Genomic DNA, 123585 nt, shown 5'->3' on the forward strand with positions numbered 1-123585 from the left:
GCCTGACTGTCCCTCGCCTTGGTCTGGGCAGTTGGCAGCCCCCAGGCTGGGCGTTGAAGGGACAGCCGGGTAGAGTGTAGCCCAGACAGAGACAGGGCCTGATGACCCACGGCAGGACACCTCGGCCCGGGAGGAGGGGCCACGGCCCCCCAGGCCTGCGGCCGGACCAGGACCGAAGCGTGGAGCCCGAGGCCCGTGGCCCAGGCAGCGGGGAGGGCGGCAGCCCAGGGCCGGGGAGTGTGGCCGCCTCACCGAGGGGACCGGTGCCCGCGGGCGGCTGGCACCTCGACCAGGCCGCAGGCCCCGGGTGCTCCTGCTGCCTGCGCTGCCCCGGCACGGTCACCGCGGGGGCCGCAGGGGCTTCCAGGCCACACGTGCCGCTGCCCCGGCCGCCCCCCGCCTCCCGGGCTGCCGGGGCCACGGCAGCTCCCGCAGGGCCCCGGCCTGGCAGGGAGCCCCGGGCGGAGGGGCCCGGGCAAGGGCCTGGCCGGCGGGCAGCGCACGGGGAGGCGGCGGGGCCCACGGGGCTCGGCGGGGCGGGAGGCGGGGAGGCGGGGAGGCGGCCGGGGCGGCCCCGTGGCGGCGGCTGGAGGCCTGGGCGGCAGGAAAGGGAAAGGTGACGTCATTGCCGCCTGGAATCTGCTGTTTGGAGGCGTCGCCATGGAGACCGGAAGGCTCAGGGTGGGTAAAAATAGCAAACCCAAGAGGGTGTAAGTTCCAAGAACGCGAGTCTCTGAAAAGAAAGGAAAACATGGTCTCGTTCCCTGTTTCTCGAGGAGGACGGAGGCCCCGGGGCTGGGAGCCGGGGGAGGGGCCTCAGGGCTTCCGGCGCGGCCGCCACCGCCCGCCCGCGGTCCCCGGGGTCCCCGCCGCCGCCCCCCCCACCCCCGCCAGGAGCTTTGTCCCCAACAGGGCGTGGCGCGCGCCGGGCTCCCGGCAGGGGCGTCTGCAGTCCCTTCCTCCAGGCGGCCCGGCGGGAGGCAGCGCTGGGGCCACTTTCCTCCCCGCTTCCTCCCGCGGCAGAGGAAGCTCGAGGCCGGGCGCGGACGCCTGAGCGGGCTCGACGGGCGGGCAGCTCGAGCCCCGGGCTTGGCCGCCTGGGCCCCGGGGAGCCGGGAAGCGGCGTCCCGCGGGAGAGGCTCGCGGTGGGCCCAGCCCCTCCGGTCCCGCGGCCCCCGTCCCGGAGCGTCCTTCCTCCTCTCCGGGCCAGCAGCCGGCCTGGCCCCCCGAAGTGCCCGGCGCACGCTGTCTGGACACCCCTTCGGCCGCGTCCCCGGGGGCCCCCTGTGTCTGCAGAGTCCCAGGCCCCAGAAATGAGGCAGGTCTGACGTCTCTGGGCCCTTCTCTGCTGAGCCCTGGGAGGACCCTGCAAGCCTCGGGGGCTCCTGAGCTGGTACCCAGTCCTGTCCTGCTGGGGGCCCCGGGGCACTGCGCCCGCCTCCTCTGACCTGACCCGAGGGGCATCTGGGTGCTGCCCCGCCCAAGTCCTGGCTGAAAAGTCGCTGGGCTCCGGGCCCACGGGTGACCCCGGTGTCCTCGGAGGAGCCACCAGGTGGGGGGGCCGCCGGGGCGACTCCCGGGCCCAGAGAGAGGCAGGCCCACCCCACCCCTGGGACAGTGACTATTAATGACAAGCCTGTGCCCTGGGGAAATCCCTTCCTTCCTCCCCCTCATGCCTGAGGCTGGGCCTCTGCCCACAGCCCCCCAGGGAATCTGGAAGGAGCTGCCGTCTCTTCTCTCCCACCCTGCTCTGCGGGGTGTTGGGGGGAGCCCCTTTCCCCACACAGGGTGGGTGGGGCACCTGGGGGCCTGGGGGCCTGGCCCAGATGCCCTTGGCTGGTGGTGGTTGATGGGGGGGGGGAGGAATGGAGCCCCGTGTAGGGGAGCGCGTTCCCGCCTTATGTAATGAGTGAGCTCACTGCCTCGCCTGCCAGGAGTGACGGCAGGAGGGTGGGAGGGGGCCTGCTCGGAACAGAGCGTGGCTGGGATTTACGAGGAGAGAGGGGCCCAGGGCCTGTGCGGCTGGCGGCGGGGACGCTGCCCCGCCCGGGCCTGGGTCTTCCCGGGGCTGGCGGGGGCCCGGGAGGGAGGGGGCCTGGGGTCCCGGGACCGAGATCCACCCTGCGCCTCTCACCACCGGTGCCGGCAGGGGCGTGGTCAGAGCAAGGGCCCTCTGAGCCCCCCAGGTTCTCTGGGGAGCAGCTGCTGCCCTCTGTCCTCCTGCCCCCCCCTTCCCAGGACGCTCAGCCAGGGCGGACGCCGCTCCGAGGACGGCCTCCCCGCCCTGTCCTCTCCCCCCTGCCGGAGGCCTGCTCCGCTGCCCCTTCGTGCCGCCTCCGCTCTGGGGCGTGCAGCGTCCCCCGGCCTCCCGGGTGACAGCCCCAAACCCCGGGGCCGCCCCGCGAGGGGAAGGGGCTCAGGGCAGCCGCGGCGGCCGGGCGGGCGCAGTGCCCTCGGCCCCACCGAGGGGTTCCTGCAGCACCCGGCCCCCCACGGGGACCGGGCCTCCCTGGTCTCACGAGACCCCGTCGGACCATCCGCCAGACCATCCACCGAGACTTACTAGGAGTCGCTCACCGCTCACCGCCTCGGGTCCCCGACAGGCAAGGGAGAGGTCACAAGGAAAAGGAGGCGGACCCCAGGGCCTGGGCGCGGGCGTCGAAGGGCCCGGGAGAGGGCTGGGAGCTCACGGTGGAGCAGACCCTGCTCCCGGGAAGGGTGGGGGGCAGGACGCAGAGAAGGAGGCAGCTGGCGGGGCGGTGGGCCCAGGAGAGGGGAGATGGGGCCTGTCCTGGGGCTGTGGGGGGGGGCCACCATCCACAGTGGGGCTGGGGCAGGAGGTGGGGGGGTCCCTCTGGATCCCGGGCTCTGCCTGGCTGCTGGCAGGTCGAGTGGGCGCGTCCAAAAGGCGGGCTTCCTTGTTACTCCACCCCTCCCCGGGGGTCCCTGGGGTCTGGCCCTCAGAGCAACCCCCGCTCCTACCCCTGCTGCGGGTGACTGGGCCTCACCTGGGCTCCCACGTCCTCACTGCACAGGGCCCTGGGCAGGTCCCCGGCCACCTGAGCCTCGGTGTGCCCGGCCGTGACACGGGAAGGTGACACCACGCCCTCAGCACCACGTGTGTAGGTGAGTGTATCGCACAGGCCCTGGTGACAGGCCCAGGGAGGCCGTTCTTCCGAGCACCAGGCTGTGCTGTCGTTACCAGCCGCGGGCAGCTCAGGCCCCTGGAGGATGGTCTTTGGAATGCGTTGGTGGGAAACTCCTTGCAGGCAAGGACCCCCGCCCCCGTCACGCCCCTCGTGCCCACCTGGCGCCTCTCAGCAGCATCTGCCGGGCAAGGGACGTTCGGGGGTGCTTGGAGGGCCCCGCTCCTCCTCGGCGCCCGGCTCAGACCCGCGCCCCTCGTCCCGGGGCCCAGGGCTGCAGGGCGCAGGCGACCCCCCTGTGAGCGGCGGGGCGTGGCCAGCCAGGGGCACGTTCAGTCCGCAGCAGCACAGGCCGCTTCGGGGGACAGGGTCCCGCGGCGGGGGCGGGGCCGCAGGGCAGGTGCCCCCAGGGCGCCCTCCAGGCGGAGGACGTGTCCCCGGAGCAGGGGGCTCGGAGTCGCGGGCGGCCAAGCCCGGTGTGTCCCTCGTCACTCCCGCCCTTTCCGCCCGCTGCTCCTCGGCCTCCAGGGCCTGTGCCGGCGGAGCCGCGCCGGGCGGGGGTCTCCCTTCCTCAGCGGAAGGGGCTCCAGAGCCAGGCTGGCCGCCCGGCCTGGCGCCAGGGCCTGCACGTGGGGCCGAGCGGCCGCCTGGCTCCCAGGACCGCCCGCTGCCCTGCCCGGGCCCCCAGACGCCGAGCGGCCTTGATGTCGCCCCCAGGGCTTCCTCCGGCGGCTGAGGCCGGGCCTGCTGTGGGGGGGCTGGGAGGGGGGCGCTGGCAGTGCCTCCGGGCCGTGGGCTGGGCATCTGGGTGGCTCTGCTTGGCCCGGGAAAGGAGCCCACTCCTTCCTCCCTGGTGGGGGCAGGACGTCGGGGCTGCTGCCCGAAGTGGGAGATGGGCAGGACTCGGGGGCCCGGGTGCGGCAGCAGCAGCGGGCCCACCCGCATGGCCGGCGGCTCCTCCCACGCACCGCGGTCAGGTCCTCTGCTGGGCTTCCCCAGCTCCTGCTCGGCTGGCCCCACGAGGCAGCTCTGGGCTGAGTGCTGGGGGCTGGGTGCTGGGACCCACCTGTGACCCGTCCCAGGCCTTGGCCCCTGACCACCCCAGGGGAGGCACACACACACCCTTGGCCCCTAGATGAGTAGTCCTTATACGGGCCACGAGGCTGACCCCACAGAAGTTTCCGCGGGGGAAGGGGGTCCCTCCCAGACAGAAGGGCCCAGAACAAACCACAGGGAAGGTCAACAAGGCTGAAGCAGCTTCTCTGGAAAACTAGAAAATGCAGGTCAGCACGAGGGAGAGATCAGAAATATCTGCAGTTCCCCCACTCGGCAGAAGCCACTTTCTTGTCTCTCACATAGAATCTGAAGACCATGAACGTCTGAGCAGGGCTTCCCTGGCGGCTCAGTGGTTAAGAATCCTCCTGCCCATGCAGGGGACACGGGTTCGAGACCTGGTCTGGGAAGATCCCACATGCCACGTTGCTACTGAGCCCCCGTGCTGCGACTTCTGAAGCCCGTGTGCCTGGAGCCTGTGCTCCGCAACAAGAGAAGCCACCACACTGAGGAGCCCGCGCACCACAACGAAAAGTAGCCCCCCCCCCGCCCCGCTCACCACAACTAGAGAAAGCCCTCACACAGCAACAAAGACCCAACACAGCCAAAAATAATAATAATAAATACAATTTTTTCCAAAAGAAAAAAGTCTTGAGCATCACACTAACCACACCCATCACCAGTCAAACTTTTGGGACTTCCCTGGCAGTCCAGCGGTTAAGACCCTGCACTTCCACTGAAAGGGCACCGGTGCCCACATGCCACAGAGTGGCAAAAAAAACTTTTTGTGACTCCCATTTTGTTCCTCCTTTTATCGAAGACTTATTCAAAATGTGTTCTTTAACGTCCCAAACTGTGGCATTTTGGGGTGTGTGGGGGAACGTGAGTTTGTCTTTTTGTTGTTATTTATTTTTAGTTTAGAGTTCTGTTTTTTTTGTTTAAATTCTTACCAAAGAAAGACAGACACATAGATGAAAGGAACGAAAAGAACCCAAAAGGTTAGGACTCTTTGGACAAGTCTGTAATCGTCACTGAACCACCCCGCCGAACCCTAGGCCCAGTGGCCTGGCCTCAGCCTCTCTCAATTCTTTCAGCTGTTTCTTGTCTGATTTCTCTCCACTTTTCTAAATTATGTTTTCTTGCTGCTTCTCTCTTCATTTGCAAGTTTTGGACATTGTGTGATGGAGTGGCTCTGACCCAGCACCCTCCGCCCCGGCCTGACTTTCTCTTTCCTCTTCCCAAATAAGCTAAGTTGTTGTTACACTATTATAACTGTGTCAATACTGTTCACTGCTAAGCCAAGTGGTGAACTCTGCCTAGGTTTTCTCTTTGTTTTTCCTGGAGTTAATGTTTGCCTTGCTTTCTTTTTCATCTGCTGAGTTTGTGCCTATAGCTAAGGCCTCCTACCTCATCCAGAGGCCCTCCATATGGTTCTGGATCTAGTCAAATGCATCCGAAACTCATCCATCCTTGTTTCCTTGGCACCCACCCTCGTGTCCTGCTCTGGGCTTGTTGCTTCCTGGGCTCCTCCTCCTTGCTGGTGGGCACATCCCCTTCATGGACTGGACAGCCTGTTCTCCGCTCATGTGGTCATGGTGGAAACCTGGTTCCAGCTCCCATTTGAGAAATGGCCTGTGGCCTCAACTCTGTCCCACTGTGGCCTTAACTCCCAGTGCTCAGTGGTGTGAGGCCATTTCCAACCCCCACATAAGGTACGCGGTCTCCACCCTGTTCAGCCCTGGGGCTTGGCTGCTGTCCTTGTCCGCAGCTCTGCGGGGTTCCCTTCCTTCTGCATTTTTACAGGACATTTAAAGAGCAGACCTATATTCCCTGGCGTGCGTTCGTGTTGGGCCAGGAAGGGGCTCCAGCCCCTCTGCCGTCGTGGCTGGAGTTGCAGCAGACACTCGTGGGGTCCTCTTGTGTGCCCCAGGCCTGGCCTGCCTTACTCTAGGGCTTTCAGCAGCCCCAGGCTGGAGCCCACCCCACTGGGCAGCTCCGGCTCACAGGGTCGAGTAGAGGGTCCACGCCTCCTCCCCACGACATTGTTAAAAATAAATTTTGTGTTTTCTAACAATCTTAAGCTTACGGAGAAGTTAGAACTTGCGAGAATAGTACAGAACCGCCCCCCCCCCCGCCCCCACGCCCCACAAACCGTTTGAGAGTGAACTGCTGGCGCGGGGCTCTATCCGTCACACCCCACAGCACCACGCCCCAGGCGGGGCTGCTGCCCTCTGCTCCTCGCACCACATCCGAGGCTTTCTGGTAGCTCCAATAACATCGTTTGTAGTAATGAGATCCAGCCGGGGACCACACGTTGTCCTGAGCCACTGTATCTTTTGTCTCCATCGGTCCGGAATATTCCTCGGCCTTGCCCTGACTGCCGTGACCCTGACACCTTGGAAGGTTCCTGGCCCGTCTTTCTGTACAAAGTCCCTCTGTGTGGGTGTCAGAGGGTTCATCACGGTCAGGTGCAGGTTATGCCTCTTTGGCAGGAGTCACAGAAGTGAGCGTCCCACCCTGTCAGGTGGAGCAGGGTTACCAGTGATCTCATGACCACTGGTGTCCAGCTGGACGGCTCGGTTTGGGTGGTACCTACCAATGACCCCCTGGGAACTCACTCTTCTTCCCTTTGGAGTCGACGGGGGCCTTGTGGGGAAGAACTGTAAAACAATGCAAATAGCCCATTTCTCATCAAACTTTTGAGCTACACATATATTTATGTTAACAAACATTTAAGTATGCCCGGCCCTGGGGGCTTTTACTTGATTTCGTGGGTATGATCCACGGCCATCGAGATGGTTTCTGACTCGCCAGTGGGGGCGAGCCGCTATCTGGCCTTTCGACGTGTCCCTGTTACACTTTGGGCTCTCCTACGTCCTGACACAGTAAGACATTCCAGACTCGTCCTGTACTCTCTCTGCCCAAGCCCTATGACCAGCCGTTTCTCCTTTTGGTGGAGGATGGAATTTAGAAGCCAAGATGCAGGTTCTCGGGGTGCTTGCTGCTGTTGGGGTGTCTCTCCTCTCAGGGCCTCTCACGGGGCAGAGCTAGGGTCACACAGGTGCCGTACAAACATGCATCTGCTTCTGTAGTTTCGTGGGTCCACACAGGTATTGCTAATTCCAATCCAATGCTCTGAATTTATTTATCCCTTTCCATTTAAAAAATATTTTATTTATTATTTATGTATTATGTATTTTTTTGGCTGCATCAGGTCTTAGTTGCAGCATGCAGAATCTTTCATTGTGGTGCACAGGCCTCTCTCCAGTTGCGGTGTGCAGATTTCCTCTTCTCTAGTTGTGGTGTGCAGGCTCCAGGGTGTGTGGGCTCTGTAGTTGCGGCACACAAGCTCTCTAGTTGAGGTGTGCAGGCTCAGAAGTTGTGGCGTGTGGGCTTACTTGCTCCACAGCATGTAGGATCTTAGCTCTCTGACCAGGGGTTGAACCCGTGTCCCTGCACTGGAAGGCAGATTCTTTGCTACCAGACCACCACGGAATTCCCTATCCCTTTCCATTAAAAATTAATTAATTAATTGGCTGTGTTGGGTCTTCGATGCCACACATGGGCTTTCTCTAGTTGTGGTGAGTGGGGGCCACTCTTCATTGCAGTGGCTTCTCTTGTTGTGGAGCATGGGCTCAGCAGTTGTGGCTCACGGGCTCCAGAGCACAGGTTCAATAGTTGTGGCACACAGGCTTAGTTACTTCGTGGCATGTGGCATCTTCCTGGAGCAGGGATTGAACCCATGTCCCCTGCATTGGCAGGCAGATTCTTAATCACTGCGCCACCTAGGAAGTCCCCTTTCCATTTTTAAATTCCCATCTCTAACAGCAAGAGACCTGACTTGTCACCAGTAATTCATTTCCTTGTCTGCTAGATGCCAAATGTCACCCATCTACCTGCGGACACCTCCTCCGCTTCTTGGGCTCTGACCTCTCCCTGGACAGCCCTGGGGGATAGCTCTGCACGCCAGGGTCCAGTTCCAGGAGCCCAGGGTGACAGGCTTCCTTCTCTCCCTCCCACCTTCCCACTTCGATTGGTTCGTCTAGGAAACACCTCCCAAATACACTATTTGCATTCAAATTTTTGTCTCAGGGTCCGCTTTTGCTGGAACCCAAACTAACATAAAAGTCTCTTCTAAATTTTTATCAAGCTCCGGTTACTAGCGTAACTGCTGTTTTTTTTTTTTTTTCAAATTTAGTTTTAAACCAGTATCTTAGCACTTTCCTGAGAATGGCAGTCTGTGCTTGTCTGAGCCCAGGTGTTTTCTTCCCAAGGAGCAGGGAGCAGGGAGCAGGCGGGACCAAGGAGGGCCGAGCTGGTTCCGCCCCCCCCGGAAGTTGGGCCTCTGAACTGCCCCCAAGGCAAGGGCCCCTCATCACCGCAAGCACCCTCCTCTCTCGGGTCCTGGGGCGCTGCTGACTCCAACGCCAGCCCCCAGACCCTGGAGGCCTCGCAGGACCTGAACCGTCTCACTCCCTTACGAGCAGGTTTGTCGATCCTTTGCCTCCCTGGCTGCAGGAGATGGGAGCCACCTGGGGCAGAACCTGATCTCCTTCCCCACTGGTCCCAGAGCCTGGCTTATGCCCATGGAGGTATGAGCTCCACAAGTGTGTATTTAACTTGCAAGCGGACACGTGCATGACTGGCTGCCCACACCCGTCAGCATGGCCAGGGCTGGAGAGTGAGCAGGGCGGGCCTGGTGCAGCGGGCTCCTGCCCTGCCCCCCGACGTGGCTGTGCCTGTGGCCTGGACCCTCCACCTGGCAGTGAAGTGCGTGGCCTGTGGCAGGGCTCAGCGGGAGGAGCAAGCCACTGGCCAGGGCAGCTGCTGCCGGGAGTTGAAGGGAGGAAGGCCAGCAGGTGCGGGCCCCCAACTGGGCTCCCGGAGAAGACAGGGCCTGGCTGACTCTCTCTAGGCACGGCTGCCCTGGCGCTTGGAGGGTGGGGTGGGCTCGGCTGCTCCAGGGTCTCCCACATCTCTCGAGGTAGGAGACCTCAAGGTCCACTGAGGCAGAGAACTTTCAGAGACCCGTCCAGGCCCTCCCTGAGTCAGGGCCCTTTACCCTTCATCTGTCCCCCCACACCTACTTCGGCTTCAATCTGGGTTCTGAAGCTCTGGGAGTGTCGGCCCCTCCATCTGGTCTCTTCCTGGAGCCCTGCAAAGCCAGAGGGCAGAGGAGAAGGGGCCACCGGGAGCCAGGCACTGCCCGTCTGGGGGTCCTCAGGTTCGGGGCGCTCCTGGGAGTGCCTGCGTGGCCGAACGAGCAGGAGGAATTGTGCGTTTGCTGGAAACCCTTCCTGGCCAGCCCTCCGGTGCTCCAAGCACCTCCCCTCACTTACAGGTTACCTGACCTGTATGGGAGTCAAAGTCACATGGAAGGAACAGACTTAGGGACAACAGAAACTTTTCTGGTCCAGATGGGGCCAAGAAAACAGCCTCTGAAAGCAACAAAGTCCCATTTCTTGTTTTGTAAGGACCCCTTTCATAGTTTTCTGTGCTGGCACCCATAGAGAAACCTTGCGTTGGGGGGCACTGGAGTAAAGAGTGGAAGAGACAGTCCCCAGGGCACAGGTGAGGGCGGGAGAGGGTTCACATCCATGGCAGGGAGTGGTCAGGTCTTCAGACATGGAGCACTGCAGCCACACAGGTGTGGGGTCACCTGCCTACCCTCGCTGCATCTCCAGACACCCACCTGTGCCTGAGGGGCGACAGAGGCCCACAGAGACGCCTGGTCAGCTCCCTGGGGGCAGACACTGGCCCCCCAAGGAGTGCTGGTTTGGGGCCATTTCCAGCTGCCCCTGGGGAGGCAGGAGCCGTAGGTGACAAGCTGAAGGTCACACAAGCTGAAGCGGGCGGGCCCTCTCACCTCTGCCCAGCACTGCGGGCACCCCCACACGTCCCCCAGTGCCCAGGCCAGCTCGGGTGCCCTCGTCCTGTGGAGGGAAAGATGCCACTGTCCCGCTCGGCTGGGCCGTCCTCGTGCCCTCGGGCTGAGCGCCACCAGAATCGCCCCCTTGGTCTCAAGTGCCCCCCACCCCCGGCCTCTGCCGGACGCTGCTTCCACCTTCAGGCCGCCCCAGTCTGGCCCCCGCCCCCGCCGCGGCAGGGCCGGGATGCGCGACGGCAGACAGTGGGCCTCCCGCCGGCCAGGCCCCGGGCGCCCTGCAGATGCGCACACGGCCCTCCGGGCCGGGGGCTGCAGGGCAGGGCGCGCCCGCAGCCGGGGGCACGGAGGAGCCAGGCTCCCGAGGCCGCGCCCGGCTGGGCTGGGGGCCACTCGTCCCGGGGGGGGGGGGGGGGGCGGAGTCGCGCCTGCGCCGCTCGGGGGTGGGGGGCCGGGACGGGCTGCGTGGCGTCGGCGCTCCCGACCCCCACGTGTGCGGCGACCCGCGTCGGGGTGCTCGGCGCCCCCGTCCCGCGTGGGGATCCGGCGGCCGGGAGGGGTGCGGTGCTGGGCGCGCCGCCCCGTCCCGCCCCTCGGCTGCTCTGCGGTTGTGGTGGGGCCTTGTGTGGGTTTCTGGGCTCCGGCGGCGACGCGGCGGCGGGACGGGCGCCTTCGCAGCCGCGCAGGAAGCGGCCTCCACCGGATGGGGGGCCGGGAGCCGCCGCCGCCGCCCGTGCCGAGCGGCCTTCCGGCGGGCGGGCCCGAACGGAGCCGAACGCGGCTGAGTCCCGGGTGGGCGGGGCCGAGCGGAGCCGAGCGGACCCGAGTCCTGGCGGGCGGGCCCGAGCGCGGCCGAGCGGACCCGAGTCCGGGCCGGCGGGCGGGTCCGAGCGCGGCCGAGGGCGGCGGAGCGCCGAGCGCGGGCGGGGGGAGCGCGCGTCCCTGGAAGAGCCGGGCCTGGGGGCGGGCGCATTCCTGGCCGGCGCTCGGCTGAGGCGGACGCGCGGCCCCAGACGACGCGCGGGGCGGGGCGGGGCGCGGGGCGGGGCGGGGCGGCGCGCGGGGCGGGGCGGCGGCGTGAGCTCAGCGCCGGGCGCTCAGTCCGAGCTGGAGCGAGCCGCCGGGAGGATGTGCGCCGAGCCCCGCGCCGCCGCCGCCGCCGCGGTCTGAGGCCGCCCCACAGGCGCTCCGCCGCCCCGGAAGCCGCGCGCGCGGGCGGGCGGGCGGCGGGCAGGCCGCGGAGCCGGGCGCGGGCGGCGGGGTGGGCGCGGGCCGGGCCGGGAGGCCGGCGGCGGGCGCGACGCGGCCGGCCAGCGCCGCCGGGACGAGCCGGGCGGGCGCCGCGCGGTGGGAGGAGCGGGGCGGCGGCGGCGGCGGCGGCGGCGCGCCGCGCGAGGACGGCCCGGCGGGCCCCGCGCCCGCGCCCCCGCTCCTCCCGGGCCCCTCGGCCTCGGCCGCCGCGGCGATTCGCGCCTCGCGGCGCCGGCACCTGCCCGCGCGCCCCCCGCGAGCCCCGGGCCCGCGAGCGTTGGCGTTGGCGTTGGCGGCGCGCGCCGGGGCATGCCCCGCGCCTAGGGCCCGGGGGGCGCGCGGGGGGCGCGCGGGGGGCCCGGGCGGCGGCGGCGGGCGCGGCGCGGGGCGCGTGGATGTGGCGCCGGGCCCGGGCGGCGGCGGGCTCCAGCGGCGGGACTCCTTCGCCCCGCCCGCCTTCCCCTTCGCGCCCCCGGGCGAGGCCGAGGCCGCGGCCGTGATCGGCCGGGAGCCGGCGGCGGGGGGCGGCCGGGGCCGGGGTCGGGGGCGCCGCCGGGGCGCGCGGGGCGGCGGCGGGGGCCGCGGGGGCCCGGGCGCGCGGGAGCGGGAGCGGCCTGGGGAGCCGGAGCGCACCATGGAGGCGGCGGCGGGCGGCCGCGGCGGCTTCCAGCCGCACCCGGGGCTGCAGAAGACGCTGGAGCAGTTCCACCTGAGCTCCATGAGCTCGCTGGGCGGCCCGGCCGCCTTCTCAGCGCGCTGGGCGCAGGAGGCCTACAAGAAGGAGAGCGCCAAGGAGGCGGGCGCGGCCGCGGTGCCGGCGCCGGTGCCCGCGGCCGCCGAGCCGCCGCCGGTGCTGCACCTGCCTGCCATCCAGCCGCCGCCGCCCGTGCTGCCCGGGCCTTTCTTCATGCCGTCCGACCGCTCCACGGAGCGCTGCGAGACCGTGCTGGAGGGGGAGACCATCTCGTGCTTCGTGGTGGGCGGCGAGAAGCGCCTGTGTCTGCCGCAGATCCTCAACTCGGTGCTGCGCGACTTCTCGCTGCAGCAGATCAACTCGGTGTGCGACGAGCTGCACATCTACTGCTCGCGCTGCACAGCCGACCAGCTGGAGATCCTCAAAGTCATGGGCATCCTGCCCTTCTCGGCGCCCTCGTGCGGGCTCATCACCAAGACGGACGCCGAGCGCCTGTGCAACGCGCTGCTGTACGGCGGCGCCTACCCGCCGCCCTGCAAGAAGGAGCTGGCGGCCAGCCTGGCGCTGGGCCTGGAGCTCAGCGAGCGCAGCGTGCGCGTGTACCACGAGTGCTTCGGCAAGTGCAAGGGGCTGCTGGTGCCCGAGCTCTACAGCAGCCCGAGCGCCGCCTGCATCCAGTGTCTCGACTGCCGCCTCATGTACCCGCCGCACAAGTTCGTGGTGCACTCGCACAAGGCCCTGGAGAACCGGACCTGCCACTGGGGCTTCGACTCGGCCAACTGGCGGGCCTACATCCTGCTCAGCCAGGACTACACGGGCAAGGAGGAGCAGGCGCGCCTCGGCCGCTGTCTGGACGACGTCAAGGAGAAGTTCGACTACGGCAACAAGTACAAGCGGCGGGTGCCGCGGGTGAGTGTCCCGCGCCGCAGCCGGGCCTGGGGAGCCGGGGGCGGGCTCCGGGCAGGGTGGGGGGCCCTGTCGGGCCAGGGGCCCTGCCTCCCCCGCGCGTCTCAGGGCTTGGCTTGGTTTTAAGGAGATTCGGGGTGGCCTCGCAGACGGCACCGCAGCCGGGGAGAAAGGCCTTCCCGTCCAGCTGCGAGCACCAGCCAGTTGCCTGGTTGGGGACGCTGGGGGCGGGCCTGGGGGGGGTGAAGCCTTCCTGAGGCCCACAGCCATGGCGTAGCTGGGCCGGGAGGGGCAGGCCTCAGAGCCCGGACACTCCTGCCCTGAGTCCCGGCAAGTTTGAGCCCGGCTGGGCCCAGGCTGCAGCCGCAAGCCCAGGCCTTCCTGGGGCCTGAGGAGGTGTCCAGGCGGAGTGGGGGGAGGGGGACCACGCTGGCCCTCATGCTCCCTGTCTGGCACACAGAGGGGCGCCTGCCCTTGTCTCCCAGCGGGAGGAACTGGGCTGGGCAGGGCCTGTTTGTGCCTTGAAGTCTTGAGAGACAGACTCAAAACTGAAGCCAGGTGTCCGGGCCGTGGTGGCAGGGGGCCGAGACTCGGTGACTCCAGCTCTGTGTGTCTGTCCCGGCCTGCCAGGGAGTGAATCCCAGAATTCCCTGTGTGGGGGCGAGGGCCGCTTGGCATTGGGCTCAGGGACTGGTCAGCAGGCACTGGGGGCCCCGAGTGTCAGGGCAGCCGCTGGCCTGCGATTTGTTTTGGACGCGCACGTTTCCTTCTTTCCTTCCCTCTGAAATGCAGAAGGGCGCGGCGGCGCGGCCCGCTGGCCTAGGCCCTGTTGTTTGCCAGATGCAGGGTCTGCGTGATCTAGCCTGGCAGCTCCTGGGCCACTCACCACCGAAACCACTCACCAGGGCCCACACCAACTTTTTGTGGCATCTTTTCCCCTCCCTGAGCGTCTGTAACTTTTCTTTTAAATGTGCAGGCTTATTAAATGGCACACACAGAATGCTGCATTGGCTCAGCTATTCTTGGGAGGCCTAATTAATTCAGCTATTGCATCAAACTTTTTTTTTCCAAATCTGTGAATAGATGCTCCCGCCCGGTTTTCTCTGGGCGCCCCTCCAGCGGAATGTCAGAGTCTCGGGGAGCAGAGGAGGGGAGGGGAAGCGAGGGCCTGTCGCCTGTGCTCAGAGTGGGCCACCGCGTGCGTTCGTGGCTTTGTGGTGTTTCTGCCCTTGGCCAGGCCGGCGCCCAGGTGGCAGCTGTCTGCGGACTGTGGTCGGGGTTGGGCGGGAGGGATGGTCTGAGTGGGCAACGCTGGTGAGGGAGGATGCCAGCAGGCTGGCCAGGCCCTTCGTTTCAGCCTGGGCCGTGGGTGGCGTGATGGGTGCTCCCTGGGAACTGGGGGCCTTTCTGTTTGGGGTGCCCGCACACTCAACAGTCCTCGTGACCCAAGGGAGCCTGTGTGCGGGATTGTGGTGGGTTCTGGCAGACTGGCCAAGCCTGTGGTGGGCAGGGCTGTGGCAGGCCACTCTCTCCAGGGTGCACTAAAGAGGGGCCTGTCTGGCAGGCTGTATCGGTGTCTGTGTCCGAACCTGGGTCGCGTGCCTTTGTGGTTGTTTTTCTGGGGTCGGCTCTTCTGTCCCAGCTGCGGGCCCAGACCGCAGCTCCCTTGCGGAAGGCCCCGCTGTTCTGGACACGGGTGTCCGAAGGTTCAGCTTGTGGGCCCAGGCACCGCCAGGTGAGAAGGAAGACGGTCCCCTGAGCCACGGTCCCCTGAGCCGTGGTCCCAGAGAAGCAGCCAGAGTGAGCTTTCGTGTCTAGTGATTCTCACAGACGGTCAGCGCCGCCCTTTCTCCTTCCGTGCTCCCGCGGCAGTGCTCACAAATCTCATTTGCTGCTTAAAAAATTTCCCCGGTCGTGATGAAGATGTGCTCGGTGTAAAGAGTTGGGGTCTCCAGGCCGAAGAGTCCGCACGGCCCTGTCCTTGTGGTGGTGGCCTGGGCCGGGGGTCCCGTGTGCCTCCTTCCTGGCCTCGGCCGTGGGGCTGTCCGCTCCCGCGCCTCCTGCGGCTCCTGCGCCAGGGGCGCTCCTCCTGCCGGCCTCGTCGGTCACCCTGTTCTCGGGACTCTGCCCACTGCCTTGGCTCTGTGACCGTGTGGTTGGGAATCCTGGGGTGCGTGGCCCCTTTCAGACGTTCCCAGCGCAGCCTGTCTGTGTGCCAGGGCCACCCCACCCGTGAGGAGGGGGTCTCAGCCCTAGGGTGGGGCACCCATGGCTAACCAGACCCTGCTTGTCCTAGAGGCAGCTGCCTGCCTGGGGAGACCCCTCCCCGGCACCCTGCCGGCCTCCGATAGCTCCTCCCCCCTCCGCCTGACGGGTCCTTCACTGATTTGTGTGGATTTCTTCACTTTTTTTGTAGTTTTTTTATTATTTTTGATCTCCCGAGGCCGAGGACAGAAAGGAACAAAGAATGTGCTGGAGTGGCCCTTCGTGGGGGCTTTGGGTTCCGGTGGGATGAAGTGAGCTGAAGCGCGTTCTAGAGGCTGGGGCTGAGGGGTCACCTGGGTCCCCTGCCGGACGGAGGCCCCGCGTCCTCTGCTGTCAGCTGTCCGGGGCGTGGGGTGGGGGCAGGGCTTCTCGTGGGGTCCTGGTGCCGACGGCCTGCGCTTGCCTTGCTTTGCCTGTGGCCTGACCACGGTGGCGCGGCAGTCCCTGTGGTCACCCCAGCGTGGGACTGAGTGGGGACAGGGCTCTAGCCTGGAGCCTGTCCGCGTGCGCCGGCCAGGGCCCTCCTCAGGGATGCCCCGAGGACGTGCTCTTGGCTGTCCCGCGGCTGTGGGGGCCCTGGCTGCTGTCCTTGGTGTCCTGCGCTGGGCGGGTCTGACCACGGAGCCCCACTGGGCAGCTCCTGCGTCCTCGCTCTGTCCCTGGCTCTGTTCCTCACTCTGTTCCTTGTCGGCGGCCTGACCTTGAGCACGTTCGTGCCTCAGTGTTGTCACTGAGTGGGAAGCGGGGACTGCAGCAAGTAGTGGCTGTCGGTCGTGTGTTCTGGGGCGTGTTTAGGTGATGCGTGTCAGGCGGGGCGGGGACGTGTGCTCTGGTTGTGGGGAATGTGTGGCGAGGAGACAGGGGCCTGAGCCTGCCCCACCCCCCTCCCCTTTTCTTCTGCGCGGTCGGCTCTGGCGTCTCTCGTCCGGTGGTGTTTGAACTGCACGGGACGGGCTTTCTGACGATCCAGCTGTTGTCGGTCACGGAGGGGGCGTCGGTGCTGCCAGCCTGGCTGCTGCCCGGGACGTGCCCCTCATCTTGCAGGACGGCGCCCCGCGGGCTGAGCAGGCGGGCAGCTGGGGGGTGCGCTGCCGCCCGGGGCTGGAGCTCGGCCGGCCCTTGTGTGGTTAAGAAGCAGGTTCCCGGGAGCGGCCGCACCTCCTGAGGGCCCTGCTGCTCCGATTGGAGACTGGGGATGGTGGTTGCGCGCTGCGCCTCTGTCCTTCCCACGCTGAGTCCTTGCAGTCTTTTTTTTTTTTTTAATTATTTATTCAGTGGCTGTGTTGGGTCTTCATTGCTGTGCACGAGTTTTCTCTCGTTGCGGAGAGCAGCCTTCTCATTGTGGTGGCTTCTCTTGTTGCGGTGCATGGGCTCTAAGCTGTGGCGCATGGGCTTCGTTGCTCCACCGCACGTGGGATCTTCCCGGACCAGGGCTCGAACCTGTGTCCCCTGCGTCGGCAGGAGCGTTCCTAACCGCTGCGCCCCCAGGGTAGCCCAGGAGTCTTTTTTGCAGAACTGCCTGCGTGGCCGGGGCTCGTGGGCGCACAGGCCCCACCGTACGCGCTGTGAGTGTCCACAGTGCGGTCGCTCTAAATCCCTAGCACTGGCTCGGTTCCCCCCACACCCCTTGGTGGTGCTTCTCTGGTCAGAGAGCCGTGTTTCCTCAAAGTAGAGACCCAGCCAGGCCATCAGCGTGGAGCAGCGTTGCATGTCACGGTCTCTTTTGGAGAGTGGCTGTGGCTTTGGCAGAGGGAGATTTGGGCCTAGGGTCCCTCTGTGAGTCAGGTGCGTGTTGCGCGTTTAAGCTGAAATGGCCACGGGAGGGAACATCTGTCAGGCTGGAAGGGACTGTGGCCCTCACGCCTCTCCCGGCACCCCCTCTCTAACGGGGGCTGTGCTCGCTGGACGCCCTCCGGTCTGGGCATGGGTGTAGAGGTTTGGCTGTCTCTTTGTCCGCTTGATCTGCTCGGGGTTTTTGTGGGGCTCCATGGTGATTTCCTGGCTCTGGTGGCTGGGCTGAGAAGGCGGGGTGCAGTCGGGTGATGCCTTGAGGCCAGGCTCCAGGGTGGGCCCAGCGCTGCGTGTAGGAAGATGGGGTCTGCGAGGCGGTCTGGTCCTTAGGGCGAAGGCCCCAGAGCGAAGGCGGAGGCCTTGTTACGTGGGAAACAGCAGCTGGAAGCCTCCGGTTGCTGCCCTGTGCCCTGTGGTCAGCTGTGTGCGCGCGAGGTGGGGCGTGGGGGCTGGCCGAGCGCCTTGGTCTGTGCGGTGAGCAGGGCCACGTCTGCCCGTCTGCAGCCACCCCGCTGGTGTCCAGGATCTCTCTTTGGAGCTGGGCGGGGCCGTCGTCTTGCCAGGGGCAGCAGGGTCCTTGAGGGGCCCTCGCCTCTGTCTCTGCTCCCGCCCTGGGCAGCCGGGGCTTCGAGAGGAGGGCAGTGGCTTCCACCCTTCCTTGCAGCCTGTCTGGGTATCGTCTGTCTGAGATGCCAGGCGAGGCCCATGAGGAAGTGGGGGGGGGGGACCGTCGGGCGCCGGGAGGGCCTGGGGGAGGCGGTGCTTCCGGGCCCTGCGCCCTGGCCGTCTGGCCGGAGGTGTCCGTGGCCGTCGGCCGGACTCTCTGTGGCCCGGAGACTGTTACACAAGCAGCAATAATGTGTCTCTTTCTAAGGATTGCGAAAGTTAGGGAGGATTTCTCCACTGGAAGAATTATGCAAGTTTCAACTGAAATGTTTTTAAAAAGTTTCTTTGTTTTGAGTCAAAATACAGAGGCTGAATTATTTCCTTAAGATGTGTGAGAGCGGAGGGAGGGGGAGAAGGCTCCATTCTTCCCAGGGCCCTTCCTGCCCTCCTGCTCGTGGGGGGACGGGCGGCGTTCGGGGGGGGGGGGGGGGCTGGGCCCTGAGATCACGGGGTGGAGGCTCCGGGCCACACGTGTCCGTGGACTAACGCGGGCCGATGAGAGGCTCGGAGAAGGGCCAGGCAGTCGTTTCCGGGAGCGCGGGGCCCACGCGGTGGGGCCCGAAGCGGGTTTGGATTGGCGGGGGGTTAGAGCTGTGAACGGTGTCTGTGCGTCTGTGTGTCCGCGGGAGCGGAGCGGGGCGGGCGGGGCCCCGGGCCAGGTGTCCCCGGCGTGGCCTGCACCGGCGTGGCCCGGGCAGCCCCAGGGAGCAGGGCGCAGCTCTGCCGCCGCCTCTGTGAGCACAGGGCCGGCCTGTGGAAGCGCAGTGCGGCGGCCCGGGGGGCAGCCGGGATGCTGTCGGGTACTTGGCGTCCGCGTCTCTTCTGATTTTACTTTTCTGACTTAGAGAGACGCGAAGGACGCCGCGACTTCTCGATTTTGCAGCTACAGATAATAATTCAGGAAGTCTCGGCGTGGCTCTGTGGGCCGCGCAGCCCGCAGCGGTCGGGCCTGCCCCGCGGTCTGGGCTCTCCGGGGAGCCCTCGTGGCGGCCGGCCCTGGGGGTTGTGTGTTTGTGGTTGTGTTGTTGGCTTCATGGGGGGGGTGTTGGTCACGGCTGGGCCCCCAGTTCCGGCCCCAGAATAAATACTCGTTGAATGACTCACGGGAGCACGAAATCACTAATTGTCGAGGTTTATTGGCAGCTTGGCCGTCGAGGGTGGGAAGGGAGCTTCCCCGGGGTGGACGGAGCGGTCCCGTGGAGGTCGGCGTCCTCGCCCCGCCTCGCACCTGCTTGGCTCTGCCCCGGGGGGCCGCGGGACCGCTCTCCTTGGGCCGGCTCACTGGCGTCAGCCCTGACGTGGCCCCGCGGGGACGTTGGTTGGCTACTCTGAGAGGAGCATCTCTTGCTGAAAACAGGCTTCCCGCGGGGCCGCTGTGCTGCCTGTCGCAGAGGAACGGGGTGGTGGGTGGGGAGGCGGCTCCGTGGCTGTCGGGGGAGGGAAGCTGCAGCCCGTGGGCTTGAGGGCCGGCAAGCCGGGGGCAGAGGGGGTCTGAGGGCCCAGGGCGCCCACAGGGTCTCCTGACTCAAGTCCTGAGCCCGCGCGTGAGGTGCCGGTCACGTGACGGGCACCCGGCTGTGCACCCCCAACCCCCGCGGCTGAACGTCAGGACGGCAGCTGGGGGCAAAGGATGCATCTCGGGGTCACCTGCTGGGTGTCAGGTGGTCCCGTGTGCCCACGCTGGCCTCCCTGTGCCTGAGGAGCTGTCAGCCACGTTGTCACAGGAGCCGGGGGTTGTGACGTCGTGTCTGGGGACCTGCCTGGAAACGGGCCGGGCAGCGCGGCCTTCTCTGCCTCCGCTCTTCCCAGCTTGGGGCGGGGGGGAGGCGCGCCTCTCCTGGGCCACGCAGCTTGTTCCGGGAAGGCTGAGGGTCTGTCCTGCTTTGGGAGCAGGAAGTGACCTCCGGTACCAGAGCTCCCCTCGTCCGTGGGCGGTCACAGCCACGGCCGGCGGCCCACCTGGCTCTGAGGCGGGGGGTATCTGGACGGCCTGCGGGGCTGCGACAGGGCCTGCGCGTGGCCCGCTTCCCGGGTCCGCGTCTGTTCACTGTCACCTCAGGGTTCTTTCATGATCCCGGGCCTTGGTTCGTGGCTCAGGCCTGGTGGGTGGTTGAGGTCCTCGTGGTGGGGCTGGTGGTTCTCCAGTGACCCTCGTGGCTCCTCCGGCCTGTCCCCGTGGACGCGTTCCTGTTTGCCCGACATTCTCCTCTTGAATCAACTCACTGCTGCCCTTCAGCTGTTGGAACAACAGGAGCCGTCAGCCCTGCGGAGCCCCCCATCCTGCTTGGGACGCACGGGTCCAGCTGTGGACCCGTAAGGCGCAGGCCGGGCCCTGGTGCCTCATGTGCCAGCTGCTACGTGAGGCCGGGCCGGGCGGGGCTGTGCTGGGCGGGGAGGTGGGTGTGGTGGTCCAGCTCCGACCCGGTGCCCCTAGCGGGGTGGGTGTGTCTCTGGAACCCCAGGACCGGTGCTCTGTGAGCCCGGGAGGAGTCAGGGCAGATGGGGCAGGGGGCCGCGCTGCTGCCCCTGGAGGAAGGCCAGGGGCATGTGTCCCACGGGTGGCTCTGGAAGCCACCCCTCCGCCTCCCCTGGTCAAGGCAGAGGTGCTAGGCTGCGGGGGGGGGGGGGGGGCCTCTGCTGCCCTTGCTCCTCCCCCCCCAACCTGGGATGGGGACCCCTAGGCCCGGCACGAAGTCCCTGGGGTCCCAGCCCTGCCCTCCCTGGACCCACCAGGGGCTCCTGGCTCCCCTCACCTGCCGCCTCCCGCTTCCTGGCGTTAGAGCCGCGTTGCCCAAACCTTAAAAAAATTATACTCCCAAGTTGAATGATATGCAAATGTAGTCAATTAAGCGAGGGGATTTTAATTAGCAGTTTAAGTTCATGTGTGAAGTGCCTAGCCTTAATTACTTGACAGTTTTGTTGTAAATTTGCTAAGTTTTTTTTTGCAGAACTATCAAAACTGTGATTTTTTTTTTTAACATCCTTGTGTGTAATAAGTGTCGCCCAGCTTGCCTGACCCTAGTGGGTCGTCTGCGTTTATAAAGCTCTTTAGACTGTGAGAACAGGGTAGGCCTGCTTGGCCTTGTGCAGCTCCGGGAGTGAGGCTGTGTTCTGTGTGGCCTGGGCGCGGCGGCCGTGCGGGCTCCTGGGCTCCTTGGTAGGGGACACGCAGGACCCTCCTCCCAGCCGGGGTCTGGCCGCCTGCAGCGAAGCCGGGGCCAGGCGAGGTGCTGACGGGTGGGACCGCAGAGGACCGAGGTCGCAGCCCCTGCCCCGCCTGGCGCCGTGAGGGGCCCGTGTGCCCCCTGTGGGCCGGGTCCCCGGGGTCCCCGCGGTGAGGAAGAAGGCCTCCCCCGCTGCCGTCCCCCGACCCCAGTGGGTGCGGTTCCCTCCAACGGCGCGTCCGAGGCCAGCCTGGTGTCTCGTCTCTGCCACCGGCGCGTGTCCTGCGTGGGAGTGGGAGGTTGGGGCCTGTTGCCCTTTTTGTTGGATTTGTGTTGGAATCGCTTCCCGTTTGGGCAGAACTTGCTTTAATTCTACGGTCGCTACTACTGGGGAGTCTTCTGTGGTTTTCAGTGCCCCTCCCAGATTTAATTACCCGGCTTGAGGTCTCATGTACTCGTAGTTAGGCTCTTAAATGTTCTCTTTACTTTTTTTTAAATAACATGTACTTTATTTATTTTTAATTAATTAATTTATTGGCTGTGTTGGGTCTTCGTTGCTGCGCGGGCTTCCTCTAGTTGTGGAGAGTGGGGGCTACTCTTCATTGTGGTGCGCGGGCTCCTCATTGCAGTGGCTTCTCGTTGCAGAGCACGGGCTCTAGGTGCGTAGGCTTCAGTAGTTGCGCCACACAGGCTCAGTAGTTGTGGCGCATGGGCTTAGTAACTCCATGGCATGTGGGATCTTTCCAGGCCAGAGGTCGAACGCGTGTCTCCTGCATTGGCAGGTGGATTCTTAACCACCGCACCACCAGGGAAGTCCCTTCAGTGTTCTCTTAAATGTTTATATTTGCATTGAGATTTCTCTCAGGAGTCCCTGTGACGGAGGCCTCGGGGTTGCCAGGGCCGAGGACCCCAAGGCGGCTGTAAGTGGTCGGAGGGATGGGGCGCAGGCGGTGGCTGGAGGCTCGTGGGAGTTGTGGAAGCTCAGGGGCTGGGCTGCTTGGGCTTCTGCCTTTGCTCCTTAACCTTCGAGGGGGTGAGTGGAGCAGAAAACCTGGAGGCTGCGGCCCGAAAGGCAGGGCCAGGCCCAGTTCCTGCCCGGCAGCACCCACCGCCTGCGGGGCCCACGCGTCTCCCAGTGCCATGGCCACGTGTCTGCGGATGTGGGAACGGGGAGGTTGAAAAGTGCCCTGGAGTCGGGAGTTAGTACACGCGGCCACGTGCGTGGTTCCACGTTGTCTCACGCATTTTGTTTCACGTGACTCCTTCCTCCTCCTCAGGAGCAGACCCCAGACGTCATCTCACTTCGTGGTTAAGCATCTCCATGTCCTCCTCTCAGACACGGAGCTGTGGCAGGTCACCGCCTCGGTGCTGTCAGTGCATCTGACAAAACTGTCGAGAGGGTCTTAGTGCCAGCCGGCCCCCCCGCCTGTGTGCGGGTCCCGCCGTCTCAGGCACCATCCCCTGCCGTGCTTTGCAGGATCCAGGGTCGCCCGTGCGTGGGTGACGGGCCTCCCTCGCACGCGCTTCTGTGTGCGTGTGTGTCCAGGATGTGTGTGCACGTGTGCAGCCACGGAACATCGCTGTGAGTCACCTGTGGGGTTGGGGGTCCTGGAACTTACTCTGCATCCAGGCGCTGGGTGACGGGGTGCTCCAGAGGGCGCCTCACACGGACGCCTCACAAGCGTCAGGGTGCGGCGCGGGCTGGCGCGGCGGGTCACGTCCACCTGCCCCCCGCCCCCCATCCTGAGTGTCCCCCGTGGCTGGACCTCGAATCACCTGGTCTGCTGGCTGGCCTGCCCTGCTCTCGTGTCCTGGCCGTCAGGCCTGCCGGGGCGGTGCCTGCGGACAGGCGTGTGGAGCGTCCTCGGTGTCCGTGCGCGCGCCTGTGTCTGGAGCATCGGCCGGGCCGGGTCAGAGGGCACACTGAGCTGTCTCCTCAGCGCGTTTCTGAGCTGTTTTTGACGCTGCCGAGCGTCCCCTCTGGGGGGGGGGGGCAGGGCCTGTGTCCTGAGGCGGCTCAGGTCGGGGGTCAGCCACGGGGACGTCAGGGGAGTTTCTCGTGGAGACGCGGCGGCGCACAGGGAGCCCCCGGCCGGGTCGCACGTAACTAGCCACACGTGCCGTGTGTCTGTGTGCCTCTCTGGCCTCTCAGAGCACGTGGGGGGACTGTGCTTAAAGCCGAGTGTATGTGTCTGGGCGTTTTCTGAGCCCTTCTTCAGGGGACTCTGACCCCCAGAGGGTATAGCCCCCCCCTTTAAAAATATTTATTTCTTTAGGCTGTGCTGGGTCTTAGGTGCGGCATGCGTGTGGGAGTTCCCTGACCAGGGATGGAACCTGGGCCCCCTGCGTTGGGAGCGTGCGGTCTTAGCCCTTGGACCACCAGGGAAGTCCCTGTAGGCCCTTTTCAAGGACTCTTGATTTTGTTCCCGAAATTCCTTTTCTAAACAGTGTGCCGGTTCCATGCACGTGTTCCTACCTCCTCTCAACCTTCGGTGACTCTCATTGAGAATATCTTTGTTAATTTGAAAAGTGAATATCTCATCAATTCAGTTTTTTCTAATGGAGCTGGCCATTTTGTTACTTTTAGTATTTTTTTCTCTAATTTTCCTTATGTGTGTTTTTTTAAAGTTGTGGTAAAAAACACGTGTCATAAAATTTCCAATCCTTTTTTTTTTCTTTTACAGCGCACGGCCCCGTGGCGCTAGGCACCGTCACACTGTCGTGCAGCCATCCCCACCAGCCTCTCCAGAACGTTCTCATCTTCCCAAACAGGCCCTCTGTCCCCGTGAAACACGCACTCCCACCCCAGCCCCCGGCCCTCACCCTCCTGCTCTCTGTCTCTGTGAATCTGGCTCCTCCAGGGACCTCATGGGAGCGGGATCATGTAGGATGTGTCCTTTTGTGTCTGGTTTATTTCACGCAGCATCGTGGCCGCAGGGTCCGTCCACGCGGGCGCACGTGTCGGGACCGCCTCCCTTTTCGAGGCTGAATCGTCTTCCGTTGCGTGGACGGACCACCTTTCACTTCCCTCTTGTGTGACGACGGACACGTGGGCCGCTTCTGCGTCTCGGCTGCTGTGGATAGCGCTGCTGGGACCCTGGGGGCGCAGGTGTCTCTCCTAGACTCTGCCTTCAATTCTGTGGGGCACGTGCTCCCACGTTGACGCGCAGGGCCACACGGTAATTCTGTGTGTGCGTTTTGAGGACCCTCTGTACGGTCTCCCGCGGCGGCTGCACCCGCAGCCCAGGCTCCCCACGTCCTCGCCGACACTGGTTTCTGTGTGTTGCTGGCGGCCTTCCTGACAGGTGTGAGGTGGTGTCTCGCTGAGCCGTTGACGCGCGCCTCCCTGATGGTCCGTGGTGTTGAGCCTCGTGTGCCTGTTGGCCGCGTGTGTGTCTTCTTTGGAGAGAGGTCTGTGCAGGTCCTTTGCCCTTTTTTGAACGGGACTGTTTGTCTTGTCTTGTTCAGCTGTAGGACTTCTCTGCCTCTTCCGGAGTCTGATGTTTTGTCTGCTGTGTTTACGCTGGCTCCGTCACCCTCTGCTGTCACTGTGGCTGGACACCTGTCTCTCTACAAGGAGATCCCGCGTGCCTCGGAGACACGGGTGCAGCCGGGCACGGTGGGAGGGGACAGAGGAGGGGCCGCGACCTGCTGGAGGAGGGGCCGCTGGCACATCTTGTGGTGGGGGCGCCGTGGGTGGACCTCGACACGGACGCCCTTCCCTTGTGGGGCACCCACCGTGTGCCGGCTGTGAGGGTCGGGTGGCTCTGCCGGGCTGGCGCCCCCACCTGCCCACCACGCAAGGGCCGCCGTGGTGTCCGGGGGAGGCCTGTGCGAGGGCTGTGGCACGTGTGCCCCGGACAGGGCCGGGCGCTGGACAGATGGCTGGGCTTGGGGCGGGGGAAGGGCAGGGCAGGAGCGCGTGAGGCTCCGAGGGGCGGCCGGGCGAGCCTGGCGTGAGGCCGTCCTGGCTCTCTGACGTGTGTGTCCTGCCCCAGTTTCTGGAGAAAGTACTTTTAAGAGGAAGCGCCGGACTCTCTGAAAGGGGTGCCTTTCCCCACACGGAGACTTGCCTCTCCGCCTTTTAATCTTGTTACCACGTGTGGGTGGTGTGTTGGGCCCAGAGCAAGGGGACACCCACCCCTGCCCTGGACAGTTTGGGGGCAGCTCAGGGCAGGAGCACCCGCGGACTGGACGCTGACTTTTCTCAGGAGACTAGGAGGAAGGTCAGAGCTGTTCCTGGGTGGCCCGGGGGCCGACGCCACGCTCGGGGGCCAGCGTGCAGACCTGCAGCCCCGTCCAGCGCGGCCCGGGAGCCCGAGCCCAGGACCGCTGGCCGCTTGGCATCTCCCTGCACCTCCGGACACTGTCTCGCGTGTGCCCGGCACGCGTGCCCTCCCGTGGGCTCTAGGTGCAGCCCGGCCCCAGTGATGATCCCCACTCGTTTGGCTCCATTGGTTTCAGGAGGGCACAGGTGGCCCAGGAGACACGGGTCCTCCAAGCAGGTCATGCGCTCCGGCGCCTCTGGGGTGGGGGGGTGGGGGCCGCATCCCTTCCCTGGAGCCCCGAAGGGCCTTGAGGTCATGGGGTGGCCTCTGGGGCCACCCCTGGGCCTGGGTGGTGGCCTTGGCCAGGGCGAGCTGTGCCCACGCTGCCCACACCCTGGCCCCAGGGCTGCACTGAGCTGATGACCCGGCCGCCGCGCCGGCTACCCCCCCCCCCCCCCCGCCCCCCGTCTTGGCCTCCTGTAGGAGGAGGAGCGGGCTTGGACCTGGTGGGCGGGTTCCGGCCGAGGGGACCCTCTGCTCTCCTGTCTGGCTTTGTCTTAGCTGTCAGCTCCTGATGAGAGGCCCCGGGTAGCTCTTGAAAGGAGGGCCCCTGATTTTCGTTTTGCAGATACCACGGGTCTGCACTGAGATTCTGCAAGCTGCACGGTGCAGCCAAAAATAAAAAATTTTTAAATTTAAAAAAATAAAAAACAAAACATCTGGGCCCAGATCCTGGCTTGGCCAGTTTCTCACTTGGCTCTGAGGCCACGTGGGCCTCAGTGTCCCCACCTGCAAAGTGGGGAGATGGGGGTGCCCCCCGCGTGGGCCGTCAGGAAGGCCTAGTACCGTGCGTGTGCTTCCAGCTGCTCCGGCCCCTCTCTTTCCAAAGCTGGGGCCCGACAAGCCATCCCCGGAGCCCAGCTGGGGCCACGTGTGGGCATACGTGGGCTGGTGCGGTGGCCTCCCTACAGCCGGCCGGACCAGTGGGACAGGCACCAGCAGGTGCCGTGAGCAGAGCCTGCAGACTGCCCAGCAGCCACAGCGCCCTGTGCCAGCAGCTGGTCGCGGGGAGACTGGGGCCTGTGCTGCCTGGGGCCTGTGTGCCCCACGCTGGCCATCTTGGTGGACCTGTGAGGTCTCAGCTGACTCGGGGTGGTGTCCCAGATGGGGCGGATGGTGGTGCGTTCGGCCTCTGTGTGTGGTCCTGTTGGGATGCTGGGAGCCACCCCGTCCTGGGGGCTCCTGGGCCCCGCGTGCAGGCTGGGCATGCGTGGGTGAGCTCGACCGTCTGCTACAGCCGTGCCCGCACGCGGTGCCTGGTGACAGGCCTCAGGAGTTCCTTCTCTGCCAGGTTCAGCCTTCAGGTGGCCCCGTGCCGGGAGGAAGACCCGCATTCTGTTTCGGAGCAAGGCTGATGGGACAGCTTGGGGAATTCTTCAAGCAGTGATTTGGGTAAACGAGCTAACAGCGGTGAGCCCCTCACCCACAGCCTTGGTCCGAATGCGGCGAAACTGATCCCAGAGCGGTTCTTATCTGAAAAGATGAGGTTTTTCAGGAAGTGGCAACAAGGCAGTGTGTGGAGAACCTGCTGAGGGAGGTTTGCTGTGTGTCCTGCTGCTGTTGGGCTGGAAGTTCGGGAGGGCGGGGCCCGCGGGGAGGGTCACGGGACCGACCTCTCCCTCCCCTGGGCAGGAGCCTCGCAGGAGCCGGGATCTCAGGTCTCGGACAGGCCTGGCTGCGCTGGGGTGGGGGTGGGAGGTGTCTCCATCCTCCTGCTTCCTTTGGTCCAGGTCCTCACATGCTGGGTTCTGGGTCATTGTACCAGAGTGTGGAACCGGAGTTTGAGGTCTGTTTTCATAACCAGGTTTGTTGCTGTTCGGGAAATTTGGAATTTTGAGAGTTAGGTTTTTCATGCTGTTGTTCCGTTTCTGATGCCTTTGGGTCCCTGTTTTAGAAAAATCTCTCAGCGTGGCTTCAGTACCGCGGCAGGCCATGGCCCCGCGTGAGCTGGGCGTCCCCTGAGCGCCGGCGTCCGTCCTCGTCGCGTGATCCCGCGTCCTCACGCTGTGGGGCGGCTGCCGCGCCCCGGCTCACGGAGGAGCAGAAACCGGCCCGTCGGTCAACCTGCCGCCTCTCCTTGGTTTGGGACTTTTTATTTTAAGAGATCTTCACGTCTGCAGTGAAGCTTTGAGAGCAGGTTCAGCATGGTTCACAGCGCGCCGTGCTGGAGCGAGGGCCCGTCAGCGTGGGGGCCCGGCGGCAGTCCCGTCCTGCTGCCACGTGTCCCACCCGGCCCTTCCGTGGCAGCTCGCTCCTGCCCGGGACCCGCCGGGACGTGCCCTGCCGTCGGGCCGTCTCTTCTGAGCCGCCACCTTCTGGGTTGCGCCCCACCTCTGGTCCTGCCTGGCGCTGTGTCTGTCCCTCCAGCGGGCGCTCCTGCCGGGGTGCCTGGCGTCCTGGTCGCGTCTGGTGGCACGCGGGGCGGGAGCACCAGGCTGCGGGAGGCTCTGGCTCCGCGGCCCCCGGGGGGCAGCCGCTTTTGGTCCCACTCGTGGGTGGGGTCTGCCCTTTCCCGCCGTGCTGGGTACGTGGCCTGTGGGCAGACGTTAGATCGGCCAGTGTCCTGTGCCCGTGAACTTCCTCCCGGTGGACGTGGTCCCTGCGCGGCACTGCCTGACCGGTGCCCGGTCTGCTCTCCCCTCCCTCCCCTCCTGCTGGTTCGTGTCACCAGACCCAGCCCATGTCGGTGTTGCCACCGTTCTGCCATTATTGGATGCCTGAGGTGTCCCTCTTTCGGCTCCTTACCGGGCCTTGGTCCCTCCTGATGGCTTTTCTCCACCCCCACCCTGGCGCCCCCGCACCTCACGGCGAGTGCGGGGCCTGTGCCCTCCTGACGGCCCCCTTACAGGGAGCGGGGTCACCAGGTGGTTTGGAATGAGACGCAGCCCCTCAACGTGGACACGCCTGCCCCCGCGCCAGAGCCCCGGGGTGGGTCCCAGGGTCCGTGGGGTCGCGTCGCGTCGGGGCGGCGGCCGGAGGATGTTTCTGCACGTGAACCTTGGACCGTTTTCCATGTCTCGTTGTCATGGGTCCTGGATGGAGACCGAGCCGCTCCCTTCCGGGTGGCTCCTGTCTCGGGCGCCCTCCCGCAGGGTTGCGTCTGTTGACGTTTCGCTGTCCCTGAGCCCAGAGGCTGTGTCTGGGCCTCTGTCCACGCCACCCTGGGCTGTGTCTGGACACGCCACGCCCTGGGACCACTCACGCTCTACCCTGCCCAGAACGTTCTCTCGTTCCCGCACCCTGGTCTGTGTTGGATCCGTGTCGTCCCGTGTGGCAGGTCAGGCACACAGGACATGGGGCCGGGGGTGGGGGGGCAGCCCGGCAGCTGACACACCCTCCAGGTGCCCGACACTTCAGCTTGAGGTGGAATGGAGAGGAGTGAAAACTGTTCCTTTTTTCCCCATCTTAAAAACAAACGTTTATCCTATCTCAAATCTTTCAAAGCCCTGTAAGATTAAAAAAAAAAAAAAAAAAAAAGAAAGGGCTGGTTCACAGGTTGGTTTATCTTAGCTGCCCTGAGAGAGATGAGAGTGCCTTGAGAGCAGTGGCTGTTCTAGGATGAGCTTGTGCCCTTGGCGTGGCCCGACGGTCTGAAGGTCCTCTGGGCCCTGCAGGGGTGGCCAGGCTCCCAGCAGGCCCTGTGCTGGGGACACAGCCTCCCAGGGAGCAGCGCGCGGGGCCCCTCGGGGCCACGAGGCTCCTTACCTGCCGAGGGTTTCCAGCTGCGGAGCCGCTGACTGCGGCGCAGTGCCAGAGCCTCCGCCCAGAGACAGGCCCCTCGGTGCTTCGTGCCCGCAGAGAAGGCGGCGCTGAAGACACGCCCGGAATGGCCAGCTTGCCCTCCGGCCTTCCGGCACAGCCCCAGTGCCTCCGGAGAGCAGCAGGCCCGTGTCCCCACAGCCCCTCCTGGCTCAGCTCGGGGCGGGTTCCTTGGTTGCGGCCCCTGGCCGGCGCCCAGCTCTGCCAGAAGAGCCTTCCGGTTGGCCCAGCTTATCAGCAGAAGGTTGTAAACACGGGAGAACGCGGATGGCCCGACTGGAGTGGGTATCCAGGGCCTGATTTGATTAGAGTTGCTTTGGCTGCTCCGTGGACCGTGGCACACGGCCTGGCGCATCCTCTCTGCAGCGCGGGTGTGGGCTGAGCCGGCACCAGCCCCCGTGCTCAGCGAGCGCGGGCGCCTCGACGAGGCTCCTGAGGCAGTGCGTGTGCTTGTTTGCGACGTGCCTTCCGTCTGTGTGTCCCTGGGGCCAGGCCTCCCGTGAGGGGAAGGACGCGTGTGGGCGACTCTGTCCTCAGATGGGCCTTTTGGGGAAACGGCGTGCGATCCTGGGTTCTCTTAAACCCTCCTGCACGTACACCTGGTGCCCAAGGCTGCAGCCTCCACCCGGGGCCTCGCCTTGCTTTCATTCCTGAGGACACGCTCACACTGTGTGTGTGTGTGTGTGTGTGTGTGTGTGTGTGTGTGTGTCTGTGTCTGTGTCTGTGTCTGTGTGTGTAAACTAGCCACACGCTCCGAGCTCCGAGCCCGACGGCGAGGCGGAGGCAGAAGAGGGCTGTGTGAGGGAAGGAGGCGGCGGCGCTGCCTGTGCCTGCAGCCGGGTGCTGGGTGCCGGCCCTGGGCCGCCCGGGGCGGGGGGGTGGGGGTGGGCCCGAGCGGCGGGCAGAGCCGGGCCGCACCAGTGCTGGCTGCCGCCCAAGGCCCTGGTGCCGTTCGTGGAGGCCCCGTCCCCACCCCCCGGGTGTCGGCTTCTGTGTGGCGCGTGTGGAACCGAGGGAGGGGCCGTCATTCGGATGCTGGAGGGCATGTGGCCCCGGGGAGCCCAGCCCGAGTGGGAAGGGGCCCCACCGCTGCCCGGTGGCCGCGAGGAGCGCAGAGGGGCGGGGGCGGCCCCGTCCGTCGTCGACAGGAGTGGGCCCCCCGGACGGCGCGCTCGCTGGGGAGGGGGAGGGGGAGGCGCCCCGCGCTCCTGGACGCGCCCCCCCCCCCCCCCCCCCCCCGCGATGATCCACCGCGAGGCTCGCTCTGGCTGCGGAGCCATCCTGGGCCCCTTACACACCCCACCACGGCTCCCTGCTTGGTGGCGCGGCCTCGCCCTTGCCATGGAGGTGGCTGTGCTCCCTGCCCCCCGCCCTGCAGTCAGAGAAGGGCTGGAGGTGTCGCGAGCGAAGGCAGCCGGACGTCCGGACGGCTCTGGGCTGCGGGGGCCCCGGCCGTGGCGGAGGTGATGGCGGGCGTGCGCAGCCTTTGGGCTGCGGCCCTGCCGTGTCTGGATGCCGCTCCGGGCCTGGAGCTGTCCCTGAGCTGCGCACTGGTGTTTCAGGTGCCACAGGCGCACTCATAGGTGGTCTCCAGGTGGGTCCAGGGAGACCCCTCTGTTTCTCCTAGGCTTTCTGGTGCAGTTGGGAGCTCCTGGTTCATCTCCAGGTGTTGGTTCTGAAGCGTCCGCCGGGCGGACTGGGCTGGCGTCCAGGGTGATGCACCTGTTTGGAGCGCCAGCCGGCAGGCCTGCGTGCCCCGGCCCCTCGGCGAGCCCCCTGCCCTTAGACGGGGCACCGCCGGGCTGTGAGTCTAGGGGTGGAGCTGAGTCCAGGGCCGGTGCGGGCCGAGGGAGCTGGCGCCGGCCCGTCGCCCATCCCGGAGCACACAGGGTAAAGGCCCCCCCGTGGTCGGCCTCGTTGCTCCCTGTCCCTGGAGCGGCCCTGCGGCAGTGCTGCCTCCTCCCGGGGGCCGCCCGTCCCAGTTCTCGGGATCCTTGCGTGGCTGCCGTCCACGTCGGTTTGCTTGGCGCTCGGGCTGGACGCGCGGACACGCACCCTCCGGCTCCCGGTTGCCTCCACCGCCTCTGGGGGTGGGGGCTGAGTCGGGTCTCGTGTGCGCTCCCGACGTCCTCGAGGTCTAGGCCAGCTGACGCTGGCTGTGACTCAGCCGTTGGCAGGCGGGATCGGGTCGTCCCGGGTGGGCACGGCCACGGCGGCTCTTCTTCTTCCAGATGCCTCCCAGCCCCACGCTGCGTGGCAAGGCCCGCTCTGTCGTGCGTGGCAGGTGTGGGCTCGTGCCCCTCCCCGGATGCACGCCGCGTCTCCGTCCGTCTGGGGTTGGAGGGTTTGATGTTTGTTGTCACGACGCGGGCGTCCTTTTACTTTCACTGTCACTTAAGGTCATGGCGAAAGGGCGGAAGGCACAACCCAGTGTCCCTGTCCTATCCGCCCCCCTTGGCTTTGGGCAGGGGCTTCCTGTGGTTGGCAGCTTGTGTTTCTCAGTCACCTGAGCGCAGCCTGTGCTGCCAGCTGTCCTGGCCTGCACACATGTTTCAGGTCTGATCAGTCCACCCTTCGTGCGGATTATTGTGACGGTGGGACGTGTTTACCCTGAGCTAGCTGACGTGTTCTGACCTCACTTCCTGTTGCTCTAGGTCCTGCATCCTGACCTCACTTCCTGTCTGTTCTAGTTCCTGTGTCTTGACCGCACTTCGTCTGCTCTAGGTCTTGCATCCTGACCTCACTTCCTGTTGCTCTGGGTCCTGCATCCTGACCTCACTTCCTGTCTGTTCTAGTTCCTGTGTCTTGACCGCACTTCGTCTGCTCTAGGTCTTGCATCCTGACCTCACTTCCTGTTGCTCTAGGTCCTGCATCCTGACCTCACTTCCTGTCTGTTCTAGTTCCTGTGTCTTGACCGCACTTCGTCTGCTCTAGGTCTTGCATCCTGACCTCGCTTCCTGTTGCTCTGGGTCCTGCATCCTGACTTCACTTCCTGTCTGTTCTAGTTCCTGTGTCTTGACCGCACTTCGTCTGCTCTAGGTCTTGCATCCTGACCTCACTTCCTGTTGCTCTGGGTCCTGCATCCTGACCTCACTTCCTGTCTGCTCTAGGTCCCGTGTTCTGACCTCACTTCCTGTCTGTCCTGGGCTTGGTCACTGTTTCCTGCTCCCCTGTGTGGTGCTGTCCCTCGTGGAGGCTGAGGTGCTGGACCTGGCGTGTGCCCTGCCTCCTCCCCCAGTGTTGGGCAGGTGGCTGTGGCAGGCCTGGCGTGGGCTGTTTGCCGGTTGCAGGCACCTGGTGGCGTGTCCCCACTGTTGGGCCATTGCTCTCTTGTCCTCTAGAGCACCTACCGGCTGGACGTCAGCCTCTCTGTCTCTTCGTGTGACTTTCTGGAGATTTCCTCCACTTTATCATCTAACACTTCCTTTTTGCCTGTTGACGTTTGGTTTTTGTGATTTTAACTTTTAATATGTCTTTAATTCTCCATTTCTTTTGTAAAAGTGCTCACGTGTTTTCATTTCACGGGTGCTGTCACTTGTCTGCTGTCCTCAGGGATGCCAACGGCGGTTTCCTCTGAGACCCTGTGGTTTTCGGACATCGGCTTTCATGGGGTGGCTTTCCCCACGCCTGTTGTTCGTGACTGTCCGGTCGTGTCACGGGGAGGCGTGATGGGCAGTGGTGGTGGGGCCGGGCACTGAGGGTCCACTGAGTTGCCCCTCGGACACACGTGCAGATGAGCCCCGGGCATTGCTCCTGAGAAGCGTCCTCTCGGCCTCCCGTGGTCGCTGGCGTCTTTGCACCCTGTGCCTGTCCCCGCGGTCCCCGGTCCTTCTCCGCCGCTGCCCAGCCGCCTCCCGCCCCCATGTGTGCTCCTTTGCTGGAGAGCGGGGGCTTTGACGGTTTTTGAGAGGAGAGTGGGGTTGAAGCATCTTTGTTCTTCCATCTTGAAACTGGTTTTCTTTCATTGTGCATTTTAATTATTCTGTCTTCTTGATGTGTTTCTCTGAATTTGCAAAGGGTTTTGGCATTTTAAGCATTCAGGAAGGAAGGGCATAAAGAGCTGCTTTAAAAAGGAAGATGCAGGATTGCCAGTTATTTCTGACTTTAACCAGAAGTAACCCTCAGATAACCAGGATTTATTTTCTCAAAGTTTTATTTCTCGCTGGTGTGTGTGTGCACGTGTGTGCGCGTGAGCGTGTCCACGTGGGGTCACCGCCCTTGAAGGTCTTACACGCAGCATCCCTGGCTGAGTGTGGTCTTGATTGATGTTTGCAGGGATGACTCAGACCCCGTATTCTAAGATGTAATCATCCCCGAAGAATGACTCGTTCCAAATCCTGTCGCATGGTGTGTAGTCAAGGGAGAATGTGAACCAAGACAATTTTAGAATTGCTTTTTAAACATGGGTTGAAAACTCTTTGTCAAGAAGCGAAAAGAACCAGCAGAAGCTGTTTAGGAGTAGAGGTTTGTCAGGACGAGTCTCGTTTTTCCTTCCTCCTTTTTTTGAAATTTTCTGCCCTGGCTGTTCTAAGTGGGCAGGCATGTTGCCGCAGACTGCCCGAGGCCCGGGGCCTCCTCTGCGCAGTGTTTCTGTGAATGCTCGTCCTTGGCTCCAGTCGGTCCGTCATTCTTGCCGGGTTTTCTAGACCAGCGGTTCCAAGGCTTGGGCTTCTGGGTCCCACCCCCGGCGTTTCAGATTCCTAGGTCTGAGGTGGGTCCTGAGAATTTTCATTTGTAGCAAGTTCCCAGGTGACGCTGGCACTGGGGCCCCCCTGGGAGAAGCCCCGGGCGGAGGCCAGCCCCTTCCCAGCCCCCACCTGCCTGCGTAAATAAAGCTTTGTCGGCTGCGGCCCCGCCCATGGTGTCCACGTGGCCTGTGGCTGCTTTTGTGGGAGCCTAGGGCAGCTGGAGTGAGAAAGCGCTCCCCAGAAAGCCAAAAAAAAAAAAAAAAAAAAAAGGCCAAAAATACGGTTTGTCCCTTGCAGGAAGTGCTTGCAGGTTCCTGATCTGGACAAAGAAATGACTTGAGTGCATGGCAGCGGCAGTTCTGTGAATCTTTCTGGAATGGAAAAGAACGAGTTTGGGGGCGACCTCGGAAGAAATGGTGGTCTGTGCTGCTCGTTTGCACTTGTAATTGACCTGTGGGGATTGTTTCAAGCCTTGGAACAAATGAGGTCTGGAATATAACGTCTCCAGTTGGGATAATTGCTGTATAGTTATTTTAAAGGCAGCTTTTTAAAGGTATAATTAACGTAGTACGCTGTGCATATTTAAAACGTACAGTTTGATAATGCTGACAAAAGTGTACACACTTGAAACCATCGCTACAGTCAAGGTGAGGGAACTGTCCCTCACCCGCAAGGCATCCCAGGCCCCTCGGCAGCCCCTCCGCCCTGTCCCTCCGCCCTCCCCCTGGCTCCACCCTGGGCAGCCTGCCTCACTCGAAGGCTTTGCCTCGGCTAGAGCTTTATATAAATGGAATCTCTTTTTTGGTCTGGTTTCTTCCTGGCAGCATGAGCATCTGGAGAGTCTTCTGTGGGGCGTGTCCGTGGTCAGGTGGTGGTGGTGCCGTCCGTGGCTGGGGTGGGGGTGTCCGTGGCTGGAGGGGGTGGGGGTGGGGTGTCTCTGCCCCGTGTCCGGCTCTGCCTGTGTTTCTTGGTTCACCTGTGGATGGTCGCGAACCTTTCTGGTTCCTGGCTGTTATTCATAAAGCTGCCGTGAACGTTCCTTTTCAAGCTTTGTCGGGATGTACACACCTTACTGCCTTGTGTAGACACTTGGGTGTGTCTCTGTGTGCCGGGTCGTGTGTCTGTGTGCGGGTCTGCCTTTCTAGAAGCCCCGAGCTGGTCCAGAGCGCCCGCACCCCTTGCTGTCCCCGCCCGCAGAGCGCAAGCCCAGCTCCTTGTCGCGCCAGCACTTGCTGTGGTTGCTCTTCCATTTCAGCCCTCCTAGTGGGTGTGGAGAGGGATCTCATGGCGGCTTTAATTTGCGTTTCCCTTGTGACGAATGACATTGGGCATCTTTTTGTGGGCTTATTTGCCATCTGTGTGTCTTCTGTGGTGAAGTGTCTGTTCAAGTTTTTGCCTGTTGTTTAAGCGGAGTTATTGTCTTATTGGTGAATTTTGAGAGTTCTTTATGCCTTCTGGGTGCAAGTCCCTTTTCAGATGTATGCTTGGCAGAGCTTTCTCCCTGTCTGTGGCTGGCTTGCTTTTTTTCTTTTGAAGAGTAGGATTTTAACATTTTGATCAACTCCAATGTATCAGTTCATTCTTTTGGATTGGGCTTTTGATATTCTAGCTGAGAAATCTTTCCTAACGCAAGGTCACAAAGATGATCTCTTGTTTTCTTCTAGAAATTTTGTAGCTTTAAGGTTTACATTTAGGTCTGTGCTCTGTTTTGCGTTAATTTTGGGGAATGGCGCAAGGTCTGCATCCAAGTTTATGTTTGTGTGTGTGGCTGACCGGTTGTTCCAGCCCCATTTGTTATGAAGACTGTACTTTCTTTACTGGATCATCTTTGCACTTTTGTCAAAAATCAGTTGTCCATATGTGTGTGGGTTTATTTCTGGACTCTGTTACGTTCAGTTGGTTGACTCGTCTGTCGTGACATCAGTGCCGTGCTGTGTCTGGTTATCGTAGCTCTGTGCTTCCTGACGTCAGGTGCGGCTAGTGTTCGAGCTCTGTTCCTTCCAGGCTCTTGCGGCTATCCCAGGTCCCCTGTGTTTCCACGTGACTCTTAGGGTCAGTGTGCCAATTTCTGTGAAAAAAAATCTTGCTGAAATTTTGGTTGGGATTGAGTTGGATTATAGATCAACTTGGGAAGAAATGGCATTTTAACTGTTTTGAGTTTCCAACCCGTGGTCAAGGTATATTGCATTTATTTAAGTTCTTAGTTTCTCTCAGCAGTATTTTATAGTTTTCAGGGCACAGGTCTGTGATGGCTTTTGTCAGGTTTATTGATTTATCTCCAAGTTTTTTCTTTTTCGTTTTTGGTGTTATCGTAAGTATTACTGTTTTTAAAATTTCAGTTCTTGATTATAGGTTGCTAGTGCAATTGATTTTTGTATATTGATTTTGCATCTTGCAACACTGCAGCTCATTCTAGTAGCTTTTCTGCAGAGTTCATCGGGTTTCGCATCCGTGAATAAAGATGTTTTTGCTTTCTCTCTGATCTGGACGCCTTTTCTTAGTCTTGCCCAGTTGCACTGGCTGGAGCCTCCCGTGTCCTTGCATAGACGCGGTGAGAGCAGACAGCCTTACTCCTGTCTTAGGGGAAGCATGTTGTGTCTCACTATTGGGTGTGTCGTTAGCAAGTGACTGGGTTTTGTAGATGCTCTCTACTAGACTGAAGGAGTCCCTGCAGGTCTGCCCTTGTTTGCTTTGATCCGGAGTGGGTGTCGGGTTTTGTCTGATGCTTTTCCTGTATTTATTGAGGTCATTAACCTGGTGGACGTTTTCTTAGTTGATGAGTACGGCGAGTCACGGGGACCGATTTTGAATCCAGCTAACCTTTCTTTCCTGTGGTGAACTTCCCGTGGTCTGAGTGTCTCGTGCTTTTAGAGCATTGTTGAGTTTGACATGATAAAATTTTGTTTACAAGTGTTTGTGTTTATATTCATGAGGGATATCGGGCTATAGTTTTGTTTTTTTTTTCTTCTTGCAATATCTTTGGTTTTGGTATCAGAATTATGTTGAATTCATAGAATTATTTGGGAAGTATTCCCTCCTTAAACTTTCAGAAAGAATTATTATTTCTTTTAAAAATACGTGGTAGTGACTCACCGTGGGAGCCCATTTGGGTCTGGAGGTTTTTTTGTGGGAAGGTGTTTATTCAGGTGATCTGTTCTTGATCGAGGTGCTTTTCTACAAGTCATCGCCCGGTTCATTTAAATTGTCAAGTTCGTCGGCAAGTGCTGTTGACTGTGCTCTACTGTTGCCCTCCCACAGCTGTGACGACCGGGGCGGCAGTGCCGCCCCCCTCCCGGACGCGCGCCATTTTTCTTTTTTTGTTTTCCTGATCAATCCGGGTGGAGGGTTATCGGTTTTACTGGTCTTCTCAAAGAACCAGTTTGGGTTCGCTGATTATTTTTCTGTTTTGTGCTTCATTGATTTCTGTTTTGGTCTTTATGTTTCCTGTTTTGGGCTTACTTTGGGTTGAATTTGCCCTTTTTCTGGTTTCGTGTGTTGGAAGCTGAGTCATCTATTTGAGATCTTTTCTTTTTCTGTAAACATTTGCTTTTCTCCTGAGTCCTGTTTTAAGGGTATTGCACATATTTTGATGCAGTTTTCATTTTCATCCAGTTTAAAACTCTCTCTGATGACCTTCTGATTTCCTCCTTGATGTACGGGTTATTTAGAAGTGCTGGTCGGAGCCAGGTAGGAGCACACACCTGTGTGACATGGCTCCTTTTGGAGGTCCTGAGGCTGGTTTCTGCCCAGAGTACAGTCTGTCCTGGTAGACCCTCTGTGCTCGTTGTGGGCACGGAACCAGGGGCCGCTCGGAACCCTCGGGTCCCGGTGTTGGCAGCCTCGTTGGCAGCTGCCGTCCCGGCTGGTCTCTGGTGTCCCGCTCTCCGCTGTCGAGGGAAAGAGAGCTGGGATTGTCTGTCACGGTTGTAGGTCTGGCTCTGCGGTCGGCTCAGGTTTTGCTGCACGTGTGTTGTAGCTTTGTTCCTAGGGGCATCTGTGTTTATGATTTTCTAAAGATCACTTGACCCTTTTATCAGTGATGAAATCTCCCTTATCCCTGGTGAATATTCTTTGCTCTGCAATATCCTTTGATGTTAATGTAGCCATTTCAGCTTTTATTTATGTTTTGACTCCTGTGAGTATACATATCTCTTTTCTTGTCTTTAACCTGTCTTTATGTTGGAAACAGGCTTCTTGCAGGCTGCACGTGGCTTTCTTACCCAGTCTGACAGTCTCTGCCTTTTAGCTGCGGGTCTTCACACTACTAAGGTTTAATGTAATTATGGACAGGATTAGGTCTGAGTCTTTCATGTTGTTCGTTTATGTTACGTCTATGTGTTGCGTTTTTCATGGGCTTCTGCTTTCCTTTGGATCAGTTAAATTCTGTTTATGAGTCCGTAGTGTCTCCTTGTTGCCTATTGGCTCATTTCTGCGATTCTGATGATTTGCCCAGGGCTCAGCCTTTATCCTTGTCACCCTTGACCTGTCACTGTCCGCCTTCAGTGGCCCCAGCACAGCTCGCACGCGTGAGAGCTTCACTGCAGCCTCCCCACCTCTACTCTCCTGGCTTCCTGTTGTCACACACTGCACTCTGACACATGTCACAAGCCTTGTCATATGTTACTGCTGCCTGTACTAAATAAAAGGCATTTAAATAGAGAGTTGGATGTATTTACCTGTGCAGCAGTCACTTCTAGCTCTGCGTCTTCCTTTGTGTAGATACAGGTTTCTACCTGGCGGTGTCTTTCTTCCGCCTGAAGGATGTCCTCTAGCAGTCCCTGTTGGCGTGGTCCGCTGGTGGTGTGCTTTTTGTGTCGAAAGCGTAGTTACTTCCCATTGTTTCTGGAAGATACTCGCAGTGGGCATGGAACTCCAGGCCGGTAGTCTCTTTCCCTTCCACCCTTCAAGGGTGCCCATCCGCTGTGGTCCTTTGTTCCTCTTTCTGGGGTGTCTTTATGATCTTCCTTTTATCACTGGTTTTGAGCATCTTGATTTTGATGTACTTTGCTATAGCTTTCTCTCGATTGTGTGTGTGTGGAGTTTATTGAGCTTTTGGAGGTCATGGTTTTTGTGAAGTCTGGAGAGGTTTTGGCCAGTGTTTCTGAAGACTTCTTCTGTTCCCCCTGCCTCCTGTGGGAGCTCCAGTTCCCCCCTGAGTCACCGAGGCACCGTTTGGAGCAGACCACCCCCCGCCTTGCCCAGAGACGCTCTTCCCCTTCTCTTGGGCTCTTTCTCTGCGTTCCATTGTGAGCAGCTTGTCACCAGGCCCTTGGGGTCACCAGCATCCGCTCTGCCAGCCCATCCAGCGTCAGCCTCACCTTGGGGAAGTTTGACTTCACAGACCCGTGTGTCTCTTTAACTTCTTGGACAGGCGGAATCTGGTCTTAGTGACGGGTTAGCGTCCTTGGTGAACCTGCGTTCTGGCCCGTGGATTCGTGGCCCTGCACGTTGTGGTTGGTGTTTTCCTGCTTCCTTGGCTGCAGATGCTTTGATGCTGCGTGTTCTGAGTTCCCGTGACTCTTCCTCAGCTTCGTCTGAGGCACAGTTAAGTCACCTGGAGACAGTTTGGTCCTTACAGATCTTGCTTCTGTGATTTCTTGGGAGGGTCCGGAGGAATGCTCTTCCAGGGCTTGTTATCCCCCCAGGGGGGCAGAACTGTCCCCAGTAGCCAGGACCACACAGATCAGAGGTGTTCCCGCCTCCTGGGTGGAGTGCGGGCCCAGGGCTCTGTTCCCCTGAATCCTCTTGGTGGGTCTTCCCCGACCCCAGGCAGTGTCCTCACGCGCGTGCTGACCTGCGCCCTGCCCGCCCTTGCGGCCCCGTCCTGGGCACTGCAGCTGCACCGGGCCCGCTGGACCACCGGCTCTGCCTCCTGACGTGGGGGTCCCGTGCCCCCTGCCTGGGAGCTGGAGGCAGCGAGCTGGGCGGCTCCCCACGAGGGCCTCCGCAGCCGGGGGAGGTCTCTGTCCTTGGCTTCCCGGTGTCCACTGCCTTGAGGGCGGTGATCTCCTGGGTCTTGTCTGGGTTGTAGCTGGTTGGGGGAGGGGTGATGGGTCCCCGTGGCACATCTGGGCTGCAAGCGGGTCCTCTCTCTGTGGTGTGGTTACTGCCCCCACGTCGGCCTCCAGCTCGTCTAATCAGGCGCTCTTTTCATAGACATTAGAAAAATGAGATCAAAAATTAAAAATTGCTGCCATCTCGCAGGACGCAGACACCTGCAGCCTGGGGGGCTTCCCTGCGTGGCGTTCGGGGGGCTGGGGCGGGGCGTCGCTCCGCTCTGCCCGAATCCACGGAAGGCAAGACTAACTCGAGCCGTGAGTCACAGACCGGGGGTGGCCTCGGCTCGAGGAAGGGCTCCGAGGCGGAAGGTTGTAACCGGCCGCCGGACTGTGCGGACTGGCATGTCCGTCGTGAGCAGGTATGTTTTCCTCTTTGCGGTAATTTTGGCTGTGTTACATTCGCTTCTGTCAGCATCTTCATTTCCGCCTTTTCATTTCAGTCGGAATTGATTGTGAACAAAGTGCCGTGATTTTGACTATTCAGAGCAGCAGCTGCGTTGAGCCAGCGCTTCGGCAGCATGACAGGCCGTGTCCACGCGCTCCCGCGGCACCTGCGCGAACGGGCCGTGCTCAGAGCGGAGGACTTGGCCGTCAGGGAGGGGGATTACCAAGTGCTACTCGCTTCAGCTTGAGCAGAGACGGAATTGCGTATTTTGGTTTCCAGACGTTTCCAGGCAGTGTCATCCTTTCAGAGCAAGGAGGTGGCACGTTGGTGATGCCGTCGGGATGGAGCAGAGCAGTGACAGTGGCCTGTGTGCCCGTGTCCTCACGCTTAGATAGCACATCTGCCTAGAGCCTCCTTTAGGTCTGGCGGCATGGTCAGTGGCTTTGGGGTTCAGCCAGGCCGAGGGCGGAGGCGCACCCTCCTGGATGCTGGGGGGGAGGGGCTCAGGGGCCAGCGATCAGCGCTGTGCTGTGGTCTCACCCAGGAGGAGCACGCACATCTGAGCCTGTGGTGGGCCCAGGCCTCCAGGTGCAGGTGGGCTGGTGGGCCTTCTGCTTCCAGATGGTCCTTGGTCACAGGTCACGGTGCCGCCCCAGTGTCTGCCCAGAGCTGCATGAGAGCGGCTTCACTGGGCGGCCAGAGATCTTCGTGAGCAGCCCGGGCGGCCCGAGCTCTGGGGTCAGGGGGGCAGGGCTGCTGTGGTGGCCTAGGTGCCAGGCCCGGGAGCCCCTTGGTGAGTGTCACTCACCTGGAAGCCCCTGCCCTGGGGTGCCTGACTGGCCCCAGCCCTGGGCTGGTGGCCTCCCGGGCGCAGGGCTCCAACTCAGAGAGTGAGTTGCGTGGCAGGACCTCAGCCCCAGGGAGCTGGTCCACGTGGTCTTTGCTGTTGTCCTGGGTCTTTCCTGGTGGCTGGAGGATGCCCCTGTGTCCCCCACCCTGATTTCTCCGTCCCAGCTTCTGGACAAGGGTAGCCAGGTGTGGGGTCAGGGCCTCGAGTGAGCACACCCGGCTGTCCGGCAAGGGGCCGGGTGGGCTGGGCCGGGGGCCTCGGCCACAGCTGCACCTGACGAGGGTGACGCGCCGGCACGTGGGTCGAGGGAGGCGCCGGCCGTGGCTCGACTGCCAGGGCTGGGAGGGCGGGGGGCGTTTCACTGCCGGAGTCGGGAGGGACCCTTGGGGGCACACGGCTGCCTGGGAAGCTGCGTCCGGGGGCACAGGGCCTCGCCTGGCCCCCAGCGGTGCCGGGCTGAGCGCAGGGCAGTGGCGGCGGGGCGAGAGGCTGTGAGTGCTTGGTGACGAGGACGACGGGCAGGGCCGGCCGAGACCCCTTAGTGGGTCTTTCTTCCCCCGTCTCTGCTTCTTGTGTCCTGCGTGGCCGTTGAGGATGACGACAGCTCTCACGGGGACGGGCGTTGACCTGGAAGGAGGTCGGCAGTGGGCACCCGGGCACCGGAGGGCGCAGGCAGGCGCCACGGGCTGTGTGCGGTGTCCTGCGGTGGCCCGGGCTGGTCCTTGGGGGACGACCAGGCTTGGCAGCGTCCGGTCTCGGGGTGTGATGATGGCCGCCTGTCCCCGACCCCCAGAAGAGGCCGGGGTCACCTGCCGATGGAGCCCCGCCCCGGGCGCAGCCTGGCCTGTTGGCGTGACGTGTGGGCTGGGTCGAGGGAGCCGCCGTGGCGGGGGGTCGGTGTCTGCACGGAGCCCCAGGTGTCCCCGCGTGTCCCCCTCCCGTGGTGGCCGCGTCCTGGAGACGTGGTCTCACCGTGGGTGTGCTGTTGGGCGGGTTCTGGGTGGCACTGCCGTGTCCCCTGCAGCGGGCCCTCCACTGCTTCTGCCCTGCCCCTGCCGGTGGGTTGGGGTCTTTCTGGTTCTCGCATGAGCGGGTCTGGGAGACGGTGGCCCACCACCCGAGGCCAGGGGGCTGGACGCAGCCCTGGTGACCTTCGCAGGCCCCTCCCGGGTGTGGGGGTGTGGCCGCGGGTCCCAGCTCTGTCCCCGTTTACGAGAGGTCAGGCGGTCACAGTGGGCGATGAGGCCTGTGGGCCCTGAGCCGCCATCTGGCGATTGTAAAAGGGGCCATACACGTTCTGGAGGGGGATGGTGGGGGTCCCTCCCCCGCCTGCGGGCAGACACCTCTGCGCCCTCTTTTCCCGTTGTCTGTGCTGAGGGTGAAAAGTTCAGGCCACCGGCCCGCAGAGGGAGCTGGGGGGGCGGAGCCACTGCCTGCTCTCCTCCCAGGCCCTGGATTCTGCAAACCAGCCTGCTCTTCGCAGGGTGGGGCTGGGCCCAGGACAGACAGACGTAGTCCTGCCTGCAGAGTCCCAGGGACCGGCAAGGTCCGCCGTGGGTGGCAGGAGCGCGGGCACCCTGGCACGTGCCCTCATCTGTGGTCAGACCCTCAGGCAGCCCCGGGGGGAGGGCACCTGTCCCCCGAGGTGCTGTGGCCTCTGCCCGACGGCCCCCGCCGTGGTCCATGCGGGTCGTCCCTCTGGAGCTTGTAGGAGGGGCCTATCTGGTGTCCTGTTGCCCAGCTCCCTCTGGGGACGAAGGTCTGGGGACTTGCCGCTGCGGGACCCTCCACACAAAAGGCTCGATGCTGCCCTGCGCTGACCCAGACGTGCCTTTATGCCGACCCGCTCCCGCCCCACGGGGATCTTTGTCCCTCTGGGTCCGCCAGTGCCCGGACCCCTCTCTGCCCCTGCAGGACCTCTGGGGCCCTTGTCCCCAAGGGGCTCCTGCGTGGCTGCCTGGCCCACGGGGACTCGGGGGACCCTGGGCACCCCTCCTCCCACCCGGGCCACTGCTGAAGGGCCAGCAGCCGCTGGTGACCTTTGTGCAGCTGGCCGGAGAGGATGACGCCCCGGGAGGCGCCGCTCAGTTTATAGAGGTGGCTTCTTGCAAAGGGGACCTGGTCCCCAGAACAGGCAGCGTCCTCGGGACAAGGGGCTGCAGGGAGGGTGGGCCAGTCCCGTTTGCTTGTTTCTTTCCCCAGGGGGGCACCGGCCTCCGCAGGCAGGTGCAGGGCAGGCCACGCCCAGGGGCCTGGGCAGAGGCGCCCCACCCCCAGCCGCTCGCGGGCGCTGCAGGCCCAGGCCCTGCGGAGAGGCCGGGTCGAAAGGTCACTGCCCTGATTTTTATGCTACGTCGTGTGTTCTCACGACCCCTCGCCCTCCGCACAGACGGGTAGGGCTGGGGCTTGACACGGCCTTTCAGGGGGTGAAACAGGCTGAAAGGTCGGAATTGCAGCCCCGAGGTGAAATGCTTCAGTAGCTGAAAAGTGGTGTTAAAACAGAGAAAACACACTCACATACGTCTGGGTTCAGGACAAAGAGAAACCGGGGCTGGTTGGGACCACTCCACCTGCTACAGCAAAGCGGGCGGGGAGCTCGGGGGCCCTTGCCAGGAGCCGCGTCGGGCAGGGGCCTCCCGCCGGTGGCTGGCCTGCACGAGGAAGGCCTTCAGGACCGTGCTAGGGACGACGGAGGCGGGCGAGTCAGGGTGCCCGCGTGGAGACCCCCCCGTGGCCGTCTCGTCTGTGTCGTCCCGACGAAGCGCCCCGGCGGCCCGGCTTCCGCCCGCCCGCGGCACTGCAGCCTCGTCTGTCTCCCGCCGCCTCTGGCCTGAGCTGGCCCTGCTTCTCTGGACCCTGGGGCAGGGGAGGTGTTTCTGCTCCCAGGACGACCCTGGTACCTTTTTAAACAAAGCTGTCCCTCTTGTGGCCCCGAGGTGCTCTGCTTGCGGCCGGCCTTAGACGCGCTCCTTCCCGGGCGGCAGGTGGCGGGAGCCGGGGGTCTCAGGTCTGGGGCGACACGGGTTATGTTGCCGCTGCCCCCACCAGGCCCGTCGGGCTCCCGAGATGGGGCGGTAGGGCCCGGGGTGGCCGGGGCCGTGGCGGGAGGCCCCCCGCCCGGCTGCGAGCTCTGTCCTTCCCTTTCCCGTGTCGCTGGGAGTAGGTAAGTGGTTCACAGACTGGAAAGGCTCACATTTTGGGGAAATCTCTCACACGTCTATTCTGGCTCTTTCTGTCGCTTTCCACAGTGTTTGTGCAGCGAAGCCTGTGCGTCTCGCCCGCAGTTTGGCGGACGGCGCTCTCCACGTGCTCACACCCGCCCGGGGCTCTGCGTGCATCCCCACGCCGTGTGTCTAGAAGCCGGAGTCAGGTCGGGGCTCGGGGCGTGAGGGACGGGAAGGTGGATGCCGCGCCAGCCCCGTCCTGGTCCCGGGAGGATGGCAGTGACGACAGGGACCGTGGACGCGCCCCTCCCGCGTCCGTCGGTCACCGCTGTCTCTGGCCGGCCCGGGGGGCACCCCCAGCCTCCCTGCTCTCCTGGGGATACGGCGCCACGGTCGTGTCCGAGCTCTGCTGTCCTTTGCTCGCTGGTTTTTCAGGGTTTCTCCGGCCAGGGGGCCTCCCACCCACCGGGGCTTTGGTTTCTCTGTGAGCACCCTGCTGAAGCTGAGGGGGACCTGAAGGGGGGGCCTGGCCCTCTGGGGGAGCCCTGAGAGCACGCTCAGTGCCTCCTGCCTGGGAGGGGGCGGGCTGGGGCCTTTTCTTGGCCTCGGAGACCCTGAGGTCGTGCGTGCCCCCGCTCTGCAGCCTTTCCCCTCTGCGGGAGGCTGCTCTTTGCGGAGGGGCAGCTCAAGCCTCCTTTACCCGCTGTGCCCACTGCCCCGGCCCTCAGCCCGGTTCCGAGTTCCAGTTCATACCGCCCCGCGTCCTGGAGGGAGGTGGTCCTGGCCCTGCACTGCTCCTCTGGGGTGGGGGCACCAGGACCCCTCCCCCGCGCTCTCAGGTCACTTCCTGTGCTCAGAAATTGCTTTCTTGGTGCCCAGTATTTGTCTCTAAAAGGAGGGTGAGGACCGGAGGTGAAAGGAGCTGCCTGGGGTCCCCAGGGGGAGGGCCAACTGCCTGGCGCTGCTGCAGCCCCCTGGGGGAGGGGAGGGGCAGGCCTGCAGGGCCCCGGTGCTTCCCGGGGTCCTCCTGCCCCTGCCCCCCCAGGGTTGTGTCCCACCTGGATGCTGCAGCCGCGTCTGTCGGAGGCTGGCTGCTGTCTTGTCAGTGCTGTGGGTTCTCTAGGGAAAGGGGAGTGTCCGCGGTGGCCTCGGTCCTGCCATATTCAGGGCCCCTGGCCTGTGGGGTGTTTCTCTTTTGTTCCAAAATGTGGGGGGTCCTTGGGCCCCTGTGTCCACATGTGCATTTGCAGTGGGTGTCAGGTGTGTGTTGTGTGTGGCCTCTGGCGGCTCCCCTGGCGGGGACGGGCGGGGCCGTGGACGCAGCAGTACCCCCTGCAGCCCAGGGGCCGAGGAGGTGGGGGCCCACAGCCAGCACGCGCGGCCCTGGGGAGGGTTTCTGGCCAACCGTGGGGACAGTTGTTCTGTGTAGAAAGAAAGACTATTTTAAACCTTCCAAACTTTAAGCTTCTTGAGACCTGTGACCTCCTGCTCTCTGGGTGCGTGCCCGCGAGGGCTCCACCCTTGACCCTTCAGGGTCGTCCCCAGCCGGGCGGGGGTGGGGGTGGGGGCTGGTGCCTGTGCGGGAGGGCACGCAGGGCACGCACCTCCTCTGGCGAGTGCAGCCTGGAGGCAGGAGCCCGGCCCCGCCGGCTCTCTGTGTCACTCTTGCTGCCTCCTGGCCCACAGTGGCTGCTCAGGCCGAACCTTCACATCAGCCTTCACATCCACGCACAGGAGAGGCAGCACCCTGGGCAGGGTGGAGTCACGGCTTCGCATCATTGCAGGGAGTCCTTTCAGCTGGGCAGGGTGTGCTGGCTGCAGGTCTGGCCAGGCCGGCTCAGGCCTGGCCCCAGCTTCACCTCCTCTGTCCTTGCAGGGAGGCCGTGCAGGGCAGCAGCTGAGACGGGCCCCGGGGCCAGACGAGCAGCTTTTATGGGGCCATTCTCACCACACGCAAATTCCTGAGCCTGCTTTGAAGACGACTGCCCGTGGAGAAGCCCTCACCTGGTCACTCCCCAGGCAGAGTCATGGTGTCCTCACGTGTCCCTGTTCCTCTGCACAGCCCCCCTCAGAGCAGGAGCCTGACCTTCCCGTCCTGAAAACCCTCTCCGTGGGCGCTGGCGCAGTGGGGGGAGACGGGGCTGCCCCGAGGCCGAATAGAAATGGGGTGCTGGTCGGGGCCGTGCACGGTCCGTGGGGACTCAGCCCCGAGGTCCAGGCTGTGGCCACCCCTGCGGCGTTTCGAGTTTGATCGGTGCACAGCCGGGTCCCATGCGGACCTGTGGGGGGCTTTGTCCTTTTCTGTGCCTGCTGCCCCCAGGTAGGTGGGTGGGAGCCGCAGGGCATCTGTAGAGCTCAGCCCTGGCCTTGGCGGGGACCTCGAGTTTCTACGCCCACCTGAGCTGGGCTTCCTCGTTACAGCCTAACTCCTGCTGCAGGAAGAGGCCATCCGGGCCTCCCTTGGGCTCCAGCGCCTGCTGCAGGGCCAGGGCTGGCCAGACTCCAGAGAGCTGCCAGGGCGCCTGGCGCTTCCAGCTCGCGGGGCTGCGGGCCCAGGGTCTCTGTCACAGCCGTCGCCTCTACCCCCAGGAAGCTCAGACACGCTTGTGTCCCCGAGACACCCAGGACCTTGGGACGAAGCCCAGTGGGTGGGACAGACGGAGGCGCCTGCGGGTCCCCCTCCGGCTGCCTGCACCCCCAGGGCTGCCTGGCATGTGTGGCCCCCAGGGTGACCCAGTCCTGGTTCTTGTGACTTGGCCCTGGGGCGTTGCTCCACCGGCTGGGTCCCGCCCTCTGCAAGCCCTTGACTGCAGAGTTAGCCTCAGATTTCCCGTGTCCTGCTTGGCGTGCGGGGAGGGCACTTTCACAGCCTGCGGGAGGAGCAGCCGCCCCGTCTCCTGGGCCTCCTGGGGCTCTAGGTCCATCGTTCTGGGCCGGCATGCAGCGCAGCCGTTTCTGGCGTGGTTGTCACCGGTGTGGTGTCTGGTGGCCGCAGGTGCCCCGGTGAGCAGCGCAGGGCTGCCCCAGGCCTCCCTCCCAGTCCACCCGAACAGCCGAGATGCTGGGCAGGGCTGCAGAACACTCCTGGGGCTTAGCAGCCAAGGACTGGACAGCCCCCAGGACAGCCACCCCAGCTTCTGGCCACCTGGCGTCTCTGTGTCTGGGAGGGCCTCCCGCAGCCCTCGTCTTGAAGGCCCTCCTTAGAGCCTGGGGGCCCCGCCCCGACGACCCGAGTCGCGGCCTCCTGCATCTCTTCGGGGGCTGTGGGCCTGGTGGACACCCCAGAGGGGGAAACTCCAACGGAGAGCCCCTTCCCACCCCTGTTGGCCTTCTCTGGGCTCCGTGTCCTCCCGTCGCCCCACTTTCAAGCCCCCCACTTTGCCTCCCCCTCTCCTCTGGGTTTGCTAAGAATGTCGGGAAATTGAGGGGGGGGGGACACAGGAAATGCCTCCTTTTCTCTAAGGACAGCTCCAGCTGCAAGTGCGGGGGGGGTGGGGAGGGGTGTAGGCTCGGAAAGCTGTCATTTCCCCCAGCCACCCCACGTCTGGCCCTGCAGACAGAAGGGTGCTCTCTCCCTCATTTTGGCCCCCTGTGCACGCCCTGCCAGGGAGAAACTGAGGCCGGAGGTCAGCGGGTCCTTCTGAGAAAGGCGATGTATTTCTCCTTTAGCTGTTTCAAGTGGGGTCTTTCAAAAAGCAGATTCAGTGGTGACACCCCCTCCCCACCGTCTGTGTCCTTAGCCTTTAGGAGACACGTCAGCTGTTGGGGTGGAACGTGCTCCTCTGTGGGAGGATGGCAGCCCTTTCTCGCTGAGGGAGGGGCTCGTGTTCCGATGTCACTGCTGGAGCTTGGCCTGCTGTAACCGCCTATGATTGAAGCCCGAAACAGCTCCAGCTCCCACAGGGCACCGGTCCCCAGTCTCTGCGCCTACAGGGAGGAGCCCATGGTCACCTGACATCTCACCTGTGCACTTTGTGTGTGTGTGTGTGCTCCTGCCAGCCCTGCCCCCGCCTGCCTCTTGCTGGGGGGGAGGTGGGGGGCGGCTGACCTGGGATGCTCTGCAGGAAGGGAGCCTTAGGGGTCTCAGGGCCCTTTGGCCAGCTCACCGGTAGTGGGGATTCTGCAGCCGAGGGCATGTCATGCTTCCTGCCTAGTAGGCCGGACCTGTTTGCGGTCAGTGATTCCAGAAACCCCGAGCTCTCTGCTGTGACGTAGCAGAGCCTGTATCTCCCCCTTTTTCGGATGAAGAACGGGTGTGGATTCTTCAGCCACGTCCTGGGCCCTCGTGGCCCACACAGCCTCACACTTGTCCCCCCTCCCCTCCCCCTCCCAGGCAGTGATGAACCTTAGATGGGAGGGGCTGCGCTCCCTTGGAGACTCCTGTGCAGGCGTGAAAGTGACGCGGTGCGTTTCGTGCGATGTGTTCTGCACTTCACTAGGGACCCACTCCGGTGGCCCTGCCGTCTGGGTGCCGGGCGCTGCCGGCGACAGGCCCGTGGATTCGCGGCTCTGTTTCTGCGTCTCCACGGTCATGGCTCTGGGGCCTTCCAGCCCGGGCCCGGAGGACGCACCGGGGACGCACCAGCAGTGACTCCGCCGGCCCCGGAGCCTCAGCCCGGAAGCGGAGGCGGCCCCGCGCCAGCTCGGAGCTGCCCTGCGGCCGGGCAGCCCCGCCGTCCACCCGCGCTGGCTCTGGCGCGGGGCTCCGTGTTGTGTCGGTTTCTATGGAGAGAAAACAAGCAGGGCGGCTGCCGGAGGGGGGGCGGGGAGGAGGCGCAGGCGCCGGGGAAGCAAAGCAGACGCGGGGCGGGGCGGGGCGGGGGGCGGGGCCGGCGGCCGCTTCCGGGCGGGGAGGCGGGGAGAGGGCCCTGTCCCTGCAGCTGCCCGCGGAGCGCCGGGCCGGGCCTCCTCGGCTGTCTGTCTGCACGTGCAGTGCCCGGCGGGGAGGGGGACCTGCCCCTGGGGCTGGGGTTCAGGCCGCTGCGGAGCTGGGGGCAGCTCCTCCGGGAGCCCTCCTGCCGGCGGAGGGGGCCGCACAGGGTCTGGCCCGGCGGTGCCGGCCAGGTCCGGTGGGCCTTCCCTCCTGCCCGCGCTGTCCCGCTGGTCCCACCGCCCACGCCTGCCCCGCCGCAGCCGCCGCCTCTGCACCGGGTCACCCTGCTTTCTCTCCGGGCTGCTTGCAGGTGTGGGTGAGGGGCCGGGCTGCGCCCCCGCAGCTGCTGCACGGCTCCCAGAGCCCCTCTTCCCGGGAGCCTCTCCCGCGGAACCCAGGGTCTCCCGCTGACCCGGAGGCGATGCTCTGGGGAGAGCGCCCCGGGTCGAGCTCCCTTCCCTTCCCCCACCAGAAGGCCTGCGCCCGGAGGAGGTGAGGTGGCTTTTGGGCCGCCCTCCTGGGGGCACCTGCCCAACGGGCTGCACCCACCCTGGGCTCTGCTCTGGCCACCGCAGCCCCCCGGAGGGTGGTGTGGGCGCTGCACGGGTGGTCCTGTGGGTTCCTCCCCATCAGGGGCCGGAGTGGATGGGAGTTTAGGGACCACGTGTGTGCTTTCCTGGACAAGTGCATCTCCAACGATAAAAAGAAGTGACCTTTTCTGTAATTAGAATTGTGAGCACAGAGAACCTTTAGGCTCTGAAGTGTGTTTGGACCTCCGCAGGCAGCCCTGTTCAGGTGCCTGGTGGTTTTCACAAAACTGCGGGGAGCTGGGCAGCTGTTTGCGGCAGCCTCCCCAGAGAGCTTCTGTTTTCCCTGCCATCCCCAGCCCTCTGTGCACTTGGGAGGTGTCAGCACCCGGGCTTAAAAACTCTTCCTTTGGAAGATCTTATTCCTTAACAGGTTAGAGACTGGCGTCCAAGTTCCCTCGCCCGTTGAGCCGAGGCTCAGCTCCGCGGCTGGGGGCCCCTGGTGAGGCTCCTGCGTGCCCTGGAGCTCCACGTGGGTGGCACTGGACTCTGTGGGCAGCCCTTTGCCCCGGGTCCCCGAGGACAGTGAGCGGCCGTTGCTAAGGCTGTGCAGCTGGGCACCTCGTGGGTCCACAGTGACCGTGTGCCTTGAGGGTCTGGGCCGGCTGTGTAACTTGGCTTTGGTCTGGGGAGCAGGAGGAAAGGGCTAAAGCCACTGAACTGACTGCCCTTCATCTCCCTTCTGAGGTCTCGCAAAGTGTCATGGGGGCTTTGTTGCTATTTAATGCCATTTTCGCATAAAGAAAAATTAAAAGTTTGTTATTGCCTTAAGTTTTACTGCCCTTCTTCTACCAGTGATGTGAGCTTTACACGCAGACGTGAGGGCATCTGAGGTGTGTGCACGGTTGCTGCAGGCACACCTGTGTCTCGTCCTTCCTTACTGACCCGGCTGCCCCCCAGCTCCCTCTGCCTCCATCTGAGGCACGGAGGGCGGGAGGGATGAGAATCTGGGCATCTGGCTCCCCTTCTGGCCCGGGATCCGACTCCAGCATGGCTACGAGAGGCCAGGACGGCTGCACGTGTCCCCCGGGGTGGGGTCACACTCTTGTCCCGTTGGACTTCATTTACGAAATAACGTGAGCAAAGGTGAAGTTGTCACGGATTCCCAGGTGACCCCAGCAGGGCATTGACCGCAGCGTGTCTGGTCGTGTGTCTGCACAGCCAGCGCTGGAGGCTTTTCTTCAGGTTAAAAAGGCCTTGTAGGAGGGGCCTCCTGTGACCCTCTTCTCCTCCTGCCTTCTGCCCCGGGGCGCTGTGGGGGTGGGTGTCGGGCCCTGGATGGCCGGCAGACTCTTGTTCTGTGTGGAGATTGGCCGCATGGCCCCTTCGGGTGGGCACCTCTTGGGGACATTTTTACTTAGGTTCTGAAGACGGTGAAAGTGTTTCCTGGACAGGAGAAATCCTGACGTGGAGAGAAACGGGCATGTTCCAACGTGGGCGGTTGGCACCTTGAGAACGGTGCAGGCTCTGTGGCCCCTGCACGGTGGACACCGGGAGGGTCTGCTCCCCTGGATCAGCGTGGGGAACCCCGTCCTCTCAGGGCCCAGGGAGCCGGGGTGCCGAGGGCAGCACCCTTTCCCCTGTGCTCCTCAGGATGTGTGTGTGGGGGGGGTGCTCGGGGTCCAGCACATGCCCTCGCCCAGGGCCGGGCCTCTTTACTGGAGTCGTGTCTGTGTGTCAGTAAACCACACGTGGGGGTGGCGCACGCCCTGCTCCGAGGGGCTGTAGTTGACCCTTGGGGGTCGTGGCAGTGCCCTTGGGACACTGATGGCGGCTGGGATCTGGGCATTTCTTCCGGGTGTGGAGCTCCTGGTCCTCCTTTCTGGGGCTCCTGCACAGGCGAGCTGTTCTTTGGAGCTCAGGGAAGGGCCGCCACGTGGGAAGCGGGGTTGGAGGAAGAGTGGGCTTTCTTTACACGGAGATGTGGCGGGTTCGGGCTTCCAGCCCGAGGCCTGGCGACTCCTTCTGCAAGAATGGGTGGTGGCTGAGATGGCGGGGACGCGTCTGGGGACACATCCCTGCTTCTGCCTCCAGTCAGGTGTCCTCCAGGGCCGGGTGCTGAGCAGCCACCGGCCTCCCTCCCCCCGGGTGCTCCCCTATCTGCCTCCCCCCCATGCTTAGCCGAGGCCGGGGAGGAGGCCGAGGGAGACCCTCGGTCTGCGTCAGGTCCACGTTTGGAGGAGGGGAAGGCCCTTTGCTGGCAGAAGGCAGGAGGCTGCCTGGACCCAGCGGCCTGAGGTCGTGGGTCAGCGTCCTGACTGATGTGACCAGTTGGAGGCGGGGGCCTCTCTCCCCGCCGAGGGCTTGTGCCAGGGCCACCCGGAGCCCCCCCACCAGCCTGCCGGGTTTAGGGCTGTGCTCTGTGAAAGGCCTGTAGGGCCGCCACTGGCTCCCAGCTGCCCCGTGCCCGGACTTCCCGCTGAGGCTGTCGCCTGGGGCAGGTGACAGATGACACAGGAGAGCGTGGTGTTACGTGTGCGCGCAGGCGACACACTCGCCCCCGCACGCCCGCCTGCGCGCGCCCCGGCCTTGTCCTGGCCCGACCGCGGCAGGTGTCGCCGTGAGTCGGGGAGCGCGTGGGGGCGGCCTGGCCTCCGGGGCGTGCTGCTCGGAGGAGGCGGAGGGGGCCCGGGGCCCGCAGGGCGGCGAGGGAGACGCGGGGTCCACGAGGAGGCTCCACCCCCCCGGCGGCGGGGGTGGGCGTGAGAGGAGGGGCCGGCACGTGGGCGGGCGGGGGGCGGGAGGCGGGCAGAGCTGCTGCCCGCCCGTGTGCCCGCGGCCCTGCCGGGGCCCGTGTCTGGGGGCGGCACCCGCGCCCTGGCGGTTTCTGCGTCAGAGGCTTGCCGCGGGTTAGAGGGGGGGCCGACCGTCCCGAGGGCCTGGCGGGGTGAGGGCTGTGACGGGCCCGGGGGGGGGGGGGGGCCGGCCCACTCCTCCTGCTTCCCCGCAGCCCGGCTCTCAGTCGCCCTGCAAGAAGGGCGGCCGCCGTGTCCCGCGCTGCCTGCCGGCCGTCGCACCTTGTCTTCTGTTCTGGAGGCTCTGGATGCAGAGGCCTGCTGGTCCCCCTCCCTCTCTGCCCGGGGGCCGGGGACCTGACGTCCACGACGGCCGCCCCCCACCCCCACCCCCACCCCCACCGGTGGGTCAGGGCGCTGGGAGAAGACCCTGTTGGCTCAGCACCTCTCAAAAACAAGAACGTTGTTGTAGGAGTAAAATAAGCCCCCAAACAAAAACCGTGGATTTTCAGAACAGCTTCATTGTTCTCGGGGTACTGGCTTTTGGGTTTTTTTTAAAAGTCCTTTTAACAGTTACTTTCCAGTGACTGCGAAGGAAAAGAAAGGTTCCGTTCCACCCGCCTGGTCCAGCGGGGGACTTCCCCTGATTTTCTGCTGCTGAAAGGGAGGTTTTGCAGGGGTGTGGGGTGATGGGTGTGCCCGGCCTTGCGCCGCGGGGCTGGTGGCGGGTCCGCGGGGGGAGTAGGGGCACCGGAGGCCTCCCGGGGTCTTCAGGGACACCCCTTCCCAGAGCCCCGCCCCCCGCCGCCCCAGTCTCAGCGGGAAGGATGGCAGGGGGTGGGTGGGTGGGGGGCCTCCTTCTGGGAACCGGACCGAAGGTTCCTCTTGTTTGGTCCCTCCTTGGGGAGGGAACCCGGCCCCCGCAGCTGAGGTCTGATTCTGGGGGGAGGGGCAGTGACTGTTTCCTTAGGAAAGTCTTCACTTATTCTCATCAGCGGTGTGGAATTAACAGAAGAGATGACCTACTTAAATTTTGAAAAAAACCCAAAGCGAATCTGTAAAATTGCCATTTCCCTTCATTTTGGGGTTTGGGGTTGTCTTGCAGATTTAATCTGCTTCCTCCGTACCACAGTAATCAGAAAATAGGTTAATTTAAGCATAATATGAAATGAATTATCACGTGGAAAGTATTAATGGTACAAAAACAGCTCTGCAGTTTCTGGAACTGGAAAATCTGCAGAACCATCCACGACACAGTCCTTGGGCTGCTTTAGAGGTGGTGGTCTTGAGCCTGGGGGCTGCGAGCCACCCCGTAGGGGATGTGAGTGGTGTTGGCAGGACCTTGTCACAAAGCCTAGGTGGGACGCGGATGGCCCGGGGCAAGGGGTGGAGGGACACCCGCTCTGTGGCCTCTCTGGGGGTGGGCGTCCCTGCAGGAAGGAGCCTGCGGTTCCCTGCCGTGCCCACCCCGGGCAGGGGGTAGGGCAGCTGGGCTGGCCCCTGGCGGGAGAGTCCAGCAAAGGGGGCAGCCCTGTGTGGGGCCATGGGCCTGCCCGGAGCTGGTGCCCGTCCACGGTTTCTCTCTGTGTCTGCTCCTCTCAGGCTGGGTCTGTTTAGGCGTTTCCACCCTGTGCTCCTTGCCTGTAGGGTCTGTGGGTGTCTGCATGGTGCCCCCCCCCCCCCCCGTCCCAGGGGTCCATGCAGATCCTTGGTTATGGGTCCTGGAGGGGCTTTCCCCTGCACGGCGGTCATGGCAGGCCTCCTGGGCCAGCGTGGGACATGGGCGTTTCCTCCTAGGCTCAGCTCCTCGCCAAGGGGATGCTTGGTGGTCCTCTCCGGTGTCAGAGTGTGCGGAGGACGGTTCCAGGGCTGAGAAGCGGGCCTGGGGGCTGCTGCTCCCTAGGGAACCCGGCCTGATGGCTGTGGCAGCTCCACCGGGGGTGGGTCAGGTGGGGGTGGGTTGCTTTGAGGGCAGATGCTGCCGGCAGGAACATTTCATCTCTGTGGTCCTGGCGTTTGCTCTGCTGGTCCAGTGAAGGACAGGAAGGCTACAAGACGGGCAGCCGGAGCGTGGGAGTCTCTGAGTGTGACCAAGACCCCAGCCTCCCTGGCCGGCGGCCGGCTTACCCTGTGCTCTCCCCGGAGCCCCCACCTCGAGCCCAGCTGGGCCCCCGTCATTACACTCAACCTGTCCTTGCTGTGGGGGACGGACCCCCCGGTTACTGTCCCAGGGCTTGGAAATCTCAGGAATGCTTCTAGTACGTTTCTTGTTCCTCACCTAGAATCTGGGCGACAGACCCTCCGTCCCGTCTCACCTGCAAACCAGCAGCGACTTTGTAACTCAGAAATATCACTTAGGAGTGGAATTCCACCTTAAGATTTGCTTTCTTAAAAAGGATATATTTTTTATTTTATTGTTGCCTCTAAGTTAGAAATAGATGCGTTGTGTTCAGATTCCTAGACGTGGTTTTCATATGACATCTGTAACTTAAAACAGAGCCCCTCACACTCAGACAAGTTTTTGCCGACTCGTGGGTTTGTGCGAGTGTCTCGCGCCGCTTTCCCGAGGCCCCTGCCTGGGCGCGGGTCCACTCTCGCGGGTGGGAGGTCCCTGAGGTTGGGGGCAGGGGCTGCTGTGTCTTCGCAGTGGCTCGGAAGATGCCGAGTGCAGTCCTCAGAGGGTGCTGCCCCGGGCGTGCCCACGTGGCCACGTCGTGGCGGGGGACCTGGGTCTTCAGGTGCTGAGGGTCGGGGCACAGAGTAGGGAGGGTTGGAGGGGGGGTGCTGGTGGGGGGGGCGGAGCAGGTGGGTGCTGGCCACCGCCGTGGGAGGGGTGGCCTGAGCGACACCCTCTGCCCCCACCTGTGAATTGGCACCAGGCTTGAGACAGTCAGCCGGGGTGGGGCTGCCGGGGCGCCCGCTGCCAGAACGCTGGGCCACAGGGCTTGGGAGGCGGGGGCCAGCGTGGGTCTCGGGAAGTAGGGGTGCCCCCCTGCCACGCCTCTGCATTTGTGTGCAGCCCACCCCCCTCCCGGCATGGGCCCCTGGCCGGGGCCATGCTGTCCTCCTGGACGTGCCCTGGCTGCCCGGCCAGGTGCCCAGCGGATGCCGGCGCCACCGTCTCGGCGCTGTGGATCAGAGGGGTCCTGTGGGGCCGTGGGGCCGCCTCCCCGGGCTCCTTGGGTGTCCTGCTGCATCCTTTGTCGGGAGAACCGTGAATCAGGAACCGTTGATCTTCAGTGGTTTGGTTTTTCAACCAACAGTTCATTTCATTTTTCTAATAGATATTTTTAATAATAGCTTTATTGAGTTGTAATTCACATGCTGTAAAGCTCACCCTTTCTAAGAGGACGATTCAGTGACTTTCAGTATATGCCGCCCGTCACGGTTGTCTAAGTTTAAAGCACTTCCATCAGCCTGAAAGAAGCCCGTACCCTGTGGGCCCGAGCACCCAGCACCACCGATGCACTTCCTGTCTGCAGATTTCCCTGTTCCGGGCATTTCACGTGAATGGAACCGTGTGGCTCTCGTGTCTGCTCCTCTCACTGGGTACCGTGTCCTCAGAGGCCGACAGTGTCACGTATCCATGCCTCACTCCTCAGGCCGAGTGATGCTCTGATGTGTGGACGGATGGACCACGTTTTGTTTATGCATTCGCCCACTGGTGGATGTTTGGGACGTGTCCAGTCTTTGGCTGTTACAGATAACGCTGCTGTGAATACTCGTGTCTGACTTTTTTGTGGGTGTGTTTTCAGCGCTCTCAAGTGCATGCCCAGAAGTGGCATTGCTGGGTCCTGTGGTAATTCTGTACTTTGGGGGGATTGGCAGACTGTCCCACAGCGGCGGTAGCTCTGCTCTGTTCCTCCCTGCCAGCAGCGCACGGGGTTCCGGTTTCTCCATATCCTCACTGACGCTTCGTATCATCCTAGTGAGTGTGGAGGGGCACCTCGTGGTGTTTTTGTTTTTGTTTTATAAGTTTATTCATTGGCTGTGTTGGGTCTTTGTTGCTGTGTGCGGGCTTTCTCTAGTGCAGTGAGCGGGGGCTACTCCTCGTTGTGGTGCGCGGACTTCTCAGTGCGGTGACTTCTCTTGTTGCGGAGCACGGGCTTTACGCACATGGGCTACAGTAGTTGTGGTGCGTGGGCTCAGTAGTTGTGGCTCACAGGCTGTAGAGCGCAGGCTCAGTCGTTGCGGCGCACGGGCTTTGTTGCTCCGCGGCATGTGGGATCTTCCTGGAGCAGGGCTCGAACCTGTGTCCTCTGCATTGGCAGGCGGATTCTTAACCACTGTGTCACCAGGGAAGTCCTTCGTGGTGTTTTTTAAAATTCTAATTTTTTTTGAGGTGATTATAGATTCACGTGCAGGTGTGCGAGGTAATGGATATTCCTATGCACTTGGTTCTAGGTGCCCGCAGGTTCTGGTACTGGGTCTGAGTTCTTCTTTCCAGTCCTCTTGGGTATTTACCAGGCGTCACAGGGTGGTTCTGTGTTCAGCTTCCCTAGCGGCTGCCCCAGGTCACGTTCCCGCCACCGGCACACAGTCTCTCGATTTCCCTCCATCCTCACCGACACTTGCTTTCTGGCTGTGATTGTAGCCGTCCTCGTGGGTGTGAGGTGCGTTTCCCTGTTGGTCAGTGACACCGAGCGTCTTCGTGTGCTTGTTGGCTGCATGTGTCTTCCTAGGAGAAACGCTGCTCAAGTCCTTCGCCCCGGAGCTGGCTTGTTTCTCTGCTGAGCTGCGGTTCTTGCTGTGCTCTGGGTCCAGGTCCCTCATCAGAGGTGACTTGCTGAGTTTTTCTTCCGTTCTGTGGGTTCTCTTCACTCTCCGGACGGTGTCCTGGGACGCACAGGTGCTCTGGTTGTGCTGAGTCGCCTCCTAGTTCATCTTTGGTTGCTCGTGCTTTGCTGTCATCTCAGAAGTTCGCTGGCGGCGGGGCTCGCGCCCGTGCCGCCTGGGTGGTTCCTCCAGGCAGTGTGCCTTCGGGTCTCCTCTGAGATGGCTTAAGGAAGCATTTATCGTAGAGGAGCTGCGCAAAAACAGTCTTGGCCTCAGGGAGCCGCGAGGGGCCTCTGCGTGGCCTGGTGAGGATGTGAGAAGCAGAGGGGAGGTTTGGGTTGCGTTCTTTTAAGGAACCGCTTTCCAGCCACGTGGAAAATCTCACAGTGGTGGCGGTGCTGGTCCAGCAGCCCTGACGCCTTCACCATGACTGGCGGCACTCGGGCAGGGGCCTCATCGCGGCTGCTCTTTCCGATCTCAGGTCTCAAAACTGGGTGTTTGGGTGATCCTGCTGCTTCTGCACTGGCCTGGGGGCGGGGGGCGCCCCTGGGCCGTGGGCTGTCGTCACAGTTTCCTGGCTGCGGTTGGTGTTGTGAGTTGGCGGCCAGTGGTCTTGCCCCCGGGCCTCTGACTCCTGACTCTCCCCACGTCTACCCAGAGCTTCCTAGAAACCCTTCCATTGAAGTTAGAGCCTCCTTGGACGGTGGGTGAGACCTGTCCCCAGCCCCTAGCACAACCTGCCTGGGCCTTTGATGCAGAATCTATCTGTTGTCTGACTGTGGGCCAGCGAAAGGGCAGCAGGTCAGGTCTGAGACTGGCTGCTCTCTCAGCATGCAGAGCAGCTCTCCATGCTAGCTGCTGCCTGGTGAGAGGGTGCAGGAGGGGGTGATGGAGGGGACGCAGGAGGGGGTGAGGGAGGGGATGCAGGAGGGGGTGATGGAGGGGGTGATGGAGGGGGCACAGGAGGGGGTGATGGAGGGTGATGGAGGGCTGCAGGCACGTATGCTGCACAGCAGAGCACAGGCATCTGGAGGGCACGCCCAGCTCTGCGTGAGCTTCACGGGAGGCTTCCTGCTCACCTGGGGGGGGTGTGGTCACGCCGAGAGGTTGGGACCTGGCCCCTTGGATTGACCTGTGGAGCCTGCTTGTGGTCTTCGTTTGTCCTGAAGAGAAGCTGCCTCTGGGGAGGGGCTGCTGGTCCTCCTGCACCTGATGGTGGGAGGACCGCGTGCTGCTGGCTGGGCTCGGCCCACCCAGTCGTGCAGACAGTGGATCTGGGGGTGGGGATGACACCGAGGCTGGTGTTGTCCTGTTAACAAGGTGACAGCCAGGGTCTGGCAGCTGGACAGTGCGTGTCGCTTCCTGGCCAGGCACAGCGTGTGGCTGGACCCTCGTCTGGGTCTGGTCCCCAAGATGGAAGAACTCCCGCCCCCAGGACAGAGTTCAGGGACCCGAGTGTCATTTCCTCCATGGGGGGGGGGGGTCTTCCGTCCAGGCCGGGCTCCTTGGCCAGCGGCGCGGTCTCGCTGGGTGGACGCTCCCGCCTGGTCCCCCAGCCGCGTCGCCCGGTGCTGTTGGACCAGAGGCTGTGTGGGTGCTGGGCGCCCTCAGCCCTGCGAGGCGCCCAGGGCCCCCGCGTCCCAGCCTTAGGCCCTGAGGGTTGTGCTGCGAGAAAACAGACCGACCCAGCCTGGGGGGGCGGGGGGTAGGGGGAGTGACTGCTCTTCCGCGGCTGCCAGTGCGCAGCCTGCACAGCTGAGCTCCGCGTGTGCGTGACTGGGGGCAGGTGCATGTGCCCCGCTAGGGCGGCGCGCGGGGAGGCCCCGCATGCGAGTGACTCGGGGCGCCCTGGACAGATGCCTGCCTCCATGCAGGTGGCAGTTCTCAGGGCAACACGGTGCCCACCTGGGCGGGGGCAGCCCCGTGGACCTCATGTCCTGAGGCCTCAGCCCGAGGCCTGCACATCCCACAAGGGCTTGCGGATACCGTTGTGGACCTGAGCGGGGAGGTGACTCTGGCCACTTCCTCCCACCAGGCAGCCACCTGGGTGGCACTCGCTCCTCCCGCGAGCTCGGGGCGTCCCCCTCAGCCCTGCCTGCACGTCTGTGCTCGAGGCCGGGAGTCTGAGCCTTCATCTCCGAATCCCAGGCCCTTCGGGGTGGCCCCGCCCTGGCTGCTGGGCTTCCCTGGCTCTGCCCCGTCTGGGTTGGCGCTGGGCGGCAGCGTGCCCGGCTGGCCCCGGCTCTGCGTGGCGGCTAGTGGGAGCCGCCCCTCCGCACGGACGGCGTCACCCCAGAGCCGGGAACGTGGTGGGCGGGATGCCCCACGGAGCAGCCAGCGCCCAGTGCCGCCAGCCGCATCTGGAATGTTCTTTACCCTTTCTTTCCTCCGGCATCCATGTACGTTTTCTCTTTCTGTTTTAAGATATCCAGGGTAGGGCACAGGAAACGGAGCGTGGAGCGGCAGGGCGGGCCTGTGGGCTGGAGACGGCAGCATCCGGGGGCTCGGGCCAGGGCCCAGCGTCCAGGCTCCGGTGCTGCCAGGCCCCGGGGCTCTCAGTGCAGCGCTGGGGGAGGGGCACTTGGAAATCCACGGCGTGTCTCGTCCTCGACCCGGAGCCCTCCTTCCGCCCCTCCCCACCTCTGGGCCTCAGCACAGGGTTGCAGGCTGCTCCGTGGTGGGTCCACCGCCCGCTGCCTGCAGAGAGGAGCCCTCCTGTTTAGCCTGGCTGGGCTGGCCTGCAGGGCCGTCGGGGCTCAGGCACTAAGTGTGGCCCCTGCGAGCACCAGGAGGCGGACGCTGGAAGCCGCCCCCTGGCCTGCCTGCTGCCCCTGTGCTGGTCTGCCGGGGGTGGCCACGGCCCCAGCAGCCATTCAGATCCCGCTCCACCCGTATCCAGTGGACCCCACAGCTCGGTGCCTCTGACTTGGCTAACACTCCTGGCCTGGGCAGACGTGAACGTCACAGGAGTGACGTCAGCCACAGATTGTACCCCCAGTCCTCGCAGACACACACAGTCCCTGTGGGGCACGCTCTGCAGGCAGGTGCCTGTTCTCTCCTCCTCGGAGATGGACACACGTGGCCACTGAGCAGTGCTGGGGGGGGCGGATCTCCTGGGAGGTTGGCACGGTCCCCGCACGCTGGTCCCCGCAGGCTTCTCCGTCAGGCAGCGCTCGCCCTGCGCTGGGGCGTGTGCGCGGGGCTGTGTGCACGGGGCACGTGCTCCCACTCAGGTCCGTGAACGTGGGGAGGCGGCCGCGGGCTCCCAGCCCCGCTGCTTGGGCGCGTCCTGGGTCTTGAGGTGCCCGGTGGAGTGAGGAGCCGGAGGCCGCGGGCTCACCTCCTTGCAGGGGGGGGACGCGGCCCTCGCTGCCTGCAGCTCTGCCGCCGAACGCCTGCTGTTGCTGGGCTGTGCGTCCCAGGGTTTCGAAGGAGCGACACTCACTCCTCGGGGCCCTGGCGGCCCCGCGCCCGCCCGGGCCTTGTTCCACAGACGCTCCTCCTTGCTGGCTTCCTCACTTTCATAGCCAGTCAGCGGGGCTTCCTGGAAGGCACGCTGGGTCAGGGGTCTCCAGGGTTGCTCAGCTTCCCCAGCCGCCTCCCTGCATCCTGGGTGGACCAGGGCCGGGGCTGGTGGGGGCAGGAGGCTCCAGCCCTTCTCCTGAGTGGGGGGCCGCCCCCACCGCGTGGTGCGGCTCGGGGGGCCTCGTGGGGGTGGCCTGCGGCCCGGGTCGTCTGACACCCCCACGAGGCTCCCTGAGGTTTCTCGGAATTGGAGGAGCCGGCGGGGCCGCTGTGGCTTCTCTCCCGTGAGAACGCGGCTCAGACAGGAAGCCCCACCCTCGCGGGCGCCGCCCCGTCCAGCCCCTCACTGGCTCACCGCAGGAGGCCACCAGGCATTGCTGCCACTCCCTTCCCCTGAAGAGCAGCACCAAGGGGGTCTTTCTTTCCTGAGTGAATGTTTTCAGGTCTGAGCTGACTGTGTGCACCACCTGTGGGACCCCCACACCGCCTCCAGGGGCTGGCGGGCAGGCTGTTGGGGCAGCTGCCCCGTGCAGGGACGGCAGCCGGAGCATCACCGCCCAGCCCCACGGGTCTGGGGCCCGAGAGCCGCACGTTCCCTGGAGCCTGGTTGAGTTAGGGAGCCGGGCTCCCGGGCTGCGGGGTCGGGGGCGCCCCCCCCCCCCCCCACATCCACGCGTGCTGGCTTCTTCGCCCTGGGGGTCTGGGGCCCAGCCTGCCCTGTGTCTCTGGAGTTTTGTAGGGATGGCCCTGTTGACCCTCGGGCCAGTTCTGGGGTTCGCTGTTTCCTCTAGTGCTCCCTGGGGTGGAAGGAGCCCCTTCCTCCACAGCCACCACCCCTCCGCCCAGGTCGGGCCTGGGGGTGACGGGCATCGCCCCCCCGCCGCTCGCCCTCCGTGCTGGCTGTGCCTTGGCCCATGGGGTAGCCTCCTGGACACGCCCAAGCCCCTTGTGAATTCTGCTCGGGCCCCGGCCAGGGAGGAGCCACCCACCTGTACGCCAAAGACAGTTTTGTTTTCTCGGGGTGGGACCTTGTGTCCTCGGGACTCTGGTGCCGGCAGGTTGGAGGGAGTTTGACACCAGCCCAGGAGGCCGCTTGGACCACGGCGCCGAGCAGACACAGTGCTCGGCTGCTGGGGCCGGAGCAGCTATCCCCAGCTTCTTCCTCCAGCAGCAGACCTGAGAAAGTCGAGGGGCTTCCTTGCCGAGCCGAGCACACTCAGCTCGTTTTGGGAACGTTTCCTCCCAGCGGGGAGGGGGCACAGCTCGGGGCGGCTCTGCCAGCCCACCGTGCAGCTGCCCCAGGCCCACGGGGAGCTTCTGAAGTTAGTTCCAGAGTCCTGGTGAAATCCAGAACTCTGGGGCTGCTGCGTGATACCCCTGGAAAGCTCTGCGTGGCCCCGACAGGGCCCTGTACCCGGCCGCCCGTCCCAGCCCTGCTGCAGCCCGAGGGTCCTTTCTGACTGTGTGCAGGACTGCAGCGCCGGGCCCGCTGTGGGTGATGACGCGGGCAGGGTCCACGTGTCCCTGGACGTGCCTCGTGCTTGGCTGCGCCTGAAACCCTGTCCCGGGCCCCAGGGGACCATGCACAACCTGCCAATGGGACCTTTTGTGTCGCTCACAGGTCTCTGAGCCCCCGGCCTCCATAAGAAAAGCAGACGACGTTCCCTCCCAGCACCCCACGTCCTCCGAGAAGGACAAGCAGTCTGGCTGGCTGCGGACCCTGGCCGGCTCCTCCAGCAAGGTGGGGTGCAGGGTGTGCGGGCGCGGGGTGGGCGCGGGGCGGGCGCGGGGACCCAGCTTCTGACGGCGCCTCTGCCGACAGAGCCTGGGCTGCGTCCACCCTCGCCAGCGCCTCTCTGCCTTCCGACCCTGGTCCCCTGCGGTTTCTGCAAGTGACAAAGAGCTCTCCCCGCACCTCCCAGCCCTGATTCGAGACAGGTGAGCACCCGCCAGCTGTGGTGGGCGTCTGCGTCCCAGCTCTGCCCGCCGCAGGGCTGCGCACCAGCCGGGGAGGCAGGTTCCCACGTTCATTGTCACGGAGCTCGAGGCGCAGGGGGTCTGAAGGCGACGTGTCAGGTCCCAGCCCTCCGGTCGCTGAAGTTGCAGACCTGCTGACTCTTGGATGGTGGGCGGGCAGGGGGATCCAGGGCTTTCCATGGCGTCTAGAGTTGCTGCCAGGTCTGTGTTGGCCGGGGCCCGTCCTGAGTATGGTGGCCCGATGGCTGTGTCCAGCTTCCCCAGGGCCCTGGGCTGACGTGTCCGCTCCCACTGGAGCAGGGCCCGCGATGCGGGTGGAGGGGACGGGGCAGACGCCAAGGCCCCAACGCCGGCTGCGCCCCTGCAGCTTCTATTCCTACAAGAGCTTCGAGACGGGCGTGGCCCCCAACGTGGCCCTGGCACCGCCGGCCCAGCACAAGGTGGTGAGCAGCCCGCCCTGCACCACGGTCGTCGCCCGGGCCCCCGAGCCCCTCACCGCCTGCGTCCAGCCTCGGAAGCGGAAGCTGACGGTGGACGCCCCCGGAGCCCCGGAGGTGCCGGCACCCGGGCCCGCGCCAGAGGACGACAAGGACTCGGAGGCCGAGGTGGAGGTGGAGAGCAGAGAGGAGTGTGAGTGCCGCCCCTCCGCCCTCGGGGGGTGGGGGGGGGGGTCCGTCCTCCTCGGGAGGGGGCCTGCCTGGCCCCCCGGAGCCGCCGCTCTGCTAACTTGCGTCTCCCTCTGTCTCTGCAGTCACCTCCTCGCTGTCCTCGCTGTCTTCTCCGTCCTTTACCTCATCCAGCTCCGCCAAGGATCTGAGCTCCCCGGGCCTGCTCGCCCCGCCTGCGGCCCCCGCCGCCCCCGATGCCGCGGCCCCCGCCGACGCCCCGAGCAGCGGGCTGGAGGCCGAGCTGGAGCACCTGCGGCAGGCCCTGGAGGGCGGTCTGGATACCAAGGAAGCCAAAGAGAAGTTCCTGCACGAGGTGGTGAAGATGCGCGTGAAGCAGGAGGAGAAGCTGAGCGCCGCGCTGCAGGCCAAGCGCAGCCTCCACCAGGTGAGGCGGGGGCGGGGGAGGACGGGGACGCGTGCTTTCCAAGACGGGGCTGGAAACCTGAAGTTGGTGGCGCCCACTCCTCCTGTCGCCCCAGCCGGCTTCCCCGGCTCCACCTTCCTTTATTGCCAGGAGCCCTTGCCGAGGGCGGGGCTGTCACCTCAGGGCTCTGCGGCCTCTTGGCCCCCAGGTCTCAGCTGCATTCACACCTCAGCCCGCGTCTGACATGTGGGCCCCAGCACAGCACAGCCCTGCCAGCCCCAGAGCCCTGTTTCAACCACTCGCTCAGAACCCCCGCCTGGTTCTGGTTGGAGGTGTGACTTCCCACAGGCATGTTCATGAGTGTGTTTGCAGGGGGGTGCGTCCCCGAGAAGGGCCACCTCCTCTCCATCTGGCCGCATGGGGCCCCCGGGGCCCGCAGATGGCGCAGTACTTGGGTGAGCCCCTCCCCTGGCCCCAGGGACGCCCCTCGGGCTGTGTGTGGCAGGCACGGAGGGGACCTGGGACCTTGGGAGACGAGGTGGGCGGGGGCGCGGAGGCCTGGCGCAGGGCATCCCTGAGCCGGTGCCCTCGCCCCAGGAGCTGGAGTTCCTGCGCGTGGCCAAGAAGGAGAAGCTGCGGGAGGCCACGGAGGCCAAGCGCAGCCTCCGCAAGGAGATCGAGCGGCTGCGGGCCGAGAACGAGAAGAAGATGAAGGAGGCCAACGAGGCGCGGCTGCGCCTGAAGCGGGAGCTGGAGCAGGCGCGGCAGGCGCGCGTGTGCGACAAGGGCTGTGAGGCTGGCCGCCTGCGGGCCAAGTACTCGGCCCAGGTGCGCGGGGCCGCCAGTGCCCCAGGAGGACGGAGGGGGCGGGCACGCCGTTGGCACCTCAGGGTCCCTCCCCTCCTTGCAGGGTCCCCTCCGGGCGTGGGGGGCCTGCAGGGTGACCCAGAACCGCTGGGCTTTGGGGTCTCCCTTCCACGGGGGTGTCGTGGCTCCAGGCTCTCCTCCCCTCCTGTCCTGGGTGGGGGGCTGCGCCCCCTCTTAACACACCTTTAAAAGTCTCCGCCTGTCCCAGCGGCCATCTTGCCAGGCCAGAGGCTGGGAGATGGGGCCCACACAGCCTCTCCTCCGGCCTCACTGCCGCCTCAGGGTCCCGGGCTGGACCCAGAAGGTCCAGGTGCCTCGAGGCCTCCACGCCCAGGGCTCCCACTCAGTTCCCCCACTCCGGTCTCTGCGGGCAGGGTTGGTGCCGCCTGGAGGCACGCCCGGGCCCTGCCAGCCTCCCTAGCCCGGGTCCAGTGGGCGGCTGGTGGGGCGAGCCTGGGACGGGCCGGGGGGCAGGCCAGGGCAGTGGCCGGGTGGGGAGCAGGCCCGGCTGACGCGGGTGTCCCTTTCAGATCGAGGACCTGCAGGTGAAGCTGCAGCACGCGGAGGCCGATCGCGAGCAGCTGCGGGCTGACCTGCTGCGGGAGCGGGAGGCCCGGGAGCACCTGGAGAAGGTGGTGAAGGGGCTGCAGGAGCAGCTGTGGCCGCGGCCCCGCTCCGAGGCCGCGGGCGGCGAGAGCACAGCCGAGCTGGAGCCCTAGCCGGACCCGCTGTCTGCTGCGCGGGGCGGACGCCACGGGGCGAGCGGGTGGTGGGGCTGGGGGCTCCGTGTCGGTGGGGCCGCCCCCCCCCCCCCCCCCCCCCCCAAGTCCATATAGCACAACGTCTTACTGTGCCTAGAACCAAGCAAGTGTTTGGAACCACATACTTTTGGAATCCACTGCAAAATTTTCTACTGGCCAAGTTCAAGCGAGCAAGCCGGTCTCCAACTGCAGCCGAAGACGAGGCCAGCTCGGTGGCTGCGGCTGGCCCTTTGCTTGCCGGAACATTCTAACATTTACACTTTTGTTATAAGCTATTTAAAACCAATAAGGAGACTTGATATTCAGAGAAGTCCACACGTTTTTTAATGACTGACTTTTAAAAGCCCCACCCACACGTGACGCCACCTGAGGACCCGCAGGGGAGCCGTGGTGGCAGCCGCCCTGCCCCTCGAAGCCATCACAGCTCATCCGCGCCCGCAGCCGCGTGACAACACGAAGGGTTTTTCTCCAGAGTCTATTTTTTCAGCGACAAGGACCCCCGTCTCCCGTGCTGTCGCCGGGAAGGGCCCGGAGAGCCGCGCACGCACGAGGAGCTGGAGCACTGCCGCCCCGCCGCCCGCCCGCCGCCCGCAGGTGTGTCCACGGGGTGTCCGCAGGTGTGCTCCCCGGAGGCCGCGGGAGGCGGGTCCGCGCTGGCCGGGCACACGCGCCCTCGACCAGGCAACCCTTCTCAGTTCGGGAAACGTTGCGCCTTCTGTTTGGGGACTGAGGCTGCAGCATTGGAACAAAACACAGCATTATTTCACTTTTTCTTTTTCTTTTTGTTTGTTCGTTCATTTAAACGTATATTTAGAACTGCACTTTGTCAAAAATCTTCCCTTCTCTTTTTATTCCCCAGTTAACTGCGGTTTTTACCTTCAAATACTGCAAACCGATTTATAGAGCACTCACATCCTACGTGCTCGAGTGTTTAGAAACCCCTCTGGTGCTTGGTTGAACAAGGGAATCACACAAAAACGAAAATGCAAAAACTGAACTTCGGGGGGTAGTTCTGTGCCTTCCAGCGTCTTGTACAGCAAACCCTGACTCGTCTTTTTACCCCCAGAATATGTCTTCAGTAGGTATTGAATCTGCCACTATCACAATGAGTTACTTGCATTTATTCCAAATAATCTCGTTTACTCTCAACTGTATGCGAATTGTATAAGGTTTCTTACGCCCAAGCTTGAAAAATGATTTCCCAGTAGACGAGGTGGCTGCCCGTCCTAAAATCGTGGTATTTATTTACGTGGAGAGATCTTACCCGAAGCCTCTGCTTGACTCGGGTCCCACGGCCCGGCAGCTGCGAGCGTGGCCGCTGAGTGGAGGGGAGGCCGGGGGACGGCACCGCCGGTGGGGTTTTGCCTGCGGTTTACTGGGGGGGGGCCGGGTGCTGCCGGCCCCCCTTCTAAAGTGCAATGCAAAAGGGACATCGTGTATATGCAGCGTTTGTTTGGTTGTTGTTTTTTTTGGTTTTTGTTTTTGTTTTTTAATTTTTTTTTGCTTCTGTTTTCTTTGCGGTTATTAACTCTGTATGCATGGAATTTAAAACCTCTGCCATACGTATATCCACCGATGGGCATTATTACCGTGTCGTGTAGAGGGTCGGTTGTGTCACGCAACACTCAGAATGCTGTGTTTAGCCTTGTTTTTCCAGAGTTGTGTTTTTTCGGTCATTTCTTCAAGGGAAAGTAAATGATTTAGCTGGAGCAAAGCGTCCCGCGTGTCCGTGTGCTTCTGTGCGGCTGTGCTGTTGCCAAGTCTGAAACGCGCAGTGAGATCGCAGGGCCCCCGGGACCCGCCCGAGGCCACCTGGTTTGCTCCATTTACTTTGAGTTTTCAGGCTCCAGAGGGAGACCCATTTTTCCAAGTCGCGTGTGGGGCCCCGCGCCTCCTCGTCCGCACGTCTCGGCCCCGGGGTCCGCGCCGCCCGCGTCCGGCTCGGTCCCCGGGCATCGGGAAGAGCCGGAGGTGCCGCGTCGGCGGCGGCCCCCGGGCCAGGCCGGTGGAGGGCTGCCCAGCCTGGCCCGCGTGCCCGTCCTGGGGGGCGGCCCGCCGTGCAGCCGCAGCCGCGTGTCTTTGCAGAAGAGGCCTCTCCCTCCTCGGCTGCTGACCCTCCCCCGCGTGGTGCCCGTTCTCAGAACGAGCGTGTGTTCGGTTTAATCCCTCATCATTTCTGTGCTGAAAGGAGACTTTCAACGAAGGGAAAAAACAACAGCAATAACATTCACATCCTCGGAGCAGCTAACTCACGTAATATCCTGCTTTTCGTACAGAGCGCGCCGGTGTACAAAGCGACCGTGTAAATACTCTTTTCCTCACACGCGTGTAGCTCATGTGTACGTGGTGGGTCCTTCCCCAGGACCCTCTTCTTACCTGGTAGCTGTCTTGTTTTCCGGGTTGTTTCTGAGGAAGGACACGCCCCCCGTCTCGGGCCGGTCTCCGGGGCGACCCTGCGCGCCCCTGCCCACCGGGCCGGGCGGCCGTCTTGTTCTTCAAGTCAGGCGTCACAAACGACACTTTTTTTTCCATTAAGGAGAAAAACCACAGCTCCACCCTCGTCCCCGCCAGGAGCGTCCGCGTTGCCGTCCCCTCTCTCCTTTGCTGCTGCTAATGACGATATGATGACTTACTCTACTATTCGAAAACTATTTTTATGTAATTAATGTATGCTTTCTTGTTTATAAATGCCTGATTTAAAAAGAAAAAAAGAGCTTGGCATATTTCTCTATTTCTCTGTGTACCCGTTAGTCCTTTGGCACCCTTCCCCCAAACAGATGACATCGTACGATAAAGGACGCCGGCCGCCTTCGGCCACCCCTGGAGCCCCTCCTCTCCGGGCCTCCTCGCCCCTTCTCCAGCCACCGTCAGTCCGAGCCTGGGGCCCTTCGGTCTCCACTGACCCCAAGTGGACGCGGGCACACGCGGGCAGGTCTCGGCTGGGGCGCCCTCCGCCCCCTCCCTCTAGGCCGCGCTGGGCTGTCGTCTCCTTGTACTGCGGGTGTCGGCTGGGGGCCCTTCCTGGCCTGTCCCCCCGGGGCCTGAAGGCCTGCCCCTCGAGGGTAGCTGGCCAACTCCCTGCAGAGCTGCCCCATGTCTTTAATGGGGAGGGGGCCAGGTGGCATCAGAACTGCAGACCCCAACGTGCTGCCCTGAAGGATAAGCAGAGGACCACCCCCTGCCTGCTCGATTCCCTGGGGGCTTCTCCAGACCCCCCCCCCCGCCCCCCGGGTTCTGGGCCCCAGGGTGCCACCTCACTAGGCTTCCTTTGGCCACCCAGGTCTGGCACCCCCAGCCCAGGCCCTGGGGCCTCACAGGTCACCTGTAGAAATGCACCCCAGCCTAGGAGGGCTCCTGGGTCCCTATCTCTTCCCCCGGCCTCGGGAAGCCCCCAGACCTGGGCCCAGACGCGCTCCCCCGCAGCCCCCGGGAAGAGGGTGCAGGATGGGCCATGCTGTGGCTGCAGAAGCTCCCTCCACTTTGGGGCCGCGACTCCACCCAGGCCAGGCTGGGGCGGGGGACAGTGGGGCCTACGAGAAAGCCCCCCCCCCCCCCCGAGGCCCAGGGTCATGGGGTGCCCCCTAGGGCCGGAATCAGAGGCCAGGCTGGGGACAGGTCAAGGGAGGGGAGGCAGGCTGGGCCCTAAGTTGCAGCCGCCGCCCACTTCCCGCTGTGCGTGGGACCCGAGAGCCGGGCCTGGGGTGCTGGGCCCAGTGGCGTGGGCGACAGACCCCCCCGGGTGGGGCACAGCCATGGCATGGCCCTGATGCCGGTGCAGGTGTCACCTGGGCCTGACTCTTGTCCCTCTCAGGAGTGGCCTCCCACTGAGCTGTGGGGCCATCGGTCAGAATCTCAGGGCCCCCTTCGCCGGGCAGGACTGGCCCCTCGGGCACTGCACCCTCGTGAGATGAGGCAGGTACAGCCCCGGGGAGATGCTCCTGGCCCCACTTACCCGGAGTGGGGGGGGGAGAGGGAGAAAGGCCTGCGACCAGACACCGTGTGCGCACTTCCCTGGGCTGTGCGGTCCTCCGTCTGCCTGACCACCGCCTCCGCCTGGACATCCAGGGCGCTGCCCGGCACAGCCTTCTGGGGTCTCCTGAGTGGACAGCCGTCCCCTGTGGCCTGTCAGGGGTCCTGGAGGCACGGGTGCCAGCCGAGGGCAGCCAAGGCCCTGCTCGCTCCAGTGCTGGGCACACACGCCTTCCTCCCGACGTCCGCTGAGCCCAGCAGCGCGGGCCGTGTGATCGGGACAACGTCCCTGTCCAGACTCCCCACCCCCGCAGGGCATCGTCCCCAGTGCACGGCCGCCATGCGCTCTGCAGCCTGCTCCCGTCTCCAGAGCGGGCGCCAGGCCTGTTCCGGGCTCCACCTGGCGACGCGCTCTCCTCACCCTTCCCCAGGGCAACTCCCGCTGCCCGCGCCCCGCCCCGAGGGTCCACGCAACACCCGAGGTCCTGACAGGAGGGAAGTGAGGGGTGGGGAGAGGGGTGTTCCCGAGGGAGGCCGGGGGCTCCAGGGGCTGGGGGGGTGGCGCGGCGGGTCGTCACGTGGTGCTCAGCCCAGTGGGGGCTGGGGGCCGTGGAGCTGGGCCAGTGGCAGCTCCTGGGGGCTCCGGGCTCGGCCACCTTCCTGCGCGGCCCTGGGCTCTGCTCTGGGTTCACCTCTGGGTGTAACCTGACAGCACCGAAGGGCTCTGGGCACCCCCGGCCCAGAGAAGACGGGATGGGAGCCGCCTGAGCTCAGAACCCTCTTCCCAAGTCCATGCTGAAGGGGTCAGGGAGCCCTCAGGGCTCAGGGAGAGGTCAGAAGCTCAGGGAGGGAAGGACCCCTCCTCGGGAATTCCTGGCAGCCCCCTGTCCCCGCCCCCCCAGGCTCAGGACCACCGCGCCAGCCAGGGCCTCTGTAGAGACCCACAGGGCCGTCCCCCAGCCTGGGACCACCCCTCCCCACGGGTGCCTGTTCCTAAGCCCCCCCCCCCACCGAGGCCTGGGGTGCTCCTGGGAACCTACTTGGCTCCCCAGCTTCTGTCGCTGCCTCGTGGCCCCCACCCCCAGCTTTCACTTCTGCTCTTCGGCAGCTGGGGGCTCCACCCCGGCTCCCCCTGCTCTCAGCGGAGCCTGCCTGTCTCTGTCTCGGGGTCCCCACCCCTCCTCTAGTCTGCCGGCCCCAGAGCCACCGTCTGGCCCCCCAGCACCCACCCAGCGTCCTGTGGGCGAGGGGGCTGACCGCAGGCCGAGAGCTGGGCTCTGATCGGAGGAGGCGGATGCCCGGCGCGCCCTCGTGGAAAGAGGAAGCCGCCTGCCTTTTACAGTAACGGGGCACAGCCCATCCTCCCTTCCCTGAGCGCCTGGCCCTCGGTGTGGCCCCCAGCTGCCACCCCACCCACACCCCCAGCAGAGCCCAGCTGTGGCCAGCAGCTCCCTCCCTGGCCCGCTGGCCCCCAGACCCCAGCCTGCCCTGCCCCCCCACCCCCCAGCGCTGCCTGTCCTGTCGCAGGGTCACCCCTTCTTGCTGGCCAGGAAGAGAACGGCCGGAGGGCTCCACAAGCAGGTCTAAGTCAGATGAGGGTGGTCATGAGATCCCTGAGGCGTCCCCACACTGTGCCTGCCAGGCCGCCGGGCAGCTGGTGGTCCACCGGGGCTGGCCTGGAGCCCTGGCCACACTCTGGGTGACCTAGGTGACCTCCCCCACCCCTGCAGGGAGGTGGAATCCCACAGGGAAAAGGGGGGCTAGCCCGTCCCCCAGGACAGCCTGTGCCCTCAGGAAAGGGTGCGGCCGTCCGCAGGATGTGAAACCAGGGCCTGGAGGGGATCCTGGACCCTCCCCACAGAGACCCCCTGTGCTCTGGGGGCAGCAGCCCTGCCCCCTCCTGTCTGCCTGCCCGCTGACGGGCGACCCTGGGAGGGGTGGGGACATAACTTTGGGGACCTGGATGCCTGCCGGCCCCTGCCCCCGAGGACTGAGGACGTGTGCCCTGCAGGCAGGCCTCACACACAGGGCCATCTGTGCCCAGGCCTGTGCCAGGGGCTCCCAGCCCTGGAGCAGGTGGCCACGCGGCAGGGGGTGGCAGGCAGGAGAAGCCAGCCTGACCTGGCTTGCCTTTGAGAGTCCTGTGCCAGGCAGGTGTCCGGCCGGGCTGGGGTCGGGCCTTCCTGCTCTGCGCCTGGCCTGGCAGCCCCTGCAGGCAGGAAGCTCGGCCAGAGCTCTCGCCCTGGTCACTCTTGCTGCCACGGAGGCCTGTTCCAGAAACCTCCAGGGACAGGGCACTTTGTGCAGGAGGGAGATTGAGGTCACCCTCTCTTTAAGGCCCCCGTCAGAGCACGCGTGTCCAGAGCAACCTGAGTCCAGCAAAGCCCAAGCAGAGGAGAAGCAGCTATCTGGCAGCGCCCCGTCCCGAGACCCCCACTGCACCCAGGCAGGCCATCCACACCCTGGGTATGTAGGGAAAGGCCCAGCAGTGCGCACTTGAGTCAGGGTGCCTGGCCTCCCCCTCCTTGTCCCCCACCTCTGCCCCTCAGGTTCCCTCCCCCCCACACCCCCTCCACCAGGCTGAGAACACTCTGGTCCTTCCACCAATCAGGAGATGACAGTGCCAGGCACCTGCCACCTGGGCATCAAGTGTGCACAGACTTGTGTCAGGGCCCACCCCGCACGCCCTCCTGGGCTCCATCCTGTTGCCCTGGGCTCCCCAGGTCCCCAGTGAGGGTGGGGGTGGGGGCCTGCCTGGAAGGAAGGCCTGCAACTGAAACCCTCCATCCTGAAACCCTCCCTGTTCTGGCCAGGCAGGCGGGGCGGGGCCAGCTAGTGACCCTGGCAGGGCCTGGTGCACCGCCGCGCCAGGCGGGCAGAGGCAGCTGGGAGGGCTGTGTCCACGGTGCCCCTCCACGGGGCTCCCAGCCAGAGCGGCTGGCAGCGGGACCACCAGGACAGATGCTCACCTGTGAGCAAGAGAAAGCATCAGACACTGGCAGGAGCGAAGAAGATCCCCACGCCGCCCAGTGCACAGGACGCACGGCCCAAGGCCCCCGCTGGAGAAGGGGAAGGGGCTGGGCTGCCACCGATGGGACTAGAGCCCCAGGTCCTCACGCCCAGGACGGGTGCCGCGCCTCACCTGGGGCAGGGGTCTCCTGGCCCTGGGGCACAGGCTCTGCTCCAGCGGGCGGCTGTGGGGCTGGGGATGGGAGGAGAGCAACGGCGCACCCGCTCTACACACCCGGGGCCGGGCCCGTGAGGTGCCACCGAGAGGCAGAAGTGACCCGGCGCTGGGGCCGGCGCCGCGTGCGCAGCGGAGCCTGGGCGGCCAGGCGGCCGGGCCTGTTTCCCTCCCCTCTCCTCCGGCTCTGCACCTGGGGCTCCGTCGGGCGCCCGGGGCTGCAGCAGCCGCCCAGCGTGGCGAGTTCCCATGGGTCCAAACCCCCACCCTGCTGTGCCCTCAGCGGGGCCTTGACCCGGGGGACGTGCGGCCCACACCCCAGCTTCCTGTTTCTAAGAAAAACAGTCCCAGAAAAGGCCCTGGTGGTTTGCGGAGGAGGCTCCCTGCCAGGGCCCGCCGCGCCGCGCCGCGGAGGGGTGTCGCCGGTCCAGGGGGCTGCGGCCGCGCCAGGCAGGTGCCCCGGCCCTGCGGGGGTCCGCCGCTCCCGACCGCACCCCCGGAGGGAAGGCCGCGGCGGCCCCGACGCGGCCGGCGCGGGAGGCCCGGCGGGTCGCGCGCCCCCGCCAGCGCGGCCGCCCTGCCGGCAGCCCCCCGGCCCCGCTTCACCCGGTGCCCGCGACACCGCGTCTCGGCCGGACGCCAGGCTCGCCCCGGGCCCCGGGCCCGCCCACCCTGGGGAAGGGCGGGGCGCGCGGGCCTCGGGAGAAGGACGCGGCCGGCCGCGAGCCCTCCGAGCGCCGGCTCCTTCCGGCCTGGCCCGAGGCCGGGCCGGGGGGCGGGGGGCCCCGGCAGGCGCTGCGTGGTGAGCCTGGGCGCCCCGCCGCCCGCCTGGCGCGGCTCCGCGCTCCCGGGCCGGAGCCGAGGGCGACCGGCGGCGGCCACGCCCTGCTGGGCAGAGGCCGCGCGGGCCTCGTACGCCCCGCAGGCGGGTCGGCGGGGCGCAGGGCGCGAGCCCGGGAGGCAGCCCTGCGCGGGGTGTCCGCGTGGGGCCCGGCGGGGAGCGGGGGTCACGGAGGGCGGGCGTGCCCGGGAGGGGGTGCGCGCCCGGGAGGGGGTGCGCCCCTCGTGGGCGGTGCCAGGAGCCGAGGGGGGGCCGGGCCCCGCCCTCCGCGGGGAGGCCCCGCCCCGGCGGGGACCGGGCCGAGCCCCCTCCCTCCCCGGAGCCGCCGCCTGCGCCCCGGCCCGGAGGGGAGGGTGCCGCGCCCCGGCCCCGCGGCGGAGGGGCTTCCCGGGGAGGGCGGCGCGTCCGGAAGGGCCGCCCGGCTGCTGCGCCCCCGCCCCGCGGCCTCGGTTTCCGATGACGCGTCCACAGAAACTGGACGCGGCGCCCGGTTTCACTTCCCCTCCCCCTGCCCGGCGTGGGCGCGGGGCCCCGGCCGCCTCCGGCTCCGGCGGGGGTGGGCGCGGGGCGCTTCCGGCCGCGGGGCGGGGGCGGGGTTACGATGCGGCTCCGCCCCCGCCCAGGCCGCCCCTCTCCACGCCTGCGCCGAGCGCGGGGGCGGGGCCGCGCGGGGTCCCCGCCGCCGCCGCCGCGAGACCAGCCCCACCCCGCGAGGGGCGGGGTCAGGGCCCGGCCCGGGTGGGGGCCGAGCGGGCCGGGGACCCCCACCCCACAGCCGGGGCAGGAGGGGGCCGCGCGCTCGGGACGGGGGGGGCGGCGGGGCGGGAGGAAGTGCCCCTCCCCCCGTGCCCCGAGCGCGGGGGAGGAGAGGCGGGACGGGGGAGGGGGGGTAGCCCGGGGGGAGGGGCTTCGGGGGCACGATGCGCGGGAGCCCCCAGGCCGCCAGCCCGGGCGTCCGGCGGGCAGGCGCTCCCCGCGCGCCGGCGGCATCTGCCCCGCGGGGCGGGCGCGCGCAGACGTGTCCCCGCCCCAGAGCGCCGCGCGGCCCGGGGGCGGGGGCCGGGGCGGGGGCCGGCGTGGCGGCGCGACCCCCGGCGGCGGCGGCGGGGACTGCAGCGCCGGGCCAAGCGCGCGGAGGGGCGTGGGGGGGTCCGCGTGCGAAGCCACCGCCCCGGCCAGTTCCCGCGCGGCCCGCTTGGGTGCCTTCGGCTCTAGGGGCCGCGTGCCTTTGACGCCGGATCCGAAGGGAAACCGGATCCTTTGAGACCCCGTGAACTTTGGGGAGCGCGTTCGCACTGGTGTGGAAACGCATCCGCGCGCCCAGACCCCTGCCCGGGCCCCCCTTGAGGCCCTGGGCCCCGTCCCTCCCCCGTGCCCGCTCCGGGCCGGACTGGGCCCTGGTCACTGCTGGGGGCGGCTAAGCATCTCTTGGGGGGGCAGCCCCAGGGCACCCCCGCCCCCTGGGTGCGAGGTGGGGTGGGCCTCGAAGGATGTGCCCGGAGAAGGCCTCACCGTGAGCTGCACCCCCTGGAGGAATGCTCCCCCCGCCCCTCCCTCCATCCCTGTCTTCTGTTGGCCGGGCCTCCTCTGTCCCCCGGCCTCACCGTCCTCGGAGGGTAACCCCCTGATCTGCACACCCTGCTTCTCCCTGGCACTGGCCCGCCCTTGGGGCCCCACCTGCCCCCTCCCCAGGCCCTGTCTTGCCTCTGGGTCCTCAGCCCACCCCCAGCTGCCTCCCCAGCTCGCAGCAGGCCCGGGCAGCTCACTGGCCAGCTCTCCAGTGTGCCCATTGGCCAGCAGGGTCTTTCCTGGTGGCTTCTGTGGTGCCCCAGGTGCTCCCCCAGCCCTGACCTGGCAGCTGCCTGAAGGCTCCCCTTCACTTCTCGGCCTTTGCCCTCTCTTCTCATGGGGTCCTGAGAGGGGTCACCAAGGGTTAGCCCGCAGGATGCGAAAGGTCTGGAGGGCCGGCCTGGTGCAGAGGAGCCTGTGGCTGCCGCAGCCAGGCTGGCATCTGTGCCGCCGGGAGGGCCAAGGAGTGTTGACGGGTTGGAGGGTGGGCAGCGCTCCTCCCGTGCCCCTCCCCAGGTGGCCTCAGGAGGCAGGAACCCCATGGGGCCCACCCCCCTGGGCTCTGGAGTGGCATCTGCGGGAGGGCCCTGCCGTCGTTCCCATTGCTGGGTGTCCAGGGGGAAGGGCGGGGGCCGGGCGTTGCCAGGAGGACGGTGTCCCACGTGTGGGGGGGTGTCGTCGCCCAGGGACTGTGTGGGGTGGGACCCCTGGCCTGCCGGCTGAGCCCCGCGTATCTGGTGGCCCCTGTGATGCTGCCTCCGCTGGTGGCAGTCCTATTTATAGTCTCCATCAGAGACCGTCCCTGGCCGTGGCAGTGGGGCGCCCGCCCGCGCCTCCAGACCCAGGGCCTCGCGCCAGGAGGAGCCTGGGCCGGGGCGGCGGCAGCCAGTGTGGGTTCCCGCCTTGCTCGCTCGCTCCTCCGGCCGCCCCCCAGGCTCGCTGGGGGACCGAGGCAGTCCCGGGCCTGAGGAGGGGGCCGCAGCAGCCACTCCCCGCCTGCCTCTCAGGGTCCGCTGTGCCCACCCCAGCCCGGCTCTTCCATCAGAGAGGTCCCCGCTGGCCCTCAGTGGCTGTCTCTGCCCTGAAGGGACAGGGCAGGAAGGGGAGGCCGCGGGCCGCCGTCTGTGTGCCCCAGAAACAGGCCCGGAGACCCTCGCTGACTCTGCCAGGACGGAGGGCTCCGAGGGTGCCTCGGGCCAGCAGTGAGCTCACCGGGCGGGCAGGGCTGCACAGGAGCCAGGCTGGCGGGCTGGGCCCCCTGCGCCCCCCAGAAGCCCTGCCTGGGGGGGTGGAGGGGTGGGGAGTTGCTCCGCACAGCTGGCCTCGCCACCCGCCTGGCACCGAGACCAGGCGGCCTGCCCAGGCTGCGGAGAAGGGAGGCCTCCCCCGGGAGCATCCTGGGTGACCCGCCTGCCCGCTGGAGGGAGGGCTGGGAGGCGCTGCCTGTGCCAGGCAGGCCGATGGAAGGCGGGCTCTGTCCTGCGCTGACCGCCAGGCCGCCCCTGGGTGGTCTGAGGGGCTGTGCCTGCCAAGGCCCTGCTGGGAAGTGGGCTGGGCAGAGGGCAGGTGCCCCCACCGCTCTCGTCTGCCTCTCTCTGTGTGTCTCTCGTCTCTGGCTCCAGACTCCGGTGGAGAACGAAGGCGTCCTCTGTTCCTGGTGGGGCTCTGCTAGGGGCTGAGGAGTCTGGCTGTCAATCAGCAAATGTCCCTTAAGTGGGGGGACCACACGGGGTCAGGCTCCCCCTTCCCCGAAGTCACAGGGCAGGAGGAGGGTCTCCAGGGGACGCCGAGGCCCGGGGGGAAGGGAGCCCCTCCCCGAGCCTCCGGGAGCCCGCGTAGCTTCCTAGGTGTGAGGCACCCCCACGCCAGCCCCTGTCTGCGGCCCCAGCCCGGTGTGCAGGCCCGCCTGGCCCGCTGGTGCTGGTTCCCTGGGAGACTCCACGAGGCCTGCCTGCCTCTTAGGAGAAGGCCCCAGGCGGGGGTCTCCAGGCCGAGGCGGACGCACAGCCTCCCCGAGAGCGGGCCTGATGGAGCCCTGGGCTGTCTGGGGGAGGGTGCTGTCTCCAGGCGGGGCCCTGGCCTGCCGCCACCTTGCTGCTCTGGTCTTTCGTGGTCCAGGCTAGACGCCACCCTCTCAAGACCCTCCGTCTCCCCTCCCAGCGCCTCTTCCAGCTGGCGTGATGGACGGTCCAGCATCGCTGGCCTCTGCGGACCCCTCCCCTTATTGTTTTAGACAATTCAAATTTTGTACAGATTTGTCTGTGGGACACAGTGTGAGGACTGGGGGGGGCTCCTATTTGGGTAGGGGCGGTGCCTCTGGCATCTGAACCCCCCGGCACCCTCACATTTTCAGCAGAGGTCCAGGCAGGTCCCTGGGGCTGTGGCTCCTGAAAGACCTGCTGGCCATCGGCTCGGGCGCGCTGCCCCCCGCCCACCGGGACTCCTGCAGAGGGTGGGCACGTGGGGCTGGGCGGGGGCACTGCCGCCCATCTGGGGCCGCTCCTGCCCCCCCCCCCCCCACCTCCTGGACTCCGAGCAGCCCCTGACCTCAGGCTTTGGGAAGCGGGAGGCTGCGTGGTCCTACGTTTGCAGAGGCTGCCGACGGAAAAGCCAGCTTTGCTTCAAGTCCGCGGGGCGCCCACGGAGGGCAGCCCCCGCCCTGCGTCCCAGGAGGCCCGTGTCCATGTGGGGCGGCAACCTTGAACTTGCTGCCCTGGGTTTGGGGGCTGAAAACTGATGCTGATGTGGAATTCAACCCCAGAAGATGCTTCCTGACGTGGGCACGCGGGAGACGGCAGCTGCCTCTGTCTCCAGCATCTTTGTTTTTTAAATGGAAACATCATTTTCATTGTTTTTCTTTTGACACAAATGTGGTTTCATCTTGAAGAGAAGAAGGAGCTGCCCAGTGATTTGCCGCGTCTCGGGGAGGACCCAGTGGACGACAGAGGAAGCTGTCTCCAGGGATTTTCAAGGGCACGTGGCCCTTCGGCTCCTGGCCCCGCACTAGGGGGTCCTGGCCAGGGCTCTGCCCCCGTGTCCAAGCAGCCCTGTGTGGATACTGCCCCTGTAGCTCTCCTGCCACACTCTCCAGAGGGGGTTCCGTCCTGCACCCACTTCCATCTGCCTCCATGCACTTTGGGTGGGACAGAGCCCCTCAGAGCCCAGGCGTGAGGCACGAGTCAGGGGTTCCCGAGAACGGGCCCCCTCTGAGGACTCACCGCTGGGACACCTGCAGCCCGTCCTCTCCTGGCACACCGTCAGAGGTGGAGGCCCTGCCGGGCCAGGCTGGCAGCATCTGTGTGGTCACTTGAGCTTGTGGAACGAGAAAGAGGCTGGCAGGTGTGGCTTGCTCCAGGTGCCCCAGCGGCCCGCCCCAGCGGCCCGCCCCAGCGGCCCACCCCACCGCCCCTGCCCCGGTCTCAGAACTACATCAGCTGCCTCGTCACAGAGGTCCTGGAACCCCCTTCCCTCACTGGCTGTCGTTCCTCTCTGTCCCTGACGCCAGAGTGGCCCTTTGGGGGGCTCAGTGCCCAGCTGCTCCACCTGGTCTGGGAGCCGGGACTGAGCAGAGGTAGAGGGTCACCTGGGACCAGGGCTCAGCTCCTCTGGTCCTGCAGGGGACTGGCTCCAGCCCAGCCGCCCCGCCTGCCCGCTGTTGACTCTGTACTGAGGGAAACTTACTAAGAGGAAAGCAGGAAGGGTGAAGGGCTCTAGCACTCAGGATTGGTTTTTTGTTTGTTTGTTTTTGTTTTTTTTTCCACAATATGAGTATACTGTTTTATTAACATTTAAATTTCACCAAGAGTTCAAGTATATGCTAGCCATATGTTCCGATTTTTGAAACGGGCAAACAACTTGAAGGGTGCAAGACTGCAGTGTATCCCACAATTAGACAATCTAGTGTATAACTACACTTAGGAAGAACTGAAGGAAAAACCCACCATTCAGGACTGAACAGAGGTCCTTGGTTGCTGACAGAATCTCCCCTTGACTTCAGACTTGAGACAAACCGGGGGAGTCTGTCAGTATACAAAAACCACTTAATTCAGAACAGGAACAAGATAGATGGGCCGAGCCAGTTCACATTGTGGGGGCCCGTCTGAAGCGAGCAGGGTTGGCTGCAAGCTGGAAATGTTGCATGAAGTCCAGGGTCTGTAGACTAGAGCAGCCATCTTCTAAAAATCGCCAGATTTCCACAGAAGTTCCGAAGATGCTTTTCCCAAACAGGGAGGATTGGTTTTTTTAACGTTTATTTTATTTTTTTGGCCGTGTTGTGTCTTAGCTGCGGCGCGCGGTCCCAGGCTTCTCTCTAGTTGAGGCAGCGAGCTCAGTAATTGTGGCACGGGCTTAGTTGCCCTGTGGTATGTGGGACCTTAGTTCCCTGCGTGGGGACTGAACCCGCACCCCTGCAGCCGGAGGCGGATTCTTTGCCCCTGCGCCACTAGGGACGTCCCTCTGGATTGGGTCGGATCCTCCTCCTCCTCTCATCTTTCAAGTGAGAACGTAATTCTCCCACGTAGACCTGCCTCCTAAAGACAAGTGGATCTCTGCTCCGTCTGTCCGCCCACCCACCATCCCCCGTGCGTGTGCCCTGCCGCCCGTCCTGCCAGCTGTCACCCCTCCCTCTGCCCTGCACGCCTCCTGCCTGTTGTCCCCAGTGCCTCCGCGCTGCCCGGTTCGGAGCAGCCACGGCACCAACCGGGTGCTGCATGTTCACTGTTCCGTACGAGGACCTGCTGGGTGCCTGCTCTGGGCCGGGTGCGAGGCATGCCGGTGAGCAGAACTGAAGAGGCGCCTGCCCTTGGGAGATTCGTTTGTGAAACGCACGGCGTTCTAGACCGTGACAGATACAGAGGAGGGAAGAAGAGGCAGGGAGGGTGGAGGCTGTGTTGCTGGAGGTGAGGTGGGGAAGGCCTTGTGAGGAGGTGAAGAGCACGTGCAAAGGCCCTGAGGCAGGAGCACAGCCGGCCTGGCTGAAGGACCGCGGGGAGCAGGGGCAGTAGGAGGTGAGGGTGGCGAGCCGTGGGGTCAGCTCTGGTTGAGCCTGAGGTCCCGGGCAGCTTCTGGTGGAGGAGAGACATTGGGGGCAGGGCGAGCGCTGGGCGTAGTGAGATGGGTCAGCTGGGGATGCATGTGGAAGGCCTGCAGGATTGCTGGGGGCAGGGTGGAGGGTGGACCACAGAGCAAGGGAAAGCGAAGGCAGACGCCGAGGATTGGGGCCTAAGGACGGAAGACAGCGGTGTTGTCAGCCAAGGAAGAGGAGCGGTGTGGGCACGTCAGGTCTGTGGTGCCCTGGACTCCGAGGGGGCTGCCCCACCATCGCTGCCAGTTGTGTGGCTCTGAAGCCTGGGAGAGACCAGGGGACAGTGAGCCCCCCGGCACGCGGCGGGCCAAGCCCCGGGCCCCGAGGCTGAGAGTCAGGGCGACGGGGGGCTGTGCCAGGGCCGAGGGTGGTGTCTGGAGCCCCTCGGGGCAGGTGGCCCTGCTGTGACCACTGCGGGGGGGGCTGCTCCTCGGCGGGGGGAGGGTGTGTGTGGCAAGTGCAGGAGGGAAACGGGTTTAGGATGGAGGGCGCGGGGTGAGTGGCTCTGCTGAGGCTCGGGGGCCCGTCCCCGCGGGCCCGGGGCTGTCGGTGCCCGCGAGGGGCTGACGGCTCTTGCAGTCCCCTCCCACTTCCCCACGTTCCGCAAAGGAAGGAGGTGGTCAGGGGAAGGAGGGGCAGATGGTGCTGGGCTTTGAGGCAGGGGGTGAGCCCAGCCCCGTGCGGATGCAGGGAGATCCGTGGGCTCGTGGCGGAGGCCTTGGATCCGGAGTGTGGCTGCGTCCCGGGTCGGGGCTGGCAGGTGTGGCCGCTCCTCTGCTGGCTGCACGTCTGGCTGCCCCGAGGCCTCCTGGCGTGTCCCCTGCTCGGTTCTCTGATCCCCATACCCGGTTTATGGGCCGGGGGTGCGTTTCAGAGGCAGGTGTAGAATCTGAGACGTGGTACCTGCAGACATGGCCTCCGGTTTCTGGAAAACCCATCACCTGCCTGCGGCTTCCTGATTTCTTGTTTGGGAGCCATCCTGACCCCCGGCTGCAGCGGAGCCTGGAGCCGCCCTCCGCAGCAGGGCTGGCGGGGAGGCAGGGGCGGGCCGGCCGGGCTCAGGCAGTGCTGGGCCGATGGGTCAGCTGGACCGCCTTTGCTGCAGGGCTCTGTGGCTGGAGGATGGGACCACCGGGCCTGGGCTCACCCCGGGGAGAACGTGGATGGTGTCGATGTGCCAGCTGAGAAGGACACTGGCCGCCACTGGCCACCCCCCTTGGGACGCCAGATGAGCCGCCACGTGTGTCCGGGTGTGGGGGGAGGGGCCGGGCCCTCTGGGTCGGGAGCCACGTGGAAGTCGGTGTTGAACGTCTTATTAAAGCCAGCGGTGGGTGCCTCAGGCGGCCCCCTAGCTCGGGGCTGCGGGGTCTTCTCTGGGGACGTGGGGCCGCTCGGCTGCCCCCTTCGCGGAGACCCGAAGGTGTTTGAAGGCCGTGGGCAGCGCGTGGCCCAGGAACGGAGGGGCGGTGCCTTCGCGGATCATGATGGCGTACTCGCCTGCGGGAGATGGGCCCCTGGATTCGGCCCCGGCCGCCAGCGCCCCCCCCCCCGCCCCCGGCTCCCGCAGCCCTCAGACCCCCTCCCCCCCCCAGACCCCGCCCAGGGCTCCAGGGCGTGCAGCGCAGGTGAGAAAGTGCACGTGGGGTGAGTGAGACCACCTCCCGCCTGAGGGCGCAGGCCCAGTGAAGGGGTTCGGGTGGGCTCTGCAAGGGGGGCCGGGCTCACGGACCCCCTCCCTGTGGACGGGGCCGCGTTGCCAGCCGGGGTTCTTTTGAAACTACTTTCCTATCTTTTTGGGAGAAAAATAATTCACTTCCTTGAGAATGTTTTTAAAAATAATTAGCCTCTGAAGACACGGCCGTCTGGCTTGTTTTGTGGGAAGGGGCGGCTCTGGGGATGGGTGGGGGGCCGCCCGCTGGGGGACGCGGCCGAGAAGGAAACGCGTTTCCCCCTCACAGTCTGTAAACTGTCCGGAGAGCTTCACAGTTGGAGAAACCATAAAAAAGAAAATAAGGAGTCACAGAAAGTGCGGTTGCCATGGAAACCGTCCTCCCCGCCGAGCCCGCCGGGGCTGGCACCGGAGTGTGGAAAAAGCTCGCAGGGCTGGCCGGGGCTCCCACCAGGAATGCGGCCGCAGCGGCGGGGGCGCGGGAGTCGGCTCCCACCGGCGGGGACCGTTCCAGCTCCAGGGCTGGAAAACAGGCTGCCGCCCTGGCTGCGCGGCTCTCCCCCCCGCTCGGGCCAGCCCGGGGGCCGTGGACGCCCCGCGTTCCTGGGGCGGGACGAGGAAGGGCCTCTGGGGCTGGCAGGAATGTGCTCAGCCTTGAGTCAGTTCCTTCAGAAGAAACCACGGTTCTGGGGGGCCGGCGGCCGGGCCGGGGCGCTGGGAGGGGCCCACGTTCCGCAGCCGGGCACGGGGCCTCCCTGGCCGGCCTGGAGGAAAACCGCGCACGGCCACGCCGCCGTGTCTCCAAGCAGCCCGGTTTCTAGGTGTTCCCGGCAACACGCAGCCACCCCGGCCCGGCCAAGGGCGCCCGCGGGGGAGTGGTGAGAGCTCAGCGGGCAGCGGCCGCAGAGCCGGGCCCCAGCCCTCATCTGACCTTGCTCCTGAGGCCCTTCTCCCAGCAGATGGGACAGGGCCTGGCCGGAGGCCCCCTTGCCAGCCTCAGAAACCACCCGAGGCCCAGCCCCAACCGCCACGTGGGCCCGCCGTGGGCCGGGCGCCCGGCCGAGCCCGGCCCGGCCTGACCCACACTTCAGAGGCTCGGCTGTGCACCTGGCTTCGCCCTCACAGCCTGGACGTCCGGCTGACCCCCCGCGGGCCCCTCCCCTCTGCCCATCCTCGCCACCTCCTCCTCGGGCACCAAGGGTCCCGGCGTCCTGATGCGGGGGACCTTGCGCCGGCCCTGGCGGCCGTTGTTGGGATGGCCAGTGCCAGCCCAGAGGGGCAGGTGGGGGCACTGCCTGGAACCCCTGCCCCGGCCACGCACAAGGGCCTTTCCGGCTGCAGGCAGCCCGCAGGGCTCGCGAACACTCCCAGCTGCACGAGGGGTCAGGGCCCACGCCTGGAGGCCTGTTGGCCTTCTGAGGAGGACCCCGGAGACAAGGAAGCGGGGACTCGGGTCTTGGCCGAGGGGACAGGGAGGCGCCCTGCTGGCACGTGCAGTCCTTGGGAAGGACCGAGCCCTGGGAGGGCCTGGGTGAGGACGCGCGGCCCGTGGGCACCCCTGCACCTGCCCAGGGCCCTCTTGGTGCTGCCTTGTAGGTGCCCGGAGAGCCTTGCTGGGGGCACCCCCGTGCAACCCGAGGCCCTCCAGAGCCCTGGGAGCGGCCCTCTCCTGGGATGTGCTCAGAGGTCTGCACAAATGGCCCATTTGCATCGTGGAGTGACAGCTGGAGACGCCCCACCAGCCGCCCCGTCCGCCCGCTGCCTGCCTACCTGGGAAGGCCTCTGCTGCTGGCTCTGCCGTGGCCACCCTGTCAGGCCTGCGGGGAGAAGAGGAGGAGGCCCCTGAGTGCACTGCCGCGTCTGGGCCTGAGGACAGCAGTGGCCTCGTGTGACCGTCTCGTCCTCCCAGGCCCACTGCTGCTCGCAGGGCACCGTGCGCCCGCCCTTCTCCTCTGCCTGGGCCTGGAGTGGGGGGCCCGCGCGGCCTGGGACCCGGGTCTCCAGCCCTGGGCTTCTGAGCCTCGCTGTCAAATCCTAGACGTGCCCACGGCCGGGTGAAGCCGGAGCTGGAGCTGGACGAACCCACTCCCGGCGCCCCGCCGGCACTGCCCGAGCAGAATCCTGGGCCGCTCTGAAAAGTGGGCATCAGAGCTGCCCGGGGCCTCAGGGACCTGCGGGGGCTGTTGGGAGGGGACCCAGGAGCTGCGCTTATTCTCCAGCAGGAAGGGACACGTGGTCGCCGGGACTCGTGGGGATGGGGCCGTGGGCATGGTGTCCCCTTGTGAGGCAGCAGAGGAGAGGTCGCGGGCGAAGGCAGGAGGGCGCGGGGGTCCCGGGGGCCGGGCCCACGTGTCTAGGGATGGAGGCCCTCCCTTGTGGCCGCAGCTGCCACGCCCATTCAGCCCCGAAGCCCTGAGGCCAAGTCCTTGTCTCGCCGGTGCGGGGGCTGCTCTGCAGTGGGTGGTGGGCTCACCCTGCCTGCCTGCGCGGGAGGGTCACCTGCCCTGGAGGACCAGCCGGGCTTCACCTCTTCGGGAAGTGCAGGTGTCCACACAGCGCGCTGTGCCCCGGCGGAGCCCTGGCCACGTCCTCCGTCTCTGCCCCGGGTCGGGCCCTCAGCCTCCTCCACGCCTCCTAGGGGACAGGGGAGCCCGGCGCGGTGCGGACGGCCACCCTGAGCCCCGGGCTGCTGGAAGCACAGGGTCCCAGGTGCGCCGGGCTGGGTTCTGCCTGAATTATCTGCCAGAGGGACTGAGCCAGGCGGTCTCCCCCCACCCCTGCCCTGTGGCTGGCGGTTTCCTGTCCTCAGAGCCAGGGTGGAGCGCAGGGGCTCCTGGCAGAGGCTCGGTGACCCACCAGGTTCTGACCGCTTGCCAAGCTTCCATACCACATGCGTGGTTTGGGTGATAAAAAATTAACGACAAAAGATTTTAGAATGACTTCACTTCGAGTGGGGGAAAGTGGGCCTTGGCTCGGACCCAGGAGCCACGTTAAAGGTTCTGAAGTGCGGGCAGAGGGGAGGGAGAAAACTAACCCAGCTGTGAGAATCGCCAGAGCCTGTCAGGCTGCCAGCTCGGCCGGAAATGCACGGGGCCGCAAGAGTCCGGGGAGCGTTTACAGAACCCCCAGGGCCTCGAGAAAACAGAGGCAGAGCCAGGAAGGAGCCGCCGGAGGTGCAGACTAGCTGACGGTCCTGGTAGACCCGCGGGCTCGGGGCCTGGCCCTGCGGAGACGGGCACAGCTGCAGCCTCGGTGCGGTGCGAGGTGGAGGTTCTGTCTGAGCCCAGGAGTACCGACTGGGAGCCCCCTGTGTGCGTGTGCATAGCGCTGGCATCAGGAGCTCAGAGCTGGCCTCTGAGGGACGTCCTCTCCATCCCACCTGGACTCCAGGTGAGCAGAAAGCACGCGGGGAGACCCGCGACCCGGGTTTGGGTGGGGGGGCCGGCTGCACCCTGGGGTCCTGCAGTCCCGCGTCCGAGACCTTCCCTTTACCTGCGGCTGGAGCCCTTGCCTTCACGTCTCTTGTGCTCGGGGTTCCTGAGTGTCTGGGCCCCGGGGGTTCACAGTCATCATCAGATTTGAAAACATTTTGGCCATTATGTCTTCAAATATTTTTTTCCACCTCCTCCTCACCCCTCACTTTGGGAGCTCCGATCCTGTGTACGTTTGGCCTCTTGAAGTCGTCTCAGGGTTTGATACGCGAGACCTGCTTACTGTCTCTGTTCTCTCTGGGTCTCATCTTGGATGGCCGCACCTTCAAGTCCACTTGCCCTCTCCGCGGCTGCCGCCCCTCCTCCGGACATCGAGATTTCAAGCTCCAGACGTTTGGTTCCATCTTTTCACACTTTCCGTGTCCCATCCAGTTATCACCGGCCCAATGTCCTTGTCTACAAAGTCTTTCACTGGTGTCGTTTGGGGTCAGTTTTGACCGATTGATGTTTCTCCCTGATGTGGTCGTGCTTTCCTGTATTCTCTGTGTGCCCAGTGATCTTCGATCAGATGCCAGACATCGTGGGCTTTACCTTCTTGGGTACTGGATGCTTCTGTACTCTTGTAAATATCCTTGATGCTGTGACATTACTTAGAAACAGTCTGATTCTTTCGGGTCTTGGGTAGGACCCTCGTGAGTACTCTACCAATGCCCTGTTGAACTTGGAGGTCCTCTGGCCGGGCTGTTGGAATGAGCCCACACTTTCCACAGCCCATGTGAGCTCTCTGACCCTCTTGGTGGGTCTTTCCTGGGCTCCGGCACCTTCCACATGTCTCCTCTCTGGGGCTCCGTCCTGCAAATGCTTGCCGCCTTGGCTTTCCGGGCCACCCAGCTCTGTGTCTCCCTCCGTGTCACCCTGGAACCCGCCTGGGTGCCCTGCCTGTGCCACAGCTAGGGACCCCGGAGGCCACGCGCCGGGGGGTCCGAGGGCTCCCCCTGAGGGTCCCTGTCCTTTGACGTTGGATGTGCAGTGTCTCGAGGACTGCTGCGTTCTGGACATTGTCCAGGTTTTTACTGGTTCACTTGCGGGAGGGCAGATCCGCTTCCTTGCACTCCATCTTGGTGGGATGCAGAAGTCCATTTCTGCATTTACAGAGCAGACCCAGGCCTGGTGCCCAGAGCACCAACTCACCTTCCAGTGATGTGGCCTGAAGGGGGGGCTTCAGGTGGAGGGCGGCCTCCAGCTCCCGCTGAGAAGGGTTCTCCTTCCGAACGCCCAGCGGATGTGTCCCTATGACACGAGGCCTATAGGAGCTCCCCGTAGGGTCCCCCCGAGTCCCCCACGAGGCCAAGGGGCCTCGTCCTCTGCCTGCTCCAGCGGGACATGCGGTCAAGCTGGGCCTCCTGCGAGGGTCTGCGAGGTAACCCCGTTGGTCCCTGTCAGATGCTCGGCTACCCAAGGGACCCACCAGCCCATCAGCTGCCCTCTTTGTACGGGTGGCCCCACGGCCAGGCCTTTCCTTTCTGGAGGCCCCGAGGGCGTCCTGCCAGAGCTGGTGCATCGCAGGTCTGCATGCGACTCACCAAGGCCCCAAGAATCTGCCCTGGATTTTGTTTGCTGAAATCACTGCGAGGACGTCTGACGCTAAGCAGAGCCGTCGCCAAGGCAATGCCCACTGTGCCTGGGCAGGGCATGAGGGCCACAGCCAAGCTCCGTGGCCTGTTGCTTCTCAGCACTTTTCCTCGTGGCCCAGGTCAGGAGACTCAATGTCAGAGGTGAGAAAAGGGCCACAATTGGACACGACACTCGAGGCTGGGCAGCCAGAGCCCAGTGAGTGGGGCACCTTCACACCCCTGTCTTTTGCTGCGGCAGCTGAGTGGAGGGGGCGCTGGGCCCCCGGCCAGGCGCACCTCGGTGGCGGGAGAAGGGTTCACGTTCTGGAGAGACCGTTCCCCTAGTGGGTCAGGTGTCTCCAGCAGCCCGCACGCCCGGGCCTGTCCACCCACAGGCCCACGGGGCAGGGGGCTGGGGGCGCGGGCTCTGGGCTCGGTCGGACCTGGACATGACCCTGGTGGCCGTCAGGTTTGCAGTCTCTGAAGTGGACACACGGGCACAGCACGGGGTGCGGACCCCCCAAGTCCTGACCTGGGCGTGGGGGCCCGTCTGCAAGGCTGACCCGCTGCGAGAGGGCAGGGACTCCGCCCCGCGGCCTGGTCAGGGGACGGCCCTGGGCAGTCTGGGTCAGGGCCCAGCGTCCCGAGGGTGGGCGGGGCCTCACCCTGGGCCTCGCGGGAGCCGGCGTAGGAGGCCCAGTCAAGCGCCAGTCGAGACCCAACCTGGGGGAAACCGCCGCCCGAGGGGCTGTAGCCTGCGAAGGGGCCGGCCCAGGCTCTCCAACCTGCTGCTCATGTGGGGCGTGGGCGCCGCAGACAGCGCCTGAGCAGGTTCCAAATTAAAAGTCGGCTAATTGCAGCACTGCAGCTGGCCCTGACTTGGGGCCAAGCTGGAAACTGTCGCCACCTCCCCAGGACCCCCAAGAAATAGGAGCTGCAGGGCCATGATCTCTGGAGTGAGCACTCCAGGCGCAGGCCCGGGTTGGCGCAGGCGTCCGGGGCACGCTGGGCCGTCGGCGGCAGGCCCTGGAAAGCCTGCAGGGCGTTTTCTGTTTGGGGGTGCCTGCTGTCCTGCTGAGGGGTCCCACGGCCGGGGGGACCGTGGTGGTGCCCTGGGGGTGGGCGTGTGAAGGGTTAAGGGCTCTGCTGGGCCTCCAGCCACCAGGGGTGAGTCTCCCAGCCCTGCGTCAGGCAGGAAACAGCCCGCTCTGCTGGGGGGGGTGTCCGGGCGCCAGAGCCGCGCGTCCCGGCCAGCTGTTCCCGCCCGGCCCCACACCTGCTCTGGTTTGTTATTCCTGCTCGGACAAGACAGGCTCACGTCTCAGTCTTCGCAAGTCTGTAAAGAAGTAAAGAACTCTCCCTTCCTCCTGTTTTCCATGAACGCCCGCCCAGAGGCGCCCCCAGCCGAGGGCCGGGGAGGCGGAGGCCCATGGACTTCGCCTTGGTCCTCACGTGGGGGTCCTTTGGGTCATCTGAGATTCGGTTCTGAAGCATCTGCGGTGGCCCCCCGGGCAGAGCTGAGCCCTGTGTAGGACACAGAGTCAGGAGAGGGCACCCAGAATGGGCCCCCAGAGGCCTGCGGGTGTGGGGGAGGCCTGGGGGTCCCGGGGGGAGGGGCAGCCTCTGGCCTGTGGCCGAGGAGTTGCCCGTTTCCTCCCTCGCGGGGGCCGAGGGGGGCCCCGTCCCTGCCCCACGGCTGGGGGTGCACCTCCCGCGGGTCCGCGCGCCACGGCCTCACCAGCCAGCCTTCCCGACTGGGCCCAGCACGCCTGGAGCTGGGGGGGCCCGCGCTCGCGACAGGACCCGCTGCCCCGGGAGGCTCTCGCCCCCGCCCCCCAGGGCCGTCCTGCACTCGGCAGAGGAGGGGGGACGGCGAGCTCGGGGAGGACATCCTTGCAAAGGGGACGCGAGGCTGTCGTGGGGCTCAGCGGTCACCGTGACCCTGCGCGGAGGTGGGGGGGCTCCTCGACTGGGGGAGGGGCTTCAGCTATCTGTTCAAGGAAACAATGAATCGTCTCCATCTGTGTTGGCCTAATGACTGATTAAATGACTCATCGCGGATGTCTTAATTAAACCCACTTTTCTCCGCGTGAGCAGGGGGTGGGGCCCGGCCGCCGGTGTGGCTCCGGCCCCGGCTGGTCCTCCGGCCCCGGCTGGTCCTCCGCGGAGCAGTTTCGGGCCGAGTCGGTGCTGACCCCCGGCCACGAACTGTCGGGGCTGCAGGCGCGCTTCTTCCCGTCACAGAGCAGGCACGCAGGATGTCTGGGCAAGATGCAACCGGAGCCCGTGACCCCCGTTTCGATGGAATTCTTCCATGCGGCGGCAGGCTCACGGCCACGGCTCTGAAATGGAGCCCGTCTTGTGCAGCTGACACAGCCGCACATCACTCAGGAGCTGACGGGGCCTGTGTCACGCTGCGGAATTCCCTAACAGGCCGGGAATGTCTCCGCAGGAATGCAGCGAGGCCCGCGGGGCAGCCGCGCTCCCGGGCAAGCAGCCGGCCTCCCCGGCTCCTGGGCCGCGCCATCTGCCCGCCGACCCCCTGGCCTGGCGCTGCGGGCACGGGCGAGCGGGGCAGGCTCCCCCGACGCCGGGGAGGCCGCACCTCAGGGACAAGACGCTGAGACGTGAAGAAGCCACGTACGGGACGGCCGGGAGGGGCCCGCGCCCGTGGCCACGCTCCCTTCCCGGGGGCAGAGGCGTCCCGGTGGCCACCCCCCTTCGGCCATCCCCAGGACGCGGGCCTCCCCGGCCGTCCACACGCGGGCCCCTCCGGGCCGGAGCTCTGCTGGGGGGTGGGGGGCAGACCCTGCCTTGCTCACTCCATGGGCGGGGTCGGTGTGGTTGAGGGGCCCCGGGAGCTGGGGGTCCCAGGACGTGGCTGTGCCCGGGCGCCCCTTCCCCGGGCGGGCACGCACCCCAGGAGCAAACGGTCAGAGCAGGTCTGTGGGGGACGGGGGCCTGGTGGCCGCCGGCCAGGCTCTGGGAAGGCCAAGACCCCAGGCCGCGGGTGCCGGTCCACCCCAGTGGGACCCCTTCCGTCCCCTGAAAGGGCTATTTTAGGGCACAAACGTCATGTAATTCAACCTGACACTGTGACAAACAGCACGTGGTTCCCCCGAACGTGGCCCCTTGTCACGTGACATGAAGACATGGTCTGCGCTGGGGGCACAGGGCCCGCGTCACGCCAGCCCTCGGGGGCTGCAGAGGCACCTCTCCGTGCTTTCTATTGTTGGGACCGCCGGACGGTGACGATGGGGGACGCGAAGTGACAGCGTGGGGTGTCCTGTGGCGCTGAGGGGTCACCGGGGAGGACACACAGGGCCCTGGGGCAGGAGGACAGGACAGCGGGGGTGACGGCACGGGGGGCCACGCAGGCTGTGGGCACGGCCGAGGCAGCTCTGAGGGTCCGGTGGCCCCAGGACCTCACGGTCAGCACACTCCGGGCCCAGCCCTGCGGTCGCCTGCCTGGACCACGTCCTCGGGCACCAAAAGCTGAGGAGCGGCCAGCCTGCCCCTGCTCTCTGCCCTTGACACCCTGGGTGGCGGCCGCCTGAATTCAACGGTGTCTACCACCCTCCCTGGACCTTGGGGTCCGACACCGAGAGACCGAAACCTACAGGCCAGCTGGCTCCACGGTCGCAGCCAGGTGTCGGATGGCCCCAAACTCAGGACCCCGCGGACGGGCTCTGGGGGGCACGGGAAGGGCCGCCAGCGCCTCGTGCTGCGGACGGTTGAACGGATGTCGGGGCGCGGGCTGGGCTGCACCCGCCCGGCGTCCACACACCTTTGCCTGTTGGTGACCTCCCTCTGGCTCCCTGCCCCCCGCCCTGCCGGCCGCCCCGCAGGGCGCTTGCTCTAGAACTGGGGGCCGACTGTCCTCAAACCGGCCAACGTGGACGTGCAGATGGTGCCGCAGGATGGTGCGGCCCTGCTGGGCGGCGGACAGCCCTGCGGCCTCTGCGTTTGCCTGAGCCAGCCTGGGGGCTGGGGGGCCAGCAGGAGACCCGACCAGCCCTGCACCCCATCTCGGCATCCGGGTCAGGCTCTAGAGGCCGGCTCCCCATTACGGAAGGAGGGGGTGCCCCCGGGAAACCCAGCCGTCTGAGAGATGGCTCCGTGGTGGCCCGGATGGGGGAGGGAGCCGCCACGTGTTGGGTGGGGCTGGGGGCTGGTGAGACCGTTCGGGCAGAAGGCACTAAGGGCCCGTGGGGACCCGTCGGCGGCAGGGGCCCAAGCGCCCCTTCTCCGCCCCCACCCCCACCCTGTGGGTCTGTCCGTCGCAAACTAGAGTCCCAGCCCGGGACCTGGCTGCCAGGCGGGCCCGCGAAGGGTGTCCGGAGGAGGTGCCACTCTGCCCCGGTCAGGTGAGGGCGGAGCCCTGTGCACATGTGGTGCCCGCTGGCAGGGGTGGCGGTGGGGGCCCCGCGGGAACCAAGGGTCCACAGCTTTCCCAGAATCCTCGGGGCGCCCTCCAAGGCCCAGGTGCTTCTGATTTGGCTGGAGCCGGGGGCCGGAAAGGACGGCCTTCTTCGACATCCGAAAGGTGGGCTCTCTGGGTCCAGAGCCGGGCGTGGATTCTGGCGCAGGGCACCGGCGCGCAAACACGCGGGAGGACGTGGGGGCGGGGGCGGGGGGCAGGACGGCCCACGCTGCACCCCCCACGGCAGGAGGCGCCAGGGGCCCGGGCGGGCTCCCCCCCCTTGCCTGGATGCGGGCCGGGACCGCAGAACCCAGGGGGTGGGGGCCTCGGGGGCACAGAGCCCGGCCCTGGAGGAGGTCTGGAGGCAACGCCCGTCAGCACGAGCGGCCGGCAGTGGGGGCGCTGGGGTCGGCGGGAGGGAAAGGGCCTCACGGCGGCAAGAAGCCAGCCCTGGGCCGGGGAGGTGGGCTAGGGCAGGGGCGCCGGGGCCAGCCGGGGTTTGCACGTCCACACCGTGACGTGTCTCTAACCGTGGCCGCTCCAGGCCCGGCGGGGGGCTCTGTACACGGGGTCCGTCCCCTCCCCCCCTCCTCGGCCCCGCTAACGGCGTGGCCCGGGGCCTGCAGGAGAATTCGGGATGGAAAATCCCTCTCCAGGTTTTCTCCATTCGGAGAACAAGGTCACACGGGGCTCGCCGGGAGAGTGGTCCAGGCCGCACACGCGGGCCAAGACGTGGGCGCGGAGCATGGAAGAGGCACGCGTGCCCTCCTGGGGTGGCACCGACTGGAGCAGAGGACGTTTCGTTTCAGGCGCCTGGAGAGCCCTCAGCAGAGCCAGCGGGCGGGAGGAGGAGCTGGCCGCTCCCCCGTCTTCTCAGAAGAGTCAGCGAGAGGCTTCTTTTTGCTGCCGAGTTGCCACAGTTACCAAACCAAGCACAGCTTTGCCCCGAGCACCCAAGTCTGTGCAGTCACGTGAGCTGTTCCTGGCTGTTTCAGCCCTTGGCGCGCACGTGTGTCCCCGAGAGCGAAACCCTGGGCAACGCGGGGTCTCCGTGTCTCGCAGGGTCCTGCCTTTTCCTTGTTGTTTTGAGTCTGTCCTTCCCTGGTTATCGTGTCAAGGGAGCTTCGTGTGTGATTCACACACCGTGACTCAGAACGAACAGAAGGACGGCCCTTCCGCTGGCACCGGCGCCCCCGCTCCGCCTGGCGAGTGGGATCAGCGGCCTGCCAGCCTGCGCCCCCGTGCCAGCCGCGGGTGTCCCGGCCGCCCCACGGCCGCTGGCGTCACTGGCGCGCGAGCTGATGGCAGGAGCAGCGGTGCCGCAGGCCCCCTGCCCACGCGTCCTGCGTTTCTCCTTGTCCTAGAGTTTTGTGGCTGCGTCCGTGCCCACGGCCCCTGCACGTCCGTGGCTATTTCAGTGTGTGCCTGGGCTGCCAGCGAGAGGCCTCCACGGCACCCTGACCTTGGCTCCCGTGGGCTGGCTGGGCCTCCATGGCAGGTGGGCATCTCGGAGGGCCTGGCACCCCTCCCGGCCTCCAGGGGCCACGTCCTCCCCCCTCCCCCCGGGCCAGGGCCGCCCGTCTCGGGAAGGAGGGCTCCCGCCTTTCAGGAGCAGCGACTGTTCTCGCGGGGTCTCGTGGCTGAGTCCCCAGCCCACGTCCGCTCTGTGCGGCCGCACCGCACACGTCCCACCCGTGGAGGGGGCACGGGCCGCTCCTCAGAGCGCCACCCAGTGCTCAGGGCTCCCAGGCGCTCGGGTCGGGTGGGAGAGGGGAGGGTGGGTCCCACTCGAGCCTCCGGGGGTGGGGGTGGTGCAAGGTGCTCCCAGGAAAGCGTCTCTGGAGCCCTGCCTTCCCCGCACGGGGCAGGGCTGGCGCCGGGCAGAGCGCGTCCCTGGGAAGGAACAGTGTCCCCTCGCCTCCCCACAGGGCCCCGCACCGCCCTGCCCCCCCGTCAGACAGACACCCAGGCTCGGCCTGCGCGAGCCGCGGTCTCCTGGCCTGCGGGACGGGCTGGTTATGGCCCAGGGCACGGGGCAGCCCGAGGGGCCTGAGCGGGATCAGGCCACGGTGCCCGCCGGTGGCCCCCGGCCTCTGTTCACCCGCCAGCGTGTCCCGCAGGCCCCGCAAGGTAGGGGATCCCGTGACAGCTCTTCTCCGCCCGCCCCAGGCCTGGCCGAGCGCGTCCCCTCGTGGCACAGCCCAGGATGCAGGTGGAGGTCCACCCCCACTGCCCCATCCCAGGTGAGGCCCTCGGTGCAAGGACATCACCATCCTGGACCAGGTCCCCGGTTCCTTGCGCTCCAGGCCACGGAAACACGTGCAACCCCAGGGCAGACAGAGGCCTTGCACGCGGCGTCCATGCCTTCTGAGGCCCGGGTACGAACCCTAACCCCAGGCAGGCGGGTGGAGAAGGGCTGCCCGTCCTCGAGTGCACACACCCGGGGGCCTGCCTGTGGCCCAGCGGTGGGAAGGCCAGACCAAGCCCCCACGTGCCTGTGAGAGGGGCCGACCTCTCCTACCTGCTGCCTCCTGGCCGGTCCTGTGCTGTGGGCATCATCCCGCCGCGGCCCAGGCCTCTGGGTCTGCTGTCTGCCTTTTAGAAGGAGGGGGCGGGGCTCAGACGGCTCCCCGCGTGCCACACCCCCTCCTCCCCCCCCCGTAGGGACTCAGTGTCTGAGCCGCGCCGGGGGTCTCCTGCCCCTACCTCCTGGAGGCCGTCCAGGAACAGGATGGGGCGGTACCCGGGCGGAGGCGGCCCGAGATGGACGTTGGAGAACTGGACGCAGCCTCGCTCCGCACGCCCACAGTTCTCAGGGCAGCAGGGCTCGTGCTGCCCACCTGAGGGGAAAGAGGTTTCCCAGGAAAATGAACGAAAGGCCCTCTAAGTGTCACGGAACACAAGTAGCTTCTGAAGCACAGCTTGTCTGGCTGAGGTGGTCCGGCCACGGGAGGCCACGTGGGCAGGAGCTGGCCATATGGCCGTCTGCAGGTGAGTGGCCAGGCAGGGCCAGGCCAGGCCCGGTGCAGACAGAGCAGCCTCCGTGGCTGCTGTACTTTGGGGTCCACGGCCCCTCGACACCCTTCGTCTGGGTCCCACCACCAGGCCTGGAGGCGATGCTTTGGGGCTGGGAGGGTCTCCCGCCAAAAGGCCCCTGATGGCTGAGGCCTGGGCGCCCTGGGCAGGCCGGGACGGGCCCCACGTGCTCGGCCAGGCAGAGCCCAGCACCCTCTTCTGAACAGTGTGACCGGAGGACATTCCTCCTTGATGACGGCCTCCCGATGCGGGAGACGTCAGACCACGCAGCATGGGCCGTGCGGAGGGGCCTGCAGCACCCTCCCCCACAAGGGGCAGCCGCGTCCCAGGAGACCCCGAAACCCTCCAGCGCCAGAGAATGTCAGAGGGCTGGGCTCAGCCGGCCAGTCCTGCAGCGGGTACCCACTCCCCCGGACGGCGGCCCACCCTGGCTTCCTCCATTCGGCCTCCCCGAGGGGCCCCAAGGTGTGCGGGTGACCGGGAGCGTTTCCTTCTGGCAGGCCTGCCCCACGCTCCATCCGCCTGCAGACGGGGCCGCAGCCCCAGCCACCCCCTGCTCTGTCTTTCCTGCACCGAGGCCGACGGCTGAGCCTGCAGCGGGCTCCGCGACATGGCACTGGTGCAGGGCCACCCCAGGACCGTCCCAAGCACATGCACACCAGGCCCACTGTCCCGGGGGCCTGGGCTCAGGGCTCCCAGCCACCCTCTGCCCATGCTCACCAGAGGGCAGGAGCCCCGGGGACGTGGCTGGATGCCCCTGCCTGTAGAGTCTGCAGGGCGGACCCTTCCTCGGCCCCCTCGTGTGGGGGGGGGGCTCTGGGTGAGTGGAGGGGCGTCTCTCACCCGTGCCCTGGACGGGGCCCTGGGGCCGCAGGCATTAACACCCCTCCCCGGAGCCCAGCTTCTGCAGGGAGAGGTGGAGACGGCCCCAGGAGTATTTCCAAATTACAGGTGGGAAATTATTTCTCTCGGGGGTGTCTTAATCGCCTCATTACAGCACTTTATAAAAAGGAAAGTCTTTCCTCCCGCAAGGACGTCCCTGCTACCGTCCTCTCCCCGTTAGCTGCTGCCCTCGCAGCACCATGTGCATCCTGCGTAGCGACGGACCCGCGCTGCTGACGGCACTGTTTCCAGTCCGTTAACGCACCGCCGGCTTCCACGCGGCTTCACGGGGAGCTGACGTCTCCTGCCTCTTTTATCGACACCTCCGGACAATAAAGCCCCTGCGCTGTGTCCTCTGCCAAGGTGACCGCGCTGGTGGCCCCCGACGGGGCTGGACTTGCCGAGGCCGCCAGCCTCCCGGAGCAGCAGCCTCAGGCCGGGACCGCGGAACGCCGACCCGCGGCAGGGGCGGGGCAGGGGCGGGACCGCACCTGGCGTGCAAGCCCTTGCACACCCACACCCAGCCCAGGCTGCCGCCGCCTCCAGCTCGCGGTGCCGATGGGACCTGTCCTCCTGACCATCACAGGCCGCCTTGGAGCCTGGGTGCTGCCGTGACTGCCCTGCGAGTGAGGAGGGACTGAGGCTGGGTGGCAGAGTGAACCACGGCAGTCACGGGAGCGCAGGCGTCACGGACACCAGCCGGCGGACACGCGGGGAGAGGATGCGGACTCAGGACGCAATGTGGCTCAGGACCGCCTCCGTCTCGGCCACGAGGGTGGGCACGCCCGACCCCTGGCACGCGCTGAGCTCCGTCCAGGGACGGAAGACGAGGGGCTCCAAGACCCTTTCTGTTGCGCGTGTGAGAACCCGGCACGAAGCGGCTTAGACCGCAGAGCCTGCTGTGTCCGCAGTCCCGGGAGGGAACCTTCTAGATTCACGGGCATTTGGACCCTGGCCTGGGACTGGGGGTTGGGAAGTGCGTCTGACCGCAGGGGACGGCCCCACAAAGGGGAGGAGGGGCGGGCGGCGGGGCAGCCTTTGGAACTTGGATCTTGGACACAGGAGACGGAGGGTGCCCACCCCGCAAACGTGCGCTGCCCGTGCCGGACGGCTGGCCGCTTCCGGCCACCTCCACTTGCTGGCCTCATCCTCTCAGAGGGAGCCCCCCAGCCTGCCCACCGCCTCCCCGGTGGTTGGCACCCAGCCCAGGTGCGTGAGCCAGAAGCCGGAGGGGAAGCCTCTGTGGCCCCCCACCTGCTCCCCACGCCGCCTCTGCTCTCAGCAGCCCCGGCGACGCCAACGCCGCCACAAATGCGTTCAACTCTGAGCCCACCCCCGCCCCGGCCCTGCGCTCTCCGTGCTCCCTGCGGGCCTGCGGGACCCTCCTCGCCCTCTGCTCTGTTCTCCGCAGTGCCAGGCCGCCGACCCTGTTGCCCCCAGAGCGCAGTCCAGCCTGGCCATGCTCAGCCCCGCTCGCCAGCCCCGTCTTGGACACGCTCCCGGCCACCTCCGGTGTCTGGGCTGGACGGTGGCTTCCTGGCCCGTCCACTGGGCCCCTCAGCTTCCATCTGCTCTGCCGTGTGATCCACCCGGCCACCCTGTCCTCGGGTGGCCCGTGCGTGGACTGCCACGCGGAACGTTTGTGGGGTGGGTGGTGGGCCAGGCTGGGGAGGTGGCACGGTGGCCTGGCGGGGCTCGAGAAGGCCCGGAGCGGGGGCGCGGGGCTCACGGCAGGCCCGGGAGAGGCCGCGCAGGTTCTGCCCTGCGCCAAGAGAGGCACCACTGGCGTGCCGGATGGTCAGCACGGGCTTCTCCACGTCGGCGGAGGCTCCGGGCCCCCCCACCCCCCACGTCAGGGCCTGGCTGGGCTCCGCAGCCACAGCCGACCTCCTCCCGCGGCCCCGCCTGCCTCCCTCCCCAGCCCCTCTGCGAGTCGTCTGATGCGTCCTCACTTGCCATGGACGCAAGCACCACGTTTACCCAGAGGAGCCCCGACTGCAGCTGCCTGCAGACACCTCTACGTGCTGTCTCCCTGCAGGAGCGCCTGGGCCCCCAGACCTGATCCCCACACCTCCCGCGGCGCGGTCACCCCCTTGGTGACGGGTCCTCCCGTGGCTGGTTACTCCGCCAGGAGCCTGGGCGACAGCCTCCGTCCTGCCCAACGATGCTGGTCTCCCCAAACCCGCCTCGTCCTCGTCCTTGTCCTCATCCTCGCTGGCAGGGCCACGGCCACAGTCTCAGGGCCGGGCCCCGGCCTCTCGGCCCAGCTCTGCCTGCCCCGTCCACCCCTCGCGCTCCAGCACGGGGCCTGCAACCGGGTTCACCGCCGACTTCCGCCCGCCTCCCGGGCACGGCTGGGCCCCCTGAGCCTCCTGGTCCTCGGCCCCGCCAGCCCTGTCCACGCCCCTCCACGGGACGTTGCTGCGGGCGCAATGGCCCCTCCGGCGGCCCCTCCTCACCCCGTCTGCCCTGCGCCCGACCTGGTCCCGAGAGGCTGAACGACCGACAGGAAAGGCGGGTGCCGCCCACGGAGGGGAAGACCCTACTTCTGACCACAGACTCAGCCACAGAGCCACCGCCGGGCACACGGTGGGGCCAGGGCACTGCCTTGCAGAGCCCCCGGGGACCGGCCAGCCGTTCTCCTGGCTGAGTCTGCACAGGCCGAGTGGCCACTTCAGGTTCATCACACGCCCTGAGGAGGGATCAGCCCTCACTCCGGGCTCCGTGGGCCCTGATGCCGCGCCGTGGAAGAAACGCCCCCGCCCCTGCCTGCTCCGAAGGGGACCGCGCTCCTCGCCCCTGCCTGCTCCGAAGGGGACCGCGCTCCTGGGCAAGGGTCCCGCCTCGGCCTCCAGGGCCCTTGGGACTGCTTCTGGTGCCCTGCTGGGGCCTCCCCAGCCAGGCCGGCCCACCCAGGTGGCCCTGCAAGCAGATGGGTGACTCCAGCTCTGGGAGTGACTTCTGAAGCCTTTAAGTCGATTTCAATTACAACAATTACGGCTTTATCAGCAAGATAAAGGTCGCCGTGCTGCCTCCAGGGAGCGGGGGGCCGAGCCGGCCAGGGAGATCGGGCAGCTTGACCTCTCCGGGAGGGAAATACCAATTAATTATCTTTTTACGGCCCACTCAATTAGCCTCCCTAATCACCTGTGTAGGACACGGAGGCACGAGGCGCAGAGACCTCGGGAGTAAACGCGGCTGTTGCCCGCAGAGAGCCAGCTCCGGGCTGGGACGTTTCCTCCTTTCGCTAGACTCGACCCCCCGAGAGGTTATCAGCCTGAAGGGGACCAGCCGTCCGCTGCGGGCGACCAGACGCACCCGTCTTCGGGGCAGACTCATCAGCGAGGGGCCGGTCGGTTAGCGACGGGGACGCACGGGCACCCGGGCAGCCAGTGACGCGGGGAGGTCCACACGGGGAGGTCCACACGGGGAGGACATGTGAGCCCTGGGTCTCGATGACTGGGGTGGGGGGTGGCAGTCTCAGGGCCGTGCACGGGCAGGCGGGCACCTCTGGGCCCCGTCTCCAGCTGCCCAGGCTGCCAGCGAGGGCCTCCTCTGGGCTGCATGCCAGCCCCCCACCCCCGTCTGTCCACTGGGCACCCACCGCTCTGCTGTGGCCTGGGGTCTGTCCTGGAGCGTCTGCTGTCCACCAGGCGCAGGCAGGAGCGTGTGTGGGGGCATCTGTAGCAGGCTCCCCCCACCAGGCCTGCTGACCTCGGTCCAGCGTCCCCGATGCCGTCAGCTGTCCCCCCAGGTGGCGCGCGTGCGCACACACACACATCCCACGTCTCACACCCCCTGCCCAGGAAGGCCTCCAGCCCCAGGGCCGCCGCTGTGCCCTGCTCAACGGGCCGCCTGGTGCCAACCCGGGGACGTGGCTGAGGATGCAGCCCTCCCCCCGCGGAGCTGCCCTCAAGGACCGGGCCTCGGTCCTGTCGGGGGTGTGTCTGCCCTGGGCTTCCTAACAGCCTTCAGAAACCCTGGAGGGGCCGCTCCCCACAGAGCCCCTCCCCGGCCCGGCCACGCTTCCTGGGGGATGGGGAGGGGAGGAGAAAGAGGAGGTGCCTTCCGCATGGTCACTGGGTCCCTCCCGGAGCCGCTCCCTGTGCATCTGGGGACCCGTCGGGAGTGCTCTGCCTGACTGGGCGCGCTGCCCCCAGCCCCGTCCTGGTGCCCACGTCCTGCAGAGCCGTCCCAGCAGCACCTCCCACGCAGCGGGCCCTGCAGCAGGGGCTCCCCTCAGCAGTGGACGCGTGTGTCCTGTCCAGGGAGAGGACGGTGACAGAAGCGCCCGCGGGGGGGACGGGCCGGCCGACACGGAGCAGCGCGGCCTGTCCCGTCGGCCGATGGGGGGAGAGCTGTGGCTGGGAGAGGCTTGCGAGCCCTGAGCCCCTCAGGTGAGCAGAGGCGGGGAGCGACCCCTCGTCCCTCCCAGTCCTGCCCTTCTGACCCCGGAGCCCGGAGTCGTGTGGTGCCCGTGAACCATCTGGTACCAGGAGACGGTCCGGGCCAGGAGGTCAGAGGCCGCAGCTGCCTCCTCAAAACCCTGCAGGTGGCCCCTCTGGAGCCGACAGGGACCAGAGTGGACGGGCTCCTGTGTGGCCGGATACCCACCTGGATGGACACCTGGCAGCCTCTGGACAGCCCGCCCCGCCTGAGGTCGGTCTGCGAGCACCCTACACCAAGTGGGGGCTGTTTCTGTACAGAGAAACGAAGCCGGGCTCCTTGACAAAGAACGCCAGGAGTGCGCGCGCGCTCCCGCGGAGGGACGCCCCGGCCTCCCTGCTCCGGCTCTTCATGCTGCCTCCGCGCCCAGGGGCTCAGGGCCCTCACGCCCCCTTCCTGCCTGGTTCCCATCCCTCCTTCATCCCCGCCGCCACGCAGGAGTCCCTCCCAACCCGCGCCGGTCGTGGGGGCCTCCCCCATCTCCTCCGGGCTCCTCCTCACCTCCCAGGGCCCATCTGCCCGTGCCTTCCTCCAGCCTCCCTGCGGCCCACCTCCGAGGCGCCTCCAGCCCCAGACACACTCCCCCTCGGGCCTCCTTCCATGCCGCGTTCGGCTGCTGACACCGGGGGCGTGGAGCCTGCTTCTCCTGGACGGGCCCTCCTGGCTCTTACGGCCTCGGTCCTCAGGTGTCCTCAGGGCCAGGCGTGCCTGCTGCAGTCCTCGCCACCCTGAGCACCCCCGTCACCACCACCGTCGCTGATGTCACCACCAGGACTGTTCTCACCTCCACGGTACCGTCGCTCCGCACTCTCCAGGGGCCACGTCCTTTGCTAAGCTCTTCCTATGTGACTTACACACCTGTGACCTTCACCTCAGCCTGGAGGAGGAGCCCCTGTCTCCCTCTTTACAGAGGAGGAAACAGGACAGCCCGTTCCAGCCAGGGCGCCCTGCTGCTCTGCAGGCACCCCTGGGGTGGAGGCAGGTGCACGGATCTCGTCTTTGAGGAGCTCCCAGGGCTGGGCCCACAGCTCCCCCAGAAGCCCCTGCAGGGGTGCCCTTTTCCAGCCTGGTTCCGTGTGTCCAGGCCGCCGGCACCTGGGGTGGAGACACGGGCCTGAGCTTCAGCCCCAGCGACAGAAATTCACCGCGTGGGGAACACAGCGCCTCAGCTGCAACCGCAGGCCCTCGTCCCTGCGCAGGGGCGAGGCTTTGCTTATTTTTTTATTGAGAGTTTTGAATTTGAGAATTTCCAGGTCAGCAAGGGGACCGTGACCTGGATGGCCTGGGGGGGGGGGGTGTGCGGTGGGCGTTTGGAGCCTCTGGTCCCTGCGGCGGGCAGCTGTGGGTCAGGACGCCCAGCAGGGTGAGGTCCTGGCCCCGGCAGCCACCCGGGGCCGAGCTCGGCGGCTCCCGCTCCGAGTCCGCGGCCCTGGTTACTGAGGGGGCCTGACCCTGACACTGCGCCTTCCTCTCCTGAAGCACAGAAAATGGGTTGGACGCAACGCCATCGTCCCCACTGGCCCACGTCCTCTCTGGAGGCTCAGAAGAGACAGGACGCGTGTTCCTACGGCCTGAGCTTTCTGTCCGCCACGTTCCTGCTCCCAGTTGTGTTTTTTTCTAAAAGGAGCTGCACGTTCTGTACGCACTGAAGCTCGGCTGAACACTCCCCCTTTTGGGAGAAGCCGAGCGGAGGCGTCCCGCCCCCTCCAGGGCACACTGCAGAGTTCAGACCTGCCTGCTGGCTCTCTGAGGAACACCAGGGGCCGTGTTTCAGCTGGCAAACCCCCAGGGCTGGGGGACAAATCTGGGGTTCTCTCCGAGTCTGGTTCTGAAGCCCCCACCCACTCCGGCCTCCAAGAGGCTCCTCCAGCCACGCCGTCTGCACGCAGCCCTGCAGAGCGAGGCCCACGGGCCCAGGGAGGACTCTGCTGTGGCCACAGCCCTGCAGGGCCAGGCGAGCAGCCAGCCACCCACACAGGGGCCCCCGGAGGTGCCCGCTAAGCCATGGGTCCCCATCCCTCCCCCAGCCCTTGGCCAGAGACTGGAAAGCAGCTGACGGCCCCCGGGTGCTCCCTGCGTGCTCACTTTGTCTGGCGTAGGTGGCTCAGTGAGCAGACGCCTCGTCCTTTTGGGGGGGGGGGGCACCCGCAGGAGTGGCTGGAAGGCGCTGTGTCCGAGGTCTCTCCTGTGGTGATGTGTCTTTTCACATCACCTGGGACGTTGCCGTTTCTAAAGCAGCCACTTTGACGACATCCACCCTGGGGGTCTCGGATGGCCCTGGTTAGAGGCCTCAGGGGCTGTGAAGCGGCCAGCAGCTGCTTGAGGGGCCTGGGTGGCGGCACGGGGCCCTCGCTGGGCCGCTGGAGGTCTGGGTCTGCAGGGGCAGAAGCTCGTCTTCCGGAGGGGACCGACTCAGCCTCGGGCCAGCGGCTGGTGCTTCTCACCAAGATAGAACTCCTGTGCTCCTGCTCCCCGAGAAGAGCGTGGAGAGGTACTTGCCGTCACTAGGAGACCAGCAGGCCACGGGGTTCGCGGCTGGCGCGTGGGGCACGGCCCAGGTCCCGTCGGCTCTGCCTCCGGCCTCCCCCACAACACACGGCAGGGCAGCACGAGGCCCGCGGTCCGGGGGCAGGAGGGCACCGAGCCGGCAAACTGCCTCGACGAAGAAAACATGCTGGTTCCCAGGCTTGCAGGAGCTGCAGCCGCCAGGCGCCTGGGGGCAGGTGGGCTGGGGGGCGGGACCCGAGGAGGCCGCGCGCCACGCCCTCTTCCCCGCGCTGCTTCCCGGGAACCCGGGCCCTGACTGCGGGGTGAGAGCACACGCTTACACGCACACACATGAGCGTACACGCAACTCTCACACGCCCATTTGCACACAGGACTCAGTCACACGGGAAGGAAACACTCCCTGTGCACAGGCCCTCCACGCTCTGGAGCACACACACTCACCCGTGTGCAGGGACTCACCTGGTGTGTGCGCTCATGCCCGCAGGCACACACCCACGAGGGCAGCCCCGGGCACCTGTGCCCGGTGGCGCCCTGGCGGTCCAGCCCCCTCCTCTGCGTCACCCTGTCCTGACTCCGCCCCCGCCCATGGGGGCCCCGGGCCAGGCCTGCATCTCCACCCCCAGGACGACAGCGACCCCCAGGCAGAGCCCTCCCCGGCGCCTTCCGCGTGTGCTTCCTGACGGTGGCCAGGTCCTGGCCCTTCGCCCGGGCACCCTGGACGCGTCAGGGCGCCGGACTCGCCTCCTGCCCCCGACCGTCTAGCCTGAGGCCGTTCCTGGACCACAGGGGCCACACCCTGCACCGCGAGGACCCTGTGCCCTGCCAGCCGGGCCGTGGACGCATCGGCCAGCATCTCAGCCGGCGCAGGAACCGGACCCTAGCATGGCGTCCTGGGCGGTTCCCCCGGACGGGGACCTGCAGGCAGCATTATGGCCGACAGAGGAAGGCCACGGGCTCTGTGACGTGGGAGGTGACACGGGGGCAGAAACTGTGCCTGGGAGAGCCCCTGCGGCAAGGCTGCAGACAGGTGGGGGCTCTGACCACGGAAGACGGGGAGCCCTGTGGGCGGCACCCAGGTGGGCGGCAGAAGGGGTGACACGGGCGGGGCTCGGGCACGGAGCCAGGCAGCAGCTGCCGCCTCTGATGCCGGACGCCACCAGCAGCCGCTGGCCGGGTTTGCTCTTGGTCCCCCGTCAGAATCTAAACTTGAAGGAGAGCAGTGAGCCACCGGCCCTGGGTGGTCTGGCGGTTCTCTGGGGTCCGGGGCCTGGCCAGCAGACGGCCTAGACCCCCAAGGTCATGGGGTGAGAGCCCACCTGGGCCCGCCTGGCAGGGTGTCCTTGCCTCGAGGCCACGACTGGGGGCTGAGACGGGGGCCCAGGCGGTGCCTTGCTGCCGGGAGCCACGTCCAGGTCGCCTGCTGTGCGGTCCCTCGAAGGACACGTGTGCGCCCAGCGTAACGCCCCTGCGGGTGCAGATTCGCCGCCACGCCCGACCGCAGCTGCGCTGGGAGCCCAGGTGCCTGCCCGCCTCCCTTTCTCTCCACCTGTGGGTTCCCCAGACGGCCACCAGAGACCCGCCGTCGGGGGCCAAGGGGCGTGGGGTGTGCGAGGCAGACGGGTCCTCCCGCTGGCTGTGCCCACAGGGCCGCGGGACACACGGAGGGGCTGGTGCCCCCAGCGCTCGCCCAGCCCCAGACCAGGAGTCCAGCCGTGGGAAGGGGGAGCTGGCGGGCGCCCCCACTGGACCCACCCTGGGGGTCAGGACCCCGTTGCCCTGCTGGCCAGCCCCTCCTTCCTGGGGCTGCCAGGCTGCAGGGCCGCTGCAGGGCCGGAGGGCCCAGTGTCTAGGAGAGTCGTCGGGGAGGGCACCCCCTGGGGCCCTGGCTCCCAGGAGCTGTGGTCTCGGGGTCCTGCGGGCCCCAGCCCTCACCCTTCTGACGCTTGGTTCCAGGCACACATCCCCCCCACACCTGCGTTCACTCCCACTGTCACCCATGGCACCGGCACGGAAGCAGCAGGGTATCTTTCTCTGTTTCTGTGGGACGTTTCCTCCAGCTGGGATGACTCCTGGACGAGACATTTATGGCACAGAGTTTCCTTTAAAAATATGGCTCTTTCACGCTATTCTGCCGTAATTAACCACAGACAATTAATATTAAAACATGTTATCACCCCAAGAGGCAATGAAATTTCCAGAAGTTCTCTGCTACACATTCCGTCACTTTTATTGGCAAGACCGGATTAGCGGCAAAGGGCACCTTGATTTTTAAAATCATTTTACAATTACAGATCATTCTTCTTAGACCCCATCTGAATGCTCAGAGCCATTATTCAACAGCGAGAAAGAGGAACCGCTCAGATCAATTGGAAACATTTCCTGGGAGGGTTTTGTGCATTAAAAAAAAACCAAAACAAAACAAACCAATCTGAGGTTCTCCCTCACTGCTGTGGCTTCTTTAGCTTCCCAAATCCAATTTACAGGGGATTGTCTGAACCACCCAGGCTCAGCCGGGCCGACAATGTCCCTCCAGCAATTACCAGCACCTGCATTAGGATTCAATGGGCTTAAATTACTGGGGGGCGAGGCAGACACCCCACTGACAACAATTAACATAAAAGGTTCTACGGTGTAAAGCTGTGGGTGGGAATTACAAAAGGTTAAGAGACGAAATAGAAAAATTTTTTGAATATAAAATCAATGTGCTTTGTTACTAAAATCTAGGTGCTATAATTTAACAAAAATAGGGTTTAGAGTATCTGGCAATCGTCCACATCTATGACACTGTCTTTTTTTCTCAACAAAAAGCAAATCATCTATTCAAACGTTAACAACAATTAAGCAACTGAAATATTTCATATCAACAAAATAATAACATACGGAGTTTTGAATTACACATGACTGACATGAGGCCTTTGGAAAGAGAACGCATTTTCTCTCCTCGTTCTACTTATCTGTGTAATTGGAAGCCAGGTTTTCAGAGGGTTCATGTTCTTCGTTGCCCTCCGGATGCGGGAGGAAAGATGCTGAGAACCTGCCCCCGCTGGGCGGTGGGGCGGGCCGGACCCCCAGGGGAGGCGCTGGGAGGCCTGGGCGCGGCGGGGCTGGGAGGCTGAGGCCCTGAGGCGGGGGGCTCCCCGGGCCCCGCTTTGCGCACAGGCCTCGTCCCCAGGCGCCCAGGATGCCGGACGGACGCCTGAGAGGCCACGTCGCCTTCGGTCCCGGGACGTCTGGGGTGCGGGGCGGGGGCGCAGGGGTCCCGAGCCCCCGCAGCTGTCCCTGCCTGCTGGGGTCTGAGCTCACGCGCCCCAGGCTGTCGGCACGCGTCTCAAACAGGCTGACACCGGGAACTCACTTTACGGCGTAAGAGGACACGGGCGCTGCTCTAACTTCAGGTCCGCCTCAGGCGCGCTGCTTCTGCTCGGGCCCCGTCCCTCCCTCCTCTCTCGGGGCAGCCTGGCATCTGACCTCAGCGAGACCCCTCACTGCTCCAAGGTCTGAGCCTGAGCCTGTGCTCCGGGGGCAGGGGCGGGGCCAGGGGCGGGGCCGCAGCAGCTGCCCCCACGCGCAGCAGGTCCCCATTCGCACCCGGTGCTGACTGCCCGCGGCACCCGCGCCACCTCTAGGAGCAGGGCTGCAGGTGCCACCTGCCAGGTCCCGCCGTACCCGACCCCGTGGCTGGGCCCTGAGGCTGTGACCCCGCCCCCCCCCCCGCCCCCGCCTCACTCCCTGGTGGCCCAGCCGCGTCGACATCTTCACCGCCAGCCCGTTTTACCAAAGCCATTCATCACCTCCTTACAGCCCTGTCGCGGGGCTGGAGGGTGAGGTTGCAGGCTGGGCAGGGGTCATGGATGGGGCCTGCTTCCCAAACGGCAGTGTGGGGTGGGGGCACTGGCACGGAGGCGGCAGGAGGCCCAGACCCTTGCCCGCAGGCCGGGTGGTGCGGCACGACGACGCAGCTTCTGATTTGGGCTTCCAGGCCACGTGGTGGATGGCTGGCTGACGTGGGGTATCCACCCTCCGCTTCTCTGGGGGCAGAACCTGGTGTGAGCTGGCAAAATGTGTTTCTTGTCTCCGTATGGCCTGGTGTGGTTGTGTAACCAAGTTCTGGCCAATGAGGTATAAGTGGCAGTGGGAGTGATATGCCCAGGGAGCTTCTTAGAAGGGAAGGGCTGCTCCCTCCTTATGCTTCCCCCTTCCTGCTAGCTGGAATAGGAGCATGATGGCTGGTGCTATGCAACCCTTGAGGGCCACGAGGTGGCACACAGAGTAGCAGAATAGGAGCCCGAAGTGGGAGTCTCTGGTGATCAGGAGGGATGTCACCTCTGCCTCTGAACTTATGTGAGAAGCAAATGTCGATGGAGTTGAAGCCACGACTGTGTTGTTAGACGCACACAGTCTGCCCAGGAAGAAGCCAAACGAAGCAGGCGCTTGTGTGCTTTCCATGCCCTGAGAGTCAGCTGGAGAGATGGGTGACTTGAGTGGGGGCGCCCCGTGGGAGCCAGGGGCCTGGTGACAAGGCCTTGGCGAGAGCCGCCCCGCGCCTGGCTGTGCGGTACATGTTCAATAGCTCCCAAGATCTGGGCCAAGAGGGCAGCCAGACGTGGAAGCACATCTCACTGGCCTCCTCTGTGCTGGGGTCCCTGTAAGTCACTCCAGGAGGAACTGTCACCTCAGAGATTTCCTCATCCAAGTTTATTTCAGGACTTGTGCTGGGTTACCTTTCGATCTGAAACCCACTGGTCTGTTCTTTGAGACTTGCCTGCGTGGGAGTCCTGGCTGCGGCCGGCATCACGAGATCACGTCCTCCAGGCTTCCCAGGGTCCCCAGTGACACCCCCGGCCTTGGACTTGGCAGGGCCGTCCTCCGCGTCTGTGTCCTGCCCCTTGCGGCCCCTCACCCAGACGAACACACGGGCAGAGACAACCGTCCGAGACCCCCGGGCCCTCCTCAGGCTGGAGAAAGGGCTCTGGTCCTTGGTGAAGGTCTTGCCATTGGGAGAGACGCTGGGTCTGAGAACTAAGTGAGAAAGGGCTGCGGCCGTGCAGGGGTGAGCGCGAGAACAGCGGGGCTTGTTTCTCTGGTTCTGAGAACACGGAAGTTCGCCCTGACGAGGAGAGGACTCCTGGTCTGTGATCCCCGTACCCGCGGGGCTGCCCCAGAACACGGTACTCTGCTTTCTTCCAGCACGAGGGATGAAGAGACCTTAAAAGTTGAGGAAATCTACCCTGTGCAGTCATAGAATAAGCCCTTTTATTAGAATTAGAAAAGGCTTGTTCCCTCCCCACCCTGCAGCCCTGTGTCCCCCTCTGGCCACTTGGGGGCTTTGCTCCGCCCACCAGGGTCTGAGGTCCGACTGGGTGCCCTCCACCCCCCTGCAGCCCCGGGCCCTCCTTCCCGCCGCCAGGGTGCCGGGCCCCCGAGGTGAGGCCGTTCCTGTCTTAGCGTCTCTCTCGCTGGTGGCTGACTGCTCACCTCGTGGCGGGACTGGAGTGCGCACCGCAGGACAGACGGAGGACAGACAGACGCAGCCTGTCACCACCCTGGGCCAACCCAGGCTCCCACCCACACGTCCGAGGGGCTGGGGTACGGCGGTGCAGGCGCATGTCACCCCGCAGCAGCCGTGTCTGTGGGGCGGGGGACTCTCGCTGGCAACAGTCCCGCGTGAACCCGCTCCCCGACGGGAAGAGTCAGTTCTGAGAGGAGCAAAAGCAGCAGGGAGCCACCTCCCCGACCTCCGGGTGGTGGGCCTCCTCCCTCCTCGGGGGCACTTTCCGGGGTCAGACCCGTGACGGGCACGGAGAGGCCAAGCAGTGGGGCTCGGCCCGCCGTCCTGGAGGCAGACGCTGTGACCGCCTCACACGGCAGAAGAGGAAACTGAGGCCCACGGAGGTTCAGCCGGAAAATGACAGAGACGCTCGGGTTGGTCCCCAGATGCTCCTGCCGGCGCCCAGGGCCCTCCGACTCGGCAGCAAATGCGGAAGGGTGACGGCGGAGCCGAGCGGGTCTGGGCCCCTCGGCTTCCCCACTTTCTACGGCTCAACACCCACACCCGGGCCACGCCGAGTCCAGCCCGCGGGGCTCGCATGTGGGCCGCGGTCCCCCCGAGACCCCCTCGTGGCTCTGCATCCGCCCCATGGAGGGCCTGGCGCCCAGCGAGCACCTTCACGCGGAAACACGAGCACAAGCACGTTCGACGACGCAGCTAAACTTGCTTCCAGGGACCCAGGCAGGCGCAGGGGGGTCTCGGCCCGCCCGCCCTGCGACCGAGGGACCCGGGCCTCCGGCTGGACGCGGCCTCACCTCAGCACCGCGGCCGCCCCGTCCGGCTCGGGCCCTGGACACAGCAGGTCTGTGCCCCCCGACCCCGGCCGCGCCCAGAGCTGGAGCCCTACCTGGGGGTGGGCGGGGGCCCCTTCAAGGGCTGAGGAGAGCGGGAGGGCCTAAGCTGAAGTGCACGTGAGTCTGCCCGGCAGGGACCCCAGTCCCAATTACCCAGCGGCCGTCCCAGATGCGTCGAGGGCCCGGGAGACCCGGCGGGAACCCCGCGGCTGAGGCTCGGGTGGGACGTGGCCCTCCATTAGCTCCCACGGCCGCGCCCCCGCTAAGACGCGCCCGGGCTTGCAGGAGGATGCGGTCCCGAGCAGAACTGCGGCGATTAAGCCGATTCAGGCCCCGAGCTCCAGCACCGTTTCTGGGAGTATTCCAGAAAAACCTGTGGCGCAGCCAGGCCCACGTCCTCCGGAAGCAGGTCTCCCTGCACGAGCCTGGGGGCCTGCCCGGCACCCGAGCCACGTCTCCGTGAAGAACCGGGAGCCAAGTGCTCCAGGCAAAGCGGAATCGGCTGGAAAATCAGGTGAGCACGCGTGACCGTCAGGCCCACCAGGTACCCACAGAGCCAGGGCTGGCCTGGGGGCCGGGGCAGGCTTCCATGCAGCGTCCTGTCCAGGCTGACACAGGCCTCCTGTGGGCAGTGGCCGTGGTGGGTTTGCCACCCTCCAGGGACAGCCCCAAACAGAAACAGCCCTGAGGCCAGCGGCCCGGGGGCCACGCCTGCGCCCAGGCTCACAGGGGACGAACACGCCGACGTCACTCTGCGTTCATGGCAACGAGGGGTGTGCGCGTGGGGGTGCAGGACAGCGGTGCAGCGCCCGGACCACGCGTCCCACCCCTCCCCCACCGGGTCGGCACGCAGGGCACGTCCCGCAGCCCAGACGCTGGGTTGGCAGCCCCCCGCCTGCCTTTTAAGCCACTGACACGGGGCCCGCCCCTCGGAGTCGTCTGGCCGGGGCCTGGGCGCCGTCTTCCCGGGACCACGTCCCGTGTCTCCCACGTCCACTGTTCTCGGGTCAACGTCACTTCCTCCTGCCTGGGTTTGGGGGAGCCGCTGTCACCCCACGCACCCCTGAGCTCGCGCTGCCCACCGCTGAGCCCTTGGTTCCCCCACTCACCGGGCAGGCCCCGGGCGTCTCCCTCGGGGAGCAGGGCATCGGCGCCGGCACTTTCCAGGGCAGCTCTGGGCTCTAGGCCCCCGGACACGGCGCTGGACAGAGGGTAGGAGATGCACTGGAAGCCACTGTGGAGGGAAGGGCAGGGCTGGGCTCTGCTGACACCGAGCTGGCGGACACCTGGCTGCGGGGACATGGGGTCCAGGGGCTGGTCCAGCGGGGAGAAAGGGCCGAGCCGGCCACTCGGAGAGCAGGGTGGTGGTGGGGGGGGGAGGGCAGGACATCTCACTGCAGCCCCGGCCTCCCTGCCCCCCGCCCTCCCCCAGAGCCCCTGCCTGCCCAACCCCCACAGCCAGAAGGTGCCTCGATTTCCCCTCCGCCAGACGGAGCGCGTCGTGACCCCAGTGCCCGCAGCGTCCTGGCGGGAGGGGCTGGGGGGAGCACGGGTGTCGCCGGGTCACCCTTACTCACAACGGGGTCTGGATGGGCATCTCTCCGTGGCCGTCGTCCACTCTGAAGAAGCGGACCTCGGAGCGGGCCGGGAGCTGCACGTACTGGACGCCCGCGGAGATCTCCAACACACGGCCATCCTCGCCTTCCAGAAGGGGAGAGAGAGGCTGCTGGGCGCCGCAGGGGTGGGGCGGCAGGACCCGGCCCCCCAGCCCCCGCCTCCGTGAGGAGCGTCTGCAGCACAGCATCCAGCGGGAGCAGTGCGCCGGCCCGGGGCCGCGACCTCAGGCACCTCGCCCTCCGCGAGCCCTCCTGGTGCCTCCGCTCCTCCCAGCCCTCGGCCGAGCCGTCCACGCTCCACCCGCCCCCTCTGCCCTGTCCCAGGAGCCTGACCCCGCGTCCAGTTCTGGGTCGCAGGGCACCTCCGGGCCTCTGGCTGTGACCGGTCCCTGCTCTCTGGGAAGGCCTCTCCTTGCTGGCTGGCCTCGGGGCTGCACTGGCTGCGGGCTCAGGGCCGCGGGGACGGAGCAAGCCCACGTGGAGCCTTGCTCCTTGTGCTGGCCGCCCACCTTCCCCCTCAGCTGGGGGTGGGCTCTGTCCCACGCGTCTGCACCCCTGAGGCACCCAGCACAGGCTCGGGGTCACAGCAAGCTCTGACCGGCGCCAGTGAGGGCCCTGCCAGCCTGCAGGCAGCTGAGGCCCGGAAAGGGATGCGCGGGGCTAACTCGGGGACTACGCTGACTCAGGGGGAAAGGAGCCGCGTGCAGCGCGAAGGCCGACAGCAGTCTGATTGGTCCAGATGGAGCAACTGGGACCCATGACCCTCCCACTCAAAGGAACCAAAGAGCAGACGAAACAGAACGAGACTGTGGTTTTCAAAACCCTGGACGTCAGGCAAGGACAGTCCCTGAAGGATGGGAAACACAAGACGGTTTCCACAGCTGCCGGGGTCCCACTCTGAGGGGACACGTGGGGCTGGTGCAGACGGGGGCTGGGCAGAGGCGGGACACGGGCCCGTGCAGGAGAGGGGGCCCCGAGTGCGGCGGAGCACAGATCAGAGCACGAGTGAGGGGAGAGACTGCCTGGGGGAACGAGAGGCCCCCGCAGGACGGGCGTCCTGCTCGTCCCTTCAGCCAGGCTGGAAAACGCAGAAGTCAGGGCACGTTGGGCAGAGCTCTCCGTAATGGGGGGTGGCTGGTCTTAGACCGAGCCCCCGTCCAGACCCAACGAATCCTAAAACCAAGACCTGAGAGGATTAAACTGTCTCCAAGCAACTTCACTGTGTCCCAGAGCAAGGCTCAAGGATGCTCACAGGGACACGGATGTCCCCAGCCCCCAAGATGAAATGCACAAGGTCCAACAGCCACGCAAAGATCACCAGGCAGGCAGGAACGTACCGCCCACGACAAGGAGGAAACTCAATCAAAACTGACCCAGAACTGCCACAGTGGAGGACACTTTTCACAGTTATTATTATAACTGTATGCCTTGCGTCCAAAAGTTACATAGAGACACAGATGATATAGAAGAGAAGAAAGTTGGGACTTCCCCGGTGGTCCAGTGGTTAGGACTCTGCGCTTCCACTGCAGGGAGTGCGGATTCGATCACTGGTCAGGGAACTAAGAACCAGCACGCTGCACGGCCAAAAATAAATAAATAAATAAATGAAATGAAAAAAAAAGAAAGAAAGAACAAAACTGATTCTAGAGACAAAAACCATGAGGTGAAAAAACACACTAGATGTGATCAACGATAGGTTAGATACTGCAGAAAAAAAAGGTTCATGACCTTGAAAACACAGCTTTGGAAACGATCCAAAATAAAGCACTGTGAGAAAAAGGAAAAAAAGGAAGGGGGTGGCAGGGAGGATGGGAAAGGGAATCCATGGACAAGGGCAGCCTGATACCTGGATACCTGGGGTCCCCAAGGAGAGGGCAGAGGCTGTCACAGGAAAATTATCAGAAGAAAGAATGGCTGACATAAAAAAGGAATGAAATTGGGACATTTGTAGAGATAGGGATGGACCTAGAGACTGTCATACAGAGTGAAGTGAGTCAGAAAGAGAAAAACAAATATCATATATTAACACATATATGCGAAATCTAGAAAAATGATACAGATCAACCGGTTTGTAAGGCAGAAATAGACACAGGTGTAGAGAACAAACATATGGACACCAAGGGGGGAAGCGGGGGTGGGTGGGAGTTGGTGGGATGAACTGGGTGATTGGGATTGCCATATATACGTTACTAATAAGAAAAAAATATCAAATTGTACACTTTAAATATATGCAGTTTATTGCATGTGAATTATATCTCAATAAAAGTCCTTAAAAAGAAAGAAGAAATAATGGCTGAAAAATTCCCAAATGTGATGAAAACTGTAAGCCCACAGATCCAAGAAGCTCCACAGATTCCAGGTACAAGAACCGCGAGACAATCACACCATCAAATTCACATCATAATCAAATCACTCAAACCAGTGAAAATGAGAAAATCTGAAAAACAGCCAGAGGAAAAGGGTGAGGTCTCTCAGGGAAAAGAGTGCAGACAAGCAGACACCACGAAGCTCGTCTGGAAGATAAGCCAGAATTCCACACGTGGTGATGTCCTCTATCGAAAAAGGAAAGCGAAATCATGACGTGTGTACAAAAGCTGAGGGAATTCATCACCAGCAGAAACATGTGATAAGAAACGTTAAAAGTTGTGTCCTTTGGGCAGAGGGAAAACGGCAGCAGATGGAACTCCAGATCCACGGGAAGGAGTGAGGACAGGAAACAGTGACTGTGGCCAGACAGAGGAGACTTCCTTTTCTTTTTACTTTTTTTTTTAATTAATTAATTTAGTTTATTTATTGGCTGTGTTGGGTCTTTGCTGCTGCACACGGGCTTTCTCTAGTTGCTGCAAGTGGGGGCTACTCTTCATTGTGGTGCGTGGGCTCTTCATTGTGGTGTGTGGGCTCTTCATTGTAGTGGCTTCTCTTGTTGTGGAGCACGGGCTCTAGGCGCATGGGCTTCAATAGTTGCGACACATGGGCTCAACAGTTGTGGCTCATGGGCTCTAGAGCACAGGCTCAATAGTTGTGGTGCACGGGCTTAGTTGCTCTGTGGCATGTGAAATCTTCCCAGAGCAGGGCTCGAACCCGTGTCCCCTGCATTGGCAGGAGGATTCCCAACCACTGTGCCACCTAGGAAGTCCGAGACTTCCTTTTCTGTTTGTTAAATACTCTTTAAAAGACAAAAAACTGTTCAAACAAAAATAGTAACAATGTATTATAAAGTTTATCAGATACATGAATGTACAATGTACTGAAACAATAGCATAAAGATTGGGTTTGTAGAGAAGCTCTTACATTATATGTGAAAGAGAATGGTATCACTTGAAAGTAGACTGTGCTAAATTAAAGGTGCATATTGTAAACCTTACAGCAGCCCCTAAGACGACAGAGCAAAGAGTCACAATCGAGAAGCCAGAAGAGGAGATGAAGTGGAATCATAAAAAATACTCAATGAATCAAAAAAACGACAGGAATAGAGTGTAAAGGGGGGAAGACAGTTGCAGAAAATAGAGAACAAACAGTAAAATGATTAGTTTGAACTTGCTGTATGAAAAATTACGTTAAATGTGAATGGTGCAAACACTTCAGTTAAAAGAGAGGTGGTTAGATTGGATAAACAAGCATGATGCAGCTAGATGCTGCCTACAGAAAACACACTTCAACCATAGGACATAAGTAGGTGAAGGTAGAAGGATGGATAAAGGCACTGACACTAGTCAAAAGAAAGCTGGGGTGACTACATGAATGTCACCAAAAGTGAGTGTCTGAGCAGAGGCTGTTACCAGGGGGAAAGAAGGTAATTTCACAATGATAAGAAGTCAATTAACTAAATGACAAAAAAATCCTAAATGTTTATGCCCTTAATAATAGAGCTTCAAAATACATGACGCTAACACCGGTACAAATGAAAGCAGAAATAGACAAAAATAAGTATAACCAGAGATTTCCACACACCACTGTCAATAATTGATGGAACAAGCAGACAGAAAACAAGCGAGGATACAGCAAACTCAACAACAGTATCAACACAATTCACCTGATTGACATTTTTATAGAATATTCCACCCAATTCCACTCAAGAGCAGAATATACATTCTTCTCAAAGTGCACACAAAATGTTTACCAAAATAGACCATATTCTGAGCCATAAAACAAGTCTCAAATAATTTAAAAGAATTTAAGACATACAAAGTAGGACTCTAACCACATGGAATTAAGTTAGAATCAATAACAGAAAGATCTCAGAAAATTCCCAAATACTTGGAAATGAAACAACACACTTCTAAATAACTCTTGGATCCAAAAAGAACTCAAAAGGAAAATCAGAAAGCATTTTGAATTGAATGAAAATGAAAGCACACCACATTAAAATTCGTAGGATGCAGCTAAAGCAGTACTAAGGGGGAAATTTATAGCAATAAACTTCTATATTAGAAAAGAAGGATCTGAAATAACCTCAGAAACTTTCCACCTTAGGAAACTAAAAAAGGAGAGCAAATTAAATCCAATCCAAGCAAGGAAATAATATGATCAAAATAGGAATTAATGAAATAAAAAAACATACAATAGAGAAATCAGTGAAACCAAAAGTTGGTTGTTTATCAATGAAACTGATAACCCCTCACTAGACTAGCCAGGAAAAAAAGAAAGAAGACCCCAATAATCCACGTTAGGAACAAGAGAGATGATATCAATTCCTCAAGTGGGGATGAGGGAATGTTATGAACAAGCCTATGCCAAGAAATCTGACAACTTGGAAGACACAAAACTCCAAAGCTCACTCAAGAGGAAATAGATAACCTGAACAGCTCCATATCCGAAGGAAATGGAATCAGTAGTTAAAAATCCTCCCACAAAGAAAGCTCCAGGCCCAGATGGGCTTCATGTTGAATTCTACCAAACAGTTAAGAAAGAAATAATACTAATCCAACGCAAACTCTTCCAGAAAAATTGAAGAGGAGGGAATTTCCCCAACTTATGTTATGAGGTTAGCACTACCCTGATACTGAAAACAGACAAAGACATCACAAGAAAAAAAAAATCAAGATCAATATTCTTATGAACAGACATGCAAAAGTTCTAAACCAAATTTTTGCAAATTGAATGCCCAGATAATTCAATGAGGGTGGAGCGGTGGGGCAGCGGGGGGTGGGGGGGAAGAACAGTCTTTTAACAAATGAAGATAGATATCCACATGCAAAAGAATGAAGTTGGACCCCTGCCTCACACAATATACAAAGATTAACTCCAAACAGATAATAGCTCTAAATGTAAGAGCTAAAACTAAAATTCTTAGAAGAAAACAGAAATAAGCCTTCATGCCTCTGGGTTAGGCAGTCTTCTTAGATATGACACCAAAAGCACAAGCAACAAGAGAAAAAAATAGATAAATTGGACTTCACTGAAATATGAACTTTTGTGTTCAAAAGACACCATCAAGAAACTGCATCACAACCGACAAAATGGGGAAAAAATATTTGAAAATCAGATACCTGATAGGGGAGTTGTTTCTAGAATATATAAAGAACCCTCAATAACATAATAAAAAGACAAGCTGCCCCAATTTTTTAATGGGCAAAGGGTCTGAATAGATATTTCTCCAAAGACAATCTACAAATGGCCGGTAAGTGCGTGAAAAGATTCTGCATGTCATTGCGCATTAGGGAAATGCAGCCCAGAACCATAGTGAGGTGGCACTTCCTGCCCACTAGGACGACCAGAACCAGCAGGACAGAGTAACAGGTGCTGGCGAGGAGGCGGAGGACTTAAAACCCTCAGCCACTGCCGGTGGGAATGAAAACACGTGCAGACTGGAAAGGAAGAAGCAACTTGTGTTTGTTTGTAGATGGCATGATCCTGGGTACAGAAAATCCTAAGAAACCCTCAGAGAAACTAGCAGAACAAACAAGCTCAGCAAGGTCAAAGGATATATACAAGATCGATATACAAAAATCAGCTGTAGTCTCGCAATGTCTGAAGTGAAGATAACAAGACAATTCCATTTATAATAGCATAAAAGGATATAACAAATATATTAATAAACAAATTATAATTAAGTAATAATAAATGATCAATCATTGGTTAATAAATTTAACGAAAGTACGAGACTTTCCCAATGAAAAATACAAACCCTGATGAACGCAGAGACAAACAGCCGGAGAGATGTTTCCGGCTCCCGAGTCGGAGGATTCGGTGATGCCAACCACCACGGCTCTCCCAGCTGGAGTCAGCGCATCCCTGATAAAATCCCAGCAGGCTTGCTTCCTTTCCATTTTGGGGGGCAGAGATTGACAAGCTGATCCTAAAATATTTCTGTGTAAATGCAAAGTTCCCAGAGTAGCCAAAACAATTTAGAAAAAGAAGCAAAGTCAGATGAATCTCCAGTTTCAAAACTTATTGGGTGGCCACAGTTGTCCCGACGGCACAGCAGTGGCATAAGGACAGACACTTCGACCGACGGGGCAGAACTGACCTCCAGACGTAGATCCTCACCCTTACGGCCCAGTGACTTCTGGCCGAGAAGCCCAGGCAACTTAGTGGGGAAAGGACAGTCCTTTCAACACACGGCGCTGGGACAACTGGAATCCACGTGAAAAAAGATGAATTTAGACCTTTATCTTATCCACAAAAAGCGACTCAAGAGGGATGAGAGGCCTAAATGTGAGAGCAAAAGTTGTAGAAGAAAAGAGGGGAAAAGCTCTGTGAACTTGGGCTAAGACTCCTTAGATAAATCACCAAGACCAAGGTCCATAAAAGAAAAGATGGACAAATTGGACGTCATCAAAATTTTAAAATTTTGCCCTTTAAAAGGCAACATTAAGAAGATGAAAAGATAAGTCACAAATGGAAAGAAAATATCTGCAAACGTACATCTGCTAAAGGACTTGTGTCCAGGATACACAAAGAACTTGTACAATAAAAACTAACACAAACAACCCAATTCAAAGCAAAGGGTGAAATATATGAGTCAACATTTCTTGGTAGAAGGAAGATGGCCAATAAGCACATGAGAAGCTGCTCCACGTCATCAGTGTCAGGGAGATGCAAACTAAAACCACAAGGAGGGACTTCGCTGGTGGTCCAGTGGTTAAGACTCTGTGTTTCCACTGCAGGGGTTGTGGGTTTGAGTCCTGCTCAGGGAACTAGCATCCCGCATGCTGTGCGGTGTGGCCAAAAAATTAAAAAAAAAAACCCAAAGACCCACGAGGAGATACCGCCTGACACCCTCAGGCTGGCTGCTCCCTGGCCAGGACGTGGAGAAATCAGAACTCCTGCACGCTGCTAACGGGATCGTAAAGTGGAGCAGCCACGTGGGAAACAGTGTGGCTGTTTCTTTAAAAACGTAAACCCATCATCTGACCCAGCAACTCCACTCATGAGTATATACCCGAGGGAAACAAAACACATTCACACAAAGACCTGCACGCGAATGTTCACAGCAACCAGGTGCCGAGGGCTGCACGGCCACGCATGGTGCCGGGGAGCAAGCGCTGGGCGGACGGACGGGAGGCCAGGAGTCCACGGGGTGCGGGGGGTGGGCAGGTGGGGGTGGGGGCAACCCCAGGAGAGAGTCCACCTGCACGCAGCGTCTAGGAAAAGGCATCCGTGGTGCCTGGGGCAGAAGGCGGGAACGGGCAGGAACGAGGGTCTTTCTGGGGTGAAGGTGATGTTCTGAAGTGGAGCCAGCGTGGCGACGGTCGCCCAGCAATGCGAGTTTACTACAAATCACTGAATCGCCGAGTATACGAGTTTCATGGTACGTAAATGATACCAGAATAAAGTTGTTCAAATACACCAACTGTGACAAATATACTTGGTTCACACTTCACATCGTGCTTCCCGCGCAGAGCCGTGGAAGCAGGTGAATCGCTGTACGCGCGTGTTTATCCGCGGGGGTCCTGCCCCGCCCCACCAGGTCTGCTCCGCTCACGGCGCGTGGAGCTTGACCGTCCCTCTGCTTGGCCCAGACGATGGGCGTCTGTCCACCTCGGTTACGCCACGAGGACGAGAGACCCTCCCCTTGCCAGGCTGAGCGGCTGGCCCTGAGCCCAGGTGGCCTCCTCTGTCCTCTGACTCTGAGCGTGTGACCACCAGGAGGGCTGCTCGCGTGCACATGCATGCACACACAGGGCCCACAGGCTCACATGCACGCACACGTGCCGCGTGGCCGCCTCCCGCCAGCTGGAGGGCTTGCACGCCCACTGCCCTTTCTGCCAAGGCTCTGGCAGTAAGAACTTGGGAGCAGGGTCACCTGCGCACGGATGCTGGAAGACACCTGTGGCGTCTCGTCTGCGTTTCTGCTACTTCAGAACCCAACAGCCGCTTATCTTTTTGCAAAGTTTGTCTGCCTTCCGGGAGACACTTACCCGTGGCAACTTCCCCATTGTCCTGCTGCAGCTGAACGGTCAACGTGAAGGACGATCCTTGGGCCACGTCCATCACCTCTGGACCCAAAATCACAATCCTCGTGGCCTGTGCTGGGGAGAGCAGAGCACACCTGTCGTGGGGGCGGGGTGGTGAGCTGGTACTCAGGCCTGACCCATCCTTGAGGGGCGTGGTCGGGGTCAGAGGAACGTAGATGGCACAGCTGTCGGGGCTGGGGGGCCGTCACTGATGTCACATACCCCGTCCTGAGGGTCGGCTACAATGAGTCGGGTCATCTCAGAACCGACCCGATCGTGTTAGGAGCTCGGCAGAGCTGAGGTGCCGGCCCCTCAGCGCCCGTGCCCCCGGGGGCGTCCCCGCACGGCCCCGCCCACCGCTCGGACGGGGCCCTGCGTTCCGAGCATCTGAGTCGCGGCCAGGCCGGGGGCACCTACCCATGGGGTGGCCATGGATCCACAGCCCTCGGTAGACGAGCCCGGAGCAGGGGGCCACGCGGCCCTGTCCACTGAACACGTCACTGTGCCACTGTCCCTGCGGAGAGAGCCGCGGCTCAGGACGGCTGACCCCCTCCCGCACAGCCCCACGCCCCCCAGGACCGCAGGCTGCTGGGAAACCACCTGTTCTGAGGGCGACCCAAAGTGCTTGGCAAAATGCACTCCCCGTGGAATTTTAAGAAGCCAGGAAGTTTGGGGACAATGGCCTGAATACAAAATGCAAACAAAATACAGCTCCAAAGGGCACACTTTTTAGCACAAAACCCTTCTCATACAGATACTGCATTTGTGCAGGGATCCCGGGAGGCCCCCCTCCGCGAGTGCGCGGAGGCTTGTGGGGCTGAGGGGCTGAGCGGGACGGGCCCTTGACGATGAAAAGACCAATCACGATCAAGCAGTGTGAAGCCGCAGGCCGCGCTCAGGCTGCTCGCCCCAGCTCTGCCGCCCCCAGGACAAGCCTGCGCTGTAAGCGGTACACATGACGGAGGGGAAGAATGAGGCAAAACAGCAGGAAAATTATGTTCGTGGAGAAGCTCGCGATCTTAACGGCATCCTCTGACTGTGAAGTGCCCCTGTTAGAAGAGAAATCAGCCAAAGGCACGTTCTGGTTCTGTCCACCCTTCGGCAGGAGGTAACTGGGCTCCTGCCTCCCTGTGCTGCCCTCAGAGTGGGCCGCTGGGCCGGGGCTCCGGGCAGCCGGGCGCTCTCTCCGGCCCGGGGCGGGGGGCGCCTGGCACACGGGGCCTGTGGGAACGGCCCCGCAGGCTGCAGCCCTGAAGGCTCAGACCCCCCGAGACCTGGGGGAAACACATGGTCACTGCGCTCACGTCACGAGGTGACGGAAGAGGCCTGGCCACAGACCCCCTCTAGCCGGGGCACCAGACACCTGTAGCGCCCTGATGGGTGCCTGGCAGCTGCGGCAAGACAACAGCTCGCAGCTTCAGGGGGGCCTGGGCTGCCCGCTGGGCGGTGGCAGCTGGGCAGAGGTGTGGCTGTGTCCCCTACGGGAGGCCTGGAGCCGCAGGGCAGCTTCGTCGCGCCAGCCCCGAGAGACCACACGTGGGCTGCGTGCCCAGGGAGCTCGGGGCCGGCTCGGCCGGCAGCGCAGACATTGATCGCCGCCCCCTAAGACGCGACTCACGTCTGCAGGCAGCGGGCCAGGCTGGCGTGGGGGTGAGGCCCCAGGGATCGCGGCACATGGGGGGGGGGGCCCGTGCTGCGGCCCTGGGCTGGGGTGGGCAGCCTCAGGGCCACCCGCTGACCACCCCGGAGCCCGTGTGGCCTCTGGGCAGCACCTGCTGTGCTCGACACCTGCTCCCGGGAAGGGGTACCGAGCACACGTGTGCGTGCACACGGGCGTGTGTCACGTGGCTGTGCGCGCCTGTGTGGTGGGGGCAGCCGGGCTCCGTGCCTGTGGTCGGTGGGGGGACTGGCGGGGGGGGAACAGAGCAGGAGGGGCCTGGGCCGAGTGGCGCTGCTGTCCTGAGTGGGCTGGGGACAGCCCTGGGGGCAGGGGGCCGCCCCGAGCTGTGTGGGTCAAATGAACGCCAGGGCTTTTCCGGCCCAGGCCCCCCATAATGTGTTTGCTGGGGCGGTGGTGCTGCCCGGAGGTCGATCCGTCGCTGGAACGCTTTGCTTCTGAGGAGACCGTCCCCCAGACCTGAGACGTCACCCGTCTCAACTCAGGAAGCAGGACGCGTGGCCTCTTGTGAGCCAAGCTGAAATCATCCCCCCCGCCCCCCCACTAGACCTTTAGTGCAGAGGTTCACACCCTCTTCTGACGCTCTGCGCTGGCATGTGGGGGCCTGAAAGAAAGCCGGGGCTGGACGGTGGCCCCGGGGAAGGGCGGTCACCTCCAGAGACCAACGCTCTCCTGTGGGGCCTGGCTGCCCGCCCGCCCCGCGCCCCCCACAGCAGGAGCTGCGCCCGCTCTGTGCCCGGGGCCGGTGTGCTGCCTACCTACACGCCCGCAGGCCCCGTCCCTGTCCTGGGCAGCGGTGCTGGGGTCACCCCACCCTGCGGGGTGGACGCCAGAGGACCACGTGCCCAGGACGCCCAGAGGCAGGTGTGAGACGGGGATTCCAGCCGCAGGAAACGGGTGGGAGCTCAGTGCACCCGCCGCCCCCCCACGACCCCGCCTCGGACTCCCTTTTGGGGTTCTCCATCACGTGACTCCGAATGCTCCCGCCCAAAGGGGCCACGCTCTGGGGCGCCCCGTGGGCACCTCTCAGCGGCCTCTCCCTTTCCTCCTGGTCGGGGTCCTGTCCGTCCGTCTGTCTGTCTGCTTGGGCACATGCACGTCCTGGAGAGAGGGGTCCCACTACCCAGGCAGGGCTCCTGAGAAGCGCCTGCCGGCTCTGTCGAGACACCAGGCCGGCCTCTTGACCGTGTCAGGTCTGCGTCTCTGCTCGCCCTGCCCGGTGCACAGCCCTCCGCGAAGCCACAGTGCAGGGGGTCTTCAGGAAGAAGAAAGGCAGAGCTTCAGGTCGCCTGGGAGCCAGCAGCAGGCAGAGGCGGGTCCAAGCACACAGAGCCTCGTAGCATGGCCTGCGGCACACGGGCTATGAACATGCCCTTTAGGCCACAGCGCCCCCCGTCCCCGCCCGCCCTGGGTGTGAGCAGGGTCCAGTGCTCGCATCCATGTATCGACTATGCCGGGATAGATACGCTCCAGCAATGTAACTGATCCAACAGCGCAGAAACTAATGAACGTTATAAATCATGCCTTTGAAAATTCTGCCCTTTCTCAGCTGGCTGACACACACCCGAGCGTGAATAAACACACATTAGCCCGTCTTAGGGAGGAGGGGGCCCCATGGGACTCGGGACCCGACCAGGAGGGGCACGGGGGAGGGGGGCGTCTGCCCGCTCCCCCTCCTCCTCCCGTCCAGGTGAGGACGTGTGCGCGGCTGGCGTGTGCTGGGACGGAGGCGAGGATGACCCGGCCACGCAGGGTCCCGTCCACATGGCACACGAAGCACAGAGGGGACAGGGTCCGTTGGGAGATGGTCCCGCGGGTGAGTGAGGCGCACCTTGTGGCCAGTGGTTGCTGGGGCGACCCCAGGGCCTCTCAGCTCCAGGATGGGGACCTGCGTGCTCGTAACTCCTTCCTGGAGTCCGGGGTGGGACAAGGGGCTCCCTGGGTGCCTTGCCTACCACAGACCAGTTTGGATAAATTGTGAGAAATACACACTTGACCCTTCTCATCTCGGGAAGCATTTTCTGGTTTCTTGATGCCATTTTCTCTCCCAGGGAAAGCGCGGTGCTTCTCCTGGAATTGTTCCTGCGGCTGCACTCCCCGGTGCGTTTTCGGGGGCTCCCAGGCACACGCCAAACCCTCGCTCTGGTCAGAAGCCCACCCTCCCAGCTCATCTGTCTCTTCCCCACCTCCAGGCTGCCCCAGGGCTCTGGAGTTTGCCGACCACAGCAGGAGGGGCCAGGGCCCAGCTCTCCGCAGCGCCAGCCTCGATGACATCCACCGTCGCCAGACACCACCCTGGAGCAGGTTAGGTCAGGACTCTCCTGAGGCCACCGCTCCTGGACCAGGAGGGGCGTGGCCCTGGGTCACCTGCCTGGGCCTGCGTCTGCAGGAGACTGGGGTCTCCAGCTTTCAGGGTGGCCTGCTGGGGCAGCAGTGGCCATGCAGGCCAGCGTGTTGGTGGCCATGCCCATCCGTCTCCGCAGACACGACGTCCCCCACTTCCCAACGGGCAGCAGGGTCCCTGAGGTGTTGTCTCTGACCTCCATGATCCTGGTCATGAGTTCCTTGGATTTGAAAATGTGACAAGTTCTGCTGATGCAAATACCAGCTGCCTTCACGTGCCAGGTTCTGACGTGTGTGCACCGAACGCCGCCAGGAACATGGGGCAGCCCAGGCCCCGCCTCCCACGATGCTCCAACCGGCCCAGATGCTTCCTGTGGTTCTCCTGGGGTCAGGGCCCCCACTCCTGGGCTGTGACCTCCTGGCCGGGGACCGTGACACGGGGCCACGGGCCCCTGGCATTTCTGCAGACGCACACGTGAGGAGAGGAGATGCGAGGCTGGGAGCGGCGGGCAGGTGAAGACGCCCATGAGGCTGACCACCTGCTCTGTGTGGTGAGCAGATGCACCGGCCAGCAGGCCTCCCTCCAGGAAAGCCAACACGAGAGATGCGGCCAACATGCACGGAGGCGCCCGGGGACAGCTGCTGGAGGGACCATGGCGCAGCCACACAGGTAGGAACATTTCACGTGCACACAGAGGCCAAGCCTCACCGGACAGCACACCTGCGTCCCCTCCGCCGGGTGTGCGCTCGCCTCCACGGCCCACGATCCATCCCGGGTTCCTTGGAGGAGGCCCCGGAGGACGTCGCTCTCCCGGGGTCTGCCCGGTGCCTGTCTCTTACTCACTTCATTTTAGGAGGGCTCACACCTGGCCTTGTGGTTATTTAAAAAACAGAAGACACAGGTGCTGGGGGAGGATGTGGAGAAGTGGGAACGCTGGCGCGCTGCTGGTGGGGATGGAAGGTGGAAGATGGTGTGGGGGCTCCTCAGTGCCTTCAACACGACCCTCCACGCGGCCTGGCACGCGTTCCCCGGATGGCGCTCACGGCAGTGTCACCCACGGGCACCCAGAGGTGGAGACAGACTGAGCATCCACCACAGGCGAGCGGCCGGACGCAGCGCGGGAGGGACACGCACATGAAGGAGCAGGAGCCAGCCTGGAAAGGGGAGGCGGTCCCGACACCTGCGCCCGCGTGGACGGACCCTGAGGCCACGATGCTGCGTGAAATAAACCAGACACAAAAGGACACATCCTACATGATCCCACTTCCACGAGGTCCCTGGAGGAGCCAGATTCAGAGACAGAGAGCAGGAGGGTGGGGGCCGGGGGCTGGGGTGGGAGTGAGTGTTTAACGGGGACAGAGTGTCT

General features: G+C 64.1%; 4 protein-coding genes and 1 long non-coding RNA gene across 5 annotated transcripts; 3 read left to right on the plus strand and 2 right to left on the minus strand.

The window, feature by feature from the left end:
* Positions 1–632: 632 nt before the first annotated feature.
* On the plus strand, positions 633–4773 carry LOC130860879 (uncharacterized). Its single transcript, XR_009055538.1, has 3 exons — positions 633–681; positions 3036–3126; positions 4580–4773. It is a non-coding gene; the product is annotated as an uncharacterized LOC130860879 (long non-coding RNA).
* Positions 4774–11896: 7123 nt separating this feature from the next.
* On the plus strand, positions 11897–67907 carry SKI (SKI proto-oncogene). The gene is made up of 7 exons (XM_057750252.1): positions 11897–12937; positions 62171–62290; positions 62372–62487; positions 62894–63156; positions 63278–63579; positions 64156–64386; positions 64956–67907. Exons 1-7 carry the CDS (start codon positions 11969–11971, stop codon positions 65142–65144), a joined length of 2190 nt encoding a protein of 729 aa, XP_057606235.1. The 5' UTR covers positions 11897–11968; the 3' UTR covers positions 65145–67907.
* Positions 67908–71987: 4080 nt separating this feature from the next.
* Positions 71988–75087, minus strand: LOC130829062 (basic proline-rich protein-like). The gene is made up of 4 exons (XM_057695228.1): positions 75032–75087; positions 72400–74438; positions 72298–72357; positions 71988–72124 (listed from the first exon to the last, which is right to left on the minus strand). The coding sequence occupies exons 1-4, from the start codon at positions 75085–75087 to the stop codon at positions 71988–71990; spliced, it is 2292 nt and encodes a 763-aa protein (XP_057551211.1).
* A 6093-nt stretch (positions 75088–81180) lies between these two features.
* Positions 81181–90581, minus strand: LOC130829149 (collagen alpha-1(I) chain-like). Its single transcript, XM_057695386.1, has 17 exons — positions 90166–90581; positions 89793–89946; positions 89190–89406; positions 88945–89098; positions 88625–88807; positions 88301–88487; positions 87934–88069; positions 87523–87657; positions 87109–87300; positions 86776–86988; positions 86124–86222; positions 84001–84135; positions 83550–83854; positions 83272–83463; positions 82231–83114; positions 81911–82104; positions 81181–81329 (listed from the first exon to the last, which is right to left on the minus strand). The coding sequence occupies exons 1-17, from the start codon at positions 90579–90581 to the stop codon at positions 81181–81183; spliced, it is 3945 nt and encodes a 1314-aa protein (XP_057551369.1).
* Positions 90582–90676: 95 nt separating this feature from the next.
* On the plus strand, positions 90677–93339 carry LOC130829195 (collagen alpha-1(I) chain-like). Its single transcript, XM_057695471.1, has 5 exons — positions 90677–90912; positions 91067–91431; positions 91595–92730; positions 92930–93098; positions 93275–93339. The coding sequence occupies exons 1-5, from the start codon at positions 90677–90679 to the stop codon at positions 93337–93339; spliced, it is 1971 nt and encodes a 656-aa protein (XP_057551454.1).
* Positions 93340–123585: the final 30246 nt, after the last annotated feature.

This window comes from Hippopotamus amphibius, chromosome 1, assembly GCF_030028045.1.
Source record: "Hippopotamus amphibius kiboko isolate mHipAmp2 chromosome 1, mHipAmp2.hap2, whole genome shotgun sequence".
In the NCBI taxonomy this organism is placed as follows: domain Eukaryota; kingdom Metazoa; phylum Chordata; class Mammalia; order Artiodactyla; family Hippopotamidae; genus Hippopotamus; species Hippopotamus amphibius.

Coding starts and splice junctions, on each gene's coding strand:
- SKI (XM_057750252.1), top strand. CDS start 11,969: ATGGAGGCGGCGGCGGGCGGCCGCGGCGGCTTCCAGCCGCACCCGGGG. Junction 12,938..62,170: donor ACAAGCGGCGGGTGCCGCGG/GTGAGTGTCCCG, acceptor TGTCGCTCACAG/GTCTCTGAGCCCCCGGCCTC. Junction 62,488..62,893: donor CCAGCCCTGATTCGAGACAG/GTGAGCACCCGC, acceptor GCGCCCCTGCAG/CTTCTATTCCTACAAGAGCT.
- LOC130829062 (XM_057695228.1), bottom strand. CDS start 75,087: ATGAGAAGAGAGGGCAAAGGCCGAGAAGTGAAGGGGAGCCTTCAGGCA. Junction 74,439..75,031: donor AGCCTTCAGGCAGCTGCCAG/GTCAGGGCTGGG, acceptor GGGGTCTCAAAG/GATCCGGTTTCCCTTCGGAT. Junction 72,358..72,399: donor CCTCACGGGCCCGGCCCCGG/GTGTGTAGAGCG, acceptor TCCCATCCCCAG/CCCCACAGCCGCCCGCTGGA.
- LOC130829149 (XM_057695386.1), bottom strand. CDS start 90,581: ATGCCGAGATGGGGTGCAGGGCTGGTCGGGTCTCCTGCTGGCCCCCCA. Junction 86,223..86,775: donor CAAAAGACAGGGGTGTGAAG/GTGCCCCACTCA, acceptor CTCGTGTCATAG/GGACACATCCGCTGGGCGTT. Junction 83,464..83,549: donor AGCTCCGGCTTCACCCGGCC/GTGGGCACGTCT, acceptor CCCCCACTCCAG/GCCCAGGCAGAGGAGAAGGG.
- LOC130829195 (XM_057695471.1), top strand. CDS start 90,677: ATGGGGGAGGGAGCCGCCACGTGTTGGGTGGGGCTGGGGGCTGGTGAG. Junction 90,913..91,066: donor TGCCACTCTGCCCCGGTCAG/GTGAGGGCGGAG, acceptor GGGGCCGGAAAG/GACGGCCTTCTTCGACATCC. Junction 93,099..93,274: donor TGTCCCGCAGGCCCCGCAAG/GTAGGGGATCCC, acceptor CTTGCGCTCCAG/GCCACGGAAACACGTGCAAC.